This window comes from Sardina pilchardus, chromosome 16 (genome assembly GCF_963854185.1).
Source record: "Sardina pilchardus chromosome 16, fSarPil1.1, whole genome shotgun sequence".
Lineage (NCBI taxonomy): Eukaryota > Metazoa > Chordata > Actinopteri > Clupeiformes > Clupeidae > Sardina > Sardina pilchardus.
In genome coordinates this window covers 3442569-3586747 of record NC_085009.1, presented here as the reverse complement: position 1 = coordinate 3586747, position 144179 = coordinate 3442569, and the positions used below count along the sequence as shown (strand labels likewise).

At 42.4% G+C, this 144179-nt stretch overlaps 5 protein-coding genes, 1 long non-coding RNA gene and 7 other non-coding genes across 17 annotated transcripts; 6 read left to right on the top strand and 7 right to left on the bottom strand.

Moving 5' to 3' along the window:
* Positions 1–11522: 11522 nt before the first annotated feature.
* On the bottom strand, positions 11523–24609 carry pik3c3 (phosphatidylinositol 3-kinase, catalytic subunit type 3). 2 transcript variants are annotated; one of them, XM_062516951.1, is made up of 25 exons: positions 24236–24609; positions 22995–23183; positions 22601–22744; positions 22229–22358; positions 20568–20654; positions 20300–20395; positions 19653–19724; positions 19292–19396; positions 19008–19100; positions 18427–18612; positions 17927–18069; positions 17586–17658; positions 17321–17388; positions 17038–17143; positions 16179–16295; positions 14829–14960; positions 14173–14301; positions 14006–14075; positions 13758–13822; positions 13428–13512; positions 13174–13248; positions 12811–12979; positions 12501–12591; positions 12047–12172; positions 11523–11871 (listed from the first exon to the last, which is right to left on the bottom strand). In XM_062516951.1, exons 1-25 carry the CDS (start codon positions 24292–24294, stop codon positions 11857–11859), a joined length of 2625 nt encoding a protein of 874 aa, XP_062372935.1. In that variant the 5' UTR covers positions 24295–24609; the 3' UTR covers positions 11523–11856. The 2 variants fall into 2 exon arrangements, with proteins under 2 accessions (XP_062372935.1, XP_062372936.1); XM_062516952.1 differs by having other exon boundaries at positions 17321–17385.
* Positions 24610–30035: 5426 nt separating this feature from the next.
* On the top strand, positions 30036–32224 carry msmp1 (microseminoprotein, prostate associated 1). Its single transcript, XM_062516950.1, has 3 exons — positions 30036–30187; positions 30727–30835; positions 31161–32224. The coding sequence occupies exons 1-3, from the start codon at positions 30094–30096 to the stop codon at positions 31312–31314; spliced, it is 357 nt and encodes a 118-aa protein (XP_062372934.1). The 5' UTR covers positions 30036–30093; the 3' UTR covers positions 31315–32224.
* A 61-nt stretch (positions 32225–32285) lies between these two features.
* rgp1 (GP1 homolog, RAB6A GEF complex partner 1) lies at positions 32286–40346 on the bottom strand. The gene is made up of 9 exons (XM_062516949.1): positions 40026–40346; positions 39328–39443; positions 38783–38916; positions 37005–37088; positions 36585–36734; positions 35782–35934; positions 34425–34552; positions 33886–34063; positions 32286–33193 (listed from the first exon to the last, which is right to left on the bottom strand). The coding sequence occupies exons 2-9, from the start codon at positions 39441–39443 to the stop codon at positions 32970–32972; spliced, it is 1167 nt and encodes a 388-aa protein (XP_062372933.1). The 5' UTR covers positions 40026–40346; the 3' UTR covers positions 32286–32969.
* On the top strand, positions 40281–63814 carry gba2 (glucosidase, beta (bile acid) 2). 3 transcript variants are annotated; one of them, XM_062516948.1, is made up of 18 exons: positions 40281–40300; positions 41941–42210; positions 45325–45416; positions 46178–46293; positions 47584–47802; positions 48954–49193; positions 50440–50542; positions 50961–51114; positions 53742–53867; positions 54309–54493; positions 54938–55042; positions 55424–55531; positions 55646–55797; positions 56831–56937; positions 57976–58118; positions 58386–58501; positions 59350–59541; positions 62693–63814. In XM_062516948.1, exons 2-18 carry the CDS (start codon positions 42008–42010, stop codon positions 62954–62956), a joined length of 2625 nt encoding a protein of 874 aa, XP_062372932.1. In that variant the 5' UTR covers positions 40281–40300; positions 41941–42007; the 3' UTR covers positions 62957–63814. The 3 variants fall into 3 exon arrangements, with proteins under 3 accessions (XP_062372932.1, XP_062372931.1, XP_062372930.1); XM_062516947.1 differs by lacking the exon at positions 40281–40300 and adding an exon at positions 40879–41173; XM_062516946.1 differs by lacking the exon at positions 40281–40300 and adding an exon at positions 40879–41340.
* Positions 56469–104127, bottom strand: LOC134060295 (uncharacterized). Of its 2 annotated transcripts, none has more exons than XR_009935156.1 (4): positions 103878–104127; positions 103515–103563; positions 102611–102757; positions 56469–56933 (listed from the first exon to the last, which is right to left on the bottom strand). It is a non-coding gene; the product is annotated as an uncharacterized LOC134060295 (long non-coding RNA). The 2 variants fall into 2 exon arrangements; XR_009935155.1 differs by lacking the exon at positions 56469–56933 and adding an exon at positions 57987–58170.
* Positions 64883–64955, top strand: trnak-cuu (transfer RNA lysine (anticodon CUU)). Its single transcript has one exon. It is a non-coding gene; the product is annotated as a tRNA-Lys (tRNA).
* On the top strand, positions 65301–65373 carry trnak-cuu (transfer RNA lysine (anticodon CUU)). The gene has a single exon. It is a non-coding gene; the product is annotated as a tRNA-Lys (tRNA).
* Positions 68672–68745, bottom strand: trnan-guu (transfer RNA asparagine (anticodon GUU)). Its single transcript has one exon. It is a non-coding gene; the product is annotated as a tRNA-Asn (tRNA).
* On the bottom strand, positions 69110–69182 carry trnak-cuu (transfer RNA lysine (anticodon CUU)). The gene has a single exon. It is a non-coding gene; the product is annotated as a tRNA-Lys (tRNA).
* On the bottom strand, positions 69601–69674 carry trnan-guu (transfer RNA asparagine (anticodon GUU)). The gene has a single exon. It is a non-coding gene; the product is annotated as a tRNA-Asn (tRNA).
* Positions 70172–70244, bottom strand: trnak-cuu (transfer RNA lysine (anticodon CUU)). Its single transcript has one exon. It is a non-coding gene; the product is annotated as a tRNA-Lys (tRNA).
* On the top strand, positions 70619–70692 carry trnan-guu (transfer RNA asparagine (anticodon GUU)). The gene has a single exon. It is a non-coding gene; the product is annotated as a tRNA-Asn (tRNA).
* Positions 104128–105867: 1740 nt separating the features above from the next.
* Positions 105868–131301, top strand: LOC134060128 (adipose secreted signaling protein). The gene is made up of 6 exons (XM_062516740.1): positions 105868–106123; positions 112111–112211; positions 119642–119772; positions 126731–126869; positions 129218–129343; positions 130737–131301. Exons 2-6 carry the CDS (start codon positions 112193–112195, stop codon positions 130835–130837), a joined length of 516 nt encoding a protein of 171 aa, XP_062372724.1. The 5' UTR covers positions 105868–106123; positions 112111–112192; the 3' UTR covers positions 130838–131301.
* Positions 131302–144179: the final 12878 nt, after the last annotated feature.

Sequence of the window (144179 nt, the reverse complement as noted above, 5' to 3'; positions counted from 1 at the left end):
CAATGAGCATAGTTCAAATGACTCTGTACACATTTGGATAGTCCTTCAACCAATCAGACCAACGATCTGAGTGCGCCTTTTAGATAAGCTAGTTTGTGATTGGACCCAGCAAACGTGGACAGGAAGCAGGAGAGATAGATTTCCAGATTTCAGGTTTCCAGCCTGAGTTGCTGGGCAAAATCCAAATCGCTAGCAGATCAGGCAGGGTTTACCCAGCCTAGATACAACCCATTTAAAACTATATTGAATTGGAAAATTTAATGGATGAACTGAATTTTTATTTATTTTTTTTTTAAAAAAGGGTTGTACCTAATTATTCTATTAAACAATACACGTTTTAAAATTTGTAAAGTATTTATTCACATTTTAAATGTAAAGTTGGATGTTGGGAAAACAAAATACCTGCCCCCATGTAGGCTACAGTACATGCCCACAGAGTGTAGCAAAGATTGTCTAGTTAATTTATAAACCGTCTCTGAGTGTAGCACTGTACTGTAGCTGCCTGACTGTGTTAGCTGCTGGCTGTAACTCTCAAGCTGGGTAAAACCGATTGTTTTAATTTTGTTTCATACTGATAGTACTCGGTGACCTTGAGAAAAAGAGATCTATGTGAAAACTCGCCGGATTTCTCCTAAGCACTGTCGACACTCAAATATGCTTACAAAAAAAAGACAAGTGTGGGCCTTTTTTTCCATAAGAAACTTTTGGTTGCACCACCTGACATTTTTTGGGTGGTGAAATTGCAAATGCAGTCTAAAACTTTATTTAAACCCCCTGTAAATGTTGAACAGTCATTTTATGTTTGTTTATACACAGTCTTCCAACTTAAAAAAAAATGCATTTTGTTCATTTTTAAAGATTATTTTGAAAACATGTTTTTAAAAGCCTTATTTGTCGATGACCCACATACAGTAACTACAACCACTTTCACTTCACACTCACAAGATCAGAAGTACACTTGACCACATTTGCCAACTGAAGTTATTTGTGCGTGTGTGTGTGTGTGTGTGTGTGTGTGTGTGTGTGTGTGTGTGTGTTTGTGCGCGCGTGTGTCCCAGTGAGCCCTGGAGGGCTGTGGCCCAGTGTGATAAGATCTCATCTTTGAGCTGTGACTTGTCTCGGGAGATCACTGTCTACCACCCTCATCTTGTCCGGCTGGGAGTGGAGGAAAGGCACGGGCTCGTCCAGTGGATGGACAGCCTTCCGTATAACCCAGGTGATTATCTCCTCCTGCCTCTCTCTCAACCTCATCACTCTCTCAGTATCTACTTCCCTCCCTGTTGAATTATTTTTCTCTATTGTTGGGTACTGTTCTGTTGTGATCTGCAGTTCCACATGTATACACTGGGCTGTGCTTCTGCCCTCAGTTTTATGCTTTACCTGGAATTCTGCACCGACTATTAATTCTATACTGAATTCTCTACTTTCACCTTGCCAAACGGACAGGTTTGGGAGGATTCAGTGCCCCCTCTCTGTCATTGCGGGTTGAGGACCGTGGCAAAGATGTCTGGACACCCCATATTGTGGTGGAGGTCAAGTGTCCCCGAGCCCCTGAGGCCCTGTGTAAGGAGTTCCGAGGAAGCTGCTCCGTGTTGATTTTCCTGTACGATACTAGTGTCGTCACAACGACCCTGTTCAACAGACAGCGGCCGACAGAGAGGGAGGTAGAAACCAACATTCATCCCAGCACCATTTCACTCACTCCCTCTCTGTCTCCATCTTTCACCGTCTGTTTGACATTTTCAATGTGCTTCACTTCCTTTAGAATTGCTATGGGAACAGCGATTAACATTAAATTCCATAAAAAATATTTTCATCTTCTTTTACCTTCTACTTGACAAAATTCTCCAATTTCTATTTCTCTTACAATCTTTTTTTGAAGAAAATTTCTTCTAAGCTGACACTCTTGTCCTAAGCAGCTTACAATGACATCAATAAACATTAACATCAAAATACACCGTTTAAAGTAAAGTAACGCCTAAAATAGTAATTTAGTTATAGACTTACTAAATAAAATAAATGTATTAGTTAGATACAGGGTAAACAGATGACTCATACGTACCTACCCTGCTGTCTCTTTTATTGTGCTTGCTGGTTTCTCTCCTCAGACCCGTAACATATCCGTGAACCATTGTGACGACGATGACTACGATGACGACGATGACGACGACGAGGATGGCGACGACAACGACAACTGCGATGAGTTCAGTGTAGAATTTGGAGGCCTGGTTCCAGGTCAGGAGTACTGTGTTGTGGCCACCTTCAGATCCTCTGCCACCTCTCAGCCAGTCTGCCAACAGCTGGACACACTTCCTGTAGGTAAGCAGTAGACAACAGGGAACCTACAGGAAATATGATCATTAGCCTACCGTAATTTGTATGTGTATTAGTCACACCATGTGTACACTGCACAAACATGTTGTGTGTAAATAACAAGTTCGTAAGAGTAGGAGCAGGCTTCACTCAAGACTTATAACGTTTTTTAGAGTGCTGACCAAAGTATAAACTAACATTGAAAAACAAGAAAAAAGGCCGCTCTATGCATAATCACCATTTATTCACACAGACGCGTTTGAATAAATGGTGATTATGCATAGTGTGGCCTTTTTTCTTGTTTTTCAATGTGCGTAAATAACAAAACATGATATTTATTTATCCATGGTAAAGTGCATATAAGGTAATCCGGAAACAACAGGGAACTAATAGAAAATGACTAAAAACACAAGCAAATGTTTTTTCCATTGTAAAGAACATGAAAGGTTTATACAAATAATTATATCAATCTGATAAGAAACGCAGTGAATGCTATTTGTTTGTCATATCTGTTTTAATATATCATATTTGTTTATCTCTGTGTTAGCAGACTTGAGGCCCATATTGCTGGGTACAGCATTGAGCATATGTTTCTTCATACCCCTTGTGCTTGTATACCTGCGGAGCCGAAAATCACATGCATCAGAGTACCTCCTTCCACAAGCACTGGTAGTGACACACACACACACACACACAAACACACACACACACACACACACACACACACACACACACACATATATATATATACACACAGACACAGACACAGACACAGACACAGACACAGACACACACACACACACACACACACACACACACAATTGCTTAGTCAGACCAGACAAGAACACATTCACTCTCATTTGTCTCATTGATATTAGTGCAGGGGTGTCAAACGGACATGGTTGCGAGTCCTGGATGCGGCCTGCTAAATCGTTTAATCCGGCTCCAGACTTGCAGACAATAGGCCTACATTTCTGAGGATGTAAAAAAGTAGATCTCTAGCCCATTCCTGTGAGGAGTTAGCATTTTCAACCAAAATGCTCAATTCAGCAGCTAACAGCAAATTACATCTTCGGAGTCAGTTTGGCTACAGATGGCGCCCATCATGGTCAGGAGAAAGGCAGGTGTTGCGATAAAATTCAGAGAGAAAGTATTGGCCGCAAACGGAGGACCAGATGTCTGGGCATTTCATTGTATTTTGCACCAGGAAGCATTGCGTTGTAAAACACTAAAAATGGATCATGTGTGTGTGGTTATAAACTTATATAGTACAGTATAAATATTTAAATGCCCGGAATGGGTGTGGGATCAGGCCATTATGGTGGATATTACACAGAATGATATTAGATCAAATGTTGCAAGGCCGCAGAAAAGTTGTCACTCAGTTTTACGATAGCATACAGGTACTTATCGTATAATTAGAGTATCATGAAAAAGTTCATTTATTTCAGTAATTCTGTTCAAAAAGTGAAACTTTTGATGATTATAACTGACAACTAATGAAAACCCCAAATTCAGTAGGGGTAGAGTGGGGGAAAACGCCCCCCTTAAGGAAAATGTGGCCTTACTGTGAAAACAAAAGCTAAATGTGTTCTGAATTATTATCATGGTTATAAGTGGCAATGACATTAATTATAAACCAACTATGAAAACTTCCTAGACTTTATATTTCTTTAGATTTTTTTAAAAAATAAAATGCATACAAAGCGGGCGTTTTACCCCAGCAGTGGGGCAAAATGCCCCCCATGGGTGAGGTAAAATGCCCCCTCCTAAAAAAACTATTTGCTTCATACATTAATAGCCAAATCAACAGGCAAGCTGTTAAGCAATAAATGAATTGTAAGATACTATATTTAATTCATAGATTAGGCTTACCAGCAGCCAAGTACACCTTTACTAAACTAACATAGCCTACACTCCTTAACTGACCACCGAAAATTACGACATTTTACCATGAAATCAGTCTTCCTTCAACTACGTCGCGAGCGTAAACTTCACAGTGGATATATGTGTGTCCCCGTAGTCAATGGGATGCAGGGCAACAGTAAAAATATAACTTGACTGCATCTAGTGATTATTATGGGAGAAACAGACGGGGGGCGTTTTACCTCAAGGGGGCATTTTCCCCCACTCTACCCACACCCTATCTCAGAAAATGTGAATATTGTGAAAAGGTTCAATATTGAAGACCACACTCTAATCAGCTAATTAACTCAAAACCCCTGAAAAAAGTCCATTAAATGGTCTCTGGTGTCTTCATGCCACATCGGACCTTCGAAAATTCTGACCTCCGTTAGCGGAAAAATGACTTGAACGCCTTCTTATGCAGAAGTTTTGTGCACCGAGTTGTCCAACGTACCTATCATATTCTCCAACCATGGCGGCCTCCCTTGCAACAAGACAAGGTGAGTTTCACTGTTGTTACAAATAGGCAAGGTCATTTGTCACTAAATTAACAACATAGATAGAAACACTCGCCCAAGACATGTTCTTTCTTCTTGCTCAAGTAAGCAGTTCTAATAATGTTTATTGTGTTTCCTGTATTTATTTTCCGAACTGATCTCATGATCTCATCATGTTTTTCGGAGGTCGGGACTTTTAAAAGGCGGGTCCTGAAGGCAGTATATCTTCTGTAGGCTACACAATCATGGGATAGGATAGGGATAATGCTTTAAAACACTCTCTCAAGTCCAACTCATTGACCGACAGGCATATATTTGTGTCCTTGAGAAATAAAGTGATAAAGGAAATTAGGGCAGCTAAATCTAACTTCTTTGTTGACCTCATACGGGACGCTAAGGGTAATCATAAACAGGTCTGGGATTGTCTGCATAAACTAACAGGGAAAGGACATAATAAAGCAACAAAGCAGCTGGAGATTAAAGACAATGGTACCCTATATAAGGAACCAGCTGAAATAGTGACTGTTCTTAATAGCCATTTTGTCAATTCTGTGAGATTGACTGTGCATAGTCCCATAAGTGGTCCACTACACTCTTCACCAATTGATGTATCACAGCCAGTCTTCACTTTGACTGACATTTCTGAACCCAAGGTACAGTCTATAATTACCTCTATCAAGAACTCCACATCAAAAGACATATTTGGGCTGGATTCCATGTTTTTAAAGAAACATGCTTCCTCCTTTACAGGGCCTGTTACTAAAATCATAAACACTTCTTTTAAGGAGGGAAAATTCCCAAATGACTGGAAGTCTGCCATTGTTGTGCCAGTCCATAAATCAGGAGATAGAACTGATATGAATAACTATAGGCCAATTAGTATTCTACCCATCATGTCTAAGATCTCTGAAAAATGTGTGGCTGAGCAATTGACTGAGCATCTTAACAGTAGTCCTTTTAAACTGCACCCGATGCAATTTGGTTTTAGAGCCAATCACTCCACTGAGACAGCTAATTGTTTCCTTGTGGAAAACATTAAGTCACAAGTGGACAAAGGAGGTATACAGTGCCTATAGAAAGTCATCATACCCTTTTGAAATAGTTACTTTTTTGTCTTACAGCCTGAAATCAAAACCCATTTAAAAAAAAAATCTTTTCCAGTTTTATTAACAAATTTAGCTGTACAACATCAAAATAATGGAAAAAAAGTAAACAGTTCTGAAAATTAATAAAAAATTAAAAACTAGAATAACAGGGTTGGAAAAGTCATCATACCCCTGACTTAATACTTTGTAAAGCTTCCTTTTGCTTTCATTACAGCCATCAATCTGTTTGGATATGTCTCTATTATAGCTTTGCACACCTAGATAGGGGAATATTTGCCCAATTTTCCGTGCAGAAATGTTAAAATTTAGTCAAATTCTGTAGGGAATGGCGATGGACTGCTCTCTTCAAGTCAATCCTCATATTTTCTATAGGATTTAAGTCAGGGCTCTGACTTTGCCACTCAAGGATATTCACCATCCTATCCTTAAGCCACTGCTTTGTTCTTTTGGCAGTATGTTCAGGATTATTGTCGTGTTGGAAGGCGAATGACCTCCCCATCCTCAGCTGTCTGGGAGAGGGACGCAGGTTTTCCTTAAGAATGTGGGTGTACTTGGCAGCATCCATTTTCCCTTCTATCCTGACCAATTGCCCAGTTCCCGCTGAAGAGAAACATCCCCACAACATAATGTTGCCCCCACCATGCTTCACACTAGGTATGGTGTGTTTTTGGTGGTGTACTGTGTTGGTTTTCGCCAAACATTGCGCTTGGAGTTCAGTGCAAAAACACATCTGGAATATTCTGCTACCATGTGGAAAAAGCTTATATGGTCAGATGAGACTAAGATCGAACTTTTTGGAGACTAAGATTGAAGTTTTTGGACTGAGCTCCAGGCGCTAACCAAACACAGTATACAGACCCAAACACACCCAAAACACACCATACCTACTGTGAAGCATGGTGGGGGCAACATTATGTTTTGGGGATGTTTCTCTTCAGCGGGGACTGGGCAATTGGTCAGGATAGAAGGGAAAATGGATGCTGCCAAGTACACCAAAATTCTTGAGGAAAACCTGCGTCCCTCTCCTAGACAGCTGAGGATGGGGAGGTCATTCACCTTCCAACACGACAATAATCCTAAACATACTGCCAAAAGAACAAAGCAGTGGCTTAAGGATAGGATGGTGAATATCCTTGAGTGGCAAAGTCAGAGCCCTGACTTAAATCCTATAGAAAATATGTGGATTGACTTGAAGAGAGCAGTCCATCGCCATTCCCTACAGAATTTGACTAAATTTTAACATTTCTGCACGGAAAATTGGGCAAATATTCCCCTATCTAGGTGTGCAAAGCTATAATAGAGACATATCCAAATAGACTGATGGCTGTAATGCAAGCAAAAGGAAGCTTTACAAAGTATTAAGTCAGGGGTATGATGACTTTTCCAACCCTGTTATTCTAGTTTTTTATTTTTTTATTAATTTTCAGAACTGTTTACTTTTTTTTCATTATTTTGATGTTGTACAGCTAAATTTGTAAATAAAACTGGAAAAGATTTTTTTTAAAATGGGTTTTGATTTCAGGCTGTAAGACAAAAAAAAGTAATTATTTCAAAAGGGTATGATGACTTTCTATAGGCACTGTAGTTGGAGCAATCTTAGATTTGAAAAAAGCTTTTGATACTGTCAATCATGAAATACTAATCCACAAAATGTCTTATTTTAACTTTTCAACCAGTGTTACTGACTGGATGAGATCTTACCTGTCGAATAGAGTTCAGTGTGTGAGAGTCAGTGGTGAGACATCGCCACCCCTGAAGAACGAATTGGGTGTTCCCCAGGGATCTGTCCTGGGCCCTATTCTGTTCAGCATCTACATAAATGACCTGCCATCAGTGTGCACTGGATGTGAGGTTCAGATGTATGCTGATGATACAGTCATATATGTTCATGCAAAAACTAAAGCCCAAGCGGCTGCCAAGCTCAGCGATATAATGGTACATGTACATAAATGGCTTACTTGCTCACAGCTGTATCTCAATGTTAAGAAGACAGTCTGTATGTTCTTTAGCAAAAGCAACACTGTATCTCACTGTGAACCCAATGTCTGTGTGTCTGGGGAGGTCATTCAAACAGTTACACAGTTTAAATATCTAGGCATTATTCTTGACTCCACTCTATCATTTAAACATCAAGTGAGAAAGGTAGTGCAAATAACCAAATATAACCTAGCAAATTTTAGGTATATAAGGAACTGTTTGACAACATCAGTAGCAAAGCTTTACATGAATGCTATGATAACCCCTCACCTAACATATTGTATGACAAGCTGGACCCAGGTATGTAGCTCAACATTAAGGCCTATTTTGTCACTTCACAAACAAGCACTCAAAACCCTGGATAAAAAACCCAAACTTTACCACCACTGTAACATTCTTAACAAATATAACTTGCTCAGTTGGGAAAATACTTTAAAATACAGTGATGCATGCCTAATTTTTAAGATCATTAATGGGAAGGCTCCCCCACCACTCTGCACTTTTATACAGCAGAAGTCATCTAGCAGCAGAACCACAAGGTCTGCCTTAAGAGGGGACTGTGCAGTCCTTCTTAGGTCCAGTTCCTTTGGCCAATTATGCTTTTCTGTGAGAGCCTCTAAACTATGGAACCAATTGCCAGTGCACATTAGAAATTCCACCTCTCATCATACATTCACACACCATCTTAAGGACTGGCTTTTGACCATGCAAAAATGTGAGCACCTTTCATAATACATGGTTGTCTGCCTCTATTAGCTGTCCTGTAACCCTTAGTGTATGTATGATAGTAAGATGGATAGATGGTTATGTTATTGATCCCCTAAGGGATGTATGGCTGTATGGTTATATCTTATGTTTTTATGTTTTAATGGAACCAGTCCTATGGCTGTCTGTTTTATTGTTGTATATCAATTGCTGTGTGATTTAATATGCTCTTTATTTAGCCACTTGTGCCTAGTATTAACATCTTGCCAAAGGACTACAGTTGAAAATTAGCCAGCTGGCTAACACTGGCACATTTACAGTAATGTTGATTAATGTGCACTGTCCTTTAAATAAATAAATGAAAAAAATGAAATGAAAATGGGGAAGACTGCTGACTTGACAGTTGTCCAAAAGACATTCACACACACTGACAGCTGTATGTGGCCCCTGAATCAAAGTTAGTTTGACACCCCTGTATCAGTGTGTTTTACACATGTAGGCAAATAGACACTAGACACTGAACGTTTGGCATCCTGTGGCATAAGACAGACAAAACACACATAAACCATGGAACAGTAGTCTCTCTACCAGAGTCACTAGTCACTATGAAGAAGTATGAAGTATCCACTGCCAGTTTAGATCAGAACACAACATTTGCATATATGTGTATGTACGTGTGTGTAAATGTACATGTACAGTTGCATACGTGTGTGTGTGTTTAAATGGAAATGTACAGATACATACATGTGTGTGTCTCAAGGCAGGTCTCCTTGAGCCCGTGCCCGGCCTACCTGTGGCCGCTGGCGTGCTGTCTGCCGAGGACAGCCCCTCCATCATCTCCCTCTGCAGCTGTGACCCCCAGCCCACCGTCACTCAGCTCCCACCACCCAGCCCGGGCCAGCACCAGTACTACTCCAGCTCCTTCTCCAAGCAGCCTCCCTGGGATGCACGTGGCTCTGGAACTGGGGGGTCTGTGCCGGAAGGCCTGGAGGTCCCTCAGACCCCCCTGTTTCGACAGGGCAGCTGGGACTCAGAGGTACAGACGGACAGGGGACTCCAATATGGGGAAGGGTTCACGTCTCCCCTAGATGGCATGGATATCCCGCTCAGCTCTCTGAGACTGGGGATGGGTGAGGAGATAGACTGGGTTTACCTAGACGAAGGACTAATGGTACAGTCCGGATGTGAGATTTCCACTAGGAAGGACGAAGCTGAGTTGTACCATGCAGAAATGGAGGGGGTGAGGGACATTTCATAGGTGGACCTAATCTACTGTAGATGAGATCGAAGCTTATGTGAAGGGACTAGCTGGATGAATGTCTCCCTTTGTTGTGATTATTCAACAGCAAAATGCTCTTAAGTGGAAAAATACAAATGTGTAAATCACAAGCAGAAATGTTCTGGGAAATGACGCGGGTCCCAACTTGAGACTAAATTAAATAATGGCTGGTACGGGCCAACTTGAAGGCATTAATCAACCAGTCGGAAGCCACCCCTGCAGAAGAAAGCGCTAACGCTTGATTTGCGTTCAGCTGGAGATGAACAACACCTGTCGTGTGGAGCAGAAGCGTTGACTGGGGTGGAAATCCAAACCACAGAGCTAGCTGTGGCTGGGCTAGCTGATGTGAGTGTGCGAGAGGAGAAAATGTTTGTGTGTGTGAGCATGTGCTCAACTTTTTTTGGGGTGTGTGTGTCTGTGTGTGTGTGAGAGAGAAAGTCTGGCTGGCTCTGTATAGTGGTGAGCTGACCTTTAAAAAGTGCGGTATTGGTCACTCACTATTGATTCACATCCACTAATGACTGGCCATTTAAAAAAAAACAAAGCAAAAAGAAAAACATTAAATGTCAGGTTTCTTGTTGACAGCTCTCCTAGCAAAGGAATAGGGTTACACACCGCTCAACTTCACCACATACTCAAACAGAACAGAAGTGAGAGAGCCAGGGTGTCATTGCACTCTAGCCACAACGCAAAGGCCATGAAACCATGGTGACAAGTCCTCTTCAAATGAATTCTATACAGCGTGTGGCTAACCACCTCAGGCCCATAGACGTGTTTTTTCTAAGCCTGTCAGATTGTTTTGACACATTGTTGACACATCATATTACCAACTGTAGTAACTGACATATTTGATCATTCTCTGGACTTCAAATTTGAATATTTCTAAAATGAGCTGAAATATTCATCTTAAATATTAGGCTATTTATATATTATGTTTTATATATTTTATATTCAGGGTATTTCTGAAGTTATTGTAGAAAAGATTACTTTTGATTCTTGATACCACATATCACTCTCTTACTTCTCTCACTTTATCTACTGAGGAATATTTAAGTACATCTGTGTTGAAATTTTTTTACAACTTTCTCACTAAAAGTCTTTTGACATTTACAGTATGCATTTGCTTCCAATAAGTTGTCCAATGATCAGTGTGGAAAAACATTTACACTTAATATTAACTCTCAAACCTAATTATGTACTTTCCCCTCCAATACCATCTCTATGTAGATGTTGTGTGAAGCAATGTACACAAAATACAGTAAGAGTAGATTAAGAGTTCTCTGTTAAGTCTGCTAAAGAATACGACACTAAACGTGATTAATAACGAGAGGGAGGAAAGAAAATGGGGGAGTAAAGGAGGGTAAGAGGAGAAGGGAGCCTGGTCCTGGAGAAAGTGACTCACTCCCTGACTAAGTATCAACGACTAACCACAGCTTGTGCAATGGGGAACAAACTAACAAACTTCTCAAGCGACACACAAACTGACTTATTCAAAATTATTGCAGTTAACAAATACCCAATTTTAGCCCAAACACTCAATTCACCCCCATTGGTGCAGTCTGATGAAGACCCTGTCATGGATGAGACGCTTTTTTGACATTGTAAAGCAAAAAATCAAGAGGATGTGGTTTATTGTGCAGGTCCTGTCTGTCCTCAGGGGAACTGGGTGTATGTGTGTGTGTGTGTGTGTGCATGTATGTTCAGTACACCATCTTCCTAGTCTTCACGCCCCATCACACGTTTGTCTCCACAGTCTTTTTATTTGGCTGTTCTTTGTGCATAAACAGTTTCATACAGGTTTTTTATATTACAAATGTATCCTATGTACAAAAACACTCAGAAGCAGTCAGGGCACTGTTAGTGTATGTATATATATATGTGTGTGGGAGAAAGAGAGAGGCCGGGAGATATCCTCAGGTTCAAGTTGGCAGTGCACACTTCTTCATCGGATCTTGGCACGGTGGCTCTCCTTTGCCGTCTTCCTCTCTTTCGTCCGCTCGCTCATGATTGCAGTACGTTCTTCTGTTGCTATGGACGCAGCTGTCAATTAGTCCCAATGAGGGCGGAGTCCAGCTCATCTACGCCAGTACTGTTGAACACACACACACACACACACACACACACACACACACACACACACACACACAAATGTTTGAAACACACTTTAAACATCAGCAGAACACAGTGTCCAGATGTGAGACAGGAGCATTTACTACAAGGTTTACACTCTAGAGAAGCAACATACACATGTGCACGCTCCATACCTGGGCAAATTTGTGAATCTGCTCGACCACTGCTGCAAACAGTGCGCCCACACTCTCGTCAATCAAGCTCTGCATGTAGTGCACGGCCTCCTCGTCAGAAAGGTCCAATCGGAACTTGTCTTGAACCTGATATCAGAGCCCAGAAGGTCAGGCAACACCCATACTCATATCATCTCCTAGAAATGTTCAGTGTTCATGGTATCTATTGTAAGTTGCTTTGGACAAAACTGTCTGCTAAATAAATATAAACATTTACACTCTTTGTGATCATTTAAAAATACTTTTGAGTCATATATGCTTTAAGTCTCTTAACAGAGCTGTCAGTTAAATCCTGAGGGGGCGGTCATTTACATAGGTAAAAGGTGAGTCGCACACTCTCACCTTTAGTCTAGACGGACACAGACAACCACACATACACAATGATTCTTACGAAATAAAAAAAAATCCAACTCACTTTTCTCACAGTCTTGTCGGGCTCAAGGGCAATGTCAGGGATGTTAGCGTCCACCATGAGAGAGAACAGATTCAGGATCAGGTTGGAGTATCTGCAATGACACACCAAAAGCATTAAGGCTGTGTGTGGATGTTCCCTTTGCAGGTCTAGGAAGTCCGTGTAACACTGAATTAACTCTTAAGGTTAATTCCGATCTCTCTGTGTCTGTGCCTGTGTCTTTGTATTATGTATTTATCCACGAGTTACCTGTCTTCGTTTTATGTATGCCTGAGTTACCAGTCTTTGTTTGATGTATTTGTGCACGAGTTACCTGCGCAGGTGTAAGAAGGCGGTGTAGCACTGCTTCCTGAACTCCTGGTACTGTTCGCTCTGCATGCCTCCCATGCCCTCCACCATCTCCTTACTCAGCTTCATGGGAGGGGGCAGGGGCTTGGGGTCACGACCCAGGATGTAGCCAAAGTCAATGTGGAACAGCTTCCCTGAGAGAGACAAACACAGGCTTTAATGTGATGTACAGTTTGTGTGTAAATGAGAGAGTTTACAAACAAAATATGTGTATTTGTGAGCATTCCTTGGGGAAGGACACTGATGTGTTTTCAGGTTGATCGGACCACATGAGGAAGGACATTCCTGTGTGTGTAAGAGAGCTGTGGGAGTGTGTGAGATGTGTCACCTGTTTTAGTGAGCAGCAGGTTGTCCAAGTGTCTGTCTCCCACACCCAGGATGTAGGTAATCACACAGTAGCCCGCTGTGGACACAGGCCCCATTAGACCACAGGCAAGAACAAACACACACACACACACACCCCTACACACACACACACACACACCTACACACACACTCACTCAGTACTCACTCACACACTCATACACACACACTACACATTCAGTACTCACTAATACACACACACACATAGAAAATACTCACCACAACTCTTGACATATGTGTCCATGACTTCTGAGCTGATGCCATAAGGCCCCTTATCACTTGGTGCATGCTTCCTGAAGAAGCTCTGTACATATGAACACATACACACACCAAACAGTCACCAGTGCCCAGTGTTCAGCTCATTCAAACACGTCAACGGATGTTCAGCAAGTTACCATATCAGAATGAAAGACTTAAAAGATCTAAAAGTGCAACATTTTCCCATGAGTAAAATGTAGGGTTAGATGAATTAAGATGTGACTGCATGTGTGTGTGTGTGTGTGTGTGTGTCTGTCTATGAAGTAGGAAAAATACAGATGTGTGTCTCACCTGAATATTTCCTTCAGTAGCCAGCACCTCAGCCACAGGTACCGACTGGACAAACTGCATAAACCCTGGAGGCACAGCACAGCATTGTACATCACAAGATAACTCTCTCTCTCACACACACACACACACACACACACACACACACACACACACACACACACACACACACACACACACACACACACACACACGTGCATGTTCGTCATGGATAAAAATTGTGTAGTTGTGTGTGTGTGTGCATGTCTTACCATGCTTTGTGCTAGTGGCCAAGACTTTGTATGGAGTTAACTTCAAATCCAGATTTTCTTTCCGTAACAGCTGATAAACAGAGGAAAAACAATTAACGGTCAGTTCCAATGTCAATGTTTTCTGTGCATGAGAGAGAGAGAGGGGGGAGAGAGAAAAAGAGCGAGACCTTGTCCATTAGTGATATGATCTGCAGGATGAGCTGGTCTTGTCTGAGGTCGTCTCCATGTTTGAAGATGACGGGGTACAAGCCTCCGTCCTCGGCCTTAAAGATCAGCTTAGCGGGCATCAGGGCACTCTGATCACGGAGAGAGAGAACAAGTCACACATACTGTAGAGACAAGTACACCGCTATACACACCACAACACAACATAAACAATAAACAAATACATATAAAGAAATACCTTTTCAATGTGAGAAATACATCTTGACCAAAATTACAAGCACACCAGCAGACACACACATTTGAACTTTAGACAAGCTATAAGAGGTAACAAATAAATGACAGACCAGGCCAACTACACATAGACAGATTAGATGTATGAGCATTTTTCAGATGGGATGTACGAGCATTCGTCTTTATTTTTTTCCGATCTTAAAGCAGCACGTTGGAGTTCTGGTCTAAAACAAGCGAGCTAGGTAGAGTCAACAATCTCGTGCCGTGACGTGTTTTCTTTCATTATTGCAGTGTGCTCCTACAGTACCCGGAATACAGAACTGCAAAGGTCACAAAAAACAGAAACTCTAAATCATAAAAAATGCTCTCTCTCTCTCACACACACACACACACACACACACACACACACACTCACGCACACAGATACCTTAAAGAGGGTGGCTGTCTCTGGTATGATGCCCTTGATGCGGACCTGGGGCTCGAGAGGCAGGGGAATGGGCTCAATCTCAGACAGGTTCACCTTCTCATTATCAGCCAGCAGAGCCTGCAGTCGCTCCGTCTACACACACACACACACACACACACACACACACACACAGGTATGTACACACAAACATGTCACTATCATAATACATTTACATCTATTCATTTAGCAAAGCTACTTATATGTATTAATTCTATAAACAAGCAGCATTGTCCCCATAGAAACTCAGGGCCAGATGTACTAACGCTTTTGTGCCCATTTCAGGCGTGACATGCACATAAAAACATGGGGAGGCATAACAGGCCGCACTGAGGGAAAAGCACAGACTGCCTGTGGTGGAGGCTGAGAACGGCTATTTGCGCTTTTCCATGTCATGCACATGCATTCCTGGGAGGATCAGCTGATAGTGGGTGTATTGCGCAAGCACAGGGGAGGAGAATCCAACGATAGCGATTAATTAGGTATTCCGCCATATGTATGAAAACGTTGCACCTGTGTAATCCAAACTGCAGTTAAATGCGTCTATTAGAGAAACATTTAGAGACAGCTGAATCAGTATTCAGAGCATCAGTTTTCTTCATTGTACTACGTCAAACGCATTGCCTTTCTAATATCGTATTTTCTCTTTCACGACTTAGGCCTAGCCTACACTTCACAATCTGCTAGACTAGGTATTACAGCCCTAGTCTACAGTGCAATGAACAGTTCAAGTATATTTTACTTTTATGGGCTACTATGTCTGTCGCTGCTCGTTAACATTACGTATCGTGTATGATCGCTAAACTTTGATTCTTTTTAATGTTGCAATATTGAACTGCGCTTGTGGTTCAGCTGTGCACACACAATTGGCGTTGTAGAGGGGGCAGGGATGGGCGGCGATGAACGCTGTTAACGTAATGTGACAGCTTAGTAAATTCCACGCAATATAGCGAAGCACAGCGTTCGCATTCTGAGCATACAAAAACTCGGTATTCTCGATGTCAGGTTCCTACGTCACAGCCCTCCGCCATATTGAAATGGGGGAAAGAAAAGCGTCTCCGCCATAGGAACCCATTCAATTTTTCTTTCCCCCATTTCAATATGGCGGAGGGCTGTGACGTAGGAACGTAGTGTGTTTACAAGGTAGTGTGTTTACAACAAGGTGTGTTTACAAGGTGTGAGTCGATTATGTGGAGTTGAGAGTGTGTATGTACATGATGTGTATGCACGTGTGTGTGTGTGTGTGTGTGTGTGTGTGTGTGTGTGTGTGTGTGTGTCTGTGTGTGTCTGTGTGTGTGTGTGGGGGGGGGTTACCTTTTTCTTGCGGTTGCCACTCTCTCTCTGCACAGCTTTCATGAGCTGCACCAATCTGTCCACAAAGGTCTGCTGAGCGGCCAACAGAGAGCGCATCACCCGCACACTCTTATCCCCCTGAGAGAGAGAGAGAGAGAGAGAGAGAGAGAGAGAGAGAAAGAGAGAGAGAAAGAGAAATAAGAGGACAGGAAATAGAGCGTTGTGAAAGAAATGAACTTAAAATGATAGAGAAACACACTAACATGGATTTGTGGGTCAGTATTTGTTTTATGAGTGTGTGCTTATTCTGCCTATCTGTCTGTGTGTGTGTGTGTGTGTGTGTGTGTGTGTATCTGTGTGTGTCTGTTTCTGTGTACCTTGAAGGACAACTCCAGTCTAACAACAACCAACGGCTATTTTTGGATGATAATGTGTAAACTTTTGTTGGGGACCAGCACGGCATAAATCAGAGTGAATTTGAGTAAGACCAGAATATCTCTTTACAATGACACAGCACAGAGCTTGGGGGCGAGCTTGCTACGTCAAAGTAAATCACTACTCTAAGCCACTTACAAACTATCATTAAACTTCTGTAATACTGTAGAGAGGGTCCCTAAAGACAAACAGCGTAAAGTTAACTTTGTATAGTAAGTGAAGTCCGCACAAGTCGATTGCTGAATGCCGTGCAAACTACGGTCATTGGATGCAAAAAGAGGAGAGTTTGGTAAATCGACTCGTATGGAATTTCTTCTCACAAGATGGCAAAGACTGGAATAATAGTACATTTTTGTAAATGCATATTCCGGTCTTACTCAAAACTACCCTGATTAATGTGGTTTTGTGTGTATGTGTGTGTGTGTGTGTGTGTGTGTGTGTGCACCTTGAGCAGAGCCTGGCTGAATCTCCTCATGACGCTCAGGTACATGTCATGGGTCTTTGGATCCCTCTGCTGTGTGTCCTGATCTTCACACTCCACGATCACATACCTGCAGGTAGAACACACACACCTCTATCACACACACACATCATCTCACATCATATCACACACATCATTCACTGGCTCAATGAGACACAATCTCAAAGAGGACCAAACTACTCACAATATACCAGCGTCCAACACACACATAATCACACACACACACACACGGAAGAAATACTCTTACCAGTACAGATAGTTTGCCAGTGTGGAGTTCTTACAGGCTCGTGAGATGAGGAATGTACACAAGTCCTGCTGTGGGAAGTGAATAACAGATACAGAGAGAGAGAGAGAGAGAGAGAGAGAAGAGAAGAAGAGAGAGAGAGAGAGAGAGAGAGAGAGGGAGTGTCAGCCCAAATATTTTCACTAACTAACTCTTTCAACCTTTCACCCCCACCCCCACCCCCACCCCCACCTCTTCCTCCACCACTTCCTCCTCCTCCTCCTCTTACCTCCAGGTTCTCTCCGTCTGCTCCATCCTTCCCTCTCTGTGTGCTGGGAGCAGCTGGTGCGGAGGCCTGTGAACTGGACACACAAAGAATAGGCACTTGTGATTGTTTGAATCCGTGTGTGTGTGTGTGTGTGTGTGTGTGTGTGAGAGAGTGCGGAGTATGGGTGGTGACTGCATGCAAGGTTGTATTGACATGAAACAGGTGTGTGTGTGTGTGTGTATGTGTGAAAGGTTGTATTGACGGCATTATGGTTGTGTTTGCATGAATCCAAACATGAAACAGGTGTGTGTGTGTGTGTGTGTGTGTGTGTGTGTGTGTGTGTGTGTGTGTGTGTGTGTTACCTGTCCAGGTCTCCCAGCGTGGTGCTCTCTCCCATGCCTCCCTGGCTGTCCCTCTTGCTGCTGGGCTCCAGGCCACTGATGATGTCTGTGTAGCTCTCGTACTTGAGCGCCTGCACCAGCTGCAGCAGGTACATCAGCAGGTCCTGCACACAGCACACAGCAGTACAGGGGGGTGAGGGACAGACCACGTCTAGCAGTGTGTGTGTGTGTGTGTGTGTGTGTGTGTGCATCCAACAGGAGTATCCAGGGTGATGCTAGCATGTGTGCATTTGACACTGCTGCTGAAGCTAGGCAAGACACACACAGGCAGATAACAAATAAGAAACAGGCACAGACAAGCCCACTAAGTCATCAGTCTTATGAAAACAAGCTCAGTCTCTCTCTCTCAGACACACACACACACACACACACACGCATGCATTTCACTGGCTATTGGCGGATGAGCCGTAGCATAACATTGTTTGGTGGGATTGAGAACAGCTTCAGCCTCACACACACACCTCGTCGTCGGCCTGCTCCAGACGGGCCACGGCGTAGCGCCGGACGGTGGTGTTGGTGAAGTGGGAGGAGAGCAGCTCCAGCGAGTCCTCCACGTCCATGGGCCTCCACTTCCCCAGCAGCTCCAGCGCCTGCTTAGCCTCCTGGGGCAGCGCCCAGTTCACACACTTCAGGAACTTAGTCAGGGCCTGCAAGAGCATCCACACACACACACACACATTATATCCAAGCACACACCCACAGAGACGTCCATATTAGGGGAATAGGCACCATATACACTGCATGTTGAAGACAGCCCACACATGTGCTCACGTCTGGTGACCAAGTTTCCACATAACGCAGAGTTCAATCAAGCAATGATTTCATACATTAAAGTTTAGCTCACCACAAAAACAACACATATGATTTTAAAATGGCACTCATATAATAATTTTATGGCATATTGCTCATTCGTGCAGTAATGTCATGCACTGACTGCCTACTGTGTAACTCAAGTCATAAAATAGCACATAGACACAGACACACACACACAGACACACACACACACACACACACACACACACACACACACACACACACGGACCTTCTCCTGAGTGGTGAGGTAGTAGCGAAACTTCCACACCAAGTCCTGCTCCTCAGAGTTCAACAACTTGGTTGGGGGATAGCTGACGATGATCTGCCAAGGACACACAAACACATTTTAACACATGTATCACATGTATCACATGTATCACACACGCACACGCACACGCACACACACACGTCACCCTACCAATGCAACAATGCACCCAAATAGCAGAAACAGCTAAAAACCCCACAACACATAAGATTTTATGCAACCTAATAATGTATCAAAGTTATACTGACATTTAGCTGGTCTCTTGTAGCTGCGTTGGGCTTCAAGTCATGATCAGAGGGTCCACTCCTCAAGCTACGAGCCAGTTTATGGTGCTTACTCTCCACCAGATTCTCCTGTCAAATCAAAAGATATTCAAGCAATGTCAACATGTGGACATTGCTATGTCAACATGTGGTTTACAAGCACTAACTGACTGTGTATGTGTATATGTGTGTGTATGTGGGGTGTGTGTGTGTGTGTGTGTTATATATGTGTATGTGTGTACATGTGGGGTGTATGTATGTGTGTGTGAGTATCTATGTGTATTATGTGGGGTGTGTGTATGTGGTGTATTTGTGTGTGTGTGTGTGTGTGTGTGTGTGTTCTCACCATGCACATCTGGGGGTCTGGCACTTTGACAATATCGGAGCTGCTGAGATGAGGGGTGGCATCATCCCCATCCTATCAGGAATGAGGAACAAACACCATTAACCAATCAACAGTCAGTATTCAGGCATTCACAACATTCATCATTGAGTATCTTGGTGAACACTATCCGGTCAGCAGCCCCATTCAGACTGTGGGCAACAAGACATGAAATGTTAATGTAATTCAGCAATTACAGGCAAAATAACCATTGCAGGCTATTGCCAATAAGTTGATCTTTTGAGGCGCCAAGGAGTGAGTGAATCGGCGGAGTTCATCCCGAATGTAAACTATCTATAAGCATTTTTCCATTTCCTTCTCACTCTCTCTTTCTCATATTTAAAGCAGGTGCATGTAAGGTAATGTAAAGGTAAGGTAATGTTTATTTATATAGCGCATTTCACGTGCACAGAGTGCAACCCAAAACGCTTTACACACAACACTGATACAAACAGTGCCGAAGGGAGTGGCGTAGTCGCCAACGTACCCGTGACAACATGAAACAAACAAATTTACAAAATAACAACATCATGAGACGAGACAAAAGATGGATGACGGACAGAGTGAGTACACACACACACACACACACACACACACACACACACACACACCTTCTCATAGTAGACGATGCTGTGCTCTCTCTCCCCAGTCTTCACCCTGGGAAACTCCACCATCAGGTACATAAAGTTGGAGCTGCGCTTCTCACTCTGAAACCACACACACACACACACACACAATTTATCATGCAATAAAATCATAGTAGTATCCATAGTATAATCCAAATGCACTCAAATACTTAAATAATATAAATGGAAAATGATGGAAAGTGTGTGTGTGTGTGTGTACCAGAGAGACAGAGTCTTCTTTTAGATATCTCACCTCATTGATCATCTCTATCTCTCGGAAGGTCAGCCGATCCAGCCAATCCACTTTAACCATGTGACCTTGCCTATGGGCCTTCGTCAACTAGTGAGAGAAACAGAGGAGGAGAATGACACACACACACAGAGTGGGAAAGTGACAGAGAGGAATGTGTAGGGGACATTACAGACTTGAGGGAAGAACCCGACAATAGCAAATGGCAATCCAGTGAGATACCACGTGAGCAGTGAGCACAGACCAGCCAACACGAGCATCATACCTCATCGTGCCTCAACAGCCAATCTAATGCAAGGACACTCTCAAACTCAGAATTCAGTTAGTAGCACATGTAACCACAATCAATCCAAAGCATTCAGATTATTTTCGTCTTAAAATCATGTACCCTTGTCTTTTGGACAAAAGACACATGAGCCACATGGGAAGAGAGCTCAAGGACGTGTCAAAGGTGGTGGAGTATACCTGGGAGACCTGTTAGTCAGCACAGCACACAAAGTGCAGTGAGCAAAACTCAAGTCAACCAACCAGGATGCTTCACAAACTGACAGTGCTCGTCACATAACGAATCATAACATTAGATACAAGCAAGGCTCTAGAGAGAGGCCCAGTTACAGTGCTCAAGACCTCCCCGACTATGCAAAGAGGTAAAGCAGTTCTTGCACATTTGTACACACCACAACATATCCACTCAAAACTATAAATGAAATAAGTGCATACATAGGCCCAAGCAACACACTCATTCACAGATGTATAAACACACACACACAGACCCACCCACCCAAACAAATAAACACACACAGATACAAAAACACACCAGTCCCTAGCCTTCTCTCTCAACTCCTACTCACATCACTCAGAATCTCCAGGTCTGGCCCCTGGAACAAACAAGGGTAAGATGCAACTACGGACAGGTCATCTCTTCAGCTCTCGCTCTCTCACTCTCGCTCTCTCTCGCTCTCTCACTCGCTCTCTCTCGCTCTCTCTCTCTCACACACACACACACACTTTTCAACATCAGGTGACTTCTCTCTTATCTAATTTGCATGGCATTTTGTTGAATTAGAGTTTGTAAATGGTACATACTGTATGTTAGCCTTTCCTAGTTGCTGAATTTCCCTTCGCATCAACTGTAGGTCATGAGTAACAGGCATGTTTCCTCCATTTTTCCTCTCTCTCATACCATCACTTACTCTCTACATACCAAGTTGTTGTTAAAGGGGCAACAACACTTTTATAGACTACGTCAATCTGTTCCTGGAAAGTTTCTAGTTTAATCATTCAAAATCAATGCGGATAAGTTGCAATGTATGATGTATAAAATGTTAACTTTAAAACCGTTTTTCTTTTTAGTTACTATTAGTTATCGGAAATTCTGTGGGATTGGCCTGTTTACACATATGAATGTTACTTTGTTAACTGTTCCATGGAGGACATCTGTCCATCATTAGCTACAGGCACTGGTAAAATGACTGTAATCAAAATGGAGAAATTTCACCTTTCAAAAACAGTCTTTCCGTCAGATAACCGCCCTTTTTCTTATTCACCTCCTCCAAAAAAGCATAAACCAAACTGTGGTTAAAAAAGTCAAGGTATAAACCGAACCGTGGATTTAGCGCGTCTTTACACTCCTATCTCAAACACACACACACACACACACACACCTTGGCAAGGCGGCCCATCTGGTCCTCAGCCAAGGAACTGCTGGTGCGGCCGGGGGTAGAGCTCGGGTCAGCCCCATCCCCCTCTACGCCAGGCCACACCTTTAAGTCGTGCATGCCCTGCCGGAACATTCTGGAAAGGAGAGGGAGAGGAGGAAAGAAGGAGAGTGAGAGGTAGAGATGACATTCACTTGAAGAGGAGGCCTGAGGGCAGACAAAAGTCCGATCCATGCTACACGTTCACATCACCATCCTCCATCAAAATGAATCAGGTTGTTGCACAAAATTCCCATCTGCAAAAAATACCCTAAACATTTTCTAAAAACCTACATAATGTTTCTGTTAACTCAGCCATCATATCTTCCCAATACTGACCCATGTTTGCCAAATAAGGTGACAGTGGTGCCCCCTACGGGTGTGGCTCTGCCAGGTCCATAGACGTCCCACACGGTCAACGCCACCTGCGCACTCTGAGGGAGGTCAGGGTACTTCAGGGGCAGTCGCAGCCACTCGTTCCAGCTGGACAAAGTGAGGTCACACAAAAACGCGTAGCACAAAGGCATTAACACGTACACAAACATGCACGCGCACACACATATAGCTATTAGTTCATGCATGAACATTGCTCTTTAAAAAGCCAGAACTAAACGAAGAAACATTCCGTGCCTTAAGTTCCCGGAAAAGTTCCTAGCCATCACATATTAAATATCTATTTTCATATCTCCAGCAACCCAGGCCAATATTGCTGCACTGTGCAACACACACTTACTTCCATCGTGTGCTGAAGGCCTTGTACGAGGTGCGTACAGGCAGGGCGAGAGGTTTTCCCTCTGCAAACACCTGACAGGTGACGTACAGGTCAGAGCAGCTCTCCTGGTAGAGGCCAGAGAAGCGTAACATGGGGTCCTCCAGCAAAGCCTTATAGCTCTTCCTCTCCCGACGGCCCTCCAGGCTACCACTGGGAGAAAGGAGAGAAGGGTGGACAGAGGAGAAGAGAGGAGAAGAAAGATAAATGAAGAGAGCACAAACAAGGATATGTCGTGATTTCACATTGTGTGTGTGTGTGTGTGTGTGTGTGTGTGTGTGTGTGTGTGTGTGTGTGTGTGTGGTAGAGACATTTGTTGACAGTTTACTGGTGTGGCCATCCAAGTAAGTTTACTCTAGTCAACACAAGTGTACTCTAGTCACACATAATGACCGCTGACTTGGATACTTCCTCACTTGAAAGACTATCTATTTTGCCCAGTGTATAGTTCTGGTCATTTGGACGCACTTGACTGGCAAATGTGATGATGAGTGAACTGTTGGCAATATCTGCACCAGCACAAATATCAGCGTCTTTGAAACGAGGATATGTCAAGAGATATTGCGACAACATCTACGTCTACACAGCATGCGCGTGGGACTCATTGGGATGTCGGACGTCATTTGTGTGACCCTCCCAGAAAACAAAACAAAATTAAATTCGTTTACTGGCTGTCACGAGAGCGGCGCGAGGGGCGATGAGCGCTAGGAATGTAATGATGTCAGCGGGCGCGAGCCTCCGCTCGCTTCCCAAGCTCTCTCTGCGGGCTCGTTGAGTTTCGAGGTTTTTCCTTGATTCACAATCGGTTGCCATGCCTTCCCGGTAAACATCACACAAAACAGGAGAAATCTCTCCAGAAAAGTAGCCAAAATTATAGTCTTTGTTAGTTAACTGGTTAGGTTATCGAGAGTGGTGCAGACGCTATCATCACGAGTCTCTGAACAACATTGACAATTAGCAATGTTGTGTGTGTTAATACGCATGCAATAACCATGTTACTAATGTCACGTTGATCAATTTCGAGGCGTATCGTTAGTGTTGTCGACACTACTCAGGATAAGTCAAAGCAATTTAAAGTTATAGCTAACGTTAGCTATGGTAGCTCGTTAGTGAGGACACCGTTCATAGCGTAGGCTACGTGTGGTAACTTCTCTCCAGCGCTAGGATAAGTGGCAGTCAACAATGAGTCAGGGAAAATGACTTACATTTTCAGTTGGACGTTGATGTCCAAGTCACAACTGTAGACATAGTTGAATGTGTCCATGTTCTTTCAGTTGTAAAACAGCTAGGTGAGCCGTCAGATACGAAGAAAACTATCCTCCTCCAGTAGCTTTGCAAGGCCTCGTAATCGAGACACTATGCTGGAGGAACCGCTAATGTTAACTACCAGAAATCTACCAGCACAGAGCTTTTCCCTTGTCAATAACCGACAATCTGTCCACGTCGCAGGCAGACAGTAACGTTAATTTGTGCAAAACTGCCTGGTATGTGCAACTTAACCCCAACTTCGACGCTGCGTGATAGATAAGTGACTGTACATGATGTATTTTTCCTCAACAGAAAACAACAGAGAAGTCCCAATACAGGCAAAACAAGTCGCTCCCAGTTGTATTGAGTAACTCAGCGGTTGCCTATTGATCCTTGTATCGGAAGTTGCTTAGTTGGACTACAAAATCTAAATTCGTCAGATTAACTTCCTGGTTTGGGATATCACGGCAAGCGAAACTGGACATAAATGTCATGTCGAACGAGATCGAAGCGAGATAACGTTAAAGCCCCTTCTGACTCGCAAATATGCTGAAAAGTATTACAATAATTGTCGCATACGGACGAAATAATAGAACTCTTTTCTTGGAGAAAAGACTTACGCCACAGTTTATGTTTAAAATGATTAAATTGATATGTAATTCGCATTTCTTGCAACATCCTATGATATGATGGAGTGCAGGGAGTAGCCTGCCTCCACCACCTATGTCAAATAAGTTGGGAACCCTTCAGGCCCATTTGTTATTTTACGGTTTTTGATAGCCTAAATAATAATAATAATAATAATACATTTAATTGAAAAGCACCTTTCATTACACCCAAGGTCACTTCACATACAGAAATTAATATACTAAAATAACAGAAAGATCAACTTGGCCTATGTCATGGTTTTAGCTACATTCTTTTTGAAGTCCTCACTTGCATTCACAATGCCTGATGTGATGGGGATGAGAATTCCACAGCTTAAGGGCAGTGTGACAGAACGCTCTTTCTCCCAGAAATGTTAAGATGTTCAGTAGACCTGCTGAGGAGGATCACAGTGCAGGCAGGGGTGTAGTTCTCCAAGAGGTCAGTGAGATATGTGGGAGCATGATCATGTAGGGCCTTGAATGTGAGGATTTTACATTGGATGTGGTATGCAACAAGAAACCAGTGAAGGTGAATGAGCACAGGTGGTATATGGCTTGTAGATCGGAAACGAATGATGATCCTTGCTGTGGCGTTTTGGATTAATTGGAGCCGATGGAGTAGCTTATTTAGAATGCCTGACAGGATGGATTTGTAATGGTCAATAACACAGGCGTTGACCAGGACTTCTGCAGTGAGCTGAGTAAGGGCTGGGCGTAGTTTTGCAATGTTCCGTAGGTGGAAAAAGGCACTGTTGAAGTGTGCGTTAAAAGAAAGCGCATTGTCTATTACACCAGGGCGTTTGACCTGTGTGGAGCAAGGTATGGTGTGTGCAGCCACCAATGGTTTGTTTTACGCAAAGCCCTTCAAGGCATTGAAGTCTCTGTTTTCACCTGTTCTCTCTCTCTCTCTCTCTCTCTCTCTCACTCTCACACACACACACACACACACACACACACACATACACACACACACGCACACACTCCTTGAGATTCCACTAATTTACAAAGCATTTTAGCGCTATAATTAGAATTTAAGTCTGTGCGAGCGTACTAAGTAACCCACTAAGACCAATTCACAATAGATAGGAATGAAGCTGTTGTTCTATGTTGTAATGTACGTTAACCCTAGCAACAGAGCTTTTATACCTATGAGGTCACATTTTTCCTTAGTTAAAGTTGGTGTCAGGCAGTTTTATAAATAGGTTTTAAGGAAGAACTCTTTGTTAAAAACGTTTAGTCCAATTTATACGAGGACTCTTAGCAGTAACTTTGAGTCCTGTACAAGATGTTCTGCACTGATGTTTTAGCTGTCTTGGAACTCCTATCTCTATATCCATGCCAGACATTACCCACAGTCTTCTCCACTTTACTGCAAGCAGATGCCTCTACTCACCTCTTCCTCGTAAGAGTTGTTAGGTTATGAACCCAATAAAACAGAAGAAACTGTTTGTTCAGTTTTTCATTCATGGAAAGAAAGCAACCATTTCTCACTCAGATGACACAGATGACCTTTCTCACATCATTTCATAACCAAGAAAGAAAGCAAAATGGAGCTGAGGCACCTGTCCTCCCCCTTCAACTAAGTTAGACAATGATGCATAAAAGTATAAATGAAATAAATAAATCAACTAAATATGTTGTCAACTAGAAATGTTCTTGCCGTAACCAAGACATTGTCTATTACTTCCCTCTGCTGTGGTGAAGAAGTGGGGGTGTACCATTTTTGGAAAAACTATACACATTTGTGGGGTCACTTAGGCCTCCCCCCTCTCTTCCCGTATGCATGCACACATTATTTCTACTGTTTACAGGCAACACATGTAATGTATTCATGATCATGCAATTATTCTCTTAGTCTCTCACTGCCTCATTTTCTCTCTATGTCACACACACACACACACACACACACACACACACACACACACACACACACACACACACACACACACACACACACACACAGGGGGTATTTAACTGGTCAGGTTTTCCATGGCCTGGATAGGGTATAATTCCAGCCAGAACCAAGGGAAAGTGTTTGATTGTGCGGAACGCATCAATCTGCAAGCCACAGTCCAGTCATGGTGATTGGCTGAAGTGGTCAAGCATTTCTTCAGGGCATAGCTTGCGTGAGGGCATAAGTTGAGCAGTCAGCATGAAGCTGTGCATTTGTGTTGAGTGTTGAGGCTGTTCCATGGCTGTGCTAACGTCAGGATTAAAGTTTGATCCTAAGTGGAGTCTCAGAAACTAGTTCCATCTACAACCACTGGTTCAAGTGTGGTTACATGGTCTTGACCATGGTATCAGCAGGTGCAATTTTGCCTGTGTCAGCAGCTGTATGAGTGGCACAAATGTCACTGATGGAACAGACAACAATGTCTGCATTTTAAGGATAATCAAGAGTAAAAATAAATAAAAGGTTCAGTGACACAACTCCTGGTATCTCCTTGTAGCCGTATCAGTCCCGTGAGTTGACCAGTGGTTAATCGATAGGGTGACCATTCATCTGACGTAGTGCTTGTGTCATCCGTTTTGACTATACCACAAAACAGTGAACAACACCTAGTTTTGTGTATTCATGAGTACAATTGTGTGCGTGTACGCTTTTTTTTAAAATGAGAAACTGAACAAAAATGGGGTGTTTGGTTTTTTGTCTCTTTGTCCTCATTTCTCAGTAGTCTCACCAGTGTTCGCCCCACTTTAACTGACCAACACTCTCCCTATGCATATAAAAACCCTAGGTAAAACTGGGCAGATGTACTAGGGTAACTGCTAATCCCATTGCCCCCCGGTACAACTGAAGTCATACACAGAGATAACTGACCTGAAACTGCCCCCCACCTCCCTCATCTTACATACAGAGGAGAAAGGTCATTGGGCAGCCCCACAGGGGTAACTGGCCCTATGGGGACCGCTGAAGTCGTAGGCAGGGGTAAATCTGAGTCATCGCTGAGGGGACCAAGTGCGTGGACGCCATGCAGTAGCATTACGTTCTGCGGTTGATTGACAGAGGAACTTTCAACACCTCACAGCCAACTCTTGGGGGGGGGGGGGGTGGAAATGGGGAGGGGGCAGGTCAGGGGTGTGTAGCCGAGCAGTGGAGCCCCTGCGGACTCCCTTCTCCCACAATGCACCCCCGACGGCCTCGCTATCGCAAGATTTTCCAGCACACGCCGCCGCGTGATATAGTGGCAGAGATGAGCTAATGATGTGAGCTAATGCGCTGCTGTGCTCCCGGCTCACAGAGCACTACCCCACATCATAACTGATGGACACATACACACACACACACACACACACACACACACACACAGAGATAGATACACACACACACAGAGATAGACACACACACACACACACACACACACATACACGCACACGCACACACACACACACACACACACACACACACACGCACGCGCACACACACACACACACACACACACACACACACACACACACACACACACACACACACACACACACACACAGATACACACACACACACACACACACACACACACGCACACGCACACGCACACGCACATGCACACACATACACACACACACACACACACGCACGCACGCACACACACACACACACACACACACACACACACACACACACACACACACACACACACACAGAAACACACACTCTCTTGTTCCACTGCAATTGTCCATCAAAGACACATGCAAATGATCAATCTAACACAAAGGGGTAATAATAATGATAACGATAATATTAATAACATTTTCTCACCCCGGTGACGTACACATTCACTCATTCACTCCACAAATCCTAGAGGAGAAAGAGGAAATATTTAGTCTGGAATACACACACACACACACACACACACACACACACACACACACACACACACACACACACACATACACACACACCTGCAGCAGTCCTGCAGTAAAAGTCTGATCCCAGCCTTTACGAGTTTCCTCCTCCCAACCATCCACTGGACGTCCGACCTGTGTGAGGTCATCTGCCCGAGACACGACCATGACATCACCTTCATGAGCTCAGGGGAAGCTGACACGGGTCAGTGGAGACAGCAGACAGCCACAAACATGAGTACCTGGTTACTACTGATTCATGGTGGTCCAAGGGCTTCAAGGATGTCAAGAGCACAGTTTACGCTGTCCAGGGCAGTTCTAACATTATTTCCTAGAAAGAGGGACAGACAACTTGGTGCCCAGTACTAGGTGTTGATTTAAAGATTTGTTATCAAAAGCTTTGGTAAGCAGACAAAAGAGGTGCATGATGATTTGGTTTTATCACCTGAGGATCATTTTTATAGTTCACTCAAAGCATGCAGGGGCATGTGTGATTTGAGAATGCTTCTGATGGCATCTCTTTCACTCTTAATGGCACCCAGTTTGTTCAGTATCACTGTGAGCCGCCTCAAATGACAGCAGACTGAGGTTAGTCCACAGTCCCCATCACCATTTCTAAGAGATGACTTCAGTCCACTATAGGTGAAAAGTTTTCAATGACCTCATTTTGTCCTAAGCTCAGAAGAATTTCTTGAAAAGAGGACAATTTTGCAGGATTAATAAACAATTCCTTCCTGTTCCTCTCTGTCATTCACTTGCCCTCTTGGACCAGCACACTGAACCTCCTGTTCAAACTTTTATGAGGCGCCCCTGGGTTCACGATGATAAAAAAGTTAAATTGCGCAGCATTAATGAACATATTCCGGTAAGCCTTTTGGAAGCCCATGGTCTCTCTCTCTCTCTCTCTCTCTCTCTCTCTCTCCCCCTCATTCATTTCTGCCGTCTTTCTTTCTTGCCTCTCTCTCTTTCCCCCCTTTTCCTCTCTTAGTCATCACAGGATGTGTCAGTGTTTCTACCGCTAGTGGAGGTCATGCCCAGTGGTGCGGAGCAGCGCCCATCTCCGCTGAGGCCCGAACGTGCCAATACCCCCCATGCCCCCACCCCACCAGCACCAACAAGACAAACCTGCCCTCCACCCCACCTCACCGAACCTGCCCTCCACCCCCGAAATACACACCTCTTCCATGCAGGGGCTCGTAAAGATCTCAGGAGTATATATGGATTACACGAGGCGAGAGAGAGATCGTGAAGCTTCAAACAGCTGACAGAGTGTGCAAAGAAAAAGAACAAGAAGAAAGATAAAGAAGATAAAAACAACAACCATGATGGGACCCTGGCCACTCACAGTTCTGGTGACATCTCTGCTTTGGGTTACCTGCCGAACAGCACCTGCTCAGTGTCACTTTAACTCACAAGGTAAGTGCTCATGGCAACATCCATTCATACATATATTCAGTTTGATCTTTCTGTCATGGGGACTTAGTCTCATGAAGTTTGACTTCAGTTTTTGATAGTTTTTTGTGTTTCAAACAAAGAGAAATGTGACATATTACAACATATTTGACACCAAGGAAACTTTTACTGTCTTATGCATTTAGAAAAAAATAGATTTAATGTTCTAAAGCTTTCTGCATTATGGATTTTTAAAAATGTGAAACTATGGCTTACACTAGATGTGTGTATTTATTCCAGAATAATGTGAATAGTATCAAAATATATATGACTCAGTAGGACAAAAGTTGCATGTTGCATTGCTTTTCCAATTACAAGATAGATGTAGCTATTAAATAACAAGACTGACATTATCCGAAGCATATACCCTTACAGGTGCCTTCTGAATCATTAGCATATGAGTCACACTTTGTATATTATAAAGCAGATATTGTTTATCATTAGTTTATCACTGAGGACAGAGCATAATAATCTAGTAATGTTTGTGTGTGCTTGCGTTTCAGCTCTGTGTGAGTATGAGGGCAGAAGCTACTCTTTGGGGGAGAGCTGGATGGAGAGTGGCTGTATTCAGTGCACCTGCCTGCATCCTGTGGGAGTGGGCTGCTGTGAGACGTGAGTGCTCTCGCTCTCTATTTCTTTTTGTCTTTCTCTCACACACACACGCTAGTCTACTGCAAAAAAGGGTTCGTATGTTTGTATTCTGTCCCAACCAGGTGCTTACTGTCCTACTCAGAGACAAATGGCAACTATTTTTTCTTTCTAATTGCTTAGACACACACAAGCAAAATCATTAAGTATCGACTCTTCCTTTGGTAAACAACAACACTAACCTCCACAAACTAATGGATAGTGTTGCTTAGTAGTCATATTGCAAAGCATTTCTGTGGAGTTTTACTGCCCCGCTTGACCAACACACCCGTCTCTCCTCTCCTTGCAGGATCCAGAGGCCGGTGGACTTCCCTGCCTGGTGCGAGGTGCGTGTGGAGGCTCTGACCTGCACCGTGCGTCTTGTGCAGAGCGCCGACCCCCGCTTGCCCTGTGTCTCCCACGGCAACAGCCTTGACCCCAGCCATGGGGCCCTGGGTATGTAGCTCGGGAGATGAGGAGCAGCCATCACCTCTGTACCGCCACTCCAGCCCACGACCCACCTGTCCAATACCAACCCTGCTTTGAGTGCGTCTGAAGACGTCTCACGCTTCAGCAGTATAGCCGTTTGAACTCAAATCAGCTCATTATCAGACTTAAAGGCAGAGTTCATGATCCTGGCGAATTGTTATTGGTATTCAACAATCCGACCAAATTCCATGCTCCTGAAGCAGCCTCTGTATTGGCAAAAATGCTATATGGCTTAATCCAAACCACTTTTTCTCATTTCAAAGCCAGGAAAGTGTTCCGACAACAGCTTCTTGATTATACACACAGAACAGACCACTAGCTAGGGGACTAGTTTGCACCTTTAATTGCCTGTGCTTGCGTATGCCCTCTGTCGTCTCCAACTCCTGTTCCTAACTTCTTTCCCCAGATGTGGGCTGTCAATTAGTCTCTATGTTCGAGAAGTATGATTCCTTATGTTTCCTGAATGTACAATACTAATGCTGTTAGATAGCCGTAGTAGAATCCACTGTGTTGAGCACAGCTGGAAAACAAAGGGTGCAAAAAGTAAGAGTTCTTTTGTCCAAGCAACAGTTTGCCTTATGAGTACACATATATGCACGTTATTGTCCCTGTGTAAACTGCGTCGGCGCGCGCACATACACACACACACAAGCACATGTGTAATCTACTTGCTGCACACACGCACACATTCAAATGTATATCATATCGTATATAATCCCTTGTAGAATAAGATCATACAAATACATATGCATGTCACCTGTGGTGTGGGCAAACACACACACACACATGTACATAAATGCATGTACAGTAATATATGACAGTACCACTTAATATTCCATGTGTTGTATAAGCACCTTAAACTGGTTAAGTAAAATAAAGCTAAATTGTAACAGCATCTGAAGGTTTTGTGTGTATTTGAGTGCTGTGCAGTCAAAAATAGCAGTCGTTACAAATATGCTTGGTTTTATTTTGAGGTCAAAAAACACATTTCCAACTCTTGAGAACTTCAAGCCTTTGTGTCTGTGTCACACACATGCACACACGCACTCACACAGACACACACACACACAAATAGGCATGCGCACACACACAGACACACACAGGTATTTGAAATACATAATGGTGGACCATATAGTCAGTCAGTGGTCCCAAAGCTCTCCCATTTGAGAGAGAACTGAAATAAAACATAAAACTGTAGTTGTGATAAGGAGGAACATAATAAAAAAAGCTTTTAGTAAGAAATCCCCTATATACACTCCCAGACAAGCACACACACACACGCACACACACTCACACACACACACACACACACGCGCACCCACAGCCACGCACGCATACAAACACACCCACAGCCACGCACGCATACACACACACACACACACACACACTCACATTTCAAACATTAAAACCTGACTTGATTAAATTTCAAGAGATTTACCCACAGTGCATAGGCAACCGTTTAGAAAGATTGTTAAAACACACACACACACACACACACACAAGCATTCAGTCAACTCTGTACTTACATAACAGAATCCCCTCATTAGCGAAAACACACACACACACACACACACACACACACACACACACACACAGAGTACCATCTTTCTCTCACACGCAGACATTAATATCAAATGTTAATGCTGTTGGTCCCTGTAAACTGGGAAACGTAAGCTGCCAGTGCTGGATTGGTGGGAAGCACTTTGATTGGCAAGTCCCAGCTGAAGGTGTCCACGTCCACGTGGTCCGCTCCTGTCCAGATCGTGACCTCTGATTGGTTCTGCAGCACAGTGGGCGACTCCACAGGCTCTCTGGATGTCACAAACTCAAAGTGCAGACGCCATCTCAGAGTGACTAGGAGAGACAGACACACACACACACACACACACACGCACACAGAAAGGGTCAGTCTAAGAAAATGTCTGAAAATTACGGGTCCCATGCTATTTTGAGAAAATCCACAATAAACAAACTTCCGGGTTAAATGTAAATGCAGTCTACAGTTTCATATCATGAACTCATTTCATGGAAAAACATACGTTTTGACTGTTCAACCCGGTGAAGATTCAACACATTAGCAGTCATTCCCGTTGTCCACGCCACTTAAAAAGGTGATTTCTCCTCTTCTGGTATATTGTGACGGGAGAACCATGTCAACTTTGGATGTGGTTATCTTTTGTGTAATACCCTCGATATACATATCTTTGGAAAGCTTAGTTTATGGCAGTTCATGTGAGCCCAATAACTTAATTTTGTAAATTTGACCAAAGCGACTGGTTTCACTTCGCAGGGTCGCATATTTGGGTAGCTCGAGTGTGTACAGCATGCAAAAAACATCAGCCCTTCTTCTTGCATGTAGATACACAGAATCAGTGGTGTATGAATTCTGCGTGACAGTGTGTGTGTATGTGCTCTGTGCTAGTGTTTCCTTTAAGGTACTTATGTGTGTACATTACAGATGAAACCTGATGCTATAAACAGATATGATGTATGTATGGACCTGTGTGTGTCTGTGTGTGTGTGTGTGTGTGTGTGTGTGTCCTTACTGATGTCAGTGCTGAATCCTGGCGTCACATTGAGTGGTATGGGCAGGGAGAAGTGACTGGACGCAGTGTGCAGACAGGACTCCAGGTGGCGCCCGTGAGAGGTTACACTCAATGGTGGAGTTGGCTTCCTCTGGTACACAGAGTTCACTTCCTCTTCAGACTGTAAACTGACCGAATACTAGAGACAGACACAGACACAGACACACAGTGATGTATTACATTTTCTTGATTAATTTCAGTTCTCAACAAATGGCAATTCTGTTATTTTCTAATGGCATGTGGACAGGAAATCTGCATTACATTTCCTGTTAGGATATTACAATATCTGTTGAACAACCAGGGGTCTATTATTCTACAGAATTACTTTTTTTCTGCTCTGGAGATAAATTCTAAGTAGTTCCTTGGAATCACTGACATTTGACTTTTGAGTTCTCCTGCAACTGTATACTTGCTTCATGTTCAGAGTGTGATAAACATTTTCATTTCTGGGCAAAGTATCCCTTTAAGACCAGACCCTGAGATGGGAGAATGGCTCTCACCTGCAGACAGGGAATGTCCCCCTCAGAGAAGGTAAAAGTGCCGATGATGTCCTCCCCGATCCGGTAGACACTCTTGAAAATACAGAACTTAGCCACCTTCCCCCGTGAGTTAGTGATGTTGAAAAGATCTGAGGACAGAGAGGGCAAATCATTGAGCTAAATGCTTGTTAGGAAATAATGAGTACTAGAAATTTGACAGGGGGTGGAAGCAGCACGACATTTGATCGGCATTTTCTATGCAGGAAAAACCATGTTGTTCTTTTGAGACAAAATCATACTATTTCAGAGTGTTCGCAAGGAGAAGAATTGCAACAACAGGTGAAACAATGCAAAGTGTAAAGACATTGTTAGATCTTCTAATATGGGAAAACAGATGTGAATTAATGTTACAGATGAGATGAGTTCGTTTGAAAGACCTAGTTCATAGGAGGAGGGGTGAATATGAGTGAGGATCAGAGTAAGAGTTAAGGCGAGAGCGTACTGAACACAAAGGACTAGACTAGAGTCTAACATCACTACTGTATTCATCTTCCCAGATATTCTCAAAAGCATGCTTGTTAATATCCTAGGGTTACATGGCTTTTAGCATTTTGTGCTGCTGACAGTCCACTTTTACTGTCTGTCAGGCTACTATTTTTGAGTACTATTTTGCTAAGATAGACCTACATGCCGACTCCACAACTGTCACATTTCCAAGGTCCATGATATAAGCCTTTTGTCACTGCATCCAAAAATGTCTCTCCCTGTGGATCAAGCCATGTTTTCGCCCACTTAAGGGCGATCACATCTCCCTAAGTAGCCTACGTGATCCAGAGCACTATACACGACGGAGTTTATCATTAGCACTAGACATGTTCATTTCCTCAACAATCTAGCGGTCAAGATTTATGCTCATTTGGCGTTGCTGGAGAGGTGGTAAATGCTGAAATCGCTGAAATGGTGTCCAAGTGTCTGGAATCCCTCTTCATCACGCAGTTTACGCACACAATTAACAGTAGGCCTAGCTGACATGAGTCGGTCTGTGTTATTTATGTTTCATTTTGAGTAGGCTAAGTGTTCAACATCAGTGTTCAATATGGATTTAATTTCAATCAAAGCTGTAATTTAGACATGTTTTTTATGTCAGGGAGAGAAATAGTTTCTGGGGTGGCACATTGTCGTGTTTGGACAGGCCTGGACCCTAAGGCCCACCCATGACACCAATGTATCCCCCCCTGGTCGCTAACTTCATTTCGTGCCAAAAATAATTAACACTGCATTGTAATAGGAACAATGACATAAGCCCATGTACACAGTAGCAAACAAACTTCCTCCACACACAATTCAGAAACACACACACACACACACACAGACTCACGGGGGGAGCGGCGCGACGTTGTGGCCATCAGCATGTCCAAGGCCTTCTCCAGGAGGCTTCCATCCCTGCGGTTGCTGCTCCCCTCCTCCTCCTCCAGGAAGGGATTTGAGGGGGCCACTTCCTCGTCCTGGAGGAAATGCTGCTCCGACATGCCTGTGAGCCACACAAAGGACACACCGGATCTGTTTAGCTCAACCCGACTCACGCTTCCTCTGTCAAGACTACTTTGCATGTCCAATTGGCTTGGTTTTTTATCAAACTATGTAGACCGATATGCATCCAGGAAGTGCAACCTGTGGGGCCAATGGCAACCCTATTTAGGGTAGCTGATGAAGATTACATGAAAGTCATGCTTATGTATTTAGCACATCAATACACCGAGATTTGGACAGTGGCACAGGCAGAAGGTTGGGATCCAAACAAACAAAGCTGAAGTTAGAACTTAAAGAGAGACATCTTCATCATGGGGAAGAGAGTTCGTTTTCCAAGTCACATTTGTGCAATGACATTTAGAAGTGATGGGCAACCCCTGTCCTGCATGCCTGCATCGTTGTCCCATCCACCATAGAGTAGAGTTACTTTATGTTCCAAAAATATGCAAAAGCTAAATGTTCATGTTATCAAAACAATGCTGGAACAATATCAGCAGTAGTAAGCTAGGTCATCTAGGATAACATTGCATTGATTGCTAGACACTGAAAGAGATTGACTGTGTGTGTGTGTGTGTGTGTGTGTGTGTGTGTGTGTGTGTGTGTGTGTGTGTGTGTGTGTGTGTATGTGTGTGTGTGTGTGTGTGTGCTCACCATGCAGCACCAGTACTCTGAACGGAACACGTAGCAGCTTGATTGGGGAGTTGACCCTCTGGCAGCCGATGGTCAGCTTGTACACATACTTCACCGCCTGCCCCCTGAAACTCGGTGGACCATCTGACGGGACAACCTCACTGTAGGAATCTAGATTGGGTGATGAGGTATAGGGATGGGTGAGAAAGACAACAGTGAGCAATAGCGATATTAAGCACTTCCATGAGATGGAGACTGTATGATTGGTTGCAAAGACACTGTGAAGAAGGGCCTTTACGAATCCTGGTTATAGCAGCACATGATGTCCCCATACAATCAACAGCACAAGGAATTTAACATCTTCTTGTGTATTGCTAAAATTGTGAAAAAGCATGTGACTGTCCAAGAAGGAGTGTGTGAGAATGCATCCATTTTTCTTACAGGTTTTGCTCTCTCCTGGATCCAGGCGTAAGTCACAGAAGAGTATCTTTGGCGGAGTATCAAGGATGCACTGCCCCCTCTCTCCTGAGGAATGAAGGGAAGAGACACCACAACATTTCAAGAGAGGAAACTTCAGTGAAACTTAAGAATCCATCTATCATGATGGGAGCCACATACAGAATGTGTCGGTTCAGGTTGTACAAGCATGTAGACATTTGTGACCATTAAAAAAATGTTCTGCACACTTGACAGCAGAACACACAAAGGACAATACACTCTTTGCACAACATAAAACAACAGGCCCCAGCCGTGGCGCAGCTGGCTGGGGCACCTGCACCGCACGCCGGCGAACCGGGTTCGATTCCCGCCCCGTGGTCCTTTCCGGATCCCACCCCTGCTCTCTCTCCCACTCGCTTCCTGTCATTCTCTCTACTGTCCTGTCCAATTAAAGGCATATAAAAAAAAAAAAAAAAACATAAAACAACAGCTCCTGCTGTCCAGGGGCCTCATTACAGAGACTTCCTAACTCTGAAATCCTATGTAATCTCAGTTTAGGACGGCATTTAGAATTGATGGTATTACAGAAGCATGTTTCCTAACAAGCATTTAGGAAACTAGATGTACCACAGAGCGGTACCAAACGCTGCCCAGTCCTGCACATTCTCTCTGCAAAAAGAATCAGGCTTGTCAATCTGTGCCCATCTCCTACTGCATCCCCTACTCTCACAACTTTTGTGCATATAAATGAGTGTGTGCATGCGTGTGTCTGCTTCTGTGTATATGTGTGCTTCTCTCTCTCTCTCTTATGTGGTACAGGACGATTGCCGGTTTAAAAATCAAACTGCCAGCTAGAGCTAGAATTTCTTAAATTAAGATAGGAGGTCTAAGATGACATAGGACACAACCATAAGTTTAGGAGTTGCTTCTGTAATAGGAAGATAGGATTTGTCCTATCTTTGAAACTTCAGTTAAGATAGGACAAGCAGTTGGTTATTTTTCTGTAATGAGGCCCCAACACTATAAGTATTCATCCAGCTTTAGCTTGCTTAGATTATGAATATTTCCCTTTTTTCTCCTTGCATAATAAACTCTAATCAACTTTTTTTTAACCACCAGTCAAACCCAAATCAGCTGCGACTGCTAATCTGCTTTGGTCAAGCAGCTCTCAGTGCCACTGTTGTGGGGAAATGAAAGTATTTGTGCAACACAGGGACTAATCAGTCTAATAGGTTTATTTAGTCATGACAGGTGGCATGATGCCAGTTCAACAACTTTATAATGAACCCAATAGCATCAGGACGAAATGCACAAAAGTTAACTAGGGGTAGGCTACATGTATCTAGTGCATCATATAGTTGCAATGTAAAGTAGCATAATAAATTGTACCGGCCTGTTTGCTGGACATGTATTTAAGCCTAGCCTAAATAAAAGGACGACTTCAATGAAGACCTCTGCTGAAAAAGCACTTTTAGTGTAGTTAATGTCCAAGGAATCAGCACTAATAGTTACTCAACCACACAGGCAAAGTGTTCAAACTCCATTCTGATCATGCTCATGGTCAGAGACAGGTTCTATTCACATCAATTCTTTGTGTAATCAACAACTGGGCTGTTGAGGCAGGAAGCCAAATTTTGCTCCAATGCTCAGTGGGTGTCTGTGTGTATCAGAGAGAGAGAGAGAGAGAGAGAGAGAGAGAGAGAGAGAGAGAGAATGTGCATGCATGACTGCAAGAAAGACTGTGTTTGTTAGTGGATGTCTGCATCTGTCTGTATTCTAACCTCTGCTGGGAATGAGCACCGTGTCGCTCTCAGCCTGCACATCTTGCTTGTTCCCCTGAGAGGGCAGTGCCACCCTGCTCTCGCTGGCATGGAACTGGCAGTGGATCTGGGCACTGGCCCACGCCAGCATCTCGCTGGCCATAGGGAAAGAAAGGAGTACACAACCATCACTGAGGACTGGAGGAAACCATTTCACTGGTCTTAAGACAGAAAATAATGGGTAGCAAAACAGGCAGAGGTAGAATGATGGAATCAAAACAAGGATGGACAGCGATGTGGAGAGTAGACCTACATCAAACTTATCGTAGAACAAGTAGCACACTATGATCTCTCCTACACAAAGTTGAGAACACGTAAAAAACGAGAACAGTGCCAGTTAGCAGAGGACAGACAAGCAAAGAAGAAGAAAACCCCGTAAGTCCCATAGCGAGGCAGCATGAACATCTACTACCAAAGTAAGATGCCAATTAATCAGTGAAAGCAAACCGGAGTGACAGAAAACCGAGAGCCACAGAGAGGCTGCTGCCAAACGTAGCCTAGCCTACCTGCTAGCGGAGGTGGATAGATGGGACATCGGGTTGGTGAACGTGATAAGGCACTCCAGGAGCTCCCCGGTTAGGAATACCGGGCCGCGTGCCATGGAGGCCACCACCTCGATCATCTGCCCGACATACGATACATTACATTTGGACCATCAGATAGAGTTACAAGCTATCTAGACTAACAAACACTGTGGACAAGCAAATGACTATGCCTTAGCATCAGATGTCAGTTCTTTCATGCCACTCACAAATTCTACAACATGCTTGCGGGGGGTCATCGCATGTTTAGGAGACGTCCAAAACGTATTAAACAGTCCAAACCCTAATACACCAGCAAAATCATTTAACGTTGCTAACAGTATGACAATGTATGGATATTTAATGACCTAGCTAACTTATGCTATCACATTACACTTCGCAATCTAGCTGTTAAAAATTCCACGACATGAACAATGTACCATTACATGAGATTAAATACGAATTTCCCTAATCGCTCACTGATGCACCGTCAAAATGGGTAAAACACTGAAACATCATCTCACGGTTAGCATTTAAATCACCAAGCTACCCATAACAGGTAGGCTACGTTTTGCTACCTAGCTAGGCTAACGTTACCTCTAGCTCGCTAACCAATGTTGAACTATGTTCTTGTTCGATGCCCCTGTCCGCCAGTAAAACTACAAACAAGATTGAGGAATTACCTTTGAGTTGTTTGCAACCAGCCCTCAGCTGTGTAGTCTTCTCAACACCAAATTATAGATATAAAAATAAATACAGCAACCGGCGAAAAATATCCAAGTTGGCTACATCCACTCAGCTGTGATCAAGCCAGCTCAAAACCAAAACAACACAGCATAATACCCTGCACTACCAAGCGCTATCACTACGTTTTCAAAAATGACTAGGCGTGCGTATTAAACCTCAGCAATCGTGCATCCTGTCTGTATTTAGATTTGTACGACAGCCCGTCAGTAAGGTAAGCCTAATTCCACTTGTTTTACGGTCATGGACCTGCTACCCTTGATTATCTCAGGTAACATGATATCAGAAACGTTAACATGATAAGAACATCATAGTGATATGTAAAGATATCCAAGGAGCCAGCCAAGCCCAGGTAGGGAATGGGGATGGGGTGGTGCATGTTCTACCTTACAAAGACTATAAAGTCGCCACCTAAAATACAACAGGCTATCATGCTATGAAATACAATAATAACCAGTCAACATGTTACATTCAGGTGAGGTTATGGTTGGCCCATGGAAACGTCGCCGTGGCATATGTTGATGCACCACATTATAAGAAGTAGGGGGTTTCAAAAAACATCATAGAGATTTTCTACAGAAAAAAAAAAGAATATATTTATTTTGACAATATCAAAGTAAATGTAACATATTTGAATAGATAGTGGCATTAACTATGATCTTAAAAATGTATTGATAACATATAACTCTACACTGGTTTTCTCAACAACTCCCTTTATCACATAGTTTGGTGTATTCTCGAACAGGGGGATTACTTGTTTCAAATTCGCCTGGCGGAGTGATACCCCGCTCATGCCATTCAGGGATGGGGAAAGATGCAGGAAATCTTGTGAACGCGAATGTGTAGCCATTGTAGACTACTATCAGCTACTATCAATACCGCTAACTTTTGGGCAGACATTTCTGATTCAGTCACGAGCGTACAAGCCGACAAGACATGGAACATTTTATACAATCAGCGAAAAACCCTAACAGACCTGAAAGACAGAGAGAGGGTCCCAAGGCCGGGTGGGCAGCGACTTGTCTGGGCTAACTTGTTAGTTACCTCAGCTAGCCAACGTCGCGTTACGCGTTGGAAAAAAGTGTTTGTAAGCTACTTTAGATGTTGCCTTCAGCAGCCGAGCGCGCTAAATAGCATTTAACGTTACTCATTGCAAACAAACAAGTAGTGCTAATTGTCGTATGGGCCAGTGCATTTACTCTGAGGAAACTGGATGTTGACAGGTGTGGTTGGTTACCTCGCCAAGACAAACCGGTATGCTGTATTATTGCATTGTGACAGGGTCACAGTAGCTCTGCATGACTGCGTTTTGTTTACAGAATTGTAACGTTTGTAGCGTTTTCATCAACACAAAGATAACTAACGTAAATTGATGCTAGCCACACTTTGAATGATAGCATCCACCTGGCGAGGTAATTCTCGTGTTTCAGCAAAATATGCTGTCTGCATGCAGAAGGATGAAAGATTTTGATGAGTTTCCATGAGCATGTTGTTTTTTTTCTCACATGAGTCCGTGACGTAAAATGCCTGTTGTTGTCAAACCTTTGTATGTTATAACTTTAGATGCGCGTCACGTCACATAGGTAGGGCGCATTTATGGCTCAACCCAGAGCCATATAGATGTAGATACGTGTATATGGCTCTGGCTCCACCGGTTCACTCTTCAGCCAATCATTTTGCATTTCCTGCTTTAGCTCGCCGGACTCGTTCATGAGTTGTCAATCTGGAAGAGAACTGAATCATAAGATAAAGCTAGAGGGATTTGCTTCATGCTTTGAGGCCACTTGTGGAATAGCCTAAACACTAAAAACGGGATTGTTAACTCCGTCCTTTATTTTGGCCTTATCCTAACAGAGACCTGTCCAGTCAGACAAAAGGTGACGTTGACACCTGCTTTGACATCCACTGACTCGTGCACTTGATGAATTCAACGATGGAGTCATCAGACCAGACGTCTGCCACAGAACTGATGGGTCGATATGTCTCATCGGAGTTGGGATACAACGTGCCGAAAGAGGGATGGAGGATCTGCCTGGCACATGAGTTTAAAGAGAAGCGGAAGCCTTTCCAGGCCAAAGATGTGTCGCTCTCCAACATCATGGAGCACATCGGCCTTGGCATCAGGTAAACATCGACACATCCTGCAGGCAAGGCTGCTCCACAAATTAACCTCGCCTTGCTCATACAAACTGTATGTTTGCTCCGTGCATGCAACAATTACACCATGCACACCGACATCATTGTCACCTAGCATTTACACTATAGGTTGTGACATCTTTTCATAATATTAACTTGTTAAGTCACCCTTGCACTTCTCTCCATGGAAACTTGGCAGGTTTCACGTTGCAAGATTTCACAAGTTGTGGGGAGGGCGCGAATCAGATGTCGCCAAACAAAACTTGTTCCCAAAGCTAGGGCTATTCTATTCATCAGGGCCTTGCCAGCAGGATTTGACTAAAGCACCCCATCCAATACAATTGTATAGCTTTTGTGGCGTCCCTCTTTCTGTGTGTGTGAGTGTGTGTGTGTTTGTCACCTCTCACCTATTTATTTATCACCGCCAGATAACAGCAGCAGCAGCAGCTCATGGCAACTTAACATGCCAACAACTTGCACTCGAACAAATGAAATTGTTATTTATACAATATATCAATCAAATTAATTACTCATTAGTTAGAGTAAACATTCAATAATAGCCTTCAAATGATATAATAGTTATTTTACCATCAGAATTTCTACATTCTAATTTCTCATGGTGTAGAGATATCACACCTCATACATTTTTAGTGGCCAATGATGACAGATGTGGTGATGGGTCTTATGTTATGGAAATACAACAAGAGTTGTGTTTGTGTGTCTGTCTTTGTAAAAAGTAATAGGCAGCATGACTAAACTGAATTCCCTGCATGTCACTGACTTGCACATTTCAGCAAGAGGAAAGAGCAGTGTGCACGCCCGTTTTCTGTTCAGCAAAGCTTGTGTGTGGATGTTTGATGGTGGATACTTGCAAATCAGGTGTTGACAATGAGAAACAGAGCTGTGCTGTGCTGTTTTTCATGTCCATATATTTGACTGTGTGTATTCCATGAACAGCCAATCGTTTTTGTGTAGTCAGTATGGCAGTACATTTGTGAAAAGTGTAATTGTATTAAGCAAAGTAATGTTCCAGTTGTACATTTATCCAAAAAGGCAGTGAAAAGTTAAACACACACAAACTCAACAAGTCAGTCCATAATGTAAACACCTTGCCAGACTAGCTGTTCTTCCCGTTGTCATGGTGCTTGGAGTTATTGGTCATGTTTATTGACCTGATTCATTCTGATCATTGTGAGAGGGAACTTTTGTTAATGATTACACACTGCAGAAAGTCTATACTCAGACCCAACAACACACACCCTTTTTGACCTGAATTCATGCAGTTTACACTGTTTTGTGTGTGACCTTTCAACTGGATATTGGCAAACATGGTGAAACCTTCCCGCCTTGCTCTCCGCCTCTCTTTGCTTCCTCACAAAGACACATATGTGCACCCCGCTACACACACACACACACACACACACACACACACACACAGACACATGAATTGTAGCATGCCCTGCACACACACCCCACCACCAGTGCAGCGTCATCCTCATAGCACAAGCTCTAGCTTTATCTGCCCATATCCCACAATTCCTCTGCGCTCTAGTCTGTCTGAATCAGCTTGTGTGAGCAGCAGTTTACCACCCGCTGTGGTCACACTCCACAGGCCACCACACATGAATGTGGAGACAGAGAGGGAAAGAGAGTTTGACGATCAGAGGGACAGAATAACACCACCCACAACAATGAGCTATAGAGATGGACTGCGAGTGAGAGTGGGTTCTGGTGAAGTGATGCGGTATTGTCCACTCTAGCCCAGAGAGAAATCATGAAATTATGTGTTTTATTCATGTCTAGGCTTTGGTCAGTGGTTCTGTCCAATTATCAGGCCACTGGGCCATTCCAGCATTTTTTTTTACTTATGTCTGTTATTATGTGAATAGAGAAATGGAAGTTTTTGAGTACATGGAGGTAGATACTGCCAAAATGACAAACAAGACAAAACTACTAAACACAACACTCTTTTAGGTAGGGGTGTAACGGTACACAAAAATTACGATTCGGTATATACCTCAGTGTTATGTTTATACTGCTAGAGTATCATTCACTTACAATATTGTTGGTGCTCAACACACATAAGGAATAGTATTTTGAAAAGGTGTCATACTGTACTTATTGCTGTTTATTGACTAAACTGATATATGGTGAGCCACTTAATGTTTTTGTGGGAACCTGAATAGACTGCATTCGGCACACATCTGTATTGAACTTAAAAGTACTGTATGAATATGTGTGTACCTTGACATCCCTACTTTTAGGCTTAAAACTTCTTCTAAGAATATAGCTTAGCTGATTTTCACGCTAATGTTTTCATAAGATTTGACAAGGTGAAAATGAAGGTAACATTACTATGCAACTAGCAGTTTGTGTACCACAACCATTGGCCACTTTATATAGCCTGTAAACAGAATATAAATTAATCCCACAAGACTACATTAGGATAGCCTGGCAAGCCAAACTATACAGATGTACTGGATTCTTCTCTTCACAACCATCTAAAATTCATCAGCATTGGTCTGTGCATGTGTATATATGGCGTGTTACAAATCATATTGTAGTCTGTGCTTTATATGTTATCACTATAACCTGAGAAATTTAGACTATGTCTTGTTCAGTGTCCAAACACACAGCAGGGAATGGGATGAGTGAGAGGGCCTACAGTGTTCAATGAAATCTGAGACGAAGCTTATCTAGTCTAGCAGTCTATCTTTCTAGGCCATCCTCCACAAAAAGGTTATATGGGTTTTCCCTTGGCTGGCCTCTGCTGGTTCCTTATGAGTAGGATCGTGTTGGTACTGCCAGCTAGTGTATGTTGTTATACACAAAAATGTCGACACTTTTGATTTGACTTTGACTGTTTCGTAAGAGACTGTTAAAGTAGCTACACAAGTTCAATTATTTTAGCTTCTTTTTATTTGAAGATGGTGTTTATCTCATTAGTCAACCATTAACCTTTTTCTTCCTGTACTGTGAATACATATGATATGCCAATAAAGCCCCTGCATTATTTTTTTCATTGCTAATGAAGAATGTGTAGGTCCCTTGGTTGAATAGGAAGCACTGATCCACTCATTCTTTAACTGTGTATGCGTGCAGGTATCTGAAATGGTGGTATCGAAAGACCCAGGTGGAAAAGAAGGCGCCATTTATAGACATGTTCCGTGCTTTGCCTCTGCGACAGATTTATGGTGAGTGCAAACACGATCAAATATAAAAACTGATGAACGTATTATTTCAGACACACATCTTCAAACCTCAAATGTTCCTCTGATTAAAATAGTTTACGTGCCATTGCCACAGCTTGGGATCTTGCAGAGCTGACAGAAGTCTCTGTCACCTGTCAAACATATTCCACAAGACCTTTCTTTACCGACCAGCTTCATACCAACACTTTTTCACATGCAGACTCCTTCTCCTTCTGACTAGTAACATCAGATTAATTTAGTCCAGTTATGTGGCAGAACTTGCAGGCCCATGGGAACTTGGGTTAGAGTCCAACTCGGGCCTTTTCCTGATCCCATCCCATCTCCTCCAATAGCTTCCTGTCAGTCTTACAAAAATTCAGTCCCCAGCTCGGATTGACAGTAGATAAGGAGAGGTGATTCAATTCAATTCAATTCAATTTTATTTATAGAGCGCCCAAACATTACACATGTCTCATGGCGCTTTACAGAGTGTTAAACCTTCAAAGAGAGCCCATGAGCAACAGGGGCAAGGAAAAACTCCCTAGAATTGGAGATACATATAGGAAGAAACCTCAGACAGATCCACGACTCAAGGGCCCAACCCATCTGCCTAGGGTCAGTTAAGTAAAGTCATTTGTAGTATCAGAAGGTTCACAGTCCAGTATAGGGAATAAATAGTCCATCAGTCTGGGCATGAATTCCTATCAGGATATTGGAACATACGTACTTTCATTTTTTCCCTCTCTCTCTCTTTCTTGTGTCAGGTGCTCCATTGGGAGGTATTGGAGGAGGTACCATCACCCGTGGTTGGCGGGGGGAGTTCTGCAGGTGGCAGCTCAACCCTGGAATGTACCATTACAAAACTGTGATCACTAACCAGGTACAACCAGTTAGCAAAATGTCTCAATCTTCTTAAACATGCTGTGCACAACTAACTTATGTTGGCCTGGTTGTGTCACAGCCTGTAAAGCGGGCAGCTTAGGGTAACTAACTCTCAACGCCACATGTCCCTTTGGATAAAAGCATTTACTAAATTCCACTCAGCGAATCACTATTACTTAACTCATAAAATGCGAATCAGTCATATACAACGGTGGATATATTTAAAATTTGTAACCTTAACATAATTAGCCTTCAGCTGATGCTAGACAAGGCAAGGCCTTGGCAAGGTTTTTTTTGTATAGCACATTTTGTACCATCAGCAGTAGAAATTACAAAATATAGTAAAAGCGATAAAATAGTTAAAGTAAAATAAAAATGAATAAAATATAAAATATGTATTAAAAAAAAAAACCTTAAATAAAAATGAATAAAAAAAATAAAAGATGTATCTAAAAACCAGTAGCTAATAAAACTATAAATAAGGTAGACAAGTAAGATAGTATAAAGAATGGAAGATAAATCAAATAGAACCATTACAATGTAGTAAAAGCAGAAAAAAAATATGATTAGTAGTAAAACTAGATATCTGGCTTTCGGGTGAAATTTAATGTTTCAGTACAGAAAGTACTGAATGCATTTAAATAAATGGGTCAAATTTTCATGATTGTCCAATCAGAATACATTGAACCGGTTATGTGTCTTCTAGCAACATTCTCAAAAAAGTTGACTCATGTATCAACACTTTTAAGCCAGTGTTTGCTTGAGCATGTCTTCGACTTAAACATGAGGGCACCGGTATGTTTGAGCTCCTTAAAGTTCTTCCACCCAAGTCACCAGTCATGGACCTACTGAATTATTCAGCACATGAATACTGCAACGGCTCCCTGTTCTGTAATAGTGCCTGCGTGTATGTGTCCATCTAGTTTGACGATGTGTGTGTGGAGGTGTATAGGAACACTCTCTCTCTCCACTGCAATTTTGCTTAGGCCTGCTAATCATGTACATTAGTTGAAGCAAATACTTTCTCATTGCTCCAAAAGTTCTAGTAGGTCTAAAAGTTCTGGTAACTCTGGTCTTTCTTTCCTTGCGGGTTTCTGCCGAATGAAAATGCTTCTTCACTCTCTTCCCATCTCATTTTGCCCTCCCTCTTCCTCCTATATCCCTTCTTCACTCCCTCTGATTTTCCCTTCATTCTTCACATCACCCTCATTGGACTGTACTCCTTTTCCTAAATCGCATGAGTCCGTCACGTCTCCCATCCTGTACTGACCCCCAATGCTCTGCTTAGTTTACAGTGTGCCTGCGTCGGGGCGGTCAGACGGTGTACCAGCAGGTGCTGAGCGTGGAGCACCCCCCGGCCCTGCAGGGCTGGAACTGGGGCCTCTGCGGCCAATACGCATTCTACCACGCACTCTACCCCCGCGCCTGGACTGTCTACGACTTGCCCGGCCAGAACGTCACACTCACCTGCCGACAGGTGTCTCCAGTCATCCCGCATGACTACAAGGTGTGTGGAGCTTGTTAAAGTCGGAAGCTTACTGATATTTTTGGACTGTGGGATGTAGTTTCGTAGGCTTATTTGAGAGATATGGCTCCTAGGTTAAACACACAGCACAAAATAAACATGTGTATCTGAATTAGGTATTACATCCATTTAGGGTTGCAAAGGGGCGGAAAATTTCCGGTAAATTTCCGGAAACTTTCTGGAAATTTCCCATGGGAAGTTAAGCTGGGGAATTTTGGAAATATTCAAAATTGGAAACTTTTATGGATTTACAGGAAATAAGGGAATTAATGGGAATTTACGGGAATTTTGTTTTTTACTAGCAGTTTACATTAGCTAGCCAAGACTGGCGTGAACACTGACTTAACTCGACTTGTTACAAAAATGTTTAATACATTTATTTTAATCCTCGGTTGGCCAAAAAATGCCGATATTACATACATGTATGACCCCAAACCTCACAGATTGTGATTATTTTAAAAGTGCCAAGCTAAATCAGACCAGTAATATGACCATATGATTATTAACCATCCCATTAGAGCTTATGCAAAATTACATTCTTCCATTTACATGAGGACAACAGTGATGACACGCCAAGAACTGGGCGACTCTGTTCGCAAACTTCCCCCAGTTTCGCACCAGTTATTCCCACATGAGATAACGTATGAGATAGGTTTCCTATATGTCTAGTAGCCTATGTTGATTGTTGTGTGCATGTAATTGACCTGTGTGCAGGGTAGAAATTCAACTGAATTTGCATTAAATCAGGTTGTTTTAACTAACATTATGCTGAAAGATGGGTTTTTTCCAACTACATTAAGGTCTCTGTTATATACTAACTTGCCAGATACAATATTTCCAGTTTATTCCCATTAATTCCCATTTATTCCCGTTAATTCCCGTATATTCCCGTTAATTCCCATGGAAAGTTTCCAACTTTGAAAATTCCCGGAATTTTGCAACCCTACATCCATTTCTGTCTGTGTGTCTAGCCCTCTCCATATCTTGACCTGCATTACTTTAGTTGACCGGCCATATTTTTCTCCTTTTCTCACCCTATTCACACGCTGTCATTGTTCTCGTACCCCCTCCCAACTTCTCTTATCATATTTCATTCTCTTTGCCTTTCCTCTCTTTTTGTCCTGCTCCTCCAGGACTCCAGTCTCCCAGTGGCAGTGTTTGTGTGGGATGTGGAGAACAGGAATGACTATGATCTGGACGTATCCATCATGTTTACACTGCTCAATGGTTCGGGACACAAGGACGACAAGAGTGGGGGACACTGGAATGAACCATTTCACCTGGAGAAGGAGGGAGAGGCTGTGTCAGGGGTGTTGCTGCACCACTGCACACCTGTAAACCCTTACACACTCTGTATGGCAGTCAGGGAACAGGTGTGTGTTATGTGTGTGAGGTGTATGTTTTTGTAATATTTGCATAGAATGCCAGTTTGATTATAGTGAACATATGTCTAGAGGACTTAAAGGTAGGGTATGGAATGAGCTTTTTTGGTCATTTTGCAAAATCACTTGAAATCCTATTCCTAACCCACTTACAGCCACTGAGTTGGAAGTACTGAAATGGAAATTAAACATGTCAATCATCTGCAGAACGGGCAGGGCTCGAAAAACTCCAGCCAATAGAATTCTAAACCTCATACCATCATTTCACAGCTCGTTTGTCAATCTAACGGTCTTCCTCTTCCTCCTCCCCCTCCCCCCCGCACGCGCGACCCGTTCGTGCACATAGCACGAAAGCTGACCGCGAGTCAGTGCTGAAAGTGAAACGAAACTAACTAGGCCTGCTACACGTCCCACAATGTTCCCCTCAAATTGTATGTGTCACTTCATCTATACATAGTAAGGCAGCGGATACCTACGGAAACTCAATCACCCACGCAATAAATAAGCTATGTAGCAAAAATTACATTTTACCGTGACTCGAAGAGTGTTGTAAACATATGAAATCGAAACTTAACCGCTTGGAGCTACAGTGGAATAGGCGAACCAGCGGGCCAGCACTAAACTCGGATATTTCAGAAGATGAACGCCCTGGTAAGAACCAAACCATTCTATTCAAATATACACACCTATGGCTACTGAAAGATGTAAGGTAGCCTATATCAAATGTTATTTTGGTGTATTAAAATGCATCGTTGTTTTAGAATTTCCGAACGAAAGGGCTGGTAGACTAAGGTGCTTTTACCATAATGGCTATAAAATCATCTAGCCTACCTTGTCTGATTTGTGGAACTATTACCTACAACCCTTTGGAGGTGAATAAAGAATGTAATTGGGGAAGTTGATGTGGGCGATTGTATGGAGACTAGAGCTCATAGTGCTGTAGACGCCAGGCTGGCATTTCATTTAGCCTGGCTCGCTCTCGCGCATAATTTTCGTTGGTGCATGGAGGGCGGGACTTGAGGTTGTATGTATTCAAAATCTGCCGGCCGTTTTGCGAATTCCGTACCCAACCTTTAACACCTAAAGCAAAATTAAATTAACTATCCAACACGATGAGCACACATGAGTGTGCATGCATTATCATTTGTTTGAAAAGTCACTGAATTTAGTTGGAGCTGCTGCAGGTTTGGATATGGCCTAATATTTTTGCCGCTATGTTTGTGTGCATGGACTTTAGCCCGGTCGGGAGGTGAGTCATCAGACGGCGTTCAGCCCAAAGGGGACGTGCAGTGCCCTGTGGACTGACCTCATCACTGATGGACGTCTGGACTCGCCAACAGGTCAGTCACTCAACAGACGGATAAATATCTACCCCCTTGCTCATGCAATTGACACTAAAAGCTTGCTAATCTGGTAACTGGCTTCTTTTGCGGTGGTGAAAGCTTTTCGGTCATAGTCATGTGATCGGAACATTACGTAAAATAGCACATACTTATTCATTCATTCACATGAACCACATGTAGAATCGCAATGAACTTTGAAGATTATACTAATAATAGTTGCTTATGAAAATATACATCTGCACAGTGACACTCCAGAACTGCCTATGGTACTCCAGACATGAGTCAGAGACAGAAACTGATGCATGAACCGAAATTGATAGTACAATGAATATATAGTTTGATTTCAAGTTCAGCACCAGAATCAGATAAAAGCCCAAACGATACCCAACCCTAACTCTCCCTCCATCACTGTTAGGCTCCAGCCCCCCCACACAGAAGGGGGAGAAGGTTGCAGCTGCTCTGGTGGCCACATGTGTGGTGTCGGCACATGGACACAACAGCCTGGAGATCAGTCTGGCCTGGGACATGCCCCTCATACAGTTCGGCTCCAGAGAGCGGAGACACAGCAGGTACACACAACAACAACAACCACAAGCACAAGCATGCACACTCACACCAGGGTGCAGATGAGTTTGGCCTAGGACAGTGGTTCTTAACTGGTCTGGCTTTGGGACTCACAATTTCCTATGTTCATAAAGTCGCAATCCATATGTTTATTTAGCGTTCAAGCCAATGGATGTGGTGAGCTACATGGTAACACGCAATGTGTTACTGTAGACCTACTTGCCTGGAACATTGTGATGTTTGGTATTACATTTGTGTTTATCACTAAAATGATGTCTAACATGACCGGTTACATGCACATTGTTTATGTCCATGGCCATGACTGACATTGGCAACAAATAAAGTCTGTTCAAATAAAGGTACAATATTAGATCTGATAAGGTAGCATTTTAACAAAAGCTCCGTGACCCATCCAGAGCGGTTCCACGACCCATTTTCGGGTCCCGACCCACCAGTCAAGAAACACTGGCCTAGGACATGGGTCTAAGATGACATGGGTTTCCTGTACAGCTTGGCTCCAGATATACCCACCAGATAACAACAGACACAGTTTTGTCTAAACATGTACAAATGTACACGTGTCTCCAGAGGGACACGCAAGAACACACACTCGTCCTCATATTTCATCATTGTCAGCATTATGCTCCTTTTTCATTTCCTCTTTCTTACAATGCACCCTCATCAGTCCTCCTTCTTTTGGTTGAACTGGGTGTGCGTGAGAGAGTGCTATCCATTTTGCATGATTTAGCAACAGTTAAGTTGTTAACGCTTGCAATATTTCAAACCGTTGGATGCCAATATGCCAAACGCTAAACAGACGGAGTTCTTTATAACAGCAGTGTCCAGAGCATCTTGCCTGGTTGTACGCACCTAGATTTACATCCTGAAAGACATCATGGAGATGATAGACAGAAAATGCCCTTTCATTTCTGCTAATCATGTTGTATTATATGTTTCTACTTGCAATGTACAATATATGAACGCCTAAAATATAGATGAACTCATCAGAGAAGTTGCCTTTCATTGCAACACATGGATTACCTTGGAAGGCAGCCAGAGCTTCTGTTTTGCAAAAATTCCTTTCAGTAAAGGGATGGTGACAAGAAAACTTTTTTTTTTTCCTTTGATCAAAAACAAAATTAGGGCTACTGTTTGTAAATCCTCTCAAAGTGGCTTATCTCATACTTTGGCAGCACATACAAATAATATGTAATCTAATCAACATGATATTTACTCTCATACTCTCTATTTACTAAGATAATACTTCAGATATTTTTTCATTCATGGTGACAAAAAACTGAAATAACATTTAGCGTGTATTTTTGCCCCACAGAATTATGTAGTTGACCGCAAGTTTACAATATGCCTTCAAGTCATATTCAAGTATCCACTATCCATCACATGCGTAGTGCATTTACCAAGTGTGCAAGTTGACACTAAGTTTGTTTTATGTTCTCAAATGCTAAAACACAAAAGCCAATCCTCTAAACCAAATGGCCAGTTGTCTAAACACATTTACTAAATCTAGCCTCAATTTTTCAATACCATAAACACATTTCAAATGAAGACACAATTCACAAAACACAATCCTCCGTTCTCATAAATCTAAGCACATTTTTCCTTGCTAAAACACATCCATGTTGCAAAACATATTCTCAAATGAAAGCTCATGTGATGCAAAATGCTTGCCACAGTGAACAATAACTGAACACAATGAACACACCTGGCGTCATTCATTACACACAACGACTAAAAAATGAAGACACTTGTTGCTAATGCGCACAGTGACTGTGGTGTGTGTGGTGTGAATGAAGAAAATAAAAGAACTTCACACCCTGATCACGTTTTCTGTTGTGTACTGATGTGTGCAATAGATTCTGTTTTTTGCATTGAGTTGTGTTACAGTAGTGTACTTGGAGAATTTTCTGTACTCTTATGAAACTCACAACTCTAAATGAAGAGCTCTTCTCCAAAACGCTATAAATCCATTTTATAGACATTACTGTACTGTAACAAATCATATTACTGTATTTACAGTAATTGTGTGTTTCAGGTAATAAAAATGCAGTTGTTTTGTTTTTATTGAGTAAAGATAAATTACTGTAACTAAACATAACCCAATACAGTTTCACTGAGATTACTTGAAAAACAAAATTTTAAAAATATATTTATAAAAAATCATTAGTAAAATGGTGGATATAGCGTTTTGGAAAAGAACTCCTCAAATGCCTAATCCTCTGCAGAGATCTAAGAAGATCCGTTACTCTAAAGTTTGTTTTAAAAATATGCATTGGCAGTTATGAAACAAAGAACCTTCTCACAAATTGAGCATTGTGTTTTCAATTGTTTTGCTGTAGTGTGTAATGATGTTTATAGTGTTTACATTTTTTAAAGCCTCGAGCTACTCTTTTGGTGTGAAAGTTTGAGTTTTGAAGTGAGAAGGTGTGGTAGTGCTTATGTAGCTTTAGAAAAGGGTATTGTGTTTAGACATTGGGGAACATGGAGGAAACATTTGTGAAATGTGTTTTAGCATTTGAGAAAAACTGTAATAAGCCTTAAAGGAGAATATCTTTTTCTATGGTCTCTATGGTATCTGTGCTTCTATAATGAGTGTGTGCGTTTGCTTGCTCAGGAGATACACACGATACTTTGGCACTGAGGGGAATGCTGCACCTGAGCTCTCACTCTACGCTCTCACACACTACAGAGACTGGGAGAAGGCCATTGAGGAGTGGCAGAGACCAATCCTGCAGGACAGGTATGAACACCTACAGGAGACCAAGGGAGTAATACATTGTTGATCTTAAACTGCAGTCCTCCATACGGACAAAAGATGGCCTTAAATCAATCAACTTTTACCACTCCCTTCAGTGATCCTCTCTTGCTCGGCCAGAATAGTGTAGGACTCATTAAACACGCCACTGTGCCAGGACTGTGCACAAACACCAGAATTGTCTGGAGTGTGTATGAATGAGACGAATGCAAGACGAATGAGAATTTTGCTCAATTCAGTAAAAACAATAATAGCTTAGAATGGAAGAACCATACCTTTTTATATACTTCAGATATGACTTTACTATACTTTTTGCAGCATTGTTTTCTTGTTATTTTACTTTGCATACCTGATCTCATCAAATCAACTACAATTGACTGTTAGAGTGTGTGTGTGTGTGTGTGTGTGTGCGCGCGTTTTTTTTAGCTCCCTTCCCTCCTGGTACAAATCTGCCCTGTTCAATGAGCTCTACTTTGTGGCGGATGGTGGAACAGTGTGGGTGGAACTTCCAGAGGACGCTGATGTCAGTGGTGGTCTCCGTAGCAATGAAGGGGGTCTCCCCGCCCAGCCTCCTGTCGTTAAGGAGTATGGGCGCTTTGCCTACCTTGAGGGTGAGCATCTCTTCCTGTTTTTCTTAGTTCCTTAAATCCTCCTTCCTTCCTTTCAGACTCCCTGCTACTCTTCTGAGTTTACGCTCTCTTTTCCCCGTTTCTAATTCCCCTCTCATTCAGCGTACAGCCATTTATTTTCTGACCTGACGAGTACTCAAACAACATGTTTTAAAGAGAGACCTGGCTAAAGTTGAACTTGAGTAAGAGGTAAACCTCTGGACAGAGCTGCTCTATGGACAATGAAGCCCAATGTGGCTTCTATTGGGAGGTTTAACACTTACTCAGTTAAATTGACGTTCATCTCTAAACTGCATTTTACCCTAACCCTAACCCTAACCCTAACCCCCTGGAGTACACAATGTATAACACCTACAGTATGATGTGTGCTTCTCCATTCCTCTTTTCCCATCTGGTCCATTCTGTCTTCTGTGTTTCATCTTCCAGGACAGGAGTACAGGATGTACAACACATATGATGTGCACTTCTACGCATCCTTTGCGCTCATCATGCTGTGGCCCAAACTAGCGCTTAGTCTGCAGTATGACATTGGTAAGGGAAATGTGCACGTGCACACACACACGCACACAAGCATACAGTAGGATTACTATGTATGTAATACAACTGTATCTGGACATGTTTAAATGGAGTGTGAGTATAAAGCATGCATTGTTACACTTAATGTCAGTGTTTGACAGGATTTCTTCCAGTCTGTTGTCGCTTTATTTTATCAGTCATATTTAAAACTTACTTTAACTTGTCTTCCAAACTATGTTACAACAAATATAATGTATCCTTTGACTCATGAGTAATTGTGTGTGTGTGTGTGTGTGTGTGTGTGTGTGTGTGTGTGTGTGTGTGTGTGTGTGTGTGTGTGTGTGTGTGTGTGTGTGTGTGTGTGTGTGTGTGTGTGTGTGTGTGTGTGTGTGTCAGCTGGTAGCGTGGTGCAGAGCGACCCCACTGAGAGACTTGTCCTCATGAGCGGTCGCCACTCCTCAGTGAAGACCCGTAATGTCGTCCCTCATGACATCGGCGACCCAGGTGCACCCATATGCACAGCTCGCATAACCACTTGTCCTAACTGACTTGACACATTTGACCATGTGTAATCCCCCCATGACCTTGACCCACCCTTGACTTTTGCACCCCTGCCAGACGATGAGCCATGGACTCGTGTGAACGCCTACCTGATCCACGACACCGCTGACTGGAAGGACCTCAACCTGAAGTTTGTGCTGCAGGTGTACCGAGACTACCACCTGACCAAGGACATGCAGTACCTCTCTGACATGTGGCCTGTCTGCCAGGTAAACCAGAAAGAACAAACATGACTCGTTCAAAATTAGACAGACACATAAGTCGTTACTTTACTTCCCTGCTGGCCACGTTAACAATCCCTGTAAATGCACACTTTCTCTCCTGTCTCTGCTGAATTTGAAAGCTCCCCTAGTTTCTCTCAACAGGGCTATTTGCGTTAGATCTTCCATGTGGAGGAGCCAACATACATCGTAATGGTATTTTATTTTCAAGGGCTTTTGAGATCTAGGGTCGCCTTACAGTAATATAACTATTATTAGCCTACTACATGTCTCTCCTGCACACATGAGAGTTTGTTGGGGGTGTACCACTGGAAGGGGGGTGGCTCATATAGCCTCATATAGCTAATGAACTTCAGAGACAATACATTTCACAATATTCAGACCGGCCAACCCTCCCGAAGCTCCCGATTAGCCTCTCCGGACCTGTATCAGCATAATTAATATGTGTTGCACAATGCTTGCACACAGTCACAGTTCTATCTACTAATTGCTAAATCCAAAATGTTTGCACACACCGGACACCGGACCAAAATGTTTGCACACACTCCAATAGTCTTCGTTATTGCTCCCACTTGCCATTTCTACTAGTGATCTCCAGCTATCCACACCGCCGCTTTCACGCAAAAGGAAAACAAACTGTCTGGGGTCACATAGGCATGAGGCTATATTACGCATGAACTGTCAAAACCCTACGGTGCACTCATGTTCCGATCCAAGATAAGAGAATTTTTTTTCATGAACCGTGTCACCACTAAGATGTAAAGAAGTTTGTCACCTATTTTGAAACTTCAAAACAAAAATGTCTTGGTCATTAAACACCGATATGCAGTACATCTAGTTCTAAAATACAAATTATTTAATCATTTCTTGCAAGTAGTACCAACCTTAAAATAACATAAAAGCAACCTAAAGCCAAATTTTACAGTATGGTAACAGAAATACAAAAATGGTCAAATGGGTCCTTCACAACCAATGTGCATCAGCTGCACTCACAGCTTTGCTGTTTTGATCGGGTATACAGGCGGTGATGGAGTCTGAGATGAAGTTTGACCGGGACGGCGATGGGCTCATTGAGAACTCGGGCTATGCAGATCAAACTTATGACGGCTGGACAGTCACTGGACCTAGGTGAGAAGCACGTAGAAAGGAGGACAGAGAAGTTACTTAAAAGTGTAACTCCGAACTAAAAACAACCTAGGATCTATTTACGGTAGTTAACAAGTTCAAACTTTTCATCAAGAGCACAATTATGTTATTTGGTGGAGTTTTGCGGAAGACCGATGTTGCATTATCACTGAATGGGCTCATAGTGAAAGCTAAAGGGGCAACTAGCATGTCAAGAACTGACAGTGCTCAAAATATATTTACACTTCTGTGGAAGTGTTGCAATCTTTGAAATTGAACAGAAAGGTTATATAACCTGTTTTCTAGAGGAAGCAAATGGCCTGTTCTGTAGCATCAGCGGGCGTGTTTTTGAGCTTGTAGCGTTGTGCAGATCTTGGTGAACATTAGGCATGTTTGCATTGTAAGATTTAGCTAGATCAGCGCAGTGCTGCAAAATTGAATGTGCCTTCTGATTTGACGGTACCGGAAAACAAAGCCAGGGATTTTTGCTTCCTTCAGATACAGCTCTTGTTATAACCTTATACACTTTCAAAGTTTACAATACTTCGGTTTGTTGGTAGAGTCCCTCGCCACATTACCACAGAAGTGTAATTGTATTTTAAGAATGGTCAGTGGTATAAATTAGCATTTGTTTTTAGCTTTCACTATAAGCCCATTCAGTGTTAAAACAACAGTCTTGCTTAAAACTCCACCGAGTAACGTAATCGTGCTCTCTATCAAAAGTTTGACGTTAACTAACGTAAATAGGCCCTATATATATATATATATATACACACAATTTTATAATAATATAAATAAACAATATTTTTGTGTTTCTTCCCTGGAACAATATAATAATAGTCAATTCTGGGATGCAAATGTGAAGGATTTGAATGTGTATGTGGTTGTCAGTCAAATCATTGTATTTGAAAGTTGTGTGGAATGAGACTGCTTAGAACAGCAGTATCAATTCATATGACTGAATGCACAACATAGCCCCTTATTCCACTTCTTTCTTAATCTCTCATCTAACCTCTTTCTTTATGTTTCTCAATGTTTTAGTGCTTACTGCGGGGGTCTGTGGCTGGCGTCCGTGTGCATGATGTGTAAGATGGCGCGGGTGCTGGGCAGTGACGACGTGTACCACCGCTACAGAGACGTACTGGACAGAGGCAGCACTGCCTTCGACAAGCTGCTGTGGAACGGTTAGGGAGTGACTGCATTGCATGCTTGACTTGAGTGTGTGTTTTTCTTGCTCTGAAACAGAATAAGTGTGTAAAGTAAAGTACAGTGTGCAGTAAAGAACTTAAATATTTGTATAGACAGGGTTTGAGTTATTTCAATGGAAGCAACGTTTCAGGAGAGTTGAGTGAAAAGAAGCAACTGAATGGGAATCACTCATGTATTTGTTTACATAGCATATTCATTTGGAGTTTTAACCCTTTGTTTCTCCTCCACTCTCTGCACTCCAGGCCAGTACTACAACTATGACAGCAGTGGGCGGGACTTGTCCAACAGTGTGATGTCAGACCAGTGCGCAGGACACTGGTTCTTACGAGCATCCGGATTGGGCGAAGACGAATTCCAGGTATAATGCACTGTCCTGAATGAATGACTGTCACTTTCCAAAATATTAAATAGAACATCGCAGACCTGCCAACCTTGAAAGAATTTTATGAGTACTAATTCATCTTTTATTTACATAGCCTTTGATATACTGATGAAGTTCTCTGTTAAAGTTGTCTGAATTCGCTCCACCGTTTACACCATAAGTTCAAAATGAATGAATTCTTCATCACAGAATCTCGTTGTAGCCTATGCGACGTCTATTTTTACATAACTCAAGACGGCAACATAAGGTTAGCGGTCTTGTATAACGTTTGCAATATTAGAAGAAAACACGCTGCCACACTGCTATACTAATTCACTCGTTTTGAATATAATTGTCAAAGTTTAACTATACCAGCTGTGACACCCCTGTCCTCTGACATGTCAGACGCACCTGCGCTTGCACACACTTTCACTTTAGAATGGCGTGACTGAGGGATGAGAACCGCGAACACAAGTTGCAAAATAAAAGCGTGTTTGTTTATTTTCAGAATAGACGCATATTTTCCCTTAGGGATCTGCAATAGCACGGTCTCTACCGAAATTAATTGACTACTTAGTTGTACTAAGACCTTGTGAATTATATCTATGGCTGTGGCTCTGTAGCGCAGAATCAACTTCACTGACAACTTCACTGACACACACTGACGAAATGCGAGATCAAACGAAATGCGTAGTTTAGAGCATGGAATCGTACCAGCGTACTAGGAGGTCAAAATGCGTGCCCGCTACGCAAAATGCGTACATGTTGGCAGGTCTGACATTGTGGTTTTAATTGAATGTAAGTACTAAATTGATCCCACACTGTCCTTTCTATCCTGTGCTTAGGCCTTTCCCCAGCAGAAAATCCGTAGTGCTCTGAAGTCTGTGTTTGACCTGAACGTGATGAAGTTTGCAAGTGGGCAGATGGGCGCAGTAAACGGCATGCGGCCAGAGGGAGTGCCAGACCAATCCAGTGTCCAATCGGATGAGGTGTGGGTGGGTGTCGTTTATGGTCTGGCCGCTACCATGATCCACGAGGTGAGTGCTTTCTTTTTTTATGTGTTTATTTCTTAAATTTGTTTAGTAAATCAGGGGTCCAAGCAACAAATCTACTGGAACCCTTTTCATTTGCAAGGATAATTGGTAGCACTTTATAATAACCATCCGTTATAAATGGTTAATTTATGCTTTATTTTGCAACTATAATTAAACATTTAATAACTTAATAATCATAAATTAATCATTTGTAGATAACAATCAATGATTACTAAACACATAACTTACACATACTTTATTATCAGCTTATGAAAAAAGAAACAATTTATTTATATACAACATACAGAAAAATATCTGTTTAGTGATAACTTGATTTCAATATATTTTATATCAATAAACTACATTATTATTGCAAATGTTGTATTATTTATAATGGCATATTGAGTTATTATTAAGGATTATAATGTTGATTGTAGGCCTTTACATAGCCATATCCTCAACGCCTATGCCTATTACATAGATTGATTAACTATTGAACTATAAATCATGTTCTATAGATGAACAGTTAGTTAGATAAACAATTGCAATATTTGTTTTTCAGATGGCTATGATAAAGTTGGGCCTTAGTCTTTTATTTGTTAGTAAATCATTTGTAAACTATCTAAAAATGTCAATATCATTCATTGATGGGAAATGACTTGCATCAAACCTTTTTTGGATGGCTATTATAAAGTTGCATCTTAGTCTTTTACATGTTAATAAACAATTTGTAAATGATCTAAAAATGACAATCAATAACTGGAGAGAAAACCATCTATGAACGTGTTTATTTGAAGTTTCACCAAAACAGTTTTGAAAGTTGACAAAAAAATGATCATGACAATTTGATAATAGAAAACATTAGCCTACATCAAAATGAATAATTTATTTTTACATTTCTTGGCAATGTCGTGGAGTAGGCGACCCAGAGTAGACCATTGCGATCATTCCACTCAATTAAGGTGCTCTTTAGCAAGTCAGCTGTCCGATTCCCCCTGCGTCTTGAGATGTTCTCCTTGAAGGCAACTCCGCCAGGCCCTCTCGATGTGCTGTGTGGCAACCTGTAGCCTATCTGCATTGACGAATGCTTGACTGTGTGTCAGGTTCACATACTCCTACCCAAATGCAGGCAGTAGCTGACGATAGGCTCACCGCCATTCATCAGTTAAAACTAAGGTCTCTGTTCTAATATTGTGGACGATTAGAGGTACCAGCTTGTCTTGTCCTTTTTGCCACTAGAACAGACGACATCTTTTGGGCTTCACACCGAGCATCCCAAACACGCACTGTTTCCTTTTCAAGCCAGTTGGATTTAATCTTTCTAAATCAGTATTCTCCTCTGCAGCTATTTCATAAGCTTCTTTAAATTCTTTTTACTTTCAATTAGTTGCACCTCCCTTGCTAAACCAGGCATTTTGATTCCATAAGGAAATATAATTTCTCTGTCCAGTTTGTGCCATAAAATACGTGCCAGAATATAAGTGCATTGGTAGCTGTGAATCTAGCAGCAATGGGGTGGAGGGAAACTTCAATATACAAAATACAAGCATTGACCGATTATACTGTCTTGCCATAATTTTATCAGCCTCCATTTACCATGGTTGGTTTCCAGCTATGAATTATGAAATGTACAAATTATAAATCAACCTAGCAAGTTGCAAGCCCAAAGAGAGGGATCTCAAACTCTTATTTTGAAGTCAATGAATTCAGGAAACTACGTCTGAGGGTGACTAAACTTTCCTTGTTCGTCAGGACAGGTTATGTTGTTGTTAACAAGTTGCTAGTGACATGATCTCGCAGTATGTGGACTTATAAGAAGAAATTAAGCATATAATTACATTTCATTGTCATTTATCTCAGACACGAAATATTAAAAAGAAAAAGTAGTCATTTTACAAGGTCGGGGAAGATCAGGAAACTAGATGGTGAAACTAAATCGCCTGTTACCCTATCGACGACGATGGCGGTTGCAGAGGAGAAGACTTGTTAGCCTGAATTAATTTCTTTTAGGTCTATGGAATGAATGGCTAGCCAGAAAACATAGCAATGGGTCGCTTACTCCACGACATTGCCAAGAAAAAACAGAAGTTGTCCATTTTGATTTGATTCATGATCATTGTTTTGTCAACTTTCATAAATGTTTTGGTGAAACTTCAAATAAACATTGTGTTCATAGATGGTTTGCATTCCAGTTATTGATTGCCATTTTTAGATAATTTACAAATTGTTTATTAACATGTAAAAGACTAAGATGCAACTTTATAATAGCCATCCAAATTCTTCTCCAAAAAAGGTTTGATGCAAGTCATTTCCCATCAATGAATGATATTTACATGTTTAGATAGTTTACAAATGATTTACTAACAAATACAAGACTAAGACACAACTTTATCATAGCCATCTGAAAAACAGATATTGTAATTGTTTTTCTAACTAGCTGTTAATCCATAGATCATTTATAGTTCAATAGTTAATCGACCTATGTAATAGGCATAGGCGTTGAGGATATGGCTATGGAAAGGCCTACAATCAACATTATAATCATTAACAATAACTCAATATATCATTACTAATGATATGATATTTGCAATAATAATATAGCTTACTAATATAAAATAAACTGAAATCAAGTTATCACTAAACAGATATCTTTTAGTATGTTAAATATAAATAAATTGTTTCTTTTCATAAGCTGATAATAAAGTATGTGTAAGTTATGTGTTTAGTAATCATTGATTGTTATCTACAAATGATTAATTTATGATTATCAAGTTATTAAATGTTTAATTATAGTTGCAAAATAAAGCATAAATTAACCATTTATAATGGATGGTTATTATAAAGTGCTACCCTTTAATGTTGCACAGCCTAACACTGTATCTTTAATAACAACTTGGATATTATGGTAACTCAAAGTATAGATTTATATCTCTTGCTATTTATGTTATTTGACGCTTAATGATTTGGGTAAAACCGAGCCCAGAACTAAGTTATTATTCTGTTCAAGACCTGCACATCTCTCTTCTACCAATTTCTTTCTCCCTCTATTTTATCTTAACTTATCCTCTTATTTTTTTCATTCAGTCCCCCTCCAACCATGGCAATTCCTCCCTCTTTTATGACACTATATCTCTATTCTGCTCCCCTTTGTTAGGGTATGCTGGAGGAGGGCTTGAAGACCGCAGAGGGCTGCTACAGGACTGTGTGGGAACGCCTGGGCATGGCCTTCCAGACTCCCGAGGCATACTGTGAGAAGGGCATCTATCGCTCCCTGGCCTACATGCGACCACTTAGCGTCTGGGCCATACAGCTGGCACTGGAAAACCGCACCGCACGGACTGAACATGCCCAGAAAGACCAATGTGTCCAAGAGGTCACAGATCAGAATGAACATGACCAAGAAGAACTGAACCATTAAGTCAAAACACCAGCCAAGCTCTCTGAATTGACTTTGACTAAGTTATGCACATATACACACTGAAGTATACATGCATGAATGCAGACAGACTGATTGGATACAAACTAAGGCACACACGGTTCTCAGTTAGTGCCCTATGTATATTATTTCCACAATAGCATTCTCATAACATTTCAGAACAGATATACAGATCTCCATATTCTAATTGATGACCATGCACTGGATCCCTCAAAAGATTTACACATTCCAAACACACACATACACAACATGAGACACCAGTAAAAGACACACATTAAAACACACGCACACACATCCTTATATATGTCTACCTGAATCTCCTGACCTTTATTACCCACTAAAAACTGAAAGTTCTTGCACTTGAGACAATCTATGGGACACTATTGTCCTACGATGCAACTGGACTAATGACAAGCCTCTCAACTGCTGCTTTCTCAGACTCAAGATATGTGTTGCTTCTGGTCATATGCTCTACCACGAGAAAGACAAAAATATCAACCTTTACCACCCTGATTGTTTACACCTTTGAGAAGTGAGGACCATTGCAGAGGAAAGGAAGAACATTGATTTACTATTTACACATAAATGAAAACATAGTCTTGTCTAGAGAATGCAATAGAGGGTTTCATTACAAATTTACTTGAATTGAAGTTTATTTGTTATTGTTTGTAACAGCCTCATTTTTTTCCAATGAATGTTTTGGCAGCTCTGAGTGTGCCTGCCTGTGTGATGTAGCATCTAAGCCTGTGATGTATGCAATCTTTTACTGAGATAACAAGTACCACAACATTAAAGATCACTGAGAAGACAAGAGAAGTTCACGCTGTGAAAATAAGAAGGAATCAGAAAAGCAGTGTAAGTGTAACTAAAGCTAACCAGGGGTATGCAACTGCCTAGGAATTGTGTTGTGGTGGATGACTTTGGTCACTGGCATGAGATGTCTTTGAAACTCTACATTCAAACTTTGTGTGAATGTAGACTAGAAGTATGTTGGTGTTCAAAAACAAATACTAACAAAGCTAAAGAATTGTTTCCAACTAAATATTCCAAGTAATTTCCTCCGCCAAGGAGGTATATGGTTTCATCGGGGACCGGCCGGCGTTTGTCTGTCTGTCTGTCTGATTGTTAGCAAGATAACTCAAAAAGTAATGGATGGATTTCGATGAGATTTCAGGGAAGGTTGGACATGACCCAAGGAAGAAACTATTTAATTTTGGGAGTGATCCGTAATTCCGTCTGGATTGCGTCAGCGTTTATGTATTTAGCTTAGTGGTGTAATGGCATGGTATGGCCACGTGGTGGCGATCTGATTAGTTTAGGTTCAAATGTATGACAACTTAGGAAGAACAATGCAGGCGGAGGTAGCTGCGCTCTCTGAGTGCTTTTCTAGTTCATTCTGCAATCTCTACCACCGCACCGGACATCCAACTCTAGCACAGTGGTTCCCAAAGTGGGGGTGGTGTTGGGGGATTGCAAGATGATTTTCAGAAATAATTAAAAATTATTAAAACTATTAGAAATGGCATACTTTAGCCATAATTGTGACAAAGGATAAAAAAAATGTTTTTGCTACTTCTGACCCTTGATAGGCCTATCAGTGTGCGCGTGTGCATTGATGTGAGGAATGTTGGAATACTTCTACCACCCCCGGGATAGGGGTAAGTCACAGGCACTGCTATTTTGGGGAACGCAGGTTGAAAAGCTTACTGTAGTATCTGCTTTTCCTCTGCATTGCAAGATATTATGTGAATTTCAAGTGTTTCCAGTCAAACTATTTTTTAAATTTGTGTGGCTAAAATATTCACAGAAAAAAAAGAAATGGAAACCCTGCTACTGTTTAGTGCATGTGGGTTGGGCAGGATAAAACATTGACATTTTTTATAAAAATGACATTCCTATGACATCACAGCCCGGCTAGCTCAGTCGGTAGAGCATGAGACTCTTAATCTCAGGGTCGTGGGTTCGAGCCCCACGTTGGGCGCAAAGTTTTCCTCCACCAACATCTACATTCTGATCTGTAAGTATAGTGAATACAGGCCAGAGTTTGTCCCATTGTGGCTTTGACAAATACAAATTTTGATGGGAGTCTCACACACACACACAATTACATTCATTTGTAAAAAATTGTGGCTTTGTGTTACCATTTCTATGCGCCATACAAGAGATTAATCTTCTCCCAAAATTAACACACACACAAGGATCTTTCTGTTGTGGTAATGTGTCACATTCTTTGGTCCCTATCCAAACATTTTTTCAAACTGTTGCCAAACGTCCTTCTGCAGGATGGGGGATGGAAAGTTTTTTCTTATTTCTGAATTTGACACCGGCCCGGCTAGCTCAGTCGGTAGAGCATGAGACTCTTAATCTCAGGGTCGTGGGTTCGAGCCCCACGTTGGGCGCAAAGCTTTTGCTTAAAGAGTACCCCATACACACATAAAATAGAAGATATCTAGGAATAATTGCAGGCAAAGCTTCAAGCATGTTAAGACTGGCTTGTGGAAAACAGTGTTGATGCGTCTGAAGGTAATGTAATTCAAACTTATATTTTTATTTTTTTAAGCATTTATCTAAAATGTTTCTAAAATGCTTTAAAATATAATTTTGTTTGTTGTTAATCACCTATATATATATATATATATATATATATATATATATAGATAGATATATATAATAACAGTGTATAGCAGTGTAATTAACCAGTGTATTTTTATATATCATCTGCCCGTGCTCATTCTGTTTATCCATTTGTTGATCATTCAAAGGGACAAATAAAAAGAGAAATGTAGAGCAATATGAGGTGATATTTACTTAAATAATGTTATTTTCCAATCCCATTTCAAATGCAATTACACAGGCATACGATCATGTAATAACATGTACATTGCAAAAACTTTTTGCACACCTCGCTGGTAGGTGCGTTGGAGATTCTTGAATTTCCCCTTGGGGATCAATAAAGTCTATCTATCTATCTAGATGACTTAGTCAGGTCACAGATAGGAACATAGAAAAGAATTCCGCACACTGACCATTTCGCAGGTTGCTTCTTTTATTAACAACGTTTCGGTCCTAGACCTTCATCAGGTAAATCTTTAAAAAGGCAAAACGTTGGTGATATGCTGTGTTTTTTTTGCGCCAAACATATATTTTGGTATTATGCCCAAAAGTTTCAACTTTGGTCTCATCAGACCACAACACATTTTTCATGTGGTTTTCACATGGTTTTGGGAGACTGGATGTATTTTTTTGCAAAGTTTAGCCGGGCTTGGATGTTTTTTTTTTTTTTTTATATTTCAAGGCTTCCGTCTTGCCAACCTACCCTGTAGCCCAGACATATGAAGAATTCGGGAGATTGTTGTCACATGTAGGGAGCAACCAGTACTTGCCAGATTTAATTTGTAGATTTTACCAAAGCGACTGTTTTCGCTATGGAGGGTCACATTTACCTTTAAGCTTTCCCACCAATTGCATATCTCTCTTTTCATAGCCTATGCCATACCAATACCCTGCTACATCACAATTATTCAAGATTGAGTTCTTAATTTCTTGTAACATTACCCTAGCTTCACCAGTCTATCTATTGTTCACACATGCTCAACCTGAAAGCGGCCAACACAATTCTCATCCATGAAGATTTGCGCCTGCGCTCTTCCTCTATCCTTACAACACCACTGAAATAAGCTTTAAACAGATAAAGGAAAGAAACACGGTTAACTAAAATTACCTTATGAAGTTGGACATAACATTAGCTGGGTAATAACTAAAACATGAACTGCATGGCATATAAAAGTGAATAAATTAATGGTACGGGAAGATTATCCAATATGATCACGACAACACAGAGCTCTGCTAGGCCCTGGGCAGAATGTAAACACCCACCTTTACCACTCTCTCTTCACCCCAACCATAACGCCGACTCCAGTTTAGGCCCAGACTGTCTTTTGACCCCAGGGCTGTCCCTGTACAGCTCTGCAAGGCCCTGGGAAGCATGCAGACACTCACCCTCACTGTCTCCCCTCCCGTTGACTCTAGCATAGGACCAGCTCCCCGCCTAACCCTTGTGGTGATCTAATGTTTTAAATGCTTGCATTTTACCCTTCCACTTTTATTTCTTTGTTTTTATTCCTATTATTATTATTATCATTATTATTATTATCATCATGCAGGGGTGTGATTGGCAAAGGACAAAACAAAAAAAGGAAACTGTAGACTGTATACTGTCGAATTATGCGAAAACGTGAGATTCAACATTTTAAGGTGCTGTGTCCACCAAACACGTTTTTTGTGCCGAAGGCGACAATTTTCAATGTAAAGTCTATGTAGCTCAGCGTTCAGCGCTGAGCGCCCTCGGCGGAAAAAAACGCTCGGCGCCGACTGTTTTTTGTCACAGCGCTCAGAGCGCTCAAAGTTGAAATCTGTTCAACTTTTAGAACAGCGCCGGGCTCTATTATAAACCGTCTCTGGTTTTGGTAACTTAGCAACAATAAACACTTATCGAAGCGCCGAGAGGAGGAGGTTGAGGGCGCTCTGGCAGTTAAAAACGCGTTTGGTGGACACAGCATCTAATCCGGAAGTTTGTTTATTGCCGATTTTCTCTAAATAACGTTGTACACAAAGCGACTGATTTCGCTTTAAAGGGTCACATATGTAATTTCTTTTTACTTGTTCTAACTGATGAGGGTGAAGCACATTGAGCTGCCTTGGTAATAAATGCGCTATATAAATAAAATTGCCTTGCCTTGTGCTGCCCAGGGCCCCAGGCTTCCTGCACACACCTCAGACCTAACCCTAACTGTAACCCTAGCCCTGGGTCCGTGTTGCCCTTTGGATATGAATTCTGATGGAAAATATCATGTGCGGAAATAACTACAGAAAGTAGAAATAATAGAACGTAGAATAAAAAAACCCTCTTGAATAACTCCGAACTTAATTCACACACTTTGATCCAAAGACAATAGTAGGCTATGCATCTGACTCCAAACAAATTACTCTTGCATTTTAAGGCCAGTTCAAACCGAAGATTCGCGACGGTCTGAGACGGTTGCAGAGAGCAGTGGCGGTGTGAATCAAAAGTTGCAAGCAGTTGCAAGCAGTTTCAAGCCGTCGCGAAACATTGAACATGTCAAATCTTAGTTGCAGAGTTTTAGAACAGTTTTGCGCGGAGCTATTGTGACGCTGGCAGAAAACGTCTATTTTGTCCTCACGCCTAGACTGTTGTTATGGTAACATTGTTGCCGTTTTAATGTCGTTGCGGTGGTCTGAACGCCCCAGTTTTAGAACACATTGTTGCAGAAAGTTGCTGGTTTTTAGAATGTTGCAGCCCGTCTCGTCGCGGATCTTGTGTTTGAACTGGCCTTTAGACATTCTTTGCCTTTACCTGGACTCTAAAATGTTTGAGGCGGTCACATTTTCTGAAAATCAACCTAGTCTAAGACAGCAACACAACCACAGCAGTCATATGTATTTGGGCTATTCATTGTTATTTCATCTTTTCAACAGCAAACAGACCAGTCTAAATTCAAAATATTGTTTGTTTAGGGTGGCGGTGATGGACCTCATATCTTTTCTCTTATTTGTAATGTTTGTGGCATCCTTCTGTGTCACAGCCTTTCCCTCCAATCAAAACTTTTTAATCCAACGTCTAACCTTTCCATCAGCCTTTTAGTCTTTATATTATGTAGCAGAAGGGAAAAATTCTTCCGTCCCTGGGTGGGCTTGAACCACCAACCTTTCGGTTAACAGCCGAACGCGCTAACCGATTGCGCCACAGAGACTAGGCTAACATTTGTTAGCATTACTAGCCTACTTAAATCTGACGTAAGGTGACAACAGTATTACAAGGAAACCGAATGGAGGGTGACGTGTGGTTTGATTTTGGGCATGTGGAGGCAGGATGAGCGGGAGCATCGTGTGGAGTGAGTTGGGCTGTACAATAGACACAGAGAGGACAAGGAAATACAGCCACAACTATTATGCATTCACATTGGTAGGAATCTTTTAAACTATTGTCTTTTGAAATTCATAAAAAAGGAACTTTTGTCTCCTGTATGCCAGTTTGTTTTTGAATACTTTTTTAAGCTTCAAAAGGTAATTCCCTTCATCCACCAGTTGTTGATTTTTATAAGTGAAAAAGACTTGCGCCCAACGTGGGGCTCGAACCCACGACCCTGAGATTAAGAGTCTCATGCTCTACCGACTGAGCTAGCCGGGCTTGAGGGGAGAGCCATAGCATGATTGCTATTGAACAGACAATCATGAAGTAAGAGCTAGTATGCCATTAAAAATAAGCAAGCAAAAATAAGTAAACGTGAAGTAGCTATGAAATTGAACAACTTAAATGGTTATTTGTTTTTACTGTAAATGTTGCACATTTACAAAAATACATTTGAAGACAGACTGACTGCAATGTTAAATATTTTAGCAGTTTGGATAAAATACAGTTTCATACTGCAGTAACATCTGTATATGTGGGGACACATACATAACAAATTAGCAGCCAACAAATACTAGAGCAAAAACAATACAAAAACAATTTCATTCATCACCATGGAGCCACAGGAAGCTACCCACACGTTGCTTCACTATGCATCTGTCAACTGTGGTCTAAAACATTTAGGAAAAGACTATCCCGTCCCTGGGTGGGCTCGAACCACCAACCTTTCGGTTAACAGCCGAACGCGCTAACCGATTGCGCCACAGAGACTGGGTTACCACCCTTTCAGACAGAAGTCTTTTTCATCCCATTGCGGCACGTTTTCTCCCAGCAAGACTTGCAGGTGGGGGAAGGGTGCTACAGCAGCAGCAACTGATACGGCAGAGGGAGTGGGGGAGGGGCAGAGTGTGGACAGAGCACATGGGGCGGGGGAGGGGAGAGTGTGGACAGAGCACATGGGGCGGGGGAGGGGAGAGGTAACTGCACCAACTGACAAAGCACAGGCTGCACATTCAGTTAACTTACTCATGGCATTTCAGGGCAAACTGACAGCAATAGAAGCTTTTTAAAAGATGGATCTACAATTAGTGGACCATGCTATTTAAAAAACACGGACTATTAAGAATTTACATTCAGAGTATCATTTCTAAACAGAACTGGCATAGATGTGTCAAGTAGCCTATTAAACATCAATACGTCATCCACATAAATCGTTTTACATGATATTGATTTACAAAGCATTACAGGGAAGGGGAAAAAAAGCTTTGCGCCCAACGTGGGGCTCGAACCCACGACCCTGAGATTAAGAGTCTCATGCTCTACCGACTGAGCTAGCCGGGCTGGTGACTGGCAGATGGAATCAACCAATAAGAGCAAGCACCACCCCCCAAAGCTACATTTGCGGCATACCACATGCTTTCTTTCAGAAAAAAATCTATTTCATGCTAGTTTTTTGTAAAGGAACGACTTATTTATATTCTACAAGTCAATTGTTAAAGTACGCATACATTGGAATAATACTGAATGGCAAGCACAACATGCTCTCACAATAAATCACAAACTGGTTAACTTTTTCAAACTTAAACATGACCACTTCTAACCACTTTTCTGCCCGTTTGTAATGATCTCTCTTTCTTGAAAGCGGCACGAGAACTTTGTCGCATTCGGTGTCATGTGACGGTACTAATACGGCCCCCCCAAAACCCTGCACTCATGTCTCTGTGGCGCAATCGGTTAGCGCGTTCGGCTGTTAACCGAAAGGTTGGTGGTTCAAGCCCACCCAGGGACGGTTGCCCTTTTCCTTGGAGGACATTAACACATACGGGCAGATGGACATGTGGTAAAATTGTATTTTGTGCCAATTTTGTCATAAGTGTATTGTGATGACTGAAGGCTATTTAATCAAAACACTTACCTAAGCTGAATTAAATCAATAAGAGCCTCTCTTTTACTACAAAGCAACAATTCCAGATCCACAATTTGCAATGTTATGCTGGGTGTTTTGTAAATAGCCTACAAAATATGACTATTTAGCTAACAAAAAACAGGGTAGACATTTCTGCTGAAACAGCAGATGGCGCTATATTTCCCTTATATCGCTATCCAAAAGCACAGGTGCACATGAGAAGCAGAAAAAAAAGAGTTGTACACAACCAAGTCGTCATGGATGAAAGCGGATTCATTTTTGATATTTTCCAACTTATTATGCATAGCCACGGCGCAAATACCTTACAGTTTGTGAGAAAGCGTCAGAAACGGAGGATATTATATTGAAGTTTTTTCTTTGCAGCGATGTCAGTGCGCATGACACAGCAACGGGCCTGGCGCACGCGCTGAATGAATCAATCAATCAACCGTCACTCAGAATTACATTGCAATTGTTTGTCACAGTGCAAATGACGAAAGGGGCACGTTGAAATCCTATTCAGGTGTTTCGACTGTTCAGATTGAGTCATATCCAATAATATTGAAACCACCTTCGTATGTGGTGCGAATCAGCTTTGGAAAAATCGCATTTCATTTGTGCCGTTCAGACTATCCAGTAGTAGATACTATCCGACTGATAGTGTGAACAAAGCCTAAGTTGTGTTGGCTCTCGGAAATCAACAGCATCCAGAGTAGTGAATCTTCTTAAAAATACTTCAGCAACTGAGAAATATCTGGCACTGAAAGACCACCTGTTGAAAACGTGTGAATTGTCTGACGCTGAGAGCGCCAGCAGGCTTTTCTCCCTTCAAGGACTGGGTGACCGCAAACTGTCCAAGCTCATGGACCGTATGCTACATCTCTTGGGTGAGCACAGACCCGATATTCTGTTCATCGAGTTTTTCCTGTGTCAGCTGCCTTCCCAAGCCAGGGCTGCACTAGCCAACACCACAATCACTGACTGTCGGAGACTGACTTAAGAGGCTAAAAAAAACATTCTGGCGAGTCAGGGACATTGTGTGGCTGTGCTTTTCCCCACGCGCATCACTCCTGTGACGCTGGACGACCACACTCATCACTGCAACCACATCTCATCTGCAGCAGTCTTCTGGCCCCCAACAGTCTTCAGGTTTGTGTTTTTATCATGCAAAGTTTGGACCCAAGGCAGACCCAAACAGATGCTGTTCGCCATGTGGCCATGAGCATTGTAAAGGCAGGCTGCTTTTCATCCGTGACAGCCTCTCTGGACGACATTACTGTGCAACACGGGAGCACAGAAGAACATCCTGCCTGCATCCCATTTGGACATGGTGACCGACAGACACGGCCCCCTGATGGAAGCTGCCAATGGTCGCCCCATCCGCACATATGGAACGAGGTATGTTGAACTGTGTTTCAGAGGACAGCGGTTTGGTTGGAACTTTAATACGGCAAAGGTTGCCAATCCCCTCCTCGGCGCCGATGTTCTGTGTGCACATGGACTGTTGGTGGATGTAAAGAACCGCCGATTGATTGACAGCATCACGTTTTGTTCTTATACGTGCACGCTCAGCGGGACTGAATCCATACTATCCATGAATCCGACTGTCTAGCATGCGCTCATCCTCAGATGACTTCTACTTTCTACTTGCCGGTTTCCCATCGCTCACTCAGCCCACTTTTTCTGCATCTGTCGTGAGGCATGGTGTGGAGCACCTTCTTGCCATTGGTCCACCCGTCTACGCCCGTGTTCAGCGCCTCGACCCGACCCGAGTTTGCAAACATGGAACACCTGGGTATAGTCCATCAATCTGGCAGCCTGTGGGTATCATTCCTCCACATCATCCCCAAACCAGGCGGCGACTTAATAAGGCAAAGACACCTGACCGATACCCAGTCCCTAACATACAGGATTTTTCAGCACACCTGGCAGGTGTGGTGATTTTTTTCCAAGGTGGACCTCATCTGGGGATATCATCAGGTGCCGGTACACCCACTGGACTTCCCAAAACAGCAGTGATTATCCGTTTAGTTTTTTTTAATTCATATGCATGCCGTTTGGCCTTAGAAACGCTGCCTAAAAACAGCTTATGGCCTCATGGGTTTTACGGGACCTACCTTTCCTTTTTGTATACCTGGATGGCATCCTTGTTGCGAGCACGTCCAAATCTCAGCACCTGGTGCACCTCCGAACCCTTTTTGAGCGACTTGCCCATGTTTGAGCGCCAACATGGGCAATTCAACCTCGCCAAGTGTCAGTTTGATCTCTCCACCATTGACTTCCTGAGACACAGTCACTAAGGGTGTGATCTACGAGCCCGCGGTGTGATCTACGAGCAGTGGGTAGACGGGGCTTGGCAGCCGCTGGCTCTCTTTAGCCATCAGTTGTGCCCCAGCGAGGGTAAGTACAGCCCTTTCGACCGAGAGCTGCTTGGTCTCAACCTCGCCATCAGACACTTCCGTTCCCTGTTGGAAGGTTGACACTTTACTGCTTTTGTGGACAACAAGCCACTGACTTTTGCCACGACCAAGGTGGCTGAGCCGAGGTCCGCCCGCCCGCCAGCAACGTCATCTGTCCTACATTTCAGATTTCACTACCGACTTGCAGCATGTTGCCGGTAAGAACAACCATGTGGCGGACTGCCCGTCACAGGCTGTGGCGGGGGCAGTCCATCTTGGCTTTGATTACAACCAAATGGCGGCATATCAGACCACAGACCCGGACATGCAACTGCCGAGGACCTCGACTACATGGCTGCAGATTGACGATGTGGTTTTTTTGACAATGCCGGCGCCGCACTCCTGTCCCACAGGATGGAGACAACAACTTTGTGATGCCATCCATGGTCTCTCCAACCCAGGTTCCAAAGTTAGAGACTGGTCGCAGTAAAGTTTGTCTGGCATGGCCTAAAAAAGGACATTAGGGCCTGGGCTAACACCTGTGTTGAGTGCCAATGGGCCAAAGTACACTGCACACTAAAGCCCCATTAGAATTATTCCCGGTTGCAGAGGGACGCTTTGACCATGTAAATACAGATCTGGTCGGCACTCTCCCCTCTTCTCACGGTTTCACATACCTGTTAGCCATGGTAAGTAGGACCACCTGCTGGCCTGGGGTTGTGCCACTGACGTCAGTGACGTCTGTTGAGATGACACGGGCATTTATCATCACCTGGGTTGCCCGTTTTAGCGCTCCTACAGAGACCAAGGCATGCAGCTCACGTCTGACTGTGGAACACTGTTGCGCAGAGCATCTGAAACTCCACCGCACGACTTTTTGTGATAGATTATCCTAATTGAAAAAATAAATAACAGCATAACATATTTCTTCCTGTGTGTGAGATTTTTATATTGCTGCGACACGTGAGACGTGCTAAGATGGAAGATTGCAAACAGAAGTTAGCCTCTGGAGAGTTTAAGACCATCGAAAATGAGAGAGGAAAGTCGACTGTGTGGAAAATGTTCAACATAGCTGTCAAGGCTGAGAATGATGAACCTGTCGGATATGTTCAATGTAAGGGTTGTGGAACTGTCATGAAATATGACAGCAAGAAGACAGGGAATTCCCAGCTGCAGCGACACATGGATAACGCTTGTAAGTCATCTGGGCCATTACAACCGAGCATCACTGCATTTGTAACCTCGAGAAAAATCCCTCTGCAGGCTAAACAAACAAGACTAGAGTTCTGCTGTAAAGACATAAAGCCATTTCGGTCCATTGAAGGAAAGGGTTTCATTGCGTTGGCCCACCAGCTTATCAATGTCGGTGCTACATATGGTTCAGTGGCAGCGCAGGATGTACTGCCTGACCCCCACCACTGTGTAAAAACCGTGCCAGGCGCTGGCAACAGAGAAGTGCACAGATCTGGTTGTTCAGTTAAATGACATGCTGACTGAGGTGAATTCAGAATGACAATGGATATCTGGACAGATGACTTCCACAAATTCAGCTACATGACCATCACTTCCCATTTTGTGACGAGAACATTTCAATCGATAAGCACTGTATTGACAACAGCCGTATTCCCACTGGAAGAGGCTAAGACAGGGGACAATATTAGGAGAGAAATCATCAGGCTCCTAGATATGAGTCTGTTGAATAAAGTGATCTGGGTGACCGACCAAGGGTCAAACATCATCAGCGCCCTCAGAACATATCGGAGACTTGATTGCCAAGACCACCTGTACAACAGTCATGCGACACACCCTGGACACCACACAACTGGCCAAAGATGCTCCAATGGTTTCAGAGACTGCAAGCTACCAAGGCACTGGTAAAATATGTGAAGAAATCGGGCATCGCGGCTTTGCTGTCCAAAACAGTCATGCAAATGTCAGACATAAGATTTAGCACAGTTTATCTGACCCTTAACTCTGTCCGCTCAGTGTATCAAGAGCTACGTGAGAAACTGGATGACCGTGCACAGCGCTGGCGGCTTCATGACATATCTTCAGATGTCCTTGACTTTCTTATCGAGTTCCTGCGGCCATTCTATGATGTCCAGCGTGAACTGGAAGCGGACCAGTATCCAACAATAAACCTGGTGTTTTTGTGGTCCGAGCAACTGAAACGTCACTGCAATAGCAATACTTCTGACAGCCCCCGTCAAGCAACCATCCACGACCAGCATCTCAGTTGGATTTTACGTGAAATGGAGATCCAAGAAATCCACAAAATCGCAACTTTCCTTTGGCCTAAATATAGCCAGCTCCGAATGTTGTCCGCCTCAGAGAGAGAAGACCTTCACCTGGAGGTTCGGAGACAGCTCAGTGAGCTCCCCGCTGAGGAGGCCGCCTCTGAAAGAGGGGAAGGACCAGCGCCCAAGAAATCTGCAGTTGACTTTGAGGAGTGGGAAAATGTACCTGTGGCAGAGGGCACAGACGAAGTCGAGATGTACTCACTTTGTACTAACATTGTACTAACATTGTGCACCAACACATTTGAACTGTAACTGATTGATTAAACCAAACACGGTTGTATTGCATTAATTAAATTATCCTTCTGCCGTGTGCATGGAATTGTTTTAGGACTTCTTCGCTGTCAATTGTAATTTCCCGATGAATGTTTAAGAGGGCAAGACCAGTTAGTCTAACGTCCGTCATTGTACCGTGCAAGTAAGTCTTGAGACGCCTTAAGGTACTGAATGACAGCACTGGCCGTAGATACTGGCATAGTCAGCAATACTTTCAAGACAGAGTGAATATTTCATTGTTTTTTGGCTGAAAATATTAATCTTTTGGAGTTGATGCGGGTGTGTTTGACCGTTTTGCAGCCCTGCTCCCATAAGTTGCCAAACCCTATCTCGTTTATCTATCTCGGCATTAGTTGTGGCTGTTGGTAGATGGCATTCAGAATTTTGCAAACTGTTGCTGAGGGGTGTAAGGTGCTGAAGCAAACCCAATCACAGTGACGCTTATGATTAAATCAAATGATTCCATTGATTTGGATAGGGAGGAGGCCGTGGGACTAGAGTTGCACGATACCCACGGTACCCCGCGGTGCCAAATCTTAACGCTTCCTACTATACTAGAAATTCTACACGACGGTACTTCCGTGGATTACTATACTACCAGCGCCAGTTTCCGCTACACAGTGGCCGCCTTTACTCTCCTCCCGGCATCTCACTGCATGCTATACTCCCTTGTAAACAAACCCACATGGCAACTACTGCAACCTAACTATGCTGAATGATTGGCTGTTTGCCTGTTACTGGTGACGTCCGGGGACATGACAGGCTCAAATATGTTGCGCACACAGTGATGAGACAATATAGTCTTCAGTGCCACATATATATTTTCAGTCTGAAAATACACAATAAGCAGCTAATATTACTATATTTTCATGTTAATACTCCTCCTTCTTAAGCATTTCACAGAATAATTGTACATAGATGTACAGAGCAAGCAGAGCACCATCACATTTAAAACAATATGCCAGTATGCCTATAAGTTGAGATAATATTGATAACTAGCTGCATCTTTCATCCGCCTCCCTTTACCGTGAGAAACTCGGACAAACAAACCAAACTTGGTTAGAAATACATTATGGAAAACGGCAGCTGACACTATATCAAAGCAGGCTTTGAAGACGTTTTGGGCAATGAAGGATTAATTTCCTGCCGAAGCAATCAAAAGGGTCTTAATTTTGTTATGAAGGGGTATATTCAAAACTTTAAAATACATAGGCTACAGAAGTTGACTCTTCATGTATAAAGAAATACCCAGGCTTTACACAGAAACCAGAGAGACAGTTATGGAGAAGCTGTCAGGCCCCAACAAGTACTTCTCCTATGTTACTGATCTGTGGACCAGCAGGGCCATGAACGCCTACATGACCATCACTGTGCAGATGATAACAGAGAGCTGGGAGGTGGATGCATGGTGCTTGGGGTGCTCTGAGATGAACAGTGACCACGATGCTGAAAACCTACTGGAAGCCCTTGATGAAACGCTGGAAGACTGGAATATGGACAAAAACAAGATGTCAGCTGTCACTACTGACAGTGCATCAAACAACGTAAAAGCCTTTTCACAAAGATATACCTGGATACCATGTTCTGGACATAATCTCGACTTGGCTTCTGACAAAGCACTGGCTATCGACAGGGTGTCAGCCACCTTATCCAGACTACGGAAAACTGTCTCTGCTTTTTCCAGGTCACCAAAGATGTCCAGGCTACTGCTAGAAAAACAGACAGACTTGGGTATACCTCAGAAAAAGCTGCTTCATGATACACCAACACGCTGGAGCTCTGGTGATGACATGGTAGAGAGGTTTTTGGAGCAGCAGCAGGCTGTTAGTGCTGCTCTGGCCACTGAGAGGAAGAAACGGCATCTCATGCCGAGGGACAATGACATCACCACACTTGAAACAGTGAAGGAGGTGCCGAAAATCAGTGTCAAAGGAGCTATCCACCCTCTTGAATTGGGTTTGCGAGACATGGAGTTTGATGGAGTCCGATGCACATTTAAGGATATTTGCCTTAAAGGGATATTCCGCCATTTTTGGAAATACGCTCATTTTCCACCTCCCCTCGAGCAAAACAATCGATATTTACCTTGTTCCCGTTCATCCAGCCATTCTGTGAGTCTGGCGATACAACTTTTAGCTTCAGCCTAGCATAGATCATTGAATCGGATTAGACCATTAGCTTCTCGCCTGCTAGCTTCATGTTTAAAAGTGACTAAGATTTCTGGTAATTTTCCCATTTAAAACGTGTCTCCTCTCAAGTTAGAAAGTGCAATAAGACCAACTGAAAATGAAACCTGCCGTTTTTCTAGGCTGATTTGACATGGAACTACACTCTCATCTGGCGTAATAATCAAGGCAACTTGCAAACGTACCATAGGCGCAGTGATATCTTACGCAGCATCTGAAAATAGTCCCCATAGACAACAAGCAGTAGTAGTGCCAGTAGCTGCAAGTTGCCTTGATTATTACGCCAGATGAGAGTGTAGTTCCATGTCAAATCAGCCTAGAAAAACGCCAGGTTTCATTTTCAGTTGGTCTTATTGCACTTTCTAACTTGAGAGGAGACACGTTTTAAATGGGAAAATTACCAGAAATCTTAGTCACTTTTAAACATGAAGCTAGCAGGCGAGAAGCTAATGGTCTAATCCGATTCAATGATTTATGCTAGGCTGAAGCTAAAAGTTGTATCGCCAGACTCACAGAATGGCTGGATGAACGGGAACAAGGTAAATATCGATTGTTTTGCTCGAGGGAAGGTGGAAAATGAGCGTATTTCCAAAAATGGCGGAATATCCCTTTAAGTTGGCCCATGTCTGATAAGTCTGATGCTAATGTTAGTGGGCTACTAACTACCCAGGGCATAGCACTAGCAGGGCTAGGGGATAGTTCATCTGTCTGGAAAGTTGAGGAGGAACAGCTAGCATTTACCATTGACGTGCAGGGAAAACAGGGAAAAGGAGATGAGGTGAGATTGAATTGAGAGGATGCTTTCAGTGACAACTGCTGTCTCCTGCGAGGGGCCTGGACAGTTAGCACCGACTATTGAATTACTGCTCGGGGGTGTGACTGGAGGAGTGGAGGACTGTGGCTCAGCCTGGCCGCTAACCGTTTCAGATGTTAACGGAGATGGAGACGACTGGCAAGCAGAGGATCATTGCCTTTACGATTTTAAGAAAATAAACTAATTTGTTGAAACTTCGTTTACTCATTTTTATGCTGTAATCGCACACTGTAAAGTAGAATTGCTTACTGACTGTCGCTGCTCTTCGATTTGGAGGGAACCAACACTGATGACACTCACAAGAGGGCAGAAGATTATTTAATTTTTTACCTGTCAAGTAATCCATCAGTTTTCATGGTCACTGACACAACCTGTCCCACCTAACTCTCATTTGCAAATTCCATCCCCGCCCAGCTCAAACTTTGAGTCCTCTCTCTCTCTCTGGAGCTTGAAGGTACGCAGTGTGTACGGCCATACAGCTGCAGGCACCACTGATTCTAGATATTCTAGATAGTAAATTCCATTTGTGTCAACCCCACACTGATGTACCCACCTCTCCTTTGGCTCATTTCCACTACGGGGTGAAACCCCGGTGTTTGGAGAAAAGCCTCGGGCTTGACGTCTTTCCATTATCGGGGCTGGCCCAGGGCCGGGGCTCAAATGGCCTCAGGCCGGCCCCAGAGTTGGGCAGGGCCGAACCGAGGCCAGACCGAGAACTTCGAACAGGAGTGGGAATGGAATCAAACGTACAGTAATAATAAGGTAAGTAAAAAATTTAGCCTTGCCAGCTACCGTTATTTTGGTTATTTGTTTCGAGAAAGTAAAATAGAATTAAAAATGGACACTAGAAGAAGTACAACCTTTGTTAGCCGCATGGTCCGACGTAAGCATTCAGGATGCATTTGACTCGGTATACAATGAGATACGCTGCTGTCTGGCTGAGCTAGGGTAGGCCTACAGGCGATCAGTTAAAACAGTGGGGAAAAAAGTTGAAATAGGCTACATTTAGGCTACGTTTTGGGGCCGTAGTGGAAATGCGCCACTTATGCATTTTCTTTTTTGTATTTGTTGCATGTCATGTTGTATGTAACAATGACTTTGTCAACACTGCTCCCATATAGTCATGCTAATAAAGCAACTTTTTGAGAGAGAGAGAAATTATGAAACCTTGTGTCACACAACTGCAATTGTATGAGTTAAACTAATGTTACTTTTCCTCCAGAAGACGCAATCAAAGATGGTAGAGTATCACTGAAACTGCTCAAAATTCCTCTGGGGGAAAGGCAAGCCCTTTTAAAACCAGTGTGGACTCTTCAGCTTTGCCTCTGCCACTTGTCGTGGAGGCAGAGTTGAATAGTTGACTCTTGTCATTGACGGAGAGGATGATCCCTTGGCCTGGTGGAAAGTGCACAACATTCACTTTCCACGACTGCGCAAGGTGGCAAATATCTGTGTGTACCAGCCACAAGTGCCCCCTCAGAGCGTTTATTCAGCACTGGAGGGAATAGTGACTTGCACACGCTCGTCCTTAAATCCAGCAAAAGTAATTTTCCTAGCAAAAGAAAATCTGTGAGCTAGGATCATTATGGCTGGCAGAACCATACTCATTGTGCACTTTAGCTTGTGTGCTTGCTGTTACTTACTGCTTAAACTACTTACTAAAATCAAGTACTGTGATTTGCTGTACAACCTGAGGCTATTGTGTAGGCTACAGCTTGCGAGGTTCACTCTCCGGTAGATTGTTTCAAATCTTTGCTCCCGTGTCATGTGACCAGAGTGCAGCCTTTGTGGTTAGACAATCTCGTTTGATCATGCCATATGTTTTACTCGTGCATGTCACATGAACAGAGTATAAACGCAGCCTTTGCGGTTTGAAAATTGCACTTGATCATTATCGCGATATTATCGCAAATGCATTATATTGTTCAGCCCTACTGTGTTGTCTAAGACAGGGGTTCCCAAACTTTCCCATGACAAGGCCCCCACATACCACTAGATTGTGGCCAAGGCCCCCCTTTTGCATGATGTTGTATTAAACCCATCAACGATACGGCAAATGTAGAAATAAGTAAATAAAATAGGCCTATAGGTGAAAATCTATTTATTTTATAGGCTTTGCAATAATAACACTTATGTATTTAGGGATGTAATGGTATTACACGGTTATAGTGACCAAAATTATCACGGTTTTCGATGTCGCGGCCCCCATTTTGAAAACCACTGGTCTAAGAAACACTGGGGCTTTCTAGAGGAAATCCTGTGGGTGAATAAACAGAAAGCGAAACTATTAACTATAAAGGAGCAGCAAGATCTCAGGGAACATACAGATTCAGTGTTACACAGTCCACAAAAAAAACATAGGCAGATCAGTCAAACAGTTAACACAAGGACGGGGAACACCCTGCTGATAAGGTAAAGTACAAAGACGAGTGAAACTGAAAGCTGATGACCTGCCATGAACAGGAAAACATTTAGACAGCCCGATCACTCAAACAATAAACACAAGGATGGGGAACATCCTGCTGAGTCACGCTGAAGGTAAGCATTTTAGATGTAAAGTCACAATGGAGTTCAAGAGTTGTGACCAGGAATGGGTGCCATCAATAGCTTTCAGCACAATAAGGTAACAAATTAGATTTCTATTATAGGAATCTAAAAATCATTCTGCTATTGCTCACAGGTAGTCCATCTGAAAGGATTGGGCCATTTTGTCTTTTCATTTTAGCTTTTCAAGAGTGAAATAATATTCCTTTATTGCACTTAACCTGCTACAACTACCAGACAGAACTCTGATACTGTTACACACATACATGTACGTGTTACGCAGTGCCAGATCAACACATGCTATTCCTGTAGAAAACCCATAGCCCAATTACATGACCTTGAACACACCTGAGCATGATCTCACAATAAAAATTGCAGATGACACAGCAATAGTGGGGTTAGTACAAAATAGCGAAGAGACCAACTACAGGGCCTGGGTGGATCAATATGCACACTGGTGTAGGTCTAGCTGTCTTCTTCTAAATATAAAGAAGACAAAGGAAATAATAATAGACTACAGAACTGGGAGTCAGCCCCACCAGTGTATGGTTATAAATGGAGAGGATGTTGCGATTGTAGCCGAGTACAAGTACTTAGGCACAGTAATAGATAATAAGTTGCAATGGAATAGTAACACCGACACAATCTATAAAAAGGGTCTGCAGAGGCTGCATTTTATGTGCAAATTAATACAATTTAGAGTGGATAGAGATATGATGTTACTTTTCTATCACTCATTCGTAGAGAGCAAGCTACTCTTTTGCTGTGTTGCCTGGTATTTCTCTTTGTCTGTGACCAATAAAAACTAAATTAAGCAAGATAGTCAACATGGCCAGCAAGGTTGCGGGGCAAAAACTAGACAGTATGGCTGTGACCTGTGAAAGAAGGGTGGTGAAGAAAGGTCAAGCGATAAATGAAGATCTGTCACATCCCCTACACCAGGCATATGAGGTGTTGCCATCAGGGAGGAGGTTCAGGTCACCTTCTTTCCAAACAAATCGAGCCAGTATCATTCATACCAACTAGGATTACATTGATGAATAAGAAATCTACCTGTAGGACAGCACTTTAAATAGCACCATGCACTTTCTTTCCAGCTGGACTGTCACAGTGTGCACAACTGCACTTTATGATCCTATTTATGTGTAGTGGGGTCTGTGTCTTCTGTCCTGATGTTGTGTATGTGTGGGGGTATGGTAGGGTGGGGGTGGTTGGGGTGAGGAAAATTCTGTTGTATATCCTGTCTTGTATTTTCGTCTTGTTTGTCTTACTGTCTTTGTATAAATGTATCAGATGCACTGTATGGCACCGAACAATTTTCCGCATAGGACAAATAATTTCAACATCATCATCATTTTCAATTCAATTTTCAATTTAATGTCGCTTATAGAGCGCCAATACATTACACATGTCTCAAGGCGCTTTACAGAGTGTTAGACATTCAAAGAGAGCCCATGAGTAACAGGGGCAAGGAAAAACTCCCTAGAATTGGAGATACATATAGGAAGAAACCTCAGACAGACCCACGACTCAAGGGCCCAACCCATCTGCCTTGGGTCAGTTACAGTACAGTCATTTGTAGTTTGAAAGTTACAATGACAATGAAAGTTCAAATAGTCCAGTGTAGGGAATAAATTGTCCATTAGTAATCCATTAGTTATTTCTGAAGGTGATGGGTCGCTGGGATCCGAGGGCCAAAGATTCGGGCAGGGAACCACAGCAGGCGATGTTAGGGCAGTCATAGGGATGGCGAAGGCAATGGCGATGGTAGGGCAGTCAGAGGGATGTGACTTCAGGTGTGATGAGGGACAGGCACAGAGATGGTTGATGGCTGGTAATGGTTTACCTCACAGGTGAGGTATAGGGGAAAGGGAAGAGAAATAGAGTGTGTTAGTATTACTGTAAGTCATATTAAGTATTAATAAGTATATCAATGGTGATATAAATGGTTATACTATAGAGGGTTTACAAAACGCTTTTACACACCTCTTTTGTGGGGACAGGTGCGTAGGAATAGGTTACCCAGTTAAACCCGAAGAGGCATCCCGCACATCGTCCACCACGCATGCAAACATCCACCCACCCACCACGCACGCAACATCCACCCACCCACAATGCCCCCCCCAATGCCCCCCCCCCCCCAGGCGAACCCACACACCACCCCTGAACCGCGCGTCGGAGCAGCATGGCTGAGCATGGCCAGCCAGAGTCCGCCCACAGGCGGCGCCACCCATCCGCAGACACCCCCCACCACCATCCGCGAGCAGAGAGAACGGGGCCCGCGCCAGCCCCACCCCAACCACAACACCACGCGAACACACACCACGGCCCGACCAGGACACACAGTCTGATCCGCCCCGCCGCCCAGGCCCCCCGGAAGCAGCGCCCCCAGAGCAAAAGTCCAGAATGCTTCATGTCTTTGGACGTGTCATCCTGTCATCCTGTTGACAGGGTCGGGAGGCGTAGGGAGGCGATGTAGTGTAATTAAAAACGTTAAAATCATTGGACATTGGTGTAATGTAATTAAAATCGTTAAAACCATTGGACTTCCACTCTAGAAACACCACCCCAAGAAGGCCCGGACCGCGAGCCCAATCCAAATACAATGCCGCAACAGCCCTCCCCTCCGCCATCCACTCCCAGCATTCCCACCTCCCCCGTCCCCCCCATCCCACTAAATGCACAGCCGTGCACATCTGATCAGACTGCATGCCCCAGCCAGACCGCCAATATACGCCCACGCAGAGCCACTGGCGAATGGAGCCGACACGAACCCCCCCCCCCCCCATCTACAGACGGCGACGGGAGGCCCCCCGCGGACGAGCAACGCCACCCGCGAACGGACCCCGACCGGCCCAGAGCACCCAGCCACACCACCCAGGCGCGCAGCCCAGACATGATGCGCAAGCCCACCCGGGGAAGGCCCATGACCGAAACGGCGCAAATGGACAAAAGCCCGCATGCGCAGTGAATGAGCAAATGCCCGCACGCGCAACAGACAGCACGCGGGACCCTCCCCCCCAAGCTACACTATAGAGGACAGGACAGGGAGAGAAGGAAAGAGGGAGAGTTGAGAGAGACAGAGGGAGAGGGGAGAAGAGGAGTTGTACGGCATGCCACATAAGAAGTCCATGACAGCGCAATGCTAAAGCAGCATAACTAAGGCATGGTGGAGGGTGGTCAGCACCAGATCAGGTGTGGTCAGTAGCCACCATGGGATGCATGACTGGGGCACCAGTCACACAAGCCCACAGCAGAGGTGGTCCGTTCCAGTAAGACCCTGAGGTGGTTGAAGTTCCACACTGCACCATACCTAACTATAGGAAGCACTAAAGAGATATGTTTTAAGTCTAGACTTAAAAATAGGGAGGGTGTCTGCTAATCGAATTGAGGGAGGAAGATTATTCCAGAGGAGGGGTGCGCGGTAACAAAAGGCTCTGCCTCCTACTGTAGTTTTTGAAATTCTTGGAATTACAAGAAGTCCAGTATTTTGTGATCGTAAGGGTCTAGGTGGATTATATGGGACTAGAAGATCTTTAATATATTCGGGTGCTCTTCCATTTATGGCTTTGTATGTGAGAAGTAGAATTTTGAAGTCAATGCGACTTTTAACAGGTAACCAATGTAGAGATGCTAGGATGGGGGAAATATGTTCATATTTTTTGGTCCTAGTGAGTGTGCGAGCAGCTGCGTTTTGTATAAGCTGTAGGCTTTTTAGACAGGTATTATTGTAGCCGGCGTATAGCGCATTACAATAGTCTAGCCTGGAAGTGACAAAAGCGTGGATTAATTTTTCAGCGTCTGGTAAGGATAAGGACTTCCTTATCTTTGAAATGTTCCTTAAATGGAAAAATGAGGTTTTTGTGATCTGCTTTATGTGACTATTGAGTAGAAGTTCTTGATCAATTGTAACTCCTAGATTTTTAACACTTGTGGATGAGGTCAGTGAGAGATCACTATATGTAACCTGTGATGTGGATAGGATATCCCTAGTCTTCTTAGGACCTAAAACCATAACTTCTGTTTTATCTGAGTTCAATAGCAGGAAGTTATTAGTCATCCAAATTTTTATGTCTCTCAGACATGTGTTGAGTTTGGCTAACGGGGTTGGTTCATCGGGCTTTATGGAAATATATAATTGTGTATCATCTGCATAAGAATGGAAATCAATGCCATGTTTTCTAATTATAGAACCTAGAGGAAGCATATAAAGAGAAAATAATAGGGGCCCTAGTACTGAGCCTTGAGGCACTCCATATTTAACCATAGTCTGGGAGGATGGTTCATTATGGACCTGTACAAATTGTTGGCGGTTAGTAAGGTATGATCTAAACCAAGCAAGTGCAGAGTCTTTGATACCTATGGAATGTTCAAGCCTGTGGAGTAGTATGTCATGATCTATGGTGTCAAAAGCAGCACTGAGGTCAAGGAGGACTAGTATTGATGCATAGCCGTTATCAGCAGCAATAAGGAGGTCATTAAACACTTTAACTAAGGCTGATTCGGTACTGTGGTGGGCTCTAAAGCCAGATTGGTACAGTTCTTGAATTTTGTTAGTTTGTAAGAAGGCGCTAATTTGTTTGGATACTATTTTTTCAAGTATTTTTGATATAAAAGGGAGATTAGATATAGGCCTATAGTTAGCTAGGATGTTAGGGTCAAGGCTAGGTTTTTTGAGTGATGGCTTGATAACAGACATCTTAAACTGCTGTGGAACATGTCCTAATAACATTGAATTATTTAGAATCTGAAGTAACGTATTATCGAGGAGGGGGAGGGCGGTCTTAAGAAGGTGAGTGGGAATAGGGTCTAGCAGACTAGTTGCAGATTTTGATGAGGAAATTGTGGAGGTGAGCTCTAATGTGTCAATAGGTGTAAATGAATTAAATGTTGTGCTAGGTTGCATCTGTGATTCTGTTATGTTTTCACTATTATTTGGCAATGGAGTATGTGTATTTGGTGAAACTGACTGGTTGTTGATCTTAACTCTAATTGTTTCAATTTTATCATTAAAAAAGTTCATAAAATCATTACTATCTAAGCTTAAAGGAATAGATTGGCTTACTTCATTATGGCTCTTCGTTAAGCGTGAGATTGTGCTAAAAAGAAATTTTGTATTGTTTTTATTTTCTTCAATCAGTGAGGAATAGTAAGCTGACTTGGCCTTGTTAAGTGCTTGTTTGTAAGCGATGAGGCTATCTCTCCATGCTTGGCGAAACACTTCCATTTTAGTGGTGCGCCACTTTTGCTCTAGTTTGCGTGTTTTTTGCTTAAGGGTTTTAGTCTCTGATGTATACCATGGAGCGTGTCTTGTTTGTTTCCTTGTTTTCTTTTTGAGTGGTGCTACAGAGTCTAGGGTTGAGTGTAGTGCATTCATTACATTATCAGTTAGTAAATCGACCTCTGTTGAGTTAAGGGAAGGACCTTCTGTTTTAGGAGAAGGGCCCTCTAATATATCCTGAGTCACAGATGTGGAAAGGGTTAGTGGAATTTGTTCTAGAAAGTCTGCAGTCGTTTTTTCAGATAGGCTGCGACTATAGTAGTAAGTGGAGTTAGGTACTAAATAATGTAGTGTCATTTCAAAAGTAATTAGATGGTGATCAGTTAGGGTGGGATGTTGTGGTATGATTGTTAACTTTTCTATGTTTATGCCATATGACAAGACTAGGTCAATAGTATGGTTATGACAATATGATGGTTATGATCATGTCAGGGGGTAGGCCTGCTTTAAAAATAGGACGATAGGGAAAACATCATTCCAACTATTTCAAACATAAGTTTAGAAATATTAATGACCTGGCTGAACTAATTTAACTTTGCAAATACTTCACATGTGCAACAAACTAACAGCCAACCAACAAACAAAATGTCCAGATGCAATAGTAGTAGTATAACTGTAGTATAATTAGGTACAATATATACGATGGCGTGACTTATTTAACCGGTCCGTTAACAATGCTAACCCAAGGAACAACAATGCTAACAAGGAACAATAGTAGACTAAAAATACTATTTTTTTTCCAGATGTCCACTCTCTTATCCAACACTGATAACAGGGAAAGCATACATGTCTAAGAATTGCCAATGGGCAGTTGTCACTATCCTTTGATGGATGTTAAACAAAAAACATAAATAATATTTTAGGCTTGTGAATCAATCCTTGAACAATATGGTGTATGTGAGATTCCAGACAAAGGCTAGTCTTCACCTAAAACATGCATTTTAACTTAGTGGGACCTCATCTGAGTGCAACAATGCCACCCCATCAACAAATGCCCCAGCTCTGACACAACCTATGGCCATGAATGAATCTGACATCAAAGGTGATAAAATATTCCATGACAGAATACTGACAAGAGTTTCAGCAAAGTTCTTTCAGTATAAAACACGACGGATTTACTAAATATCACAGTCTCCAACAGAACTGACACACTGAGAGAAAAAAAGGAAATCCACAGGGAGAGTTTTGCTTCTCCCTGTTTTAAACTTTCATAATGAAATAGCCAGTTAAGAATATTAGGCTTTTTAATTTTTGAAAGAAGAGTGCCTCAAGTGGATTTCCTTTTTTTCTCTCATATGAACTCCTGACCCCAAAGAGCACCTTCACATACTTGATTGAACTTCTGAGCACCCCGGACCGGGGTTGGTAATGGATATTCCCACGAGTGTTGTTGTTGGCCGGAGGCAACCCCACTCTCACTCGTGCTATATTGCTTAACTAAATCTCAGAACTCTCTCCCTCTGTCAACTGCATCCACAGTTCACTCTTATTCTCCTGATAATTCTCCAGAAGTTGATGAAGTGGACAAGAGGAATATCAATGTGAAGCATAATGGTAAGAACATGCAGGTGGATGTGTTTCCTGATGATCAGAAAAATGACATAATATTCCATTTAATCTGAGCTAGTTCATAGTAGAACAAATTGTAAATAAAACATGTTTCGGCCTGCAGTGGCCTTCATCAGGGCTTTATGAACTAGCTCAGATTAAATTAAAAGCTTTTTAATGAAGAAGAAGAGTGCCTTGGATTTCTTCAAAACATCTCAACAAAGTTACGTTTAACCAAAGGGCACCTTCGCACTACTAAACAGAACGCCGAAGCCCTCTGACCTACATCTTCTTTGACATTATATTCAAATTTGAATAAATCAGGGTGGTCAAGAAACAAGATTTACATTGGAGAGCACAACTTGTTCTTGGCATTGGCACTTGGGTGTTTTCACACTTAGTCCCTTTCAGCCTTCTAAACAAACTCAGATCAATGACTCAGCATTTTGCATGCATATGTGAACACACCAACCAAAATCAGACCTCTCTGACACAAATTGAACTCAGACCACCTTGGGAGGTAGTCTCAGCACAGTTTGCTTTGAAGTCCAAGGCACGGTTCACATCTGTGCATTGTGAACACAAATCGCCTTGGGTTCTCCTCAACATATTATAGGCTAGCCTTTTCTGTCCTACTTGACTTGCCAAAAGAGAGGGCATATTGTTTATTATATTAGAATTCATCATTAGGCCTACAGACATTAGGCCTACAGACATTTGTAATTTGGCTACACCCAAACAGGTATGTTGCCAAGCACAAGGCTGTGGGACGCTGGGGAGTTCCTAAACCACACCTGGGGTCAAGCTTTTGTCATAGTATCCGTTTATTTTGTTGAATGAATCCCGTTGGTGTAAGAACCACAAAACTGAAAGCTGGTCCTGCACGTATTCCATGGCTAAGAATGTTTATTGTCTGTAGTAGGTTCAACAGTCAACCTCTTCTGCCTACAGGCAGCTTGCCTTCTTCTAAACCATGTGATCTACTTGAAATACTGTTGCCAATAAAGAAACGCCTACTGTTATTTGCACATGGATGTATGGAAACAAAGGGAAAGTACTTTGCGGACACTTTTAGAGGGGATCTGTTCTAGATTAAATTAATTTGACCAGAGGAATGCACAGTCACATCACATACATTATACTATATCTATCACTATGCTTACATTTTGTTGTCCATTTATTGCTGGTTGCTAGACTTTAACCCTGCACTGTTGCACTGTTTGACTTATTTTCACTACCACCTTGACACACAACTCATACTAATCACAGTACCAATCCTCTGTGCATTCATGTGGATCCTTGTTTTAGTATCTTTATCTTTCTATCTATCTATCTATCTATCTATCTATCGATCTATCTATCTATAAGCTGACATCCAATTTGTTAGGCTGGCTTATCACTACAAATAGCAAGATGTTTTAACAAAACATCCATTTCACTCATCTCGCTGGAATAAATGCAGAATGTGGGCTGTTGTGCAAAGATATGAATTAGGGAAATGATCCACATTTCTGTTCACCAAAAGCTCTAGTTTTGATAACATCTCCATTGTTGACATGAAATAGGTAGTGTCACTGTGAAGTGATGACCTTATGCAGTTAACGGGCCCTTCTTCCTCTGCTCTGGTATTTCAACCTGCTAAGTCTAAGAAACACTGGGGTTTTCTGGGGAAAACCCAGTGGGTGGAACTAAATTAACTGAAAGTGAAACTATCTAACTAGAAATTACAAAAGCCGCAGTATCTAACAGAGAACAAACAGATTGCAGCACTTGGATAAACCAGACAAACACAACAAAATGGGAGCTCTGTATAGCACTCTCTTTCCTGGGGTAAGCAATTTGTTTTGATATGTTCTGCAGCTACAGTACATGTACAGTATATCTAATGTGATGCACATCTAGCTTTCCCTCATGTAAATGTGAGGTCTGTGTGCAAAAAGATCAGACTAATGAGACAAAGCAATGACATTTTGCCATAGTGCATTACATATGGCAAAATGTTTGAAAATAGTATGTATTTGCAAACATGGCAACTACAATGGCAGGTTTCAAGGGTTCCTTTTAAGCAAACAATTCCCTCAACCCTATTCAATGCCTATATCCACTATGATCAAGTCTGTATTTGCATATCAGAAACATATCTGACCTGCAGTATGCTACATCTGAAGGCAAAAGAGTCAGGACAATAAGCCTAGGGAAGAGGCTGTCATTTCATTAGCAAGATGTGGGGAATTCAACTGAAAATCTGGAATCCTCTTTCAGCAGGGGTTGGTGATTATAAGACATGAGATTGTCCAGCTACATTTACAAAGGAATGAGCTCAAACAACCAGATGAAATAGAATTACAGATATAGCAAATACTTTGATAGGATAGTGGAAGATCACTTGCAAAATACAATGAGAAACAGGAATGTATAACATGACAAAACAAGATGTGAAAGGCCGAGATTGCTCAATCTTTTTATGATAAGTTTGGTTTAGCAAACCTTGAATTCATGTCATACGATTTTTTGGCGGTGATGAGCTCAGCCCCGTGGTAGGCACAGCGCTTTCCTGCTAAGGCGGCCGCCTAAAACAACACAGGGCTGCCGCCTTATCTAGCGTCTTCAAAAAAAAAAAAAAAAAAAAATTATGTATAGTGATATTCGCCGAGTTACTTATATTTGCCATGTTTTCTCTCTGTTATTCCAAACCGTGGCCGCTAGTCTCCATTCTCTGTAGAACGCATAACATGTAAAAAAAAAAAAGAAAGAAACTTTTTCAAATTGAGTGGGCCTATGTGCACAGGCGACGCGGTCATTCAGCATGGGTAGCCTATGTTAGGTATCTGGTGCCACTGCTACGCAAATCTCAGAATGACTGCGGACACAAATAAACCTAGCTAGATTTGACGACTCTCACAGGAATGGTTCTCCGTTGAATCTACCAAATGTATGGGATGAGTGGCATAACACTTTTGAGCGCTTTATCTTTTTTTTTTCTTTCACTCGTCTACTATGAATGCATAGACCACTGCATTGTGTGCCATCTAGCCTACAGCTAACAACAACTTGTGACGGCTATTCATTCACGTGTTGTAAAATACTAAAATTGTCTGAAGCTTATACAGGCTAGTTGAAATTGTAGCCTCTTGTCTCCCATGCCAGTTTCATTCATCCCCACCGGTCGGGACGCACGTTTCGGTTTTGTTGAAATAATTCCTGAATGTTTTTGTTAAGAGCTGAACATGCAACTGTATTTGACAGATGACAGATTTGGTTGCTAGTGACAAAATATTAGCGATCTCTAATTACGTTTAATTATAAAGCATTAAAAACTTCCCAGCTCTCCTTAGGCTATATGAGCAACAGGCACGCACAATAGGCTATACAGCTTCAATCAAAGAATTGCAGCTTTAGGCTACACAATTCACTAACTTTACCATACAGTCGAAATGTTACATTTCATGGTATATTCTAAAATATCCACCATTACAAATATTCTTGGTTTTAATGAAAGATTATAATATTGACTGGCTTTAAAATATATCCTATGGTGCTATGCCGAGCAGTGCAAAGGTTTTGAAAGATACAATCAAAAGGCCCTGTATTGGAGTTGTTGGCTTACACTTTTAAGGTAGGCCTATATTGTCTGGTATATTGTTGGATCAGTCAATACATTGTGTTAATGATGTTTAATTGGTTATTGATACAATTAAATCGCACTTTGAATGTGAAATCCAGGTATATTGCTGTCATTAGTGTCATTTTTACTTCAGCTGACCTCCTTGTCTTAAAGTAAAGCAGAAAAGAAGTTATTTAGACAAGTGTTTGCTAGACTGCTCCTATAGCCAGCAATCCCCACTCTACCATTTGGGAATTGAACTGTTAGGCTATGATACTTGGGTGATGTAAGTTATGAAAATATCTTTCTTTGGTTGGTCTTGATGCGGCCTTGACTCCTTAAAGACTTGGTCTCGACTCAGACTTGGTTGTTGTGACTCGGTCAGTGGCAGCGAGGACACTACGGCGACGCCCCCTTCCCCTAGACAGACATCACCTTAACTAACAAATTTTCACCATGTGACCTACTGTACTGTAGTAATGTGGTTACCATCTCAGCCCTACATGGAACATTTATTTTAACTTGTCAAATGTGTCATTAGGCCTCCTCAGAAAATACCATCACTGAAAACCCATCTGAGTTGATGACCTCATCTGAGTGCATCACTGAGGACATCACAGGAACAACAGGTGATGAATATTCCATGACTGAGTATTGAAAAGAGTTTCAGCAAACTCCTTTCAGTATAAAACACTAGACTACACACACACACACACACACACACACACAGACACACACACACACACAGAAAATGTGCTATCATTTGTTATTTACTAAATGCCACTTGTATGCTGATTGTTTTCCTGAAGTTGATGAAGTGGACAAAAGGAATATCAATGTGAAGTGTCAAGGCAAGAGCATGCAAGTGGACGTGTTTCCTGATGAGAAGATAATGGTGCTCCTCAGAGAAGCCTGCCAGTTCTATCAGAAGAAGGAAGCGTGCATGAAGATTGTTTGCAATGGTAAATGCTACAAATTAGTTCTCATGGTTACAAAGATTATTGTTCAGCCGTAATGAGCCAGCCTGAAGCTTCTAAACTTTATTTTTCTATTAACCAACAGCTCTTATCTCTCATGACTAGAGTAGCATTTTTTAACCAAACTAAGATTGCATGTTTGGTCATTTTGTCCAACCAACACCATCACAACAAATTGGAGAACTAGTGTCCATTACTGTCACAGTCAAGGTTTTGTGTATTGCCATTATTACACAAAAAGGAGTAGAATAAGGTCTTGTAACTGCCAACCCCATCAATTTAATATAAAAGCCTTGTGGTACTGTCAAACTCTAAAGACTTGATGTCATCTTTTTGATTGCAGGAGACATACTGAATGTTAACAAAACCATCAGAGAAGCCCACCTCAGAGCAGGATGTTCTGTCAACCTCATCAGAGCTTGCTGAAGTAAATCATGCAAATGTAAATCATGTACAAATTATTTAAACACTAACTTAATGAACACTGACTTAATGTACATCTGTACTGTGAATGCAACATCATTGTAACTACATTAAGCTACACAAAACTTCATGTGTCATTGTCAAGTTAAGTTTACCTTAGAATGTTGCTACTTCTCCTATGTATTACACTGATGCAGATGCAGATCTCATTTATGTTATGTTACATTAGCCACGTTTACATGGACAACTTTCTTGTCATTCCAATTAAATCATTATGATTGAAAATGTTGCGCTGTCTGTTTACATGGGCTACTTTCTATTCCGATCAGGTGCTTGTAGCGCTTTAGAATCTTTGAATGGAATAGCTGTTGTTTGCTACTTTTCATTGGAAAGATATAGCAGTCAATCCGAATGACCATATACATGGGTGTTCATTCGGAATAGGAACGGACTACATCACCTCTTCCATTCCGATTACAATTCTGATACGATCAGGTATTTTCATTCCGATTGAGGTCCACTGTAATAGTTGCCTGCCACCTACAGGCCTTCTGAGGTAATGACCTCTAACTTTTACCAAACACATCATTTTGAACATTGCATTCACACAAGAATGTGTCAGGTCCAAATCCAGGTCTGAACCTCACATTGACATCAGTTTGCAAAATAGCCAGCTTTTCACAGTGGCAACTACAGTGTTAGTAAATCAAGTCTGTTAATTTAGCTAGGTATATTATTAGTTGGCTGTTTTTTTAGATGAAAACCCTGCTTTAAGCATCAGGATCAACCATTGGCCGACCATGGTTTCAGCTCAATAACTTCTCGCGGCTAGGCTACAGAGGCAGGATAGGCCGCTAGGAAACCAGCAAACAGCTTCCAGCCGGTTAGCCACAATGAAGCAACTAGCATTCCCATAGATACTTATTCTAGTGGTGGGCAAACTCCTGGGCAAAAATCTGCCTACCCATCCTTCAATCCCATCGGACAACGTATTACATGTTGTTTATCAAAGAGAGCTTTTGTTAGCTCTCCGACACAAAGGGACTGCGCTGCCGAGTTACCAACTGGGAGAGGACAGGATAAGGCCAAGTACTGAAAGACCTCACCGGTGAAAGAGAGAAAGACTAGGAGGGGTCAGGCAGAGGCTCATACGCAGAGGTAGTAAGCCACCGCTTCCTTCCATCATCCTGAGCAATGTAAGGTCACTGAGCGATAAAAATAAACAGCTTTACTTTGAATTCAGAGAGGCATGTATCACGGTGTTAACGGAGACATGGCTACGCAACGACATACCAGATACCAAGCTCCAGCTGGACGGCTTCTCCTGCACAAGGGCGGTAAGACAAGGAAGCATCAAGTGTCTATGTAAGGGACAATTGGTGTAAACAACGTTCCATCAGAGAATTTTTCTGCAAACCTGATCTAGAGGTTCTCTGCTTATCTATGCATCCGCTCTATTTACCCAGAGAATTTGGAGATATTGTTGTTGTTGGAGCCTATGTTCCCCCCAGTGGCAACACAATCAGCTTCAGCGAACTCCGGAAGCCCCACTGTTCATTCTTGGGGACTTCAACCATTGTTGCCTCAAGCTGCCTGGATACCACCAGTGTGTTCAATGGGGCACACGCAATCCCATTCACTTCCTGTCACTCTTCACTGTCTCTATCATTAAAGGCATAAAAGCCCAAAATTTAACAAAACATTAATGATTGTTGAAGGATTGTTGTTGCTATGTAGACGGCGAGCTTAAACTGTTAATTCTGCATAGCATCGTGACCATGCTGCGCAACTTTGTTCAAAACAGCTGCATTCAAATTAACTCTGCCAACGTCTTACTCTTATCACAATATAGTTTAGTCTCCCTAATGTATGCTACCAAGTTATGCAATCAAGCAGTATCTCTAAGCGTTATAATAATACTGTTTGCAAAATCCCGATGTAAATGGAAAGTTTTCCAGGCCTCAAAAGTGTTTCTCTCAAGAAGAAGTAACTAACTACGCAGAAAACATTATCCTGCATGATTCAGAAGCCTTTTAACTGTGTTTTATTGACAAGGGTTCCCTAACTCAATTACACCTATACACTACCTACACTACCAACATTACTACCCCCCACCTCCACAATAAAACACCAACTGAGCAATATAACATGCCTTTTTTATTCAGTATATAGGCAATATTTTGCTGTGTTGGTTAATACCCTATTGATTATTGATACCAAGGGAAATTTACATTCTCAGGAAAAAAAGTCGCTTATCAGTTAACCGTTAATTGATTGATAAGGTCAATTAACTAATGATTAATTAATTAATCAATAATTTGTGTATCTGTGTGTTTGTGTAGTGTTTTTTGCAGGATAAGCAGCTTTATCCAGCACAAGACAAATTTCTCCACCTGAGACAATAAAGTTAATCTAATCTAATCTAATTACTTTCATCATACAAAAAACATTTGTTTTCTCCTCACAACTGCCACTAGAGCATAGCCTAGAATAATTTGGTGCCGGGGCAGTCTAGCAAATCTCCGTTTGACTTGGGAGCTGGGCTCAGGCAGAAACCCTTGGACCAATCATATTGCGTATAGAGTCGGTGGGCAGGCTTAACATAAGGATGATTGACATGCGACCAGAAGTTGCGACCGTTAAGCATCCTGCTACTTGAAAACAAGAAGATGATTCGTTTAGCGCTATCCTATTGCGTGGAGAAGGAATTTGAAAGACAACTGTTGATCCCACCCCTCCGATTGAGCCCTGCCTACGGTGAGTTCCCAGACCCTACATCTTGACTAGAGCATGGTTATTGTAAAAAATATATAAGAGCAATAAATGTTATGGACTTTGAACCCCGACTGAAGCTGTAATCTATTAAGCAAGACTGAAACTAAATTGTGTGAGTGTTTTCTTTACATGAGTCAGCTACTGTCTCTTATTTTTGTAGATGTTGGACTCTTCACATTACAACATCAAACAACGAGACAGAACAAAGATAGATCAAGGAGTGGCACAGAGTTACCGCCATAGTAGTATAATGGCCTGCAGTGACCCGTCTATGATGCAAAAGTGAAAGCAAGAGTAGTAGCCTACACTCTTTCAAAGCATGACACTGAAGGTTGGTCAGTGTTATACAGCGGGAGCACGTTATACACACAAAGATGGGGGCTATCTACAGTCTTCTGGAAGTGGCATACAATATCATCTATCCGCGGGTGAGATGATCATTGAGCATGTTGGAAATGTCTACATATTTGGCACTTACTGTGTGTATTGACTGTTTCAGTTACAGAATTACAAACTGTATGAAATCCAGGTTAGATTTGTTCATAGCTATTTGTTGAGCTGTGTGTGTGTGTGGATTGTTGTTGCCACATAGACGTAGCTTAACTGTTTTTAATTCTGCATAGCATCATGACCATGCTGCGCAACTTTATTCAAAACAGGTGCGTTCAAGTGAACTCTGCTAACGTGTTACTCTTATCACAACATAGTTTAGTCTCCCTAATGTAGGCTACCAAGTAATGCAATCAAGCCGTATCTCTAAGTGTTAGAATACTGTTTGAATGTCGAGTTTAGCATGCTTACAACCGCTTCAATTTCGAGCAGGTTACTCATGCGTACCAAATGTTTGCAAAATCCTGATGTAAATGTGAAGTGTTTTCCAAGACTCAAAAGTGTTTGTCTCAATTGAGGAAAAAGTACAAATCTTTATGGAAGTGGAATACAATATCATCTGTCCGCGGGTGAGATGATCATTGTGCATGTTGGAGATGTTTAGGTATTTGGTTCTTACTGTGTTTATTGACTGTTTCAGTTACAGAATTACAAACTTTGTACGAAATACAGGTTAGATTTGTTCATGGCCATGGTGTGTGTGTGTGTGGGGGGGGGGGGGTTCTACATCCAGATGTAGCTTTAATCGTCTACACAGGCATTGGTCTTAGGCTACGTTTACACAACACCGCCTGGCGTATTTTTTTTACCGCTTTCACACCTTTCACTATACTAGGAAAAATAACCTTGTGTTTACATCAGGGCTGTACGCTAAGCTTTTTCACTAGGAGCACAGGTGCTCCTAAATGAAAAAGTTTAGGAGCACAGAAAAAAAATTAGGAGCACTATGAAATTTCCTTGAAAACCTTCTTGCCTTAAGCAGGATACAGATCATTCACAGCAGTGGCAATCATAGTCTCTGCTCAAACCCTACACACACAGAAAATGGCTTGTCTTGTTTCTATTTCATATTTTGAATTCAGAATTTGTATACATTTCGTTATCAATTTATAACATTTTAGGATCTGCATAATTACTTATAGCTTATAATATTCAGTAAACTGAATACTTCATATTGATTACACTGTAATGATATTACAGGGGTGGTGTGTAGGCCTAGGTCTAATTGAGTGCCTGTCACTTTAAGATGTACGTGAACATAATTAGGTTTCATTCGGTTTTAGGAAAAGAGTCAAGCATAGAAGGATACATCATGTTTTCATTAAAAAACTTAAATGTTCAAAAAACGAACAAAGGTAAAGAAAAATATTGTATTATAGAAAAGATGAGTGTCCACTGTCCAGTAACGTTAACTTCTATGATTTAGGTAGCCTACCATGGCATGGCATCGTGAGTTGTCACTTTTTCCTTGGTCATGTTTAATTGGCTGGGTGCTTAACTTACTCTACCATGACTCGTCTTGGAGTTTGGTAGGCTATATCTGTTATATCCAATGAGTGACAACCAGAGCTCAAAATAACACGTTACGGTATTCTCCTGATAACGTTAGTGAAATGGAATTAATGTGAATGTAACCTCCATACAAAGACGCAGAGTGGCTATATGATGCGCACATTTGCAATGAAAATGTTCCGCCTTTTTAAAGCAGGTGTAGCCTACACCAAATCGTGGTTAAATCCATCATTTGGACAACAGAATCAGTCGGATTTCTCTCATAGAAGTCAACCAGCCCTATGTCAAATGCAGGCTGGGGTGAAGCTAACACGGTTTCCACACCGTGTTTATCAACCGTGATAATAATAATATTTGAAATGAACACGGTAATTGTAGGCTATATAGTCAACATTCTTATCATGGTTTGCCGTTTCAACGGTAGGCTAATCGCTACAAAGTCACCAACTGATAATGAACAGATTGAAGAAAAAGAAGAATGGTTTTGGAGTGACATTTCTTGCGTGTGTGAGAGACAGCGAGGTTGATGCTGAAAGCGTGAGTTTCCAGCCAGGAGCGTTAGAGTTGTCAACTATGAAATTTGTATACAGATGCGCGAAAATTGTACTAGCCTATACTTTGATCCACTTGGTGTGGATTTTTAGGAGCAAAATGCGAATAAAAGGGTTGAATTCAGTACTCGCACCTGTGCTCCCATTTCATATTTTCAATTAGCACTAATATATATTTCCTCGCATTTGCGACGAGGTGCTCGCAGTGTACAGCCCTGGTTTACATACAGAGATGTAACCGGCAAAGTTGCCCAGAAGAAGCACACAGTGGGTGTTCCCAACGGTATCTATGCAAATGTCTTTCCTCGTAGGAGAAACGATATGGTTCATGCGCTCTCATGCTCAAGGGCATCAGTTTTTTTGTATTAGTGCCGGGGATAAACTTGAGTGTGGTTAGAAAAGTGCTGGGTATAATTATTAGCCTGATAAACCAGCCTAAATGGATTGGATGTCTAATTTAGTCTGGCTCCGATGAATGGATACAACGGAACATTGTTGATGAGCACAACCCGTTGTCTTTCAAACCGTGTCTGTGCCTATAGGCCAACGCTCCCTCAAAACTAGGGATGGTGAAAACTAAAAATGTTCTTGACCGACCACCGAGCCTCATTAGCCGGTTGAAACCGGTTAACCGATTCGTTTAAAATATTCTACGCTATTTGAAATAACAGCCACGCAATTCAGCTCACACACACAGCCCCGGCGGCGGCGCCGCACTTTCACTCACGTCACTTTTTTAAAAATCCCCTACAGCGCGAAACATGAGTCCCGCAAACCAAGGAGCTTGTAAGTAAGTGGAGGACAGATGGCTCCTTCGTTTCGAAATGGTTTGGATACAAGGTGATCGCGTTGCAAATAAAGGCGTTTGTCTAGCGTTAGAAGCTCATTTGAAACTGAAATTGCCGCGGCTCACTTAAGAAAATGACAGCTCCGAAGAGACGCCGCTATAGCCTAGTTTGAGGAAGTACTAACAATAATAAAGAAAGATGATCATCACTACCTTATCTGTTACCATTGATGACCCTTCCTGAAATGTATATTTAATGTGTTTCCAAATCTAAGCCCATCTTATGCGGAAAGTTGCTGCAACACGATAAAACCAATGGATAAAACGGGCACCTCCAGATTGCAAAAGACGCACCGGCCAAGGCATGCGTGCGAATGTTTTTATTGGTTTATTAAGTAGCCTACAAGCAGGCGAGTTATTACAAATTGAGTGTGAGTGATTATTTGTTAACTTCACGCAAAAAAGACCTTGGAATGAGATGGCTAGCTGTAGTAGCGTTTAGTCCACTGTCTATAATAATAGCCTAATTTAGAGATCGTTTTTTTTTTTTTTTTAACCGACTAGCGACAACTTTGATCGGCTAACGTGGATACGGTCAACCATCGGTCAAACAGTCACCGGTTAACATCCCTACTCAAAACCCCGCCCCAGAGCCCTCTGCCCCGCCCGCGTTGATTCAAAACACATCTCTGCGTTGTGATTGGTTTAGTTGCCATCTGCCAGATTCAGGGCAGTGTTTTCAAAATGTACAATGGTCCGAGGCCAGACCCAAATGCAGGCAAAACATTTTGCCGTCCAGCAGTTGGCCCTGGTTTTCCAGGCTATATAATGATATTAATCCGTTTTATTATAATATGCACTGCATTGCAGTGTATTGAATATTGACAGGTTTGAAAATCGTAACATTAGGCCTATTTTCAATCAATACAAGTTGAAAGCCACACATGTTTTGTCTTAGTTTTGTCTTCTCCCAAATGTTGTTCGGCAAATTTGACAACTGTCAGCTTAAATGTCAAATCATATTTCCTTCCCTTTGTCGCCCTAGGATTGAGAGAAACCCAGAGAAACGAGAGAAATTGAAAATAAACACAGAGAGTTCGTGAACTGTTGTGTTGTGTTACCAGCATACGAGTAGCCTAGTCTATCCTGAGACGTGATAGCATATTTTGTCTAATGCGCATATTTGAAACCATTTGGAACTCTGGATTTCACTTCCAGTTAAAGTAACTGAAATTGTTTTTGGGAAAGGTAGGCCTACATTGTTGCATGTAGGACAACACATTGTTTCGGCTATTTCAGTCCATTATGCGTTGGCATTGTCGATCACAATAGGTTTATCTGTAGCCCTGGGCAGTGGGCACCAACTTTTTTGATGAATTGATAAACATTTAAAAAGTGGTGGGGACAAAACCGTTCGTCATAAAAAGTGGTGGAGACATGTAGGCTACCCGTTCCCCGGCGAAAATGACGCAGCTGTTTCCGAAAGCCGAAAAGGAGTAGGCTCACTGTTGCAGACGCACACTCAACATAGCCTATACAAAAGATTGCTAATGATTTGTGAAACTGCTCTTTGGGGGGGGGGGGGTTAATTTGTGTTCTAAGGCACAGAGCACAGCTCACAGAGGTAGATAGATACATAGACAGATAGATAGATAGCTATCCAAAGAGAAATTACAGAATTACATTCATGAGGAAATACGTCAGATTATTTTTGACTTGTTTGAAACTTGTTTGCATAGTGCTAATCATCCTCACCGTTGTCAAACTCTCAAATGAAACATAAAGTGTTATTTCAATCTGCTGCTTGTGTTAATGGCAATTTTGAACTATGACAAATAGTTTGTTAGTTCATGCTCGTCTTTTTCGAAGTGAACCTTGCGAACATTTTCAGAGTGTCAGACTGAATTTACAAACACCCGAAAAAACAAAACAATAAAAGAGTTGTAAGTGTTGCAGTCTGTAGGTGTCTAGGCTACTAGGGATTTCTGATGGCATTTCCGAAAGCTCACAAAATATTTTTTCTCTAGCTTACATTTCAGTCAAAACTATATGGACTGGGCCACTTAGAGGTTGCTTCCGGGCCGCCTATTGAATGAGTAGAACTGGGCTACAGTATCAAGCACACCGCAGCAATGCTGCAGCGGACTGTACTGCCACCTCGTGGCGGTAAGTTGTAATACAGCTGTAATACATTTCACGCAGAGCGTGAATCAGGCAACGTGTGAAGGAAACGGCCATCACTAAGTAACGCCTACTGTAGATAGCGCCGTCATCATGGTGGGGGCATAATCACCGGAGGCCAATGGAGAAACTGGTGTCTATAGATACTGAGGTTTTTGTCTCCAGCAATATGATGACCACGCTCAAGTATGCCACTTAATAGAACGACAGACAATGCAGCATCTAGCTTTCTAATATCTATGGGTGAAAAGATGTAAAACAGCGATGGATCAGTCTACTTTAAAATGAAAAATTGGAGACTCTGAACTGAACTGTATAAATGGAGAGACTAAATTGTCATTATGTTTGCTTCATTAGGCTACATTGTGTAATTTTGCTACATTTTGGTTGGTGGTGAGCCAAGGCAAAAGTACCACCACTCAAAAAACACTGGTTTAATGATGTTACACCCAAACACACCCCTGACTGATTAAGAAACATAGAAACACCTTGTTGTGCCATCCGCCCAACATTTTTGATAACAAAACAACTCCCAAATTAAGCTATTCGCTAGTGACCATGCATTTTAGAGAGAAAAGAAAGAAATGCGGTAACACTTTACATTACAGATCGGTAATAAGTGGGTAATGTTATGGTGATAAGTATGCAATTTAATTTTTAAACCACATATTACAAATAATTAATGTGTCATTTCTAGACAATTACTGTGCAATTACCATACAACAACAATGCAAATAACTTGGGTTTAAGGGTAAAATAAAATGGTAATAACTGCTGTAAACATGTACTTAGGCTACTGAAGCAATACATATTTAGGATTTACTTATTGTGACATAATATGTGACCTGTTATCTGTTGTTATGATGAAATAAATGAGGTAATTTCACAATAACTATATGGTATCAGGGCTGTAAAATACTGATAGGCTACCACTGAGCTCCAGGGGGATAGAGTTTGATGGCATTCTAATGTCACATCTACTGTATCTAAAGTATAGTCTTTTGATGTCATCCAAAGCCATTATACTCACATTTTGGGGGCAAATGGTAGCCTACTTCAATTTAAAAGAGATATCTAATAGTAACAACAAATTTGGACTAGGCTATTTCTTTGTAATAAAGGCCACTGACGAGTCTATTTTTCTTGTTTGTGTTGAATGTGTGGGCATACTGGACATAGCCTAACTTTCCAGACTAGTTTGAGACATTTCACAACAGTGACAACGAGTGTTAGGGCACAGTAGGCTATTAGCCTACCTGATGTCGTCAATGAAACCAGCACATTGATCCGATCTTCAGCAAGGCGCTCCATTATGGTGCATTCGAAGTTTTGGTGACATGAGAAGTCCACGGAGGCACTCGGAATTGTGCCCTGCAGTCTCGCAGATAACTCAATGCAGCTGACTGTCAGGCAAAAACAAACACGCTTATCATTTAAAGTGCGTGGTGAATATGAGATAAACTAGGCTACATCTCGTCTTTTAAACTTTAAAAGGTATAAGGTCAAGAATATGGACAGGTGGGAACACAACCAGTCTGTTATTCCTGCAAAGTCCTAACCAAGGCTAGGCTAGGCGTGCTTAGAGCAGGAGTCGGGAGCCTGACCAAAATCACAAGTAGGCTACCGACACATTAAACAAAAACCATAGGGCCTACACACACATCTGGCTCTGCAGTCCCAAACAGAAAAACAGAAAGTCTTGTAGGCTACCGACACCAGCTCGTTTTGGTTTGGGACAAACAGAAAGTCTAGCAGCCCCGCGATCATGCTCATAAAAAGGTAGACTGACCGATTGAGGAGTGTTGTAGCCTAAATAGCCTACACGCTAAAGGGTAGGCTAAGCTCTGCAGAAAAACCTGCAATCGTAAAACGAGAAAACAGCGAAGAAATCGCCAAACCTAAATAGTTCCTCTTGATGATACACAGATAAACTTTTTGGAAATGTTGCTGTTACTTGGTAGGCTTAGGCTACAATGTTGCAACGGGCAACCAGCAACAAACTCGCAACACACTCTGCACACCCACTAGCCAAATCCCATTCCTTCTCGTTCTCAGTGGCACTAACGGCCATTTACATTTCTGGGGAAAGTCTTATTTGCCTCAGTGTATACATATTGTTTTTAAGCATTGATCCAATTCGGGTCAAATAGAACAACTTACCGGAGTAGGCCTATGCTTTTTTCTCCGTCCAGTGTCGCGACGCCGCAATCTGTTGAAAAGCAAAATAGCCTAGTCATGATCCATTGCTAACATTCTGATTGATCTCAAAACGTTGCACATACGTTTTTTGATCTCAAAATGGAACATAAGTAGGCCTATCCAAGAATAGGCTATAATGTTTTACAAAAAAAAAAAAATTAAGCCTGCTCGTTGGAATGACCGGAAAGATTAGGCCTCAGCAGCCTACCTTTCCTATAACCTCTGTAAAACACATTTAGATTTTGGAAGTCTGGTTATTAAACCCTATGTGATCATAGAATAAACGCATTTGTCAGTTTAATGAGAGTGAGTGGATTTACTGACCTGCATCATGCTTTTTTGGCGGTAAGCGGCTACTTCAGTGGTGGTTGTCAATCTGTGTCCGCGGCAAATGGCTGCATCACGATGCGTGATGCCACGAATTGGTTTGGCTACATGCGCCTGTAGTGTTTAAGAAATGATCAAGAAACAATGATGCATGAAGTGGATCTCTGCGTGGTTTAATAATGTAGCCTATATTTTTCGGTGCAGATTATTCCCCAGGTCGTCCACAACACACATGGTGAAGAGATCTGTAGGCCTACTGATGGAGAACTTGATGATGTTGATGGTCGCCGCGTGACCAAATTACCGTTTGGTAAGAAGATAGGCCTAGGCCTAAAGTGGAGGATGAAGTAGAGCGGAAGGTTACAAACCAAGAAAAGTAGACCTAGCGGGGAAACTGTTCAGTCCTAAGATCAGCCTATGCCCTATGACATAGCAGAGTTGAATTACTTTATAGGCTGTGCAGCATTCCCATCGAATTGATCTGTTTAATTTACAGTTATATGTTCACTACATTTTCAGACTATTACCTCATTTAATGAAATTAGAGTGGAGATGTAATGACAGCATATGGATTAATTGGAAAACAAGTAAAAATCTTGAAGTTAGATTGTGTTGTCAACAATGGGAACAACCCAATTCACTTTTTTCACAACCCAATTCACTTTTTAACTTTAAACAGGGAGAGCGGAGATAGGGGATGTGGACAAAAGGAACATCATAGTGAAATGTGCGGGGAAAACAGTGGAGGTGGACATTTTCCCATATGAGAAGGTTCTAGTTTTACTGCAGGAGGCTTGTGAAAAGTTTGGGAAGAAGCCCAATGCAATGTGCATAGTTTTAGATGGTAAGTATTGTGGCTCCCAGCCTCTCACAATTACAGACAATCTTTTCAAGTTGTAGGTCATTAAGACAATGTAATTGACTGGCATAATACAAGATACATTTTGTTGTCATCTTTGATGAGTAGATAAGAAACAACTGACTTTTGACACATGCCAAAGTTGAGCCATCAGCTTTACTGCTGATTACCTGCTGCCTCCGTAGACTAATGAAGTTTGGAGAGCACTTAAAAACTGCAAGGGATTATTATGTGTAATATTATATGTAGTTTGATTTTTCCTCTTTTTTATAATGAACTCATGCATCCCAAATGTTTTGCCCTGGAGATTTGTTAAATTCTACTAAATTTCAACAGTATAGCCTACTCAGAAAAAGTCAGGAACATCGTAACAAATATATTAGGCCTATCATGCACACATCCAATGACAAGAAGACCAATGCTCTGTCACATTAGTCTTTTAATTGTCTCATTAAATCCTTTCCATTTTATTTAATCAATTTTGTCGTCTGTTTCAGGAGAAATTTTGGAAGCTGAGAAAAGAATCAATGACTACAAACTACGTGGTGGGCAGACAGTTCATCTCATCAGAAGGGCCTCCAATTACGTAATACTGCCTAGTAATTAATTGACTCACTAGAGGGAATATGCACGATAAACTGCATCCATGGGGTGGCGCACACGTTCAGAGAAAATCCACCTATATCCACCTAATATGTATAGCCTATATATTAAAGATATATTTTAGATAGCCTATATTTTCTATTTTTTTCTACCTTAATAGGCTAAATGTGGATTAGGCCTAATAATAAAAATGCAACATAACGATATAGGCCTACTACTATCCTACTAAATACATTGCATTTGAGACATTAAGGTTAGATTATTATTATTATGCCTGAAAATAGGAAAAATGCATTAGGCTAGGCCTATGTAACAGATTGAGGCACTGCGATGATTTCAGTGGGCCTAACAGCAAACTACAGCCCTTGTTTATTCAATTCCTACGTGTGTTTGATTAGTTCTTAAGTAGTGTTTATGTCCGATTGGCTTTTGAAGTGGCGCAAAAAGTTCAAATCCACTCAAGAACCCTTCTCATCCACGTGACCAACGCGGAAGTCAATAACACTGGTTGAGGACGCACGACGGGCTGCTCCTGTGTGGTTCAAGCGCCTTGGCGCCGGGGCGGAGTGAATGCGATCATCCTCCTCAGTATGAATATATTCATTCCCCCCTGGGCACCACTGCTGTGTAGCTTCACATTTCGCTGGATTGCCACTACTCGCCGCCTTACTTAAGGCAGACTCTGTCGGACTGGTTAACCAACTAGAGGGTAGCTAGCTAACTTATTTGGACGTAACAGGCTACACTGAGGAAGGAGAGCTGCCGACCGCAGTAAGAACAGGTCAGTCCCACTGCGTTCTGATATTCAGTAGTTAGTTAGCTAACAGAATACTATTCGTGTTAACACGAATTGTTGGGTGAAGAAGGTGGAATAAAAGTTTACAGAAACAAGCGTGTTTACTGTCTCATCAATGCTAGAATACCCTTTATGTTATAAAGCAACTAACGATTGCTAACTCCGTTAGCCAGTTGTTTAAGCATGTCCAAGACAGACAGACAGGTGTTTCACATAATGGCTATTGCGCACTGCTACGAAGCGTATGGACTGTAGTGTGGTGAAATAATAGTCTTTCCGACCTCATCCTTACAGGGGTAAGAGATTCATTGCATATGTTATTATTATACTCCAATTGAACATTAGAGTGCATGTAGATGTGCCAGTTTTCTAACAGCGGCATTATCACCACGAACAGCACAGCTGATGTAAACATGACATGTGAGAACCTTTTGAACTAGGAGAGGCACTTATTGCAATGATTCCCGCATCTGAAGGGTTGAGAGAAGAATCTAGTTTAGCTGCAACTCAAGTCCAACGTAAAATCTGAAATAATGAATGTTCAAAGCCTCTACATTCTGTTCTCTATTAGATTGTTACTTGGGAACTGATTAAATGTAGCCCATGCATGCATTTTAAGTGTTGGTGCAATATTTAATCCTACATGAGCACTTGGTACAGTGACACACCAGTGCAACATAACTCTTTATCTATTACACAAGCATGACATTGCAATGAAAGCAGGGTGCCTGCATGATGCTGAGTGTTGTTGGATTTGCTCAAGTACTATAGCAACAGGCAGGAGGGAAACTAAAGGAGTAATTATTTTAAAATTCAGAGTAGACATTGTCAGTTATTTGTTGAACGGCTTGATTTAAGTAGGTCGTTAGCCAGCCATGGTCTGTTTCTGCTGAAATCCCCAATATCCCTTTCAAAGCAGTTTACTGGGACACTGTAAACTGGCTGACATATTTAGGAAGCCCTTTCATTTCCTCTTCCTGCAGTCTCAGAATATTGACTTGACACTCACAGAGAAGAAAATATGACAGTTAGGCAGATCATAGCTGCGCTCTGATATGGATTGATGTTGTTGTTGTTGTGGTGTGCAGAGTTTAGCTCACTGACATTGTCAGTTTGTTTCCCCGTGGACAGGTACTGAAACACACACACACACACACACACACACACACACTCTCTCTCTCTCTCTCTCTTAGGCACACATTCTCCCTCTTTTTTCATAGTTTTTTCTCCCCGTTCTCTGAACTCTCATTGTCCATCCTCTGTGTCTTTAAATTTTGCTCAGGTCAGGATCCCAGGGAGGTGCACCAGCTTAGACAGAGAGCCTCAGAAATTGGACCCAATGGAGGGAACACGTCTCATTGCTCCATCCAAAGACAGGCGGAGAGAGGAGATTAGAAAAGGTGTCTCTCAGGGAGCTGCTAGGCCTTTTAATGAGATGTAATTCACATCAAACGAGTGGCTCTGGGAAAAGGAGCTGAAGATCCCATTCAAATAGGCTAGGAGAATCAAAGAGACAAGTCTGAGTTTGAAAGAAAGAAGAGTGAGAGAAAAAGCGATTCAAAGTTATAAGGTAGTGAACACTAGAAGGAGAAGCAATTAGTGGAAATGCTGAAGGAAATAAAGATGTAAAGGGAAAAAGGCAAATTGGCAAAACAATATTGTATGGATATTTCACGTTGGACAAACGTGTCCATAAAGAACCATAAACATAGACAAAGAAATGAACATTTAAAGGTTGCTTTCTGCAGGAAGGGCAGATGAGATTAAAACCTGTTATTGAATCTCTTGTTGGTCTTCAAAGCCACAGACAGATGCTATCAGTGCCTCCTCTTCTGGTTTGATGGTGTTTAGCTGTGTGTGTGTGTGTGTGTGTGTGTGTGTGTGTGTGTGTGTGTGTGTGTGTGTGTGTGTGTGTGTGTGTGTGTGTGTTTAGTCCTGACACAGCAAGTTCTAAAAGGAAACAAATGCCCTGTGCATCATGGGAAAGGCGATGGAGTCAGAGAGGTGACCTCTGCCTTTAGGGTCGTCGGCCTCACATCCTGTAAACACCAAAATACAACAGTGTTATACTGTTTACAGAATGCCTTCGTTTTGCAAGAATATGAGCTGTAGAATTGCAAGGGAAATGTTTCAGATTTACTTTACAGAAGCAGCAACAAATCATTTTATACTCTACAAAGCAACAGACCATTATTAGTCCTTATATACGACAGCCTTAATTCATGCAAGTGCTTGAATAAGCAAGTGATTTCTGAGGAGTCAGCTGTCCTATGTTGCAAGGTTGTAATTGTAATACTGTGAGAGGGACTTGCCCCTGAATATTCTCAAGATTATGGCATTATTTAAGTGGCATGTGGTGAGCTCAGTGGAAATCAAACCCCCCCCCCCCCCCGTTAAAGCCATAAAATGCCAGCCTATTATTCACCGCTGTCTGAAATAATGACTTGCCAATATAATCACAAACTAAACTTAACAGTGGTGAGCTAGAATAAATTCGATGGGCATATGTAACTAGCCAACAGCCCATCACATACATTATGGATTCATTAATGTTCCCATCAGTTGTTGATGGGGCATTTCATGTTGTAACACCATGCCATATCAGTACTACATCATACAGTCTATGCATAAAGTGGATGGATTCCGTTGCAGTTCGACACGAAATGTATTTAATAATCAAATTATAACACTACATCAGAGGAAGCAAAGACATGGGCGTGGGAACATTTTGTAAAACTGTGGTGAAACAGGAACTCAATGACTTGAATGGGATGCAATTCTAAGTAACCCACAGACACTTGATAGTTGTCCTTGGGTGTTGGCATTTCTGAGAAAAACCCGCACAAAATCTGATAGGCGTGTTCATGGTGATGTCAAAGAGTATAGAAGTACTCTTTGGTGATGTCCTTGTCTCATGTCAGTAAATGTTTTCAGGCAGGCAGTTGGTACTGTATATGGATGGGATATGGATGGGATAATGCCCTACAAGTCTGTATTGAAAGCAACACTAAATCACTTTTCCTCTGTCGCACGCACGCTATTTGTTTGTCCAGCAAATAACAATGTCCACAGACGGAAGGTAAAGTGTGTTGCATGATTTTATGAAAGAATGATGTATTGCAACATCGAAGCAGGTCAAAACTAGTTTTTTCACGTCTCATTCCATCAAACTACAGATCCGCTACCGGATCCGGTAAACTTAAGTTATAGTGTGGTTGTAGCTGACAGAGGGCTGCGAAGCGAATACAGAAGTTCACCCTGTTACGAGTCTGTACAGGGCCTCTAAGAGATTGTCAATATTTCTTTATAGTAAAATATGGTAAGTGGTAAATTGTTAGTTGTCCAGTCCTGAACATCAGCTTTTTTACTGATAATATTTTGAATGTTTTCACCCGGGTGCATTAGGAGTAGACATAAGAGAGAGCACATGATGCATGATGATGATGGGCATATCCAGTTACGTGTCTAGTCTAGTCCATGATAATCTGGCCACACATAGGCCAAAAACGCAAAATTAGAAGAAAGCAATATGGAAATATTGTTCAAGCAAGCATTTGAAAAAAGAGCAATTTATTTTCCTAAAATGCATAGAATTTTGTTCATATCATCATAGTTATGATATAATTTAGATAGAATAACATGGAAAGGGGAAGAACAGGACACTTTTTAAAAAAGAAAATATATGACCGTTCATGAATTTGTAAGTTATGTGGGACATTCCCATTGAATTTGAATGATCTTCCAGCTTAAGGTTCATCATACCATGTTTTGTAGTGTAGGCTAGAAATTCTCAAACCTTTTGGTTCCAAAGACCCCTTATGGACCCTTGTATGAGGACCACCTTATTTGTAACCCTTGTGCAATGTGCACATGCCATCTGTATTCATTGAAGCCATAGCCAGGTTCACTATCCCTAGTTTTGTGGCAAGTGTGTCGTTTGTCAGCTTTGGATTTTGCATCACTTGACGCTGTGGACTGACTCAGACATTTCTCCACCATCATCAGCTATAGCTAACTGGCAAATAATCCGCGCTAAGCAGCGGTAGGAATGGTTCTTTGTGACGTGAGTGAAGAGATTCAAGTGAAATGTTAATGTGGGTGGGAGCAAATCGGCACAATTTACTTGTTTTATTGGTGAACAGGGGTCATTTGTAGAATTTTTACAATGACACAACATTATCATTTAAAGCAAATGATTTAGCAGATCCCTTGGCTATGGGTCACAGACCCCTCTTTGAGGACCACTGGCATAGGCTACCCCTCTAGTCTGCTACAAATGTGCCTGGGCTGCGTGAAGTATACTATATATGGCCACCTATGTCATATGTTTATGTTGTGCTCAGACACGATACAGGGACTGGCTCACGTTTGAGAGAGCAAGAGAGCAATAGCAGATGACTCTCATCTCTCATCTCTCACCATGCTTCCTTTGTGTCTCTTTGTGTGTTTGTGTTGATGTGTCATGTAGTCCCATAACACCATGTGCCTCTAAGCTTCCTCCCGAGCCACACTCGCCTTCCTAAAGTTTGTTTGTGTCCACAGTGAGACAACAGGCTAATCGTTTTACACAACAATACAATTCCAGTGTAGTCTATTGAGGCTAGTGACCTGCAGGTGACCCCACAGATCAAATGTAGATGCTCTTTTAAAGCATAGTTCAGACCCCATCACGTCAAAGAAAAATTGGAGCCTGTTTGGTGCTGCTGTGTGTAGCTTACCTTTAGATATTGTGTGTGTGAGGGAATGAGGGCATGTCTTGAGAGAGAATTTAGTTTACGTGACATGGATACTGATCTTGCTTGAGTCATGTTCTCTCTGTGAGCTCTCTTGACTGTGTGTGCGTGTGTATATGTGTGCATGTGCCAAAGGTTTTTAAGTGTCCCAGATTCAAGAGACTGCCTTTTTGTATATTGTGTGTGTGTGTGTGTGTGTGTGTGTGTGTGTGTGTGTGTGTGTGTGTGTGTGTGTTGTACGAGTAAAGCTTTTCCCTAGGAAGGTGCAAGATGATCATGAATATATGTTAATTAAGAAATGCTCTCTGTACCTGCCATCTTTCTCTCACATTAATTAGCCTTAATTAGCAGTGAGATGGCAAGGACATTTTTAGCTTATAGCTGTTGGGTCTGAAATGAAATGTACCGCGGGTTGCATGGTAGCGATTTTGTTTTGTGCTGAAATGCATATTCTCCCTACTGCTGTCAGATAGTTTGGTGAAGTAAAAGCAAGTAGGTTCATGGAAATTAAATGTGTAGCCCAACATCTGTCACGTGTACACACACACACACACACACACACACACACACACACACACACACACACACACACAAACGTGTGTGCTCTCCAGACGAGAAGATGGTTGGACTGTTCTGCGCCACGGTCTACTCCGACTCGCCTTCTACACTAAATTGTCCTTCTATTCTTTTATCATGGCTCTACAATGCTGCAGTTGAAGTGTGCAAGTCTGCAGGAGCGAGGTCTTTTATGCGCTGATTCATGCTGCCTTTCTTTTGGGGATATGACCTAGGACCCGAGGCTTAACTCAGGAGTTCCAGGGTCCTTTGGTAGCTTGTAATTGTGTGTGTGTGTGTGTGTGTGTTTGAGTTTATTTATTCTAATCTTAGCAGCAAAGAGTGCTCTGAACTTTCTGCAAAAAAAGCCCTTCTCGGTTGTCCATGGAGCCATTAAGGGCTGCTTTGATTTAATCCTCTTAAATTAGAAATAAATAAATAAGGGGGTGAATGAAACAAACAATCTTCAACGCGGCAGGACGTCCTCACAGCTGGGCTGGGGAGCCTTGGGATGCCATGGCAACCCTGAGCAAATTTAGCTAAGACAAAGCTGGAGATTTTCAAAGGGCCTTTCATTTTTTCAAGTGCTGTAACTAACTCTTTCTTGCACTCTCTCTCTCTCTCTCTCTCTCTTTATTTATCTCTCTCTTTCTCTCTCACTGTGTTTGTCCCTCTTTCTCTCAGGACTTGTACGTGGTATGACATGGTTCTGCTGATACGCTGACTGACCTACCTAATCTGCGTCTGCTGTGGACCCACAACCGTCATGTCTACTTCCAAAAAGGGTGAGGTTGTCCCTATGTACTCTCTTAAATTCCTAAATCACTACCTCTCACCTCCTACCTCATTCCATCCATCATGTTCTTCCTCTCTTCCTCTTTGTCTCTCTCTCTGATGTATAAATCAGTGTCTCTCTCCCTGATATCTACCTGAAGCGCGAATCACATGACCCTTCACATGAATCACATGACCACTGACCACATGACCACTGACGCAAATGTCAGCATTGTAAAATGACGCAAATGTCAGCATTGTAAAATGCAAAACTGAACTGCTGCACTACTTAACGCTAACAAAGACAGCAAGACCAGTAATGCTTGTGCTTTGGTCTCCATATTGCATTCACTCCAGGCAGGCTAATTGTGCAAGTCAAATTGAATCATGAAGAATCAAGAAACATCAGATTGACAAGGTCCAATCACATGGGTTCCTAACTTCCTACATCATAGTTTTCAGATCTTAGGGTTAAAATGCGACACTGGAGCTTTCAAATGAATATGGGGGCCAACACTGGTTTCAGATCACTCACAGTTTCAGGAGCTTGAAAATGCCACAGTAGTTTAGATGAACAGCAAACATGGCAGGTGTTCTAGCCTAGAAATCTAGACCCCCCTAGCGGCAGCATATTCTAATATCCCACCCCTCCGATTGAGTCCTGCCTATGGTAAGTTCCCAGACCCTACATCTTGATGTTGGTCTGGCTGGTCAGGCTACAAGTGTTAAGAATTCAACCGAAAACAGAATAGTGTGGATGTTGCCTCTGTCTCTATATGTCTGCCTTTTCTCCTACTCCCTCAGCAGACACCTTTGAGAGTTCTTTTCCAGTCTTTCATCTCATGTGAAGTGTGTGTCTGTGTATTGGGCGTCGGTGTGTGTGTGTGTGTGTGTGTGTGTGTGTGTGTGTGTGTGTGTGTGTGTGTGTGTATATGTGTGCATGCATCATGTGTGAATGTGGGTAAACGAGAGTGCAAGAGTTTTACAGTAAAACCTAATTTGAATCTGAGGAGCTTGTTCTCTGCAAGGGGTCGCTGTCATCCGGTAGAGTGTTGTTGCGGGGTAAGACAGGGCTTTGGGTGGGGCATGGCATGCTGTCAGCATGCAGACGGGGTTGCAGAACCCTCCCTCCTGTTCACACACACTGCACCCCTGGAACACACCTACTGGTTGTGTGTGTGGGACTGTTGCCATGGCTACTGGAGGGCAATGTTAAGGAAGTGATGGGTTGGTGCAGTGAGGGTGCTGGGAAGCATCAACTGGCCAGAACCATATCCCTGAGAGTGGAGCAGACACACACAGACCATACATTTAACACACACACACACACACACACACACACACACACATGCTTGTGCACACACACACACACACACACATATAACACAATTAACACAATACCCACACACACAGACCATACATTTAACACAACACACACACATGCACACACTCAGAGACCACCAACACAATACACATGCACGCACACACGCACAAACACACACATACATACAACACACACACACACACACACACACACACACAGACATAGAGAACATACACTTACACACTACACATAGCACAACACACACACACACACACACACACACACACACAAATAGCACAATACACACACACACACAGAGACACACAATGCAACACCAATGGCAACACAAACGGTGATTTTATATTACCATTATCACATACAGTATACACACATAGTCAAGTTCTCTTCAATATATGTGTGACAAATATGAGCTGATATTCATGCACTCACTCACTCACTCTGGCACACACACACACACACACACACACACACACACACACTCATTAGTGGTGACTTATTACCTTGTATACACACTCACACACACACTTTATGGAGAGGCTGTTTAATAAGATTTATCGGAGGCTGAATAAAGAGGGACACGATGGCAGCAGGCTGCAGGAAAGGAATAAAAATAGAAAGTAATGGTGGCAGACAGTGGAGAGATGGAAGATAATGTCAGTCACTGTCCGGAAACCGGGACGCTGGAGAGCGAGTGAGAGGAGATATTAAACCAACAGAAACTCACAACAGTACAGATGATAGTTGATTTAATTCAGCTCTAACAATTATGTTTGCCCATTGAAAAGGAAGACACATCTAGGACACACTCACTGAACTATTAGAGGGAAATGTGCCAAAATCATAATGGTCACGTGTCTCTTTACAGACTGATCATAAGAATTAAATTGCCTGTGTATGCTGTGTGTCCCCAGATACATATTCAAGCTAAAGCACTATTTGTGAAGAGATATGACCAGGAGGATTGTGGGTCTACAGGGAGGTATATATATTAAAAGAATGTGCCAAAATGTGACTCTTAAAAGCTGACTGATCTGATTTCTGATTGGCTGAGGAGTCATGATCATTGTCTTAATCGAAATGAATGGATTTATTTTTCCTTGATCATGCTGACAGGTGACCTGCAAGCAACCTTGGCCGGGTTTCCCAAAATTGTTAAGAAGCTCTTAAGTGCTAAGAACTTCTTAGGAGCGTTGTAAGAATGTTCTAAGAACGCTCCTAAGAAGTTATTAGGACTTAAGAGCTTCTTAACGATTTTGGGAAACCCGGCCCTTGTCAGTATGAGATATCTGTTAGATGTACATGAAGCATATGATCTGGGCCACAGTTTACTGGGAGTATCACAAGGACCTTGCAGTTTAATCAACCATGATGGCACACACACACACACACACACAGAGAGAGAGAAGCACATGTATACACAAAAACAAACACACACATGAAAACCCTAATACCTTTGACACTCGCAGAGCCTGCACTAATTGCAGCCAGCTTGTCACTTCGATTAAACGCAGGTTTACCAATTAGTAAGCTACCTGCAATCACTGGCCCCGATCTGAATGAACCCTACTGACACAGCTAACTCTATGGTGCGATGTGGGGGTGCCAAACCCCACATGGTCACAGTGGTATTTGAGTGTGTGTGTGTGTGTGTGTGTGGAGGGGGGAAGGGGGGTGCACGTGCATGTGTTATTACACACAAACCATTGCAGACTGGTGTTGGATATGGGATTACTGTCCTTGATGCAGACTAGCCAAATTCAGTAGAGGGTGCAGTGCCTAGGGGAATGTTCTGGATTAAATGTTGAGAAGAGGACCGAGTGTTTGGTGTGATGGATAATGAGATGGGAGAGTTTGACAGCACTCAGGGGGGGGGGGGTGTGTTTGAGAGAGAGAGAGAGAGAGAGAGAGAGAGAGAGAGAGAGAGAGAGAGAGAGAGAGAGAGAGAGAGAGAGAGAGAGAGAGAGAGAGAGAGAGAGAGAGAGAGAGAGAGAGAGAGAGAGAGATGTATGACATGGATTGGCTGTGGTTTGTCTGGGATGCATTGAAATTATGTGAGTTGACAGAGTGCATTAAAATGTTGGTTTGTGTTCTTGTTGGATAGACCTCAGGATACAAACCAAACCAGGTTAGATTTATTGAACTTGTATTGTAATGTAATCACAATTTGTGTTTACTGAACATTAGTCAAACCATTAGCCACATGGCATGATGTGATTCTGTTTGTCTGTGGGCTGGTGCTTGACCATTTTTCCCAGATTTGACTATTGGATTATTTTGCTTTTCACTGAATTGTATTCTCATTTAAAACCGAAGTGTGTGTGTGTGTGTGTGTGTGTGTGTGGCTGCGTGTTGGTGTGTCAGTCTGCCAGCAAAGCTGCATTATCTCTGTTTCTGATCCCCTCTTTAATCTGAGTTACTGTTGGGCTCATTAAAGGCCTCAAGCCTTCCTCTCTGTTGTGGTGACCCAGTTAAAACACACACAGAGACAGACAGACACACACACACACACACACACACACACACACACAAACGTGCAATGAGAGATAGCAATCCATCACTCAAGAGAAGGGTTTTTGACGATGGGTTAAGAGAATGCACATTATGCAGATCAGCTACACACAAATTATCATGCATATGCTCACATTCAGAGCTGTATGTCATCATGTCATAACCCCCCCCCCCCCACCCCTACACCCACACACACACACATACTCTCACACACGCACACATACAATATTAATGCATAACACTTAGACCTTACTGACCCTCAATGAAACCAGCAGAAAGATATTGCTTTACATGTTTTTAAAAGTCGCAGAGATTATCCCTCCTTCTACATACACACAGACACACACATAGACAGACAGACAGACACTTGCACAATATATACACACACACACACACACAACACACAAATGTTTTGAGCTAGACCGTGTTTGCATTAGCAATGAAATGGTTTACAGCCTGTAGCAGCTTTGACCCACTGGGCAGTGCTACCAGCTGTGTGTCTGCCCGTGTTCCGGGGTCAACTGCTTGGTCGTCAGCCTGGGCTCATCTCTCCCGGAAGCTTTGCCTGTTTAATCTGGACCCTCTGGGGGGTGGTGGGGAGTGGTCAGGGCTGAGAGCTCTGCTGTCCGTTGGATCTGACAGAAGAACACCAGCTTTTTCGGTGTCTTCATCACCGTCCTAAACAAAAGAGTTCATTGATGATTGTAGACCTAGTCCCTGGTGAATTCACTCTATGGCCCAGTCTGCAAACCACGATGTGACAAAATGTTGAGTGGCTCACTGTACTTATATAATCTTTGTGATCTTTGTCCCCTGCTATTGCTGTATTATAAATGGATTAAGAAGCCATTAAGAAGTGTGTGTGTGTGTAGAGTGTGTGCGTGCACGTAGACTCTCACAGTGCTATCAGGTATCACACAACAAATTGCATAATCTATATTTCCATTAGAAAACCAATGGGAACTCTGCATTTAATTATGAAATTCTGATTGAAAAATCTGCGTGTGTGCGTGTGTGTGTGGCTTTTATAGTTGTTTATATGTCTTAACATACACACACACACACACACACACACAGAGAGAGAGAGGGAGAGCGATGTTTACGTGCCTGTGTCCCAGTATACAGTATACTGTATGTTTGTCAAATATGTAACCTGCTGAACTTTAATCAACTGCACCCCCCTGGAGTCTTCTATTTGTGGAATATCTGGCAAGTTACATAATCCGCTTTTAATGACACTCATAACTCAACTTGTGTTTAAAAATAGACGAGTGGTCAGAGAATGAGTGCAAAGGATTTACAAAATCCGAAAGTTCCAGAGAGAAATTGGTTTATATTGTTGCTTATTTTTATTTGGTTGTTTTACTGTAAGTGGTGCTTTGACAGTGTAAATGCGTTGTTTACTGTTATTATAGTGTAAGTCACTTTGAGTAAAAGTGTCTTCAAGTATACAGCAATATAGTTATAAAGTGAGGGGAGTGAAGGAGACGGGCCAACTGCGATGGTCATATACTGTACATTGGAATGACTAGTTTCCTGTTTCAACAGCTGGATCAATACACTGAGGGCCAGATGTACGTAGATTTGCGAACGTAGCGTTAACTGCGCCATAGACGACACGCAGAAAGCACACGCTGTGATACTTCAGCGTACGTCCTATTTACCAATCCTGAAATTCGTTGTGTAATCTGCGCCTTTCTCCGCCCCCTAACGCAATTAGCGAAGGTTAACAACTGAACGACACTTCAATCAGAAGCGAAGTTGAATGACGTTTACTGATGACAACATTAAAATGAATCAAATGTTTAGCGATCATGAAATAATACAATGCATAATGTCAACAAGCAGGAAGACATTTAGAGCAGTAGTCCTACTCAAACTAGGCTTACTTTTCCACGTAGGCTATGGAAGATTGATCAAATCTATCAGGTAGGAAAGTTTAAGCGGATGGCGTGAAAGTAAGACATTCGAAAGGCCAACGAAAGTTAAGGTTGCGTTTGATATAGTACAAAGACGCAAAACTGGTGGTCTAATTAGCGATTCTCTAGCCTGGTCGTACCAAACCCTCGTACTAATATTGTACAGAGGTAATGGTGAAGGGAAATGAAAATTGAGCGGAAGCTTATGGAGAGCCATGTCAGGCTAGCGATTCTCTTGTCTTTGAAAAATTCTCTTATAGATGCATTTAACAGCAAACCGCATTTAACACCTGCTTTCACAAGGCGGAAATATTTAGGTGCAAAATAGACGTGCGCTTTCATGGGCAGTTTTAGTACAGACAGGGAAATGCATAATTAGGCGCATTGTACGCTTCTCCTCCCATCTTTTTACACAAACCTCCCATTCTCACCTGATATGCATATGCATGACGGAAAAGCGCAATTTGACATTCTCAGCTCTCGCGGCATGCAGTCTGCGTCTTCACCTCATTGCGGCCTGTTTGTACATACCTCGCCATCTTTTTAAGCGCACGTTGCGAAACAAATACGCCTGAAGTGGGCGCAAAAGCGTTAGTACATCTGCCCGTGAGTTTGATTGGCTGATCATCAGTTAGGATGATTGTGATTGGCTGATCATCATTGAGGTTGAGTTTGTTCGGCTGATCATCAGTGAGGTTGAGTTTGATTGGCTGATCATCAGTGAGGTTGAGTTTGATTGGCTGATCATCAGTGAGGTTAAGTTTTGGGAGCTGATCATCAGGGAGGTTGTCCTGGGAGTTGGTGTAGGATTACATTTGGACAACTCTGGATACTGTGTCTGTCACTGAAGGACCTTGAATACAGTTTCTTAATGGTTAACATGTACTGTAGAATGGGCAGCTAGTGTATGTGTTTTGAAATATTTAAACTTCAGTCCCAGCAGTGTCTAAATCAGGAAGAAAGAGAACAAGCGAGAAACATAAAATGCTTAAAATTTCTCTGGACATCAAGCACCGCCCAGCCATGCTGGCTAGCTATAAGATGGCATCATTTCTTCGATGTTCATCATGGCAGAGCCAGCGGAGAAACCAAAGAGACGGTTGTGAAATGTGCACAAAAGTGAGAAATGACTGGAGTTACGGAGCGGCCCTTTAAGGAGTAGGCTAACTAACTGGCATAGCGGCGGGCTTGTTCTAACCCAACCCAAGCCATGCGGACCCAGGCAGGGTTCTCATAAGCGTGACAGGGAGGACGCGTGGGCAGGCCAGAGCTCAGGTGCCAGTGGGGATTAGACTAATGACCCCTCAAGGACGCTAACGCACATTCCTCCCGGCTTTTCAGGAAATGTTCCTGAAAACATTTGCTCAACTGGCTTAGACTGGTGTGTGCGTGCGTGTGTGTGTGTGTGAGACCGAGAGAGACTTGTATCTCTGTGTGTAGTATGACTGTACAGTATGTGGACGAATGAGACATTGCACAATACAAATTATTAAGCTGGGTGTGAATGGATTGATGCATTTGTGCATGCGATTCCATGAGATGACTGCATCTACAGTATATATCTATATGTTAGTGGGTTACTTACCTGTGTGTGTGTGTGTGTGTGTGTGTGTGTGTGTGTGTGTGTGTGTGTGTGTGTGTGTGTGTGTGTGTGTGTCACCTGTCGCAGGCTCATCTAAGTCCGGTGGTGTGCGATTCTCAGAAGAGCCAGCGGCCCATTCCCACGTGCACTTTGACGAGAAACTCCACGACTCTGTTGTCATGGTGATCCCTGAATCAAATGGCAACTTCTTGGTTAAAGTAAGTGTGTGTGTTTGTGTGTGTGTGTGAGTGTGGAAATTGCCTGTGGGGTGTAGCTGGTTAATGTCTTACTACATTCAACTCGTGCTGCAGAGGATCAGAGACTAGTTTGATTCTGCTCACTACAGAAAGTTCCAAAACAGAGAACCGAGAACAGAGAGAGCTTTGTTAAAATTGGAGTGTTTGAGAGAGTGTGGACATAGGGTATGTAAAACAAGTCTAACAAGACTTGAGTGGGTATTGTGCCCGTTTGTTGTGCTTTGTACCTGTTTGTTGTGTGTGTGAGAAAGGGTGTGTCTATAAGAGAGAGACAAATAATGTGTGTGTGTGTGTGTGTGTGTGTGTGGGAGAGAGCAACTGAGAGTTTGTGTTAAATTGAGTGTGTGTGTGTGTGTGTGTTGTGTGTGTGCCTGCTTTTGTATGCACACACATCTGTGTAGGTGTTGTGTCTAGTGCCAGCAGCAATGAATAAAAGATGACTGTTATGTTTGTTTACTGCTTGTCCTCTGTTCCCGCTGAAAGACCTCAGGTCAGCTCACCTAAAGACTAGTGCTTTCCCCCCCCTCTCTCTCTCTCTCTCGCTCTCTCTCTCTCTCTCTTTCTTTCTCTCTCTCTCTCTCTCTCTCTCTCTCTCTCTCTATCTTTCTGTCTCTCCCTCTCTCTTTCTCCTTGTCTCTCTGTCTCTCTCTCTGCTCACTTTGTAAACGGCATCCAAACAAACAAATGCACATGCCAAAGGCTTGACAGTGGGGCAGCCCACTCCCTCTGCTTGTGAGAAACACACACACACACACACACACACACACACATTCAGAGCAGTGAATGTTCTGACCATCAAACTGCCCCTCCCTAGAGCTTCTGTTGTCATAGGAACAGCCACGGGGGCAAATTTGTCAGTGTGAGTAGGAAGTGGAGCGCATGCAGGCATCAAAGACCCCTCTAACACTCTGACACAGTGGGCATCTCTCATTTCTCATTCTCTCTCTCTATCTATCTATCTCTCTCTCTATCTCTGCCTCTCTCCCTCCCTCCTCTCTGTCCCTCTCTTCCCCTCTGCCTTTTTCGCTGCCTCTCACTTCGTAGCTCTCTCTATCTCTCACTCTCACTGACTCCACTTTAATTCGTTTTTTTGGTGTGACAGTAAGTCCATTTATACTCTCTCTCCATACTCCTCTCTCTCTCTGTCTTTCTCTCTTTCTCTTGCTTTCTCTCTCCCACTCACATACTTTCTGTGTGTGTGTGTGTGTGTGTGTGTGTGTGTGTGTGGCTGATTGTGTGTTTGTCTCTACCAAAGTCTCACTCAAGGCTTGTTTTGTGAGTAAACACCTCTCAGAACAGCTAAGCAGAGGCCGCACTGAGAGAATAGTCTGTAATAGTACTGGGAAAATAGTCTGTAATAGCACTGAGGGCCCCTCCGGACCGCAGCTCCAGAACTGAACAGTCAGCAGGCAGACTGCCATGGGCAGGCCCTGTGGGCCCAGGCTAGCAGGGTTGCAGACGTCTCTACAGGTTTCTTGTGTACAACCCCTTTTCCAAAACAGTTGAGATGCAGTGTGTCACAGCTGAAGCCAAAATGTAGTGCAAATCAGTAGCCGCGTTTGCATGGACTTTTTTTAGATTGAAATTAATCTGATCTCAACCGAAATATTTACATGAAAGCTAAATAAACCGATTGGCGTTTAATCTGCAATGAGTACCTGTTTACATGGGTGGTTTAATCTATTGGATTATCTGAATGGAGTACACCACCTCTCTCGATCCGATTGGAAATTTAGTCAGGCTGAACCCGATCAGTTGAGGTGTTTACATGAGGCATTTTTATTCCATTTTTCTCCTATAAGACAGAAGCTCGCTGAAATAGGATTCTGTAACACAGGGGTCTCAAACTCCCGGCCCGCGGGCTACATCCGGCCCGCAGCCGGCCCGTGACTTGATGTCACAATAAATTGTAATCCGGGCCTTGAGGGTATTTTTTGCTTGTTTCTGTTTTACCCCCACAATGATTAAGATAACAACACTTTTACATAATAAAAATACATTTCATTTTAGATAATGAAAAAGAACAATTTTATTGAAAATGCTAAATAATTGCAAACAAAGTGTGCAGGTGCAGAACAACACAAAGTTCACGACAAGTTCAAGACGACGATGAGGAGGGAAAGTAGGTTACAAAGTAGGCTATGGGTGCCTCTCATTCAGCGTTTATACGTCCTCCCTCGCTCCTTGGGCCTCGATCCTCACTGATCTACATAAGGAAAGATAGAAGAAGGGATAGACTACCCCATTGTTGCCGCCCCATCATTCTTTATGTACATCAGTGAGGATCGAGGCCCGAGGAGCGAGAGAGGACGTATAAACGCTGAATGAGAGGCACCTCATGTCGCTCTCAAAACGGAGAGAAAAGTGGACATCGAGCATAGACAGTTTCAGAAAGATGGACTTCACAATACTTTTTTGTTGAGTTCGGTGGAAATGTGATCTGCCTCATATGCAAAGAGAAACTTGCTGTTTTAAAGGAGTACAATCTCAGGCGTCATTATTCGACAAAACACTGTGAACATGAGAAATACAAGGGAGATGACCGCAGACCACAAGCCGAGCAGCTACGAAAAAGGACTACTATCCCAGCAAGAACTTTTCCACAAAGCCAATAAAGAAGCTGATGCGGCAGTTGAAGCAAGCTATGTGGCCAGTGAATTGATTGCCAGAGCAGAAAAACCATTCACCGACGGCCAATTTGTGAAAGACTGTATCTTGCGAGTTTCTGATATTCTCTGTCCTGAAAAGAGGAGCTTATTCAACAACGTTTCTCTATCAGCAAACACTGTGGCCGAGCGAATGAATGGACTGTCAGGTAACATTTATGAACAGTTATTGGACAGAGCCTGCAGTTTAATTGCGTACTCTGTTGCGCTTGATGAAAGTACTGATAAAACGGACACAGTTTGAGGTTACAGAAGAGTTGCTGAGTTTGTGTCCAAAGTATGGCCGTACCACAGCAAAAGACATATTTCAGCTGTTGTGCCGTGCGATTGAGCGGCTTGGTGTGCCGTGGAACAGACTGGTGGGGATTACCACCGATGGAGCGCCGTCCATGACAGGCCAGAAAAATGAACTGGTAGCGCTGGTAGAGAGAAAGTTAGAGGAAGGAGATGCTGATCCAGCTGTTGCTCTGCACTGCATTATACATCAACAGCAACTGTGTGGCAATTGCTTGAATTTTGAGCATGTGATGTCTGTCGTCCTGAAATGTGTTAATTATATCAGGTCCAGAGGTTTACAGCACCACCAATTCCGGGCCTTTTTGGAAGAAATTGAGGCATCATGATGTAGTGATGTGCTGTACTTTACTGAGGTGTGCTGGTTAAGCAGGAGAAACGTGTTGAGGAGATCATTTGAGTTAAGAGCTGAAGTGAAGAGATTCATGGAAAAAGGGCAGCCTGGACATTCCAGAGCTTGATGATCCAAAATGGATAATGGATTTGGCATTCCTTGTGGACGTAACACATGAACTAAACATCCTGAACTTAAAGCTGCAGAGCCCAGGTCAGCTCATCACAGCAGCCTATGAGAGTGTGAAAGCTTTCTCCATAAAACTGAGATTGTAGAAAGCTCAACTGTCTCCTGCAAACCTCTGTAATTTCGTTACCTTCAGATCTTTGGTGGAAGAGGGCACAGCTTTCAGTGGTGATGAGTATGTCTCTGCTATTGAAAACCTGCAGCGAGTTTGATAAACGTTCTGCTGACTTTAAGGTACACCGTGACACCTTTAAACTATTTGCAGACCCCTGATAGAGAGTGTCCCCAGCATTCTGCAAAATGAACTTATTGACTTGCAGTGCAACAGTGAACTAAAAACTAAATTCAGAGAAGCACAGGGAAAAGCAGACAACATTGGAATGTTTCTGAGAGAGCTGCCTCCATCATTCTCAGAGTTGTCCAGAGTTTTCAGTCATGTATTGTGCCTTTTTGGAAGAACATATGTGTGTGAGAAATTGTTCTCAACAATGAACTTTACCAAAAACAAGTACAGATCAAGGCTTACAGATGCCCGTCTTGAAGCTGGGCTCTGAGTTGCAACAGTAACGTCCATTAAAGCAAATGTTCCTCAGCTTCGTGAGCACAAGCGCTGCCAAGTGTCTGGCAAGAAGTAAAGCTCAAATGGGCTCAACAATGATGTTTGTGGAGGGCAGTACAATAAGTTAACCCTTTATAGGGCACTCATTGAAATCTTTGGAAATTCTACATTTTAACTTCAGAAAGTTAATGGGGGATGTTTCAGGACATTAAAAAAAAAAAAAAAAAAACATTATTTTTCATCTTGGCATAGCAAATCATGGTCAAGGAAGTTACCATATATATGTCCTTGCCCGTCTGGGGGGGGGAAAAACAGAGGGTGAATTTGAAAAAATCCAATCAACACCATAATTGACACAGAGCATTCTCAGCTGATGCCTCACCAACCCATTTCAGTTTTTTCTTCGGAACTTTTACCGTTCGCCCGTAACAGCCAATTTTGCCCATTTTTGGCAATTTTGCGAAGCCGCCAGACAGAAAGTGAGCTTATATCTCTGCAACCCCTGCATGTATCAAAACCAAACTTGGTACATGGACTCGTGTACCATGTATCTTTTTAATATAATTAAATGGCATGAATGGCATACACAGGTGCCTAGTACTATGAATGCTATACTCCTATGTACCAGTGTATAAAAACCGAAAAACAACTATAATCACTAAATTACCACTTATATTTGCTCATAATTGTGTTTTATCACTAACCAGTATTGAGTCATTAAAATAAATGCACACAGTACTAGGTCTCACACTAACAATAAGCACCTGTGTGCCGTTTAATTATATTTAAAAAAAGATACATACATCAGGCATATGTGTAAAAATGGACACTTGTGCCACTTATGTGAATAGGGCGTATGATCAAATATGGTGCATTTAGTTTTTAGCCAAACAATAAGCTCATTTTTAAAAATGCTATGCAAATAACAACAATCTCAATCTTTAACACAACTATTCAACCAAATAATGTGTGAGTTTCATCAACTTACAATGTTTAGTTTTGATGCTATTATGATAGTTGTGGGATGAGCCAGGTTCAAAAACCTAAAATATGTGATTTCTGCCAGATGGTTGTGTTTGAGGTGCTGTAGTCCACTGCTGATTGGTCAGATGCTATGATGTCAATATTTGTAAGATAGCTTGATCTTCCCTAATTGGCTGAGAGAAAACCACATGACTCTACAACTCCAAATGGAGGCAGGGGGAGGGAATTTTCAGTGTGTGCGGAAGTGACTACATATGGTTATTTGCCCCATAAAGGGTTAAAATACATAGTTTACAGTTGAATAACAGTCATCATACCCTTTTTACAGCCTGAAATCAAAACCCATTTTAAAAAAAAATCTTTTCCAGTTTTATTTGCAAATTTAGCTGTACAAGATCAAAATAATGAAAAAAAAATCAACAGTTCTGAAAATGTATTAAAAAAATAAATGTTTATGTATGAGCTAAGGTTGCACATGTTGATCTAAAAATTGAAAATGAGCCGCAAAATAAACAAACGTTTGGGCTAAAATGTTGGATTTCACGTATTTGCTTAATTCGACAGTATACAGTCTACACATCAAATTTCATGGAAAAACATAAGTTTTGACTCTTACAGTTTTTGCCTGTTGCTTGAACACTATAGACCCATGCTTAGACTAAAGTAACACAACTTGAAACTTTTTTACCATATCTCAAACACATGTACCCATACCTTAAACAAAAGTACTGCTTTGCACTCTAGTTGCAATTCTGCGACACACTCCTTTATGCAACTTGGTCCTGCATACTACGCTCCATTTCATACATAAGACACTTTGTTCAAATTGAAATCTCAGGGTGCCATTCGGAAAACACACGTATCCAAAATACAAGACACATCGGGTAATTGCAACCACTCAAATACACACTTGAAGGCACTTACGTGCAAAACTGAACACCAATCAGCCAGCTACAAAAAGCCCTCAGTTTTGGTACTGATAGTAGAGTGTCAGTTTGACACAGATGTGAATGGTATATTTCCCAGTGTTGTCATGTTTACTTGTGTGTAGAGTTTTGGCACAATGAGTGAAGTTTTGCAAAATGTGTTCAAGCAACGGGTTAAAACTGTAAACCCGGTGAAGTACAATACATTAGCAGTCATTCCCATTGTCCACACCGCTTGAAAATGTGATTTTCTCCTCTTCTGGCATATCATGACGGGAGACCCATGTAAACTTTTAATGTGGTTATCTTAGCGATTTTCTAATACCCCCAATATACATATCGTTGGAAAGCTTAGTTTATGGCCATTCATGTGAGCACAATAACCAAATTTTGTAAATTTTACCAAAGCGACTGGTTTCACCTTGCAGGGTCACATATAGGATGCAATATATAAACTATATAAAGGATACAATATATAAACTATATAAAGGATACAATATATAAACTAAAAGAACTGTCTTGTTCTTTCCTTTTCATTCCTTCAATGTAATCTCTTTTCTTTTGCTAGTGGCTAATTTGTCATTTTCCCTTTACCTCATGTGAACTTCTGGAGCTTTGGGGCTCGGTCTGCCCTCTGGTGTTGCGTTGCCTGCTGTTGCATCAGTGGTTGAGTCCTGAGTGTGTGAACCAGGGAGCTGTGCTCTCTTCCCTGTCAGCTTTTTTTGTGAGGGAAATGTCCCTTCTTAAGTGAACAGAACATGTATTGAGCTGAAATGCAGAGGGACTCACCCAGCATTATTGGGTGGGTAGTATGACTGAATTGGCTGTGTCTGTGTGTGAAGATAGGCCTCACTTTGCTAGAATGTGTGTGTGTGTGAGCCCGTGTATGTGCGAGCAAGGCTAAGCATTTACCATGACTTTTCCTGTGTGTGTTTATGTGTTTGTAAAAGCATGTTGTGTTCACACACAGGTGGGTTTTCTGAAGACACAGCACAGGTACGAGATCGACTTCACCCTTCCAGAGTTGCCGTCGCTAGGCACCGATATTTGTCCCGCCCCCATTCCGAACCCTCATATCCGCATCACCAACATCACCCACCAATCAGAAGGTACAGCTGTAGCCTCTTGGCTCTCAAGTATGTGTATGTGTGTGTGTGTGTGTGTGTGTGTGTGTGTGTGTGTGTGTGTGTGTGTGTGTGTGTGTGTGTGTGTGTGTGTGTGTGTGTGTGTGTGTGTGTGTGTGTGTGTGTGTGTGTGTGTGTGTGTGTGTGTGTGTTGCCAGGGAGGGAAGGTGATTGAGGTTATGCTTAATTGTTTGCGATGAATTGTCCTTTTGCATCTGTGTAGTGTTTACAAGGCAGTAGGCTTTGAGAGGAAACAGAAGGAGCCCCGGGGCCTAATTGAGCTCATTAATGTCTCGGTGTTAATTGATCTCGTTAGCGTCTTTCATCAAGCAATTAGCGGCACAGAGAAAACAATGACACCATATTGACAGGGCTTTGAACTTTACAGCTGGCAAGCTCAGTGCTTTTCCATCACTCGGTGTGTGTCTGTGTTGCTAGATTTATGTCTTTGACCCTGGGATCCTCTTGAGTGACCGATGTCTCTGGAGGTTTGTCATGTGTGTCTGTGTGTCTCTGTGTGTTAGCAAGTGAGAGAGAGATTTTGTGTGTGTGTGTGGGTGTGGGTGTGTGTGTGTGTGTGTGTGTGTGTGTGTGTGTGTGTGTGGTCTCCCAGGCCAACCACAGTATCCCTTATCAGTATTTATTAAAAGCATCATGACTCAGACCACAGCCCTGCATGTCAAAAGAGCATGCACTTATGACTGCAGCTCAGAATCCTCCAGTGTATTTGATCAGGGGGGTTTTGACCATCGGACTATTGTTCATTAGCCGGCTTCAGACCATCGGGCCAGCTTGGGCCAGGCTAACTTCGGGCCAAACTGGTGCTAATAGCCCGGGTCCACAAGCTTCACCTTTGCGTTCAGACTGTCAGGCCATTAGCCTCTCCGCATTACACCTCGACACGCCCTCGCTTGTGAAAACGTCACCATTACCACACCTTTTCAAGCAGGATAAGCAGAAAGTCGCGTAGGCTTTCCTATGCTGTGCTATAGAAGTCAGTCACCATTTATTGTCCGTTTGTATGTCACTTAGGCTAATATTCATTTCTATAGGCCTACAAACCAAGACGGTGGATTCCTAAAGAAACGCATGGCACAGACGTGTATCTAAATGAGTTATGTAACATAAATGACATTTTACCTGACTTGAAGAGCAGTAAACATTTGTAAGGCTGTGTGTACAATCCATAGACAGTAAAATCCGCATGGAGCTCCAGTGGAATTTTAGTTTCACGACGATGCCACGAGTTCACACTAGCACCAAGCAGAGTAGCCTAGGCTAAAGAAAATATTTTGAAGCCAGTAGTAGACGCTCCTGCTAAGAACCAAACGGCACTTTGTTAAAATCCACAACTCTATGGCTACTGGAAAATGTAAGGTTCATTTATTAAATGTTATTTTGAAGCATTAACAAACAGAGTTATTTTAGAATGTCCGAACGAAATGGGCTGGAGTGCGTGAGTGAAAATGTCAGGTTGTCCCGGCAACGCGATTTCCTGTTCTAAACAAACGACCTGCAATGGCATTTTCTATTGCCTCACCATGTTTCTTTCAAAATGAAAATAAATGAATTTTAAGCGGTGAAAATCACTACCATGTCCAGGCGTTTATGTATTCTTCTGGTGTACTAAAAGGAGAAGTTCGCGCTAGCATGAAAAACAAAGTTTATAATGTAACGTCAAGCTGGGCTAATCTAGGCTACTATTTAAGCATCTTTGGTCGTATCAATAGCAGAAAACACACTGGCAGGAATAGCCTAAATTAGTGGGACGCTATGTTAGTTAGTTATATTAGTTCACTTTTTACTGTGCTACATGGTGATCTCTGGACGGAGTTAGCCTACTGACAGGCAAATATCTATCTATGTGGATGTAACGTTATGTCTAAATTCCATGTGCAATGTTTGTGGACTCCAGCAACGGGTTGACTCCGCCTTCACCTTGACGCCGCCTCTGGCCCGACTGTAGTCCCGACTGGCCCAACGATTTTGTTGGGCCAGAAATCAGGGGCTAGTAGCCCCGATTTGGCCCGCAGTTAGCACCCGCCAAGAGGTGTGAAAGCAATTAGCCCTGGCACGGCCTGGCTAGCTCGGCTTTGGCCCGACGGTCTGAAAGGGGCTTTTGACTAAGTATTCATTGTTAGTGGCCACTGGTCTCAATGATGCTCAGCAAGCCAATCTTTGGCCATCTTTTTTCCTTCATGTGTCTTTCTTCCTTCCCCTTTTCAACTGCACCTTTCTCTTGACCCCCGGCCCTCATTTTCCCCTCTATCTCTCCTCACTCTTTCATTATCTCTCGCTCCCTCTCTCTCTCCCTGTCATTCCATCCCTATCAGGCGGTGTGCGGCTGCACTGTGAGTACATGCCCCACCAGGAGGGGGTGCTGTGTGAGGAGTTGACCCTGGTGAGCGAGAGCAAAGAGGACGCCTGTGTGCGCATCAGAGTGCAGGCCCGCGTCATGGGTGAGTGCCTGTGTGTTTGCATTGATTGGTTATGAGTCAGTGACTCGTAGCCAAAAAGGGCACGTTTACCCCACTGTTCATTGAGCTCCACTGGCTTCCCTTAGCCGCATCAAATGGAAGTCACTAATGCTTGACTACAAAGTGATTGCTGGGTCTGCCCCCTCGTACTTAAATGCGCTCATAAAGGCCACGCTCCTCCAGAGAACATCGTCTGTCACTGCTGTACCCACTCCCACGCCAATCCAGACTTTTTTTCATCTGTGGTCCCCTGATGGTGGAATGTTCTGCCAAGCTCCTTCCTGTATATCTTACAATAACTCTTGAAGACACAACTCCTCCAAGAATGCCTCCTCTCCTAGCACTTCTGTTCTGACAACCTTACACACCTAACACACACTTACCACACCCAGAGTTGAACAGCGTTTATTGCAGAAGATTGTTCAGAAGACTTACCGACAGCTCCTCTCGAAGGGAAGTCCATATAAGGCGATTATGTCACGTGAGATTTCGAGAGGAGCTGGTAGGGGGACAGTTGGAATAAACTCGGGGTTCACTAACTACATTGTTGGTGCTTAGTTGTATGTGTGGGGACCCTGATCACGCTGCTGACGAGTTTTGATGATGTTTTGATCAATATTATTAGTTGCTATTGCTATTAAAAATGCCATTTGGATATAAGGTTAAATATAAGGTTTTTAATTGGGCTTGTAAAATTGCAATTGAGTTTATTTCTTATAAATCAAAGTTGAATATTTAACATCAGAAAACACAGTTACATTACTCGATTCATCCATTCTATGTCCTCTTTAAGTTTTGCTTCTTATATGTTTGTGCAGTGGTCAAATGTTTATGATAATGATTTGTGTTTGTGTTCTGGACAAGTGTGAGTGTGAGTGAGTGAGTGAGTGAGTGAGTGAGTGAGTGAGTGAGTGAGTGAGTGAGTGAGTGAGTGAGTGAGTGAGTGAGTGAGTGAGTGAGTGAGTGAGTGAGTGAGTGAGTGAGTGTGTGTGTGTGTGTGTGTGCGTGCATATGCTTGTTGTCACATGGCTTTTTCTGTGAGTACATACTGTATTTGTCTGATTTTAAAGTCCATGAATAGACAGTATTGTGTGCTTCACAATCTTAGGCTGTTTAACATGTTTGAATTGTCTGCGTTGAGGGAATCGTCAGTAGTGTCAACATATTGTATTGGCTTCTTGTGCCCTCTTGTGGTCAGAATGCACAATTGGAAAACACCAGGAACAGTTCCATAGTTCAGCAGACTTTAAATGGCACAGAAAAAGGGGAGCATGTCAAAATAAATGTTGCCTTTGTGCTTTTAAAGTTGATTGTTCTTTCTTGATGTTTGTTTTTCTTTTTCCTGTATGTTCTCCCACTCCCTGATCTCTTCCAGATCGCCACCACGGGACTCCGATGCTGTTGGAAGGAGTGAGATGTGTAGGGGCTGAACTAGAGTATGACTCTGAGCAAAGTGACTGGCAAGGGTTTGACTAACACACACACACACGCACACACACACACACACACACACACACACACACACACACACACACACACACACACACACACACACACAAACATACACAGAAACACACATACACAAACATACACAGAAACACACATACATTCACACACAGGCATGCACAGAGTGACACTGTTTAATTAAAATCTTCACAGCTACACATTCCCTCACATACTAACGCACATAAATACACACACACAAATACACATACACACACACACACACACACACACACACACACACACACACACACACACACACACACAGAACACACACACACACACACACACACACACAGAACACACACACACACACACACACACAGACCACACACACACACACACACACACACACACAGACCACACACACACACACACACACACACACACACACACACACACACACACACACACACACACACACACACACACACACACATATACACAAATATACCTTCACACACATGTCCACATGTCCACATGCCCTCACACACCAGTGCCATACATTCTGCTGCATCAGTAGCAGGCTAAATCTCGCTCTCTCATAATGACATACAGTAATTCCTGTCCTGGGATACTGTTCCTACAGCCCTGCAAGGGCTCCGGAGCACTATGAGAACACTGTGATCTCTTAGTTTAGCCAAGGAGCTCCCTCCACTTCAAACTTAGTAATGACTGATGACTGTGTTTCTTTCTTTTGTGTTTGTTTGTCAAATTTCATGATTATCTGATGATGAAATATTGTAAACGCAACTTGATTCTATTCCCCTTATGCTTTTGGATGCACTGCTACATCATTTGCATTTCTGCTTGTTACATTTTTGTCTGATCGCTGAGACGCTATTTGCTAACTACTGGCTATTTTTGCAAACCTCACGAATCACAAAACTTTACCCCAAACCAACAAATTGTTGTGAATTCCTTGAAAAATCACATAATTCTTGCTAAACCCTTCAGACTCTTTGGTGTTTTTGTGTCAAAATAGTTGTCCATCACAGCTCCAACTACACACTGATAGTATAACTGAAACACACATATGGCTTTTGCTTTCTCAGTGTGCAGGGCATATCAGTTTTCAATATAGTTTTGTCATACAGATAGCTCCGTAAGCATGCATACAGACATGTATTCAAGTATGTAAAATTTGGAGATTGTTTTACCACAAATGGCGGGGGGTGGGTCAAACAACAAAAGCACTGTTAGAAAACAAAATATTTAATAACTAAATAAATTCAGACCAATATTACTAATTTATTACTCGTACAACTAAATAAATCTTACATTGCAATTCAGACCAAATGCTACCATGGCTTATATGTAGTGCTCAAGTTCTGATTGGTGAGGGAACTCATGATCTAACAGTATTTAATTTGGGACGACAATTGGCAAAATAGAGTAAATCGAAGACGCTAATGTGTACAGTTTGCTAGAAGTGAGTACCAAATTGCAAACTGAGTGCAAAGCAATGAGTTGTGTTTACAGTTTTGCAAAAGGTGTGCTATGAAACACAAACTAAGTGTCAGCAGTGAATGTGGTTTAATTTGGGCAAACTTGGTGAATGGATTAGCTACAATTGTTGATGGTGTCACAAATTGTGCTTCAAGAATCACTGTAAGTGTTTCAGCATTTAGAAAAAAACTGTAATATTGTGAACAACTACCCGGCAGGGGGCGCCAGACTCCACTTAATTAACTTGGTGCCACTCAAGCTGCAATTTATTTTTTCACCAGTAAGAGTCAGTATTGCTTGCAAAATGATTAGTAGCAGTGCAGTCCAAAGTGACATACTAAGTAGAGGTGAGGAAGAATATTATAAAAGGTACACAGGTTTTTGTTTGTCTTTTTGTGCCGCTTTGTAGCAGCTTGTTACTGGTTGTCTTTGTGATGGTGCTGTTGGTACTGATGGCAACACTGCTCACCTCTCTCATGTAGGAGATTTTAAAATGGTTGCACCAAGCATTTTTGTGTTAAACTGTTCTTTCCCAATAGGATTAGTGTTCTTGCTTCAATATCTCACTTTGTAGGAAAACATCTGGCCTATGTTATTGTGAACAATGATTATGATGATAATTTCCGTGACAGGAATTCCAAACTGATTCGCTCCCATGCTGTAAGATGAAATTGACAACTCACACAGGGTTAAGCCTTGTCCATGTTCGGTTGCATGCTGGATGTCCTCACCACAGAGAAGACATCTATCAGCACCGAATGGAACCCATCTTAGCATCTATATCAGCACCGAATGGAACCCACCTTAGCATCTATTGAAGAACCCGGACGAGGTCGAGGTGCATTCTGTGTACTCTTGCATTCTCTCCCCCGGTTTATGGCCACAGAAAGCCCTCTTGCGCCATCTCGGAGCAGGACTGATTGTCAGGTATAATCACTTGAAACATCAGTTCTGTGAAAGCTGCTGCTGTACATGAGCAGGCTTCTTGCAGGGAGGGGAAAAAAACGTTAGCCCACCGAGTGATTAAGGCCCTGCGAGAGCAAGGAGTGACACTCACCACCAGACAATCACATCCTTTAATTACAATCACCAAAAAGGGCTAGCCAGTTTCCCAGGGTGCATCACTCTGCACAAAGGGAGCTCCTTGACTGGGCTGCTGAAGATTTCTGTTCCCTTTTTTTTTTTTTTTTTTATTTTTTTTTTTATCATGAAAGAAAATGTAAATCATCACAAGTGCCTACGTCCATCTTTATTGTTTTTATGGTCGTCATTGCTATCATCTTCATACCAGTCAGGCCAGGGGTGCAGTGTTCTCTGCTAACTGCCAAATTCCATGTTTTGTTTAGTGGCAACGCAGCTATGGAAACCCTGATTGACTCAGATCAAACCTACTGAGCCCACTGATCTGATCACCTTTTACTGATCTGAGACCAGTTCCCTCTAAAGCCTATTCAGTCCATTTGCCATCCGTAATGACAGAGGAACTGATCTCAGTCTCATGGGTAATGTACCCCATGTCCTGCCCTAGTCATCTAATGACAAGTAGTACATTTCATTTTCAGTATAATTCTATACACAAGATTCTTGTGGTCATTGTCCAATCTCTATTTGTATTTCTCTTCATCTCTATTCTCTCTCTCTTTTCTGTCTCTCTCTGCCTGTCTTTATGTCTATGTCTATTACTGCTCTGTTTCTCTCTCTTGAGGAAATGACCAGAGTGGTTAGTCACCCACCATATAATGTACTGTTACGAGCCTTACTTTTTATTCTGCATAGCTGTAGACATCTACAATTTTTCTATTGTCCCGTATCTGTGTTGAGGTGTTTTTCGTCATGTCGTTTCTGCTGAGATCCTGCGCTCTGTTGAAGTGGGAGAAGTCAGCTGATTTTTTTTAAAGAGTTTTTTTTGTTATTTTTCTCAAAAGATCTAGTTGATTGATTTTTTTTGGCCCACCCTCTGTGTGAATGCACGTTGTGTTTGTTGTGCCCCCCCGCCCCCCCCCCCCCCCCCCCTTTCAGAGAATGTTCACCCTTTTAAATCAAATAAAGTTTATGGTTGCCTGTTCAAACTTGTGTCCTTGAATCCAAATGTAGTTTTCCATTGTGTAACTCCTACGGTTGTTCCTCCAGCCAGCAGTGATCCTATATACATTTGCCATCACGACTTTAATGTATTGTGGCATTGCAGTGTGCATTGAATAGCCTTCTTGTACCCAGATGATTTAAAGAAACTGCACCATTGAAAAGTCATCTCAAGATGACCTTCAGTGCGCGAACACACCTACTTGGCATACCAAACTCATGATTAGGGACATTGTGTGGAGTCTGTAGGGAGTACAGTTCCAGAATACAGGCTGTTAAAATTCCACAGACTATAGAGTATTTACACAGGCTTTCAGTTGTGTTTCACACATTATGTGGATGTGCAGCAGACAAAATCAAACAATTTGAAGAATTTGGGTTTTTTGTTGTTGTTGTTGTTGAGTACAGACATATAGATCAGCCTAAATGCGTACTGAATTCAGTGGATGCCCGTCAGACCTGGGGCTTTTGAATAGACTATGAGGTGTGAATCCACGATGACTTCCAAAGGCTAATAGTAAAGGTTTCCTCTTGTGGATCCCCTTTGCCTCAGTGGTAACTGAGGTTAAAATCTACATAAAAGCTTGATGACATTTCTCTTTGATCGTGCTCCAAGAGGGTATCCTATCCCGCAAGTTTAATTAGTCTATCTGTCTAAAATAAATGAATAAATAAAAAATCTTGAATTTCCCCTTGGGGATCAATAGAGTATCTATCTACAGTATCTATCTATCTAAGTTGTACTTCACTGCATGCTCTGTCCATATGTACACCACAGCACAACGCTACACCACAGCACAACGCTACACCACAGCGCAACGCTACACCATAGCACCATGCTACACCACAGCACAACGCTACACCACAGCACAACGCTACACCACAGCACCACGCTACACCACAGCACAACGCTACACCACAGCACAACGCTACACCACACTACTTTTTCTCAATTAAGAGAGTAGGCTGGTACTTTATTTCGCATCCTTCACATGGGCACTCTTTAATTAATAAATGAATAATCCTGGAACTTCACAATTGCTGTCATTGTAACCCTGAAGGCTTGTTAATTTCTGTTGTGAATAATACACACACACACACATACACACACACACAGTAGCAGCATGTCACAGTGCTGATGCACTTAATTTGTCTCACTCAGTCAAAGAGAAGATTACACACTTGGAGAATTATGGTTATTAGTCTCAACACTGATGTGTGCGCGTGACACATGGTCTTTCTTGTTTGTCAGTAATATGCACGCTTTTAGAGTTGCTTTTCAAGAGAATCTCACCGAGCAGCCTTAAGTCTTAAGAGTTACCGGTGTCAAAGCCACATTCTTTATTGATGCCATACATTTTTCTTTCTGGCACACACACTTAACATTTAACATAGCTCAAATCATCATTCACACTTCAAGTCATTCATCAAGGCTACTTTTGGTTAACAGAAGAAGAGAAATACAACTTCTTCATCCTCATTTTACAGTGGCCATGAAAGCTCCTGTTGACCTGAAGATTTGTTAGCCATTTCATTTCAGAGTCATTTTGTACCTAGTAGCTTGTGATGTGAAGGTTCAAAGTGAATGAAGTTTGACATTCTTGAGATGCACACCACATTTCATGAAATTCCATCCATAGAACATACGCAGTTCTCATATTTCATTATCTCAAGCATAGCTGTCAACATTGAGCTTTAGAAAACAAGGAAGATTTGCCACTCAAAATACCAGCCTGGAAGACAGCCGAACTTTTCAACATTTGAGGCCGGGAAGTTCGGCCTGGACTTGTTCCATTGAGGAGCAACTGTGCCCGATCCTGAGCTGTTCGGACCAATCAAATTGAGCTTCGTACAATGATGACCAGATGAGTAACAGTAGCCTATATTAAAATATGTGACATTTTATGGGAACATATTTAAACAGGAAGACAGTGTGGGGTGTGATGATTGATGAATGTGTCAATATCTTGATGTACAGGTTCAAGATTTCTGAAATGTTTCAACCATTGTCACAGTCTATGATTGATGCCAAATTTCGAAAATGTTATTCATCTGGGGTGCTGCAACTGACACATTTCAATATCTTCTCTTCATCCAGCAATTGTGGATGTGAGTCACATTAAAGATATACACACTCGGCCGTTACAATCATTGAGCAACCAAGGGGAGAGTGCATGTACAACCTCTGGTTTACAAGGAGTCGCAGGAGTAGGGAATGGAGAGAAGCATGCTCTGCAGTAGGCTATTACTACTTTTTGGATGTAGAAATATTTGGATGTAGAATGCAACACTGTGCATGGAAGTAAACTCTTAGAAGTACTGTAGCATGCTTTATTATTATTTTTTTAATCTTGCTTTAGGAATTCCAGAGAACACAAGTCATATATTCTGATATTCTGTGCATTTCAGTTTTGTCATGATTATTAGCCCCTTTGAGCCTTTATATCTGAATTAGCCTATATCACTGCTAACCCTTGCCTATTCCAACTGTGCCTCCACTGATGAGACATAGTTCTGTACACTACAACCTTTTATTTATTTCTTATGGTTTGAGCCACTCTTCTTCTCTCCATCAATGCCATTTGTTGCATTTTACAACCCCCCCCCCCTCGTCCCTTCCTATTTCTCTTCCTCATTTCTCTGTATCTTTTAGAATTTGAACTCTGATTAAATGTCCATTGTATACATCTAGAACGAAATGAATTGCTTTGCTCACAGTGTTTAATGAACAAGTTTCATTTTTCTTAGTTCCCATATTATGCTGTGGCGAGCCCCGCTGTCTGACTCAGACTCTTGTTGAACATTTTGTCTGAATCGTTTTAGTTGTACTTGAAATGCTGACCTTGGAGCCTGGGCAGGAGGGTTTGCAGGTTCTGTCTGTGATCTGTTGTGAGATTTGCTTGTAGACACACACACACACACACACACACACACACACACACACACACACACACACACACACACACACACACACACACACACACACACACACACATACTATAAGTGTAAAAGATTAGATCATTATCATCATAAAGATCATTAGCGACATACAACCTAAAATACCTAAAAAGATTTTAATCAAGAACTTTATCCCATTTAAATGTGATATTTCCAAAAGACACTAATGCAGATGATGGTAAATAATAATGAGAAACTGGTTAAATCTTCTGTGCAGTGCTTCCTCCGTAGCCGATGACTGGACTCACAGAAAGGGCCGGGGTGCTGTAGGCTCAAGGTTTTTAAGTAGCTCCAAATAAATGAGACGTTAGAATTCTACAAGTTCCCTCTGCTCTGCTGACACTGATCTTTCTTGCAGTGCCCTTCACAACACACACAAATCAGCACTCTGTTCCCCCTACACACACTCACACTGTGTGTGTGTGTGTGTGTGTGTGAGAGAGAGAGAGAATGAAAGAAAGAGAGAGAGAGAGAGAGAGAGAGAGAGAGAGAGAGAGAGAGAGAGAGAGAAACTGGATTAGACCTTCACAGTGAGCACCATCATCCTGGCTTGCAAAATGTCCCCGTGTCCAAATTGTGATATTAATGTTATAAGGATTCTTGGGGGAAGATTAATGAATATTGAGTCATTAATATTAACTTTTATATTTTTAGATTAATGTATAGGTCTATTTGAACAGTCTCTAATAATCTGACCAAACTAAACCAAGTCCAACTTTATAATAGAATAGACTACATTTCGGTATGCTAAAATAATGACTCAAGATGCGGTTTTCATCTCAGGGTAAAACCGTGCAAAGTCAGGCTACATGAACTTTTTTCGTTAGAGCACGGGTTCAGCTCTTGCAGAAAAATAAGGGTAGCCCTCCCTGTGCACTATAGGCATACAGTTGTGAATTTTACCAATTATATCTGACAAAACAGTTGTTTGCTAAATAGCCTTTGCCCATTGTTGCAGAAACCTTAAATACATTTAAAATAATTTCATGCTTAGATGTTCGCATATATTTTGACATGGATGTTGATGTTTATTTGTATTTTGAAATTATGTCAATTTAATGTCGTTTTAATATGTAGGCCTAGGCTACGATTTCTCGTCTGAAACAGTTTCTAACCAAAATAATAGGCTACTGTAATGCGAAAATACAAAGGAAATGTGTTTGCGAATTGATCTCAATGGGGAAACGGGGACACAAATCCGTCCACGTTGCTTTTGAGGAAGAAATAGTCAAGACAGTAGCTTCCTCTGCCCACGAGGGACGTCAGAGGCCACAGAATGTTGGCTATAGACTGTGCTACTTCAGGATGCTATGCTACTTGACCCTCCTCCAGCCAGTACTCCCTCTCTCTCTTCATTCTGTGGAGCCAATGATTTGATGGGTCACAGAGAAGGCCCAGAATCTCACTGGCGAGGCGTTAACGAGATTGTAGAGACAGAGGAAGCACCTAAATATTTCGACTCTGACTATCGATTGGTAGCTGATGAGTTTTCCGGTTGAGAGACACGCCGGATAGAATTATGGGTGCTTTGTAATTTGATAAATGTCAGCAGGGGTGAGATGTTTGATGTTCTTGTTACACCAGTGTCTCTGTATCTCTCTCTCTCTCTCTCTCTCTCTCTCTCTCTCTCTCTCTCTCTCTCTCTCTCTCTCTCTCTCTCACACACACACACACACACACACACACACACACACACACTCATTAATTTTAATACACGTGAAACGAATAGAATTATGCCCTATGAGCTTTGCACAGCGGCGCGACTGTGAATGTTTGATCCTTCCAGCGCTGGTGTGAGGACAGTTCTAAACGTGTTTGACAGCCACTGCCAGACACCCCCGGACGGCCTTCACCATGAGCACCCGGTCCATGTTACGCAATTTCATAGCAGTTAAAACATTGGGACAAAGTAACCTACACTTAGCCAACATATTAAAGGAGCTCGATGACAGCAAAATATAAACCACAGCAGCAGCACCCATAACAACGACGACGACAAGTAAATCACTGGTTATCACTAATGTCTCTGATCTATCTTCCTCTTGTTGTTTTGTATTATTTCTAAATGTAGAAGGCTATGTTATGAAATGTTACCTTATGTTGTAGGCCTATTGTATGCAAAAGTAGTAGACTAATTGTTACGCTAAGGCCTTCTGCACTGTAGCTTGATTGTCGGACCGCATTTGTAGCCAATTTGATTAAAGGCGTCAGTTATGCAGGGTAGCCTAAGTGTGATGATGATGATGGTGGAAATGCAGTTTTCTATTACATATTTTACTCTGACCCATACTGGGGGGGTGAAACATTGCCTACGTCTGACAGAAGATTTCGTGAAGATTTCGACTGAAGGCCTATGCTACAGCTCGGGGAAAAAACATTAACAGCAAAAAGTAACCACAATTTGCGATTGAATGGGTCTGCGCCTTTACCTTAAACTCCTCAAAACAAACAACCCGGGAAAAACTATCAATCACTCTCGCTAAATGAAATATTGTAGCCTATATTCTCGATTCTACGGAGTCCGTGAAGGGTCAGGTGTGTGAATATTTTTGAGTGCACTTTTGCGTTCCCTCGCAATACTTTTTGCGTTCCCTCGCAATACTTTTGCGTTCCCTCGCAATACTTTTTGCGTTACCTCGCAATACTTTTGCGTTCCCTCGCAATACTTTTTGCGTTCCCTCGCAATAACTTGTATGTGTTCCTGTCAACTTGGGCTCCATGCATTAGCCCACCATACAGGTTTACATGGACTGCAGTTCAACTCATGGATAATCTGGACATTATTAAGTTTTACTTTAACCTGGGGCTCACATAGGCTACAGCAATATAGCCTACTGGCGGATTTGTCTGTGAGACACAATGTGTAGCATGAGAGTTGACAGTGCATTAACCTGATGTAGCCTAGGCTAGCCACTGTACGGAGCCCAATGTTAACTTTTGTTTACGTCTCAGTAGTTTGAGATTTCAGGGGAGACTTATATTTGGCTGCTCCTGGGCCGAGGTACTTGAATTGACTCGGGTTAACTCCCTCTCTCCTTCACAACAGCAGCGGGTTAATAACTTGCACAGTGGTTTGGATCAGAGAATTTATTGTGTGATCTTTCTAATATAGCCTACATTCACATCACTCAGGTCCCTGTAACATGCCTCTCTCTCCCACTCCAATCTCACACACCAACACGCACACACACACACCCTTGCTCCCTCTCTACCCCTACCACTCCGCAAACGGAACCTGCGGCTTAAGGGCATATACATACAAGTTATTGCGAGGGAACGCAAAATTATTGCGAGGGAACGCAAAAGTATTGCGAGGTAATGCAAAAAGTATTGCGAGGGAACGCAAAAGTGCACTCAAAAATATTCACACACCTGACCCTTCACGGGCTCCGTACGATTCATTTCGATAGTGATTAGATGATGGCTACCAAACACAGGTGTAGGACTGGCGCTTAAAAGCCTACAGCAAATGAAGCCTACACAATATCACACTATTAGCCCTCATGCACGACAAACAGGTGTTCCTTTGACGATCTGAAGTGGCGTCTAGTTCTTTTACAGAAACCCAGATATGTTTTCGTCACTGTAATCCTCGAATGCGACATGTGAATGGAAAATATATTACGAGAGAGAATTGATTAAAACATCACTGCCTTCTTGCTCTAATACAGCACACACTGAGAGAGGAGAGTATAGGGAGGCATCAGACATGAGAAGGGCAGTTAGGCAGTGCTACTGTGAACGTATTTGTGTGTGTGTGTGTGTGTGTGTGTGTGTGTGTGTGTGTGTGTGTGTGTGTGTGTGTGTGTGTGTGTGTGACAGAGAGGGAGAGGGAGGGAGTGAGAGAGAGACGCACCAACGTACAATGAACAAGTCATTATGAGACATTATGAAACTATAGACAATTTAAAAAAGGTATGTCCAGCAAGCCATTTTTCTGCTTCTGCACTGAGAATGCCTTGTGCTAATTACACAATGTGACAGTGGTCAAAGCAGAAAAGTAAATGCGGGGGAGGAGGACTCAGCTTGACAGCCGAGCTTTTATGCTTAGATAGTAATTCAACTACAGGAAGAGTGGGGGAAAATACTGGCAATTCGATGTTGAACCTGTAGAATCGGTTGAAGCGTGTGTGTGTGTGTGTGTGTGTGTGTGTGTGTGTGTGTGTGTGTGTGTGTGTGTGCGCGCGTGTGTGTGTGTGTGTGTGTGTGTGTGTGTGTGTGTGTGTGTGTGTGTGTGTGTGTATGTGTGTGCGCGCGCGCGTGCGTGCGTGCGTATTGCTTTTCTTAACTATTATAGTAGCCTATCATGGACAAAGAGGAATGGTGATTTCCATATGGATACACATCCTTTGCCCCAATACCTTTTTTTCTACAGCTTAGCCTCTAGCCTCTGTTACACTGTTAGAAATCTGTTGATGTCTATGCGACTAGGCCTATATAAATGTCCCATAGGCCTATTTGTAGATGTGAGGTTTATTTTGATTTTTTAGTGTTATGGGGGGGGGGACGACGACGAGTGATTCGTAAGGCGAGGGACGGAGACTAGGTGCGAACTGGAGGGGATGGAGAGGGCTGTACTCGTTTCTCTGATTGACAGTCCTATTCAAAGCATTCACTGTTTAACTGGCGCGATCGTCTGAATTGAATAATGGCTCATTTCAGTGGTGAATGACAAACACCACGCCGCGCGAGGTAAAACTGTAATTATGTCATTGCATTCGGAGGGACTGGATTGGACCTTTCTGAAAGGAAATTCGAGTTTCCAGTGGACGCCCTGGCATAAATGGCACCATCACCTGTGGTCCCTTTGTCTCGAATGCTACAAAACAAGAATTTAATAATTTGACAGCAATGATTGCCCTGCTGGCACGATATTATTGGTTGGAATTAAACAGCTAATACTTTCAATCCACATTTTCTTTTTTTTAATTAATTGGTTTTTATTATTTTGAGGCAGCACGTCCACTGCAATTTGCACTGCCAAAAATGTCCAACAACACTGCCACAATCATCGACAACAACGTCAGTATCATTAGTTAGAGTCTATTCTATGGAAATGGAAGGTTGCAAAGATGCGTTAGGCCTGCACCAGTCTGCCATATTGCGTGAGAGCTGATAGGCGCAAAGCTTTGCATGAATAAGTAAAACATGATATGGGCTGGCGTACCCCAGACTTATTAGCTAGGGTATTGGCTTTAGCCCACATTAATAGTCCCAATGTCCCCGTTGCGGCCAGACACTTGCAAGTAGGCCGATGTGGAATTGTAAGATGTTGGCTAAATGTCTGGGCCAGGGTAACGTTGTCTCTTAGAATGTTAAGACTAAAGATAAGACTTAAAGTAAAGGTTAAGTTACAAAAGTTGTCTACTTTTCTAGGCGTGTCTACCAAACTATATCTCTTTTCGTGACATTTGTGTGATGGGAATGATCACAGCGTAGGTGATCATAATATCAACATGAAATAAGTATGTCAAAATATAATAATGACTAAATAGAATGATGTCTGGTGGCATGTTCGCTGACTCAGATAATATGTCGAATCATTTTTTAAAAGCAAATTAATTAATTTGGACGTTTTCTTCTTATTATAGGCCATATGAAACACACATGGGTCTTTCTTGGCAGGGAGTTGTGTAATTTACACGACATGTAGGTTCAAAAACGTTTTTTGAACGTACAAAATGCAGAAGGTATAGGCCTACTTGGAACATTTAGGGAAACACTCGAAAACCTTTAGAGCTTAAGGTAGGCTAATGACATAGGCTAGCGTTAAGAAGGTTTCGGAAACCGTGTCCTGATTGGTGCTTTTGTGTCACATTAATCATGGTTATTCTCTGTACTATTTACAAACAACTTTTGCAGATGGTTTAATAATCTTACAGATCGATTTTCGCCTCCCTTTGCCCTCACAGTTTTTTCTTTTGGGAAAAATAACTCTTGTCTTCGTCTTTATACAGTGAGGAACACAGCAGATTACGCACGCACACACACACACACACACACACACACACACACACACACACACACACACACACACACACACACACACACACACACACACACTTCAACACATGTTAAGAGTTTAATCAGACCGTGAACAAACATCCCGACAGTTACTATAAAATAAATAATAGCATACATCTGATCATCTGAGAAAATCTCAGATTGCTGAACGCAATTTGCTCTCAAAACGCAAAGAGGGCACGAAAACGCCAACTGTGATCCAAATCATAGACAGACCACTCGTGTCATGCATGCTAAATGTGCGCTTTTTCTGGCTCAAATTCACGAATGCAAATGAAAATTGCTTGATTTGTGTTCCTATGACCGCTAGGTTACACCGGTCACCCACTCTACTGATTCTCCGGTCAAACGTGGACCTCTGCTACTTTGTTTACCAATCATAGGCTACATAGCGCAGAGAGGAAATTGCGTCATCGCTGACAGTCAATTTAAAAATGTATCCTGCAATCAAGATTATGTCCACACAAATGTACTGCAGGCTAATATACACTACCAACACAGTCTTAGCTCAACGGGGCAGTATTGTGGGGGGTGTTTTTGCACGTTTCATGTTCCAGTCACACTGTTGGTTCTTCGGTGCCGAATGCAACAATTTCCTCGGTTAATTCACCCCTCCTCCGTGTGATCTCCGAGGCTTGTTAAATGAGAAAACGCGCCCTGTCCAAGCCGAAGAGCCGCCGAGCACCTTCAGTTCCACGGGCACGGACATGGTATTAGATCACCGCTGCAAGAGTCGAGCTCTCGTAACGCGACGGAACAGTGCAGCAAAAGCCTGAAACTTTTTTTTTTTCCATTATTACTA

Bases quoted from the DNA above. Each gene is read 5' to 3' on its own strand.
- pik3c3 (XM_062516951.1), bottom strand. From the start codon at position 24,294: ATGGACACATTCAACTATGTCTACAGTTGTGACTTGGACATCAACGTC. The intron at 22,359-22,600 runs GTCAGTATTGGG...TCTCCTTTCCAG, and splicing joins ACCTTATTTGGCAAACATGG to AATGTTCCGGCAGGGCATGC. The intron at 20,655-22,228 runs GTGTGTGTGTGT...TTCTCTCACTAG, and splicing joins AGATGGGCCGCCTTGCCAAG to TTGACGAAGGCCCATAGGCA.
- msmp1 (XM_062516950.1), top strand. From the start codon at position 30,094: ATGATGGGACCCTGGCCACTCACAGTTCTGGTGACATCTCTGCTTTGG. The intron at 30,188-30,726 runs GTAAGTGCTCAT...CTTGCGTTTCAG, and splicing joins GTGTCACTTTAACTCACAAG to CTCTGTGTGAGTATGAGGGC. The intron at 30,836-31,160 runs GTGAGTGCTCTC...CTCTCCTTGCAG, and splicing joins GGAGTGGGCTGCTGTGAGAC to GATCCAGAGGCCGGTGGACT.
- rgp1 (XM_062516949.1), bottom strand. From the start codon at position 39,443: ATGATCGAGGTGGTGGCCTCCATGGCACGCGGCCCGGTATTCCTAACC. The intron at 38,917-39,327 runs GTAGGCTAGGCT...CCCTATGGCCAG, and splicing joins CTATCCACCTCCGCTAGCAG to CGAGATGCTGGCGTGGGCCA. The intron at 35,935-36,584 runs GTGAGCACACAC...TGTGGCTCACAG, and splicing joins CAGAGTACTGGTGCTGCATG to GCATGTCGGAGCAGCATTTC.
- gba2 (XM_062516948.1), top strand. From the start codon at position 42,008: ATGAATTCAACGATGGAGTCATCAGACCAGACGTCTGCCACAGAACTG. The intron at 53,868-54,308 runs GTATGAACACCT...CGTTTTTTTTAG, and splicing joins AGACCAATCCTGCAGGACAG to CTCCCTTCCCTCCTGGTACA. The intron at 55,532-55,645 runs GTGCACCCATAT...CACCCCTGCCAG, and splicing joins TCATGACATCGGCGACCCAG to ACGATGAGCCATGGACTCGT.
- LOC134060128 (XM_062516740.1), top strand. The intron at 126,870-129,217 runs GTACAGCTGTAG...CATCCCTATCAG, and splicing joins CATCACCCACCAATCAGAAG to GCGGTGTGCGGCTGCACTGT. The intron at 129,344-130,736 runs GTGAGTGCCTGT...GATCTCTTCCAG, and splicing joins AGTGCAGGCCCGCGTCATGG to ATCGCCACCACGGGACTCCG.